This window comes from Pongo abelii, chromosome 7, assembly GCF_028885655.2.
Source record: "Pongo abelii isolate AG06213 chromosome 7, NHGRI_mPonAbe1-v2.0_pri, whole genome shotgun sequence".
NCBI classification, from domain to species: domain Eukaryota; kingdom Metazoa; phylum Chordata; class Mammalia; order Primates; family Hominidae; genus Pongo; species Pongo abelii.
Window position 1 is genome coordinate 81854159 of NC_071992.2, and position 124962 is coordinate 81979120.

The 124962-nt window shown below is 39.9% G+C and overlaps 1 protein-coding gene and 1 pseudogene across 1 annotated transcript; one reads left to right on the forward strand and one right to left on the reverse strand.

The window, feature by feature from the left end:
- Nucleotides 1-25627: 25627 nt before the first annotated feature.
- On the reverse strand, nucleotides 25628-26231 carry LOC100446105 (putative pituitary tumor-transforming gene 3 protein; annotated as a pseudogene).
- Nucleotides 26232-34216: 7985 nt separating this feature from the next.
- Nucleotides 34217-121119, forward strand: SGK3 (serum/glucocorticoid regulated kinase family member 3; the record flags this gene model as incomplete). Its single annotated transcript, NM_001134072.1, is given in 18 exon segments — nucleotides 34217-34318; nucleotides 36957-37089; nucleotides 54113-54324; nucleotides 59019-59102; nucleotides 64922-64994; nucleotides 74413-74488; nucleotides 82738-82825; nucleotides 89053-89102; nucleotides 91659-91716; nucleotides 96151-96234; nucleotides 96334-96465; nucleotides 100360-100472; nucleotides 100568-100604; nucleotides 101370-101456; nucleotides 103786-103881; nucleotides 107511-107666; nucleotides 111130-111219; nucleotides 119705-121119. Coding segments are annotated over 16 exon segments (1491 nt in total). The 3' UTR covers nucleotides 119876-121119.
- Nucleotides 121120-124962: the final 3843 nt, after the last annotated feature.

Here is a 124962-nt window from a genome sequence, read left to right on the forward strand (position 1 = left end):
GGGCAGTGCCCCAGGGCCCCTTAGCAAGGGCATCTGATCTAGCTTTGGGATCAGGTTTCTCAAACACAGTGACGTCTAGTTTGATGTCAGTCCTTGGGAAGTACATTACAAGTCAAAGGAACATCAAGTACAAAAGCCTAGTGGGAAAAGCGCCCCAGATGCTTAAAAAAGTGGGCAAAGTTTCTTAAGGCTGAATCTTAGGTACAAAGAGCTATCTGTATTACTGTAATAGATCATGAAATGAAAGAAAGGATATCTCTTTTTCTTATCAGAGACTTGCTTGCTCTTTTCCTCAGGGCCTAAACTGTTCAAATCATTTTTTTTTATGAAGGTTTAGAAGAAAAAAAATCAAAATGAATAAAATGAACTTCATTTGGTTCACTGAACAACTATCTTAATTTCTAGTCACATGTTATATATTTCTCCATTAATTTTTTGTCTGTTTTTTAGAGACAGGGTCTCACTCTGTTGCACAGGCTGGAGTGCAGTGGCATGATCATGGCTCACTGTGCCCCAAACTCTTGGCCCCAAGGGATCCTCCCACCTCAGCCTCCTGAATAGCTGGGACTACAGATGTATGCCACAATGTCTGGCTGATTTTGATATTTTTTGTAAAGATGAGGTCTCACTATGTTGCCCAGGCTGATCTTGAATTCTTGGCTGTAAGTGATCCTCCCACCTCGGCCTTCCAAAGCACTGGAATTATGGGCATGAGCCACCATGCCTGGCTCTATATTTTTAATTTATGTAATTTTTATGCATATAAAATTAATAAGTCAGTCTTTATGAGATGATATAGACATCACTGCAGTTTGCTGGCGTACCACTGCCCCACATTTTTTGTATCTCCATTGCTGTTGGAGTAAGATCAGACTCAGCATATTGGTCAAGTCTATGACCTTTCATGGTTAGTCTCCAATCATGCCTTTCTGTCTCCATTTTCCACTCCTCTCCTTCATTCAGACTTACCATTTTCTCTGCTATGCCTTTAGCACACACTTTGTTTTCCTGCTTTTGAGGCTTTACTTACCTTCCCTTCACCTGTAACAGCCTTTTTCCCATTCACTGCCTGTCAGTCTGTAATTCTATCAGGTCTGTAATTTTCTTGCCATCCTCCCTGCCTCCACCAATTCTCTACTCCAGAAGTGTTTTATTTTTTCTTTTTAATAGAAGAGACCATAGTTTTTTGCAGTGTTTTTAAAACTGTGGGTTGCAACCCATTAGTGACTCATGAAGTCAATTTAGTGGGTTGTTAGCAGCATTTAAAAGCCTGGAATAAAAGAAACTTGAAAATATCAACATGTGTATAAAAAAGAGGTAATATTGTTTCATGGCACTTTTGTTGCACTTCTGGCTCACCATGTAAAATGCTTCTGGCTTAGAATGTAAAATGTATTTCATACTGTGGGTCTTGGTCAAATAATTTGAAAAGTACCAGTCCATATCATATCTATGGATTAGCTCTGCAATTACGTTATATATTACTTAAGGACAGGGACTTCTCACTCAGGCTGTAAATATTCCACCCTCCCCACTTCATATAGTAACTAGGGTGCTCCTTTGTCCACTGTGTTCATTGTTAAGTGCTAATGTTATTTTTGTTTTTGTTTTCGTTTGAGACGGAGTTTCGCTCTTTTTGCCTAGGCAATGGCGTGATCTCAGCTCACTGCAACTTCTGCCTCCCAGGTTCAAATGATTCTCCTGCCTCAGCCTCCTGAGTAGCTGGGATTACAGGCATGTGCCACCATGCCCAGCTAATTTTTGTATTTTTAGTAGATACAGGTTTTCACCAGATTGGCCAGGCTGGTCTCGAACTCCAGATCTCACCCACCTCGGCCTCCCAAAGTGTTGAGATTACAGGCGTAAGCTGCCGCTCCGAGAGCTAATTTTTTTTGTACTTGTCTCTAATTCTTCCTAAGCCCTGTAGCGGCCTTGCCATACAATTTTCCACAGTCAAATCTAGCAGACTGGAATCTTTCAGCTCCATTTCCCTGCTGGAACCTTCCTCCAGGAGTCCTCTGTCCTTTTGTTCCAATCTGGGATGCTGCTCCACAGTTGTCATCCTGGAAATGCTCTTTGCCTCTTACCTGGGCTGGATCCTTTGCTGCTTCTTTTTTTGGCTTATTCTGTAATTTTGGTAGATCACATAGTCTAATAGCTTACTGAGACAGCGTGCATGGGAGGTAATTTTTTTAACCTTATAGTATTTGAAAGTGTCTGTAGTCTCCCTTCACAATTGAGCGATAGTTTGGCTGGTTATAGAACTCTGGCTGAAAATTGTTTTCTTTTAGACTTTTAGAGGCATTGCTCCCTTGTCTTCTAGTTTCCACTGTTGCTGTTAAAAGGCCATGCCATTCTTATTCCTGAACTTTTGTATGTGACCTATTGCTGCCTCTCTGGAAGCTTTTAATATCTTCTTTTTTATCTATTTTATTTTTCTATTGTGCTGTGTACTCAATGGACCTTTTAAATCTGGAATTTCTTGGGAAATTTCTTATTATTTCTTTTATTTGGTGAAATTATCAAATATATATGCATATATATGTGTGTGTGTATATATATGTATATATATATATTTTTTTTAGATGGAGTCTCACTCTGTTGCACAGGCTGGAGCTCACTGCAACCTCTGCCTCCCGGGTTCAAGCAATTCTTCTGCCTTAGCCTCCCGAGCAGCTGAGATTATAGGCATGCCACTATGCCTGGCTAATTTTTGTTATTTTAGTGGAGATGGGGTTTCACCATGTTGGCCAGGCTGGTCTTGTACCCCTGACCTTAAATGATCCACCGGCCTTGGCCTTGCAATGTGCTGGGATTACAGGCATGAGCCACCATGCCCAGCCTTTTTTCTTTCTAGATTTTTGATTAGTTGTGTGTGGGACCTTTTGGATTGGTCCTTCAATTTTCTTAGTTTTTTTCCTCTTGCCAACCTTGGCATTTTTTGTCTGTTTTCTGTAAGACTTTGTCAACTTTACTTGCCAACATTACTATTGAAGTTTTTGTTCTAACTGTAATTTTTAGTTTCTAAGAGGTCTTTCTTGTTCTCTGTGCTTTTTTAGTCTTTTATTTTTTTAAAGTTTCTTGTTCGTGTTTCATACATATACCTTCTATCTCTATGAAAATTGGTTTTTCTTTTAATAGACAAAACCCATTTGTCTATTCCTAGCATTCTATTTCCTGATTTTATTTGTTCTAGTTTTTTTGTTTCATTGTTTTGTTTGTTTTCACTTTGGTCCTTTATGTTAGAGGTTTTCCTCAAGTGCCTGATGATTATTTAGGAATGAGACATTAAAAGAATATGTTAAAAACTGAGTAAAAGTTGGCTGGGTATAGTGGCTCACACCTGTAATCCCAGCACTTTGGGAGGCTGAGGCGGGTGGATCACGAGATCAGGAGATCAAGACCGTCTTGGCTAACTTGGTGAAACCCCATCTCTACTAAAAAATACAACAAAAATTAGCCAGGTGTGGTGGCGGGCGCCTGTAGTCCCAGCTACTCGGGAGGCTGAGGCAGGAGAATGGCATGAACCCAGGAGGAGGATCCTGTAGTGAGCCGAGACCACGCCACTGCACTCCAGCCTGGGCGACAGAGAGAGACTCTGTCTCCAAAACAACAACAACAACAACAACAACAACAACTGAGTAAAAGTTTTGTGTATCTGGGTGAGACTTTGTCTTAGTCCATTTGTGCTGCTGCTATAGCAGAATGCCTGAGACTGGGTCATTTATAAGGAACAGAAATTTATTACTCACAGTTCTGGAGGCTGGGAAGTCCAAGAACAATGTGCTAGCAGGTTTGGTGTCTGGTCTCTGCTTCCAGGATGCTGCTCTGAATGCTGCATTCTCCCGCAGGGAGGAATACTGTGTCCTCATATGGCAAAAGAGTGAGTGGAAGACATTAAACCCTCTCCTACAAGCCCTTTTTTTAGTGGCATTAGTCCTAAACACCTCCCAAAAGAGCCCACCTCCCAAAACCTTTGCTTAGGGGATTAAGTTTCAACTTGAGTGTGGAGGGGACAAAACGTTCAAGCCATAGCAGACTTATTAAAGCTGAGCCAGCTTTTTTGATAGGGACCGCCATAGATGATAGCAGCAGCAGCTATTTTCTCCAGGACTATTCAAGTTTTCTACAAAAGCAGCCTCTTATCTCTTGCCCATTGCATCAAATTCTGGGCCTTTTCTCTGACTCTGCAGATTAGGTTAGCTCATTCCTGTCTGGTGTTCTCTGCAGGCTCTTAGGTTTTGCCCTCTACCCTCTGCCTGTTCTCCACTTTTCCATTGGCTTTCTGTCTTCAGATAGCGTGGGCTTTCTCTTTTCTTTTGCATTTTCCCTCTTGTTTTGAGGGGAATTCTGAGAGAAAAGATGAAACATCTTTTTGCCAACATTTCAAAACAAGTCATTTCCTGAGCCTTTCAACTGACCAGTTTCTCTGTCTACATCATTTAAAATGGAGAGAGCTGGGCATGGTAGCTCACGCCTGTAGTCCCAGTTACTCGGGGAGGGGAGGTGGGTGGTAAAATGAGAGAATTGCTTGAGGCCAGGAGTTTTGAGAACAGCCTGGCAACAGAGCAAGATCCTGTCTCTACATTTTTTTTTTTTAACGGCAAAATCTCATTCTGTCACCCAGACTGGAGTGCAGTAGCATAATCATAGTTCACTGCAACTCTGAACTCTTGAGCTCAAGAGATCCTCCCACCTCAGCTTCCTGAGTGACTGGGACTATAGGCACGCACCATACTACACCTGGCTAATTTTTCTTAATTTTTTTTTTTAGAGACCAGGTCTCGCTATGTTGCCCAGGCTGGTTTTGAGCTCCTGGCCTTAAGTGATCCTCCCACCTTTGTCTCAAAAGGTACTGGGATTACAGGTGTAAGCCATCATGTGGGCCTAAAAATATGTATTTTTTAAATGGAGAGACTATGCTAATGTTTCTTCTACTCAGGGCTGTTGACACCTACTTAGTCAATGTTGATGTATTTACAAAGATGAAATCCTGATGGAAGTATTCACTGGCATACTGTTTTCCAGAGGGTATAGAAAGCGTATTATATAGATTTTAAATTGCCTTTTAGAATTTCACATTTCAAAAAAAAAAAGGTTTTTTTCCCCATGGTAATTTTAGATTTTGACAGGCTAGTGTTTGTTGATCTTTCATGGCCAATTCAAATATCCAGAGTATGACATCAGGAGAAGATTCATAATTCAAAGCATGCTGAATGTAGCTTTCCGAAAGTTATACTCATGGTATTAAGGTATGAGGTTTATTTTAAAAATAGACTTTTATTCCCTAACCTCATTTTAATGTTTTTGTTGTTGTTGTTGTTGTTGTTGTTGAGCATAAAACCATGGTTTTTCCATCTCAGCAACTTCTGTCAAATTTCTTACCAAGTAATTACTTAGAATAAAAGACTATCTTCAAGTAGTTTAAACAGCCACGCAGTTTTCTGAATATATGGTACAGAATGCCTGTTTTAGAAAGTCCAGGGCTAGACTTGCAGGAGAACTAAAGGAGACCAAGATCTGGTATAGTGCCATATTATGAAAGAATGGTTCTATGTGTGATCATTTAGACTTCTTTGACTTTTCTTTTGCCATTTTTTTTTGAGACAGGTTCTCACTTTGTCACTCAGGCCAGAGTGCAGTGATGTGATCTCAGCTCACTGCAGCCTTGACCTCCTGGGCTCAAGTGATCCTCCCATCCCAGCCTCCTGAGTAGCTGGGACTATACGGGTGTGCACCAGCACGCCTGGCTAATTTTTAATTTTTTTGTAGAGACAAGGTCCCATTATGCTGCCGTTTTGTACCACTTTAATATAAAGCTAAAAATCTTCCTTATCTTTTAAACTTTTAGCCACTTAGTAATTTCATTTTTTAAAAGTCTATTTGATTTGTTAAGTCTCTATTAAAAATTATGCAATGTGCTTTGCTGTGTAGTACAGCAGACAGAACACAAGCGTTAGTGTTAGACAGGACTGGTCTTGGATTCTCGCACTGTGGATCACTAACTGTGAATCTCAGTGAGTTACTTAATGTTTCGCTTTCCACATCTGTCCAATGGAGAGTTCATAAGGTTTTCCTTATTGGGATTACTTGAGGTAATGCCTGTAAAGGCCTCAGCACCAGGCTCAGCTCTTGTTATTGAGGTATGTGAAGCATCTAACACACTGCCTTTTCCTCCTACTCTGCCTCCTACTTACTCAGGATGTTCTGCTGAGTCAAAGCTAGCAGTAGAAAATTATATAATATAAATCCTTTGTTTTCATTCTTAGAAGATTTAATTTGAAGATCGTTTGGTAAATTTAAAAAATACTGCCACTAAAGTAGTATTTATTTATGCTCGAAGGTTTCTAAAGAATTGATCCCTGACTGTGCTGAACTGGCAACCTATAAAAACAACAGTGAGTTGCTGGAGGGAACTCCACATTTTTGAAATAATTTGTTTGCTAAGCTACTCGAGTTTTGGGTATTACCTAGGGGAATTTATAAAATATGTCAAGCTTGATAGATTTTTCCTTCTTATGTTAATGCACTATTAATATGCTGGGCTCATCCTGCCTGTGGGCCATGTGTCATCCCTGCTGTTACCGACATCACCAGCATCTCGATCCTCCTGGACCTGACCTCGTGCTCATTTGCTGGCAAGGAACCCACAGGACCAGGCCAGCAGTGCCTTGGATTCACATTTCCTTCTAACACCACTGATTTAGAGATCAATAAACTCTCTACCCTGACAAGTAGAAGGAGTAGGTTCATCAATTTTAATTTTGAAAATTGCCTACATACTGTTGTCATCACTTTGAGTTACTTTTAAAAAGATGGTGGACTCATCAATTTGAAACTTGTCATGTCAGAGTTGGCCATTAGGGACTTCTGATTTTGATATTAAATTATTTCCTGTGAAATTCTCACTAGATTTTATTTATTTATTTATTTATTTATTTATTTATTTATTTATTTTAGACAAGGTCTCTCTCTGTTGCCCAGGCTGGAGTGCAGTGACACTATCTTGACCCACTGCAACCTCTGCCTCCCAGGCTCAAGCGATCCTCCCATCTCAGCCGCTTGAGTAGCTCTGGGGCTACAGGCGTGCATCACCACGCCTGGCTACATCTCTAGATATTCTAAATGAATGAATGCTTATGAGAGAATGGTTAAGAAAATATGAGAGTGGAAGGGATGGATCCTATTGTATTATTCAGAAAATTATTCGGTCAATATACATCAAAATGGGAAAAATTGGACTTGTTTCATCTTATAGAAAAGTTATTTTTGGCCGGGTGCGGTGGCTCACACCTGTAATCCCAGCACTTTGAGAGGCCGAGGCGGGCGGATCATGAGGCCTGGAGTTCGAGACCAGCCTGGCCAACATGGTGAAACTCCATCTCTATCCACTACACTCCAGTCTGAGCTACAGAGTACGAGGAGACCCTGTCTCAAAAAACAAAACCAAAACAAAAACAGAACAAAAACAAAGAATAACAGTAAAAACCCAGCTATTCAGTTTCCTGTTCTCTTGATAGACGCTTGGGTTGTTGCTAGTTTTTCGCTAGTACGAACATTGACTTCTGGCACACATCTATTGGTGAATGTGAGCAAGAATGGAATTGCTAGGCCAGTTGCTTAATTTCTGAATTTCATATGAAACGTGATTTGCTTTTCTTTGAATTTAAGGAGGATTTGAGATTGAGATAATTTGGTTCAAATCAGTGGTTTGATAATATTATATCAATTTTAGCAATTTTTCTAGGAAGAATAGTTTGCTTTTGAAATTAGAGATGATTGATTTATTCAGAAAGGCCAGCAAGTGAGGAATTTGAGATAATTTAGATATGTTTATATATAGATGCAGAAATATAAAGATATGAGACATGGTTTCAAGAGTTGGAATATAATAATAATAATGGCCAAATTATATTAAGTATGTACAAAATAGAATGACTGTCTTGGTACATGGCAACTGAGTATCAGCCTCTGCCTGGAAATAGTTTTTGGTGTGTGTGTGTGTGTGTGTGTAAATCTCTAAATATGGGAGGTGAAAAAATTACCTTCAGATTTCTTGGGTTTGGGATAAAAAAGGAATTCTTTTCTATACATTCAGCCTACCTTGATTCACAGGGCATCTTCTACTATATGGATGTAACATGCTGAATCAGTTTTTACTGTGACATTTGAAATTCTGCAAATTCAAGGAGAGATGAGTCAATAATGGCTATCATGATAGTCAACTTTGCGATTAGTGTTTATTGCCAATGCTGTCTTTGTACATATCTGGAAATGTTTTACAAATAAAATGTATGTATATTTCTGATATAATGCCTTCCTTTCTGGAAAATTCTTATAACAATCTAACATCGCTCACTTTAAAAATGTCCTCCCTTCCTTCCGAGTTCTCTGCTTAAGACATTTATTTTGCCCCAGGCTGAGCCAGGCACCTATTTATCTAGGTGCTAGAGATACTATCCAATCCTGCCCTCAAAGAATGTAGAGTTTAGTGGGATAGAAGAACATGTAAACAGGCAATTGCTAGGCATTATTCTTTGATGAGGATTGGTTCATATTTAGTCTTAAGAAATGTGATAGCCAGGCGTGGTGGCACATGCCTGTAGTCCCAGCTACTCAGGAAGCTAAGGCAATGAGAATCACTTGAATCTGGGAGGCGGAGGTTGCAGTGAGTTGAGATCACACCACTGCACTCCAGCCTGGGCAACAGAGTGAGATTCCATCTCAAAAAAAAAAAAGAAAAAGAAAAAGAAATGTGAGGGGCTGGGTGTGGTAGCTCACACCTGTAATCCCAGCACTTTGGGAGGCCGAGGCAGGTGGATTTCTTGAGCCCAGGAGTTTGAGACCAACCTGGACAACATGGCGAAACCCCATCTCTACCAAAAAATATAAAAATTAGCTAGGCATGGTGATGGTGCACCTATAGTCTCAACTGCTTGGGAGGCTGAGGTGGGAGGATTGCTTCAGCCCAGGAGGCAGAGGTTTCAGTGAGCCAAGATCGCGCCACTGCACTCCAGCCTGGGTGACAGAGTGAGATCCTGTCTCAAAAAAAAAAAAAAAAAAAAGACCAGGCGCGGTGGCTTATACCTGTAATCCCAGCACTTTGGGAGGCTGAGGTGGGCAGATCACGAGGTCAGGAGATCGAGACCATCCTAGCTAACACATGGTGAAACCCTGTCTCTACTAAAAATACAAAAAAATTAGCTGGGCGTGGTGGCGGGTGCCTGTAGTCCCAGCTACTCAGGAGGCTGAGGCAGGAGAATGGCATGAAAAAAAGAAATGAGGGGAGTTGTGGGAAAGCCTCTGCTTTTAGGGTATTAAGAAAATCTGTTCTTTGGCTTAAAAATACTCATTAAATTTAAGTACTGGTTTACATATTCATTTTTATAGGTCATTTCTGTACATATATTTTCAGAGCTTAAATGAAAAAGAAAACTCATTTGTTATGAGCTTCTTAAAATACCATTCTATTTTCTTATTTGTACTTCATGAAAAAGGAAAACTCTTTTCTCATTGCCTTAAGTACTTTTTTAATATCATGAGTCATCACTTCTGGAAAATTCTTATTCAGAAAATACTTAGCTGTCATTGATCACATCTTATAATTATTTTAATGAATCATAAATATGGCATGACATTTTGAATTATTTTGAATTATTTAAAACAATACATGGATTCCTTGAATCAATCTACACTTAATAAATGTGGATATTTTAATACTATCTTGCTTCACTATAAGAAAAAATAGGTACACAATAGGAATAATCTCTGATTATTAAAAATCATTTATTTTATTTATTTATTTATTTATTTTGAGACAGAGGTTCACTCTTGTTGCCCAGGCTGGAGTGCAGTGGCGCGATCTCGGCTCACTGCAACCTCCGACTCCTGGGTTCAAGCAGTTCTCCTGCCTCAGCCTCACGAGTAACTGGGATTAGAGGCATGAGCCACCACACCCGGCTAATTTTGTATTTTTAGTAGCGATGGGGTTTCTCCATGTTGGTCAGCTGGTCTCGAACTCTCGATCTCAGGTGATTTGCCCACCTTGGCCTCCCAAAGTGCTGGGATTACAGGCATGAGCCCCCAAGCCCGGCCTAAAAATCACTTATTGAAAGGTCAATCTGTCTATGGCCATACCACCCTGAACGCGCCCGATCTCGTCTGATCTCGGAAGCTAAGCAGGGTCGGGCCTGGTTAGTACTTGGATGGGAAAGGTCAATCTTTGAAGGACTATAATGTGTCCAATAGATTTTGGCCACAAGGAGAGCATTGTGCCATGTGCCAACAAAATGGGATGTCAGGGTGGAAGCTGATGACGTTTGGTTGAAGAGTGTGTAGTAGAGGGGGAAGACAAGACAGCAGGTGCAGACTGTTCATTCAGTAAAACTTACTGCATGTGTAATATGGTGACCAACCACCCTTGACTGCGGTAGTTTCCTGGAATGCATGACTTGGCAATGTTAAAACCAAGAGTCTGGGGCAATCTGGGGCAATTGGTCACCTACAGGGCAGATATTGTGCTAGGTTCTAAGGATGTAAGGGAAATAAACGTGCAAAAAGAGAATTATTATGTAGGATGATAATTTAAGATAGCATTAAATTTAGGGGGCCATGGGAATACCCCCTGTGTCGCAGAAGATGGTCAGAGAAGGCTTCAGGGAGAAGGTGATATAGTTGAAATGAATCCAGAGAAAGGAGTAGGAGTTACCCTGTGAAAAACTGCGGGGGGGGGGGGGGGGGGAGACAGAGCATTTCAGGCAGAAAAGTGTGCTACATGTGGTTTTTAGAGAAATGCAAGCTGTTTTTTTCCAGAAAGAGAAGAGAAGTAGCTAAAGGGGGCCAGGTGCTTATCCACAGTGGTTTGAGGATGTAGGGGATGCTGAGGGAGATTAAGCCTGATGTTTTCGGCAAGACAAGGACATTGCTTGGGGAGAGGAGAGAGTAAAGGGAAGTGGGGAGTTTGAAGGGAGTGGGAAGTCACAGTTTTCTTTATTTTTTTAGAGACAGGGTCTCACTCTATCATCCAGACTGGAGTACAGTGGCGTGATCATGGCTCACTATAACCTCAAACTCCTGGGCTCAAGCCTCAGCCTCCCACCTCAGCTTCTCAGAGTGTTGGGATTATAGGTGTGAGCCACCACGCCTGGCCAGAAGTTACAGGTTTCTGAGGTAATCAAATGAGAGCATATTAGGTGAAAAAGCTCTGAATATTACAAACATTAAAAGAAATAGCTAACACTTATTGGATGCTTGTTTCATGTATAACAACATTATTATATTTAATTATCACAACAATCAAAAGAGATAGGTACCATTATTATTTCCATTTTGCAGATGAGAAAAACTAGGCAAAAAAAGTTAAAACATGCCCAAGGTTACACGGTTCCTAAGAAGTGGTAGCCAGAATTCTGTAGCTTCCATGAAGCTCCCAACCTCTGCATTTAATGCACTTCCATATGTGACCTTATGTGATACTCACAACCACCTCTTGTGCTAGTATTATTCCTAGATGAACCAAGGTAGAAGCTTGTCCCAAATCACATGGGTAGATGAACCAAGGTAGAAGCTTGTCCCAAATCACATGGGTAGTCAAGATATACAGTTAGGCAAATGCATAGGAGAGGACTAGAGGTAGATACTCGTAAATTGCTGAGACTTTGCTTTTCTCCATATTATATACTTTCCCAGCTTGCAAAAACTATTTTAAAAAAGAATATGGGCCGGGCACGGTGGCTCACACCTGTAATCCCAGCACTTTGGGAGGCCCAGGAGGGTTGATCACCTGAGGTCAGGAGTTCAAGACCAGCTTGACCAACATGGAGAAACCCCGTCTCTACTAAAAATACAAAATTAGCTGGATGTGGTGGTGCCTGTAATCCCAGCTACTCAGGAGGCTGAGGCAGGAGAGTCACTCGAACCCGGGAGGCGGAGGTTGCAGTGAGCCGAGATCGTGCCATTGCACTCCAGCTTGGGCAACAAGAGCGAAACTCCATTAAAAAAAAAAAAAGAAAAAAAGAAAAGAAAAGAATATGATCTCCCCCTCTCCATACCTCCTAGGCACTCATTTGAATTCAAATCCACGTTCTCCTGGAAGTCATGGATATCACTTCTTAACTCCTAACCAAATCACAAGATTGTTAATAGACTTTAAATGCCCTTATGACCTCTGAACTCCAATTGCCCTCTAGGCCCCTGAGTCTTTTGGCAGTGCTGGAGGCTCTTCAGAGCTTTGTTTGATTTGTAACCCCCTTTTGCAGCATGGGAGAAAACTTTAGAGGCCTGGAGGTGGGAGTCACATAAGCTTCAGCAGAATTGGTTGTTAAAGGAAAGGTTGGGATTAACACTCCCATCAAAGGCACACAAGGGTCTCGGCAGCATGGGGTAGAGTTGGTTTGGGATATTCACAGATCAGGGCTTTTCTGTTTAAATTGTGACCAATGTTGGCTTTAGATAATTTCCTGCATTTGCAAATGAGGAATGAGAGATAATGCAAAAACTAAGGAACATTGCCCCATTTTTACATTGCTAATTAATGATTGAGACAGGACTGGACTTAAGACTCTACCCGCTTAATTCACTACTCCAGTGGGATTAAAAGTCAGTGAGGCTTGACCACCAAGATTACTGATTTGCTGGGACAGGTTGAGTATCTTTTATCCAAAATGCTTGGAACGGGAAGTGTTTTGGATTTCGGATATTTACAGATTTTGGAATATCTGCATATACATGATGAGATCTCTTGGGGATACGAATCAAGTCTAAAGATGAAATTCCCATTTATGTTCATATACACCTTATGCACACAGTCTGAAGGTCATTTTAGACAATATTTTAAGTAATTCTGTACATGGAACAAAATTTGTATACATTGAGCCATCAGAAAGCAAAGGTGTCACTATCTCATCGCCCATGTGGATGATCTCATCACCTATGTGGTCGATCTGTACTTGTTTGGCATTACCATCATTTCTGACTCTGAATTTATATGCTAGTGATAAGCAATCATTTTCTCCCACTTATTCACACATTAACACTTAACAGTAACCAATATGACACACCATTAATACAGTGAGAAAATAATGTGTTTAGGGTAACTAGGCAGCACAGTAGCATCCCCAGAATAACTGCATCAGCTGTTTAACAACAGCAACAAGGCCAGGCGTGGTGGCTCATGCCTGTAATCCCAGCACTTTGGAAGGCGGAAGCGGGTGGATCACCTGAGGTCAGGAGTTCAAGACCAGCCTGACCAACATGGTGAAACCTCGTCTCTACTAAAAATACAAAAATTAGCCGGGCGTGGTGGAGCACTCCTATAATCCCAGCTGCTCGGCAGGCTGAGGCAGGAGAATCACCTGAACCCAGGAGGTGGAGGTTGCAGTGAGCCGAGATCACACCACTGCACTCCAGTCTGGGAGACAGAGTGAGACTCCATCTCAAAAAAAAAAAAAACGAAAAACAGCAACAACAAATAACAACAGGCTCTCAGTCTCTGCCTGTGATGCTGTGTTTTGATTAAAAGATTGTTGTACAATAACTCCCTTGGGGATGTTAAGTAAAACTGATAAAACTGTGTTGTGCACCTGAGTTTTAACTGCAACCTGTCGCATGATGTCAGGTGTGGAATATTCCACTTATGGCATCATGTAGACACTCAGAAAGTTTTGGATTTTGAAATATTTTAGATTTTTTGAGTTAGGGATGCTTAGCTTGTACACCTCTTCCAGATGGTTGCTGCTGGTCTCAGAATCCTTCCTGGTGGGCTTGCAGATCTTGTTTTCATCTCTGAAACTCCCCCATTTTGTAACACCATACAGCACTCCCGTACTCACCGAGTGACCCCAGTATGTCAGGCACTATTCTAAACCCTGTAGGCCCAGTGGTGAACATGACAGACACAGTCCCTGCCCTCATGGCTCTTAGGGTTTGGTAGATGAAACAGTTATAAAACAGTTAAATGACTATTTAATTTCATTTGTATGCTAAATGATATGTATTAACAGGGTAAGTGTAGGCTCCTATGTGAGTATAACAGGGACCTTCACTTAAGTCAGGGGTCAAGGAAAGCTTCCCTGAGAAAGTCCAATTTAGGCTGATTCACAGAGAGCGAGAAGGAGTTAGCCAAAGTGTGATAGCCTGAATTGTGTCCTCTCAAATTCATATGTTGACGTTCTAGCTCCCAGTATCTCAGACTGTGACTGTATTTGGAGACAGGGTCTTTAAAGAGGTAATAAAGTTAACATGAGGTCCTATGGGTGGGCCCTAATTCAGTATGACCATTGTTCTTGGAAGAAGAGGAAATTTGGACTTAGCTACGTACACAAGGAAGATGCTGTGAGGACACAGGGAGAAGGCAGCCGTATACAAGCCAAGGAGAGGAGGCTCAGGAGAGACCAGCTCTGGTGGCACATTGATCTCAGACTTGTGCCTCCAGAATTGTGAGACAATACATTTCTGTTGTTTAAACCACCCAGTCTGAGGTACTTATTTATGACAGTCCAAGCAAACTATATACCAAACAAAAAATAGAGATGTGTGTTCCAGATGGAGTGAAAAAAATGTATGAAGACTCAGAGGAGGGTTATGTGGGCTGGTTTAGTACTTACAAGGACTCACTCCATCTATGCGGAGCACAGGAATAAGGGGAGGAAAAGCATGGTATCCACATTTACAAAACCCCAAATCCTTTTAAGTTATGGGCTTACAAAAGACAAACCAAGAATCTTGAAATTGAGGTGTGCGTCTACTTTTTTTTTGTTTTGTTTTTTGAGACAGGGTCTCACATTGTCACTCAGGCTGGAGTGCAGTGGTGCGAATACAGCTCACTGCAGCCTCAATTTCCTGGGCTCAAGTGATTCTCCTGTCTCAGCCCCCCAAGTAGCTGGGACTATAGATACATGCCACCATACCCAGCCAATTTTTGTATGTTTTAGTAGAGACGGGGTTTGGCAGGGTCTCCCTGTTGCCTAGGCTGATCTCGAACTCCTAAGCTCAAACAATCTGCCTGCCTTGGCCTCCCAAAGTGCTGGGATTACAGGCGTGAGCCACTGTGCCAGGCCAGCATCAACTATTTTTAGAAAGATAATAATCTGGACATGTAAGATTACATATTTATGTATTTATTGATGACCCAGTCTCCCTTAACCTTATCATGTATAGATCTGCTTCTAAGTTTATTATATACTTCTGAGGTTCTTTACCTAGAAGGATGTTTTTCTACCTTTCTGTCCCTGAAGATCCAATGCGTAGTGCAAAAGGGCAGGAATCCTACCTACGTGATCCCTTTCCTATCTACTCAGGCCCAATTTTTTTTTTTTTTTTTTTTTTTTTTGAGACAGGGTGCCGCTCTGTTGCCCAGGTTGGAATGCAGTGGCATGATCATGGCTCACTGCAGCTTCAACCTCCTTGGCTCAAGTGATCCTCCTCCCTTAGCCTCCTGAGTAGCTGGGACTACAGGCATGTACCACCACACCCAGCTAATTTTTGTATTTTTTTGTAGAGACTCAAAAAGGTCTCACCATGTTACCCACGCTGGTCTCGAACTCCTGGGGTCAAGTGATCCTCCTACCTAGGCTTCTCAAAGGGCTGGGATTACAGGCGTGAGCCACTGTGCCTGGCCCTCAGTCCCCATTTGTCTTTCTTCTTTCAATGGTTGTATGGACCAGTGTTTCTCAAACATTTTGGTCTCACAGAACTCCTTACACTCTCAAAAATTATTGAGTACCCCGAGGAGTTTGTATTTATATGGGCTATCTATTTATATTAGAAGTTAAAACTGATAAATTTTTTAAAAAAAGTAAATTAAAAAATATGGCCAGGTGCGGTGGCTCACACCTGTAATCCCAGCACTTTGGGGGGCTGAGGTGGAGAGATCACTTAAGGTCAGGAGTTTGAGACCAGCCTGGCCAACATGGTGAAACCTCGTCTCTACTAAAACTACAAAAATTAGCTGGGCGTGGTGGCAGGCACCTGTAATCCCAGTTATTTGGGAGGTTGAGGCAGGAGAATCACTTGAGCCCAGAAGGCGGAGGTTGTAGTGAGCTGAGATCACGCCACTTCACTCCAGCCTGGGAAACAGGGTAAGACTCCATCTTAAAAAAAAAAAAAGTGTGTATATATATATATATATATATATATACACACACACACACACACACACAATATATATATACACACACACACTATATGTATATACACACACACACACACACACACACACACCCTTTACATGTTAACATTAAAAACATATTTTTAAGGCCAGGCAAGGTGGCTCACGCCTGTAATCCCAGCACTTTGGGAGGCCAAGGCAGGTGGATCACCTGAGGTCAGGAGTTTGAGACCAACCTGACCAACATGGCGAAACCCTGTCTCTACTAAAAATACAAAAATTAGCTGGGTGTGATGGTGGGTGCCTGTGATCCCAGCTACTTGGGAGGCTGAGACATGAGAATAGCTTGAACCCAGGAGGCGGAGGTTGCAGTGAGCTGAGATCGCACCATTGCACTCTAGCCTGGGTAACAGAGCAAGACTCCATCTCAAAAACAACCAAAAAAGTATTTTTATAAAAAATAACCTTTTCCAAAGCTGAAAAAATTAATAATTAGCATTATATTCTTTGTTTGCAAATCTCTTTAATATCTGGCTTAGTAGGTGACAACTGAATCTTTAAACCTGTTTCCGCATTCAAACTGTTACAATATGTTGTTTTGAGTGAAATATCTCTATATCTATCTATATCTATAGATAGATATATAAATCAGGTCTTACAGAGATATGTAGTTGGAAAAAACAGGGTATTTTTAAAGCCTTTTCAAAAATCTTGGCTAAGTAGTAGCTTCTTAGATATTAGATACAATGTGGATCCTGAATCCATATTAATGCACTTTTTTTTAAGATAGAGTCTTGCTATATTGCCCAGACTGGTCTCAAACTCCTGGGCTCAAGGGCTTCTCCTGCCTCAGCCTCCCAAGTAGCTGGAACTACAAGCATGCACCACCTCTCAGGGCTCCATATCAACACATTTTTATGCTCAATTACATTAACATGCATTTGTCATTGTATTAGTTTCCTAGGACTGCTGTAACAGATGTAACAGATTTACACCAGCTTAAAGCAACAAAAATTTATTCTGTTACGGTTCTGGAGGCTGGAAATCAAAGGCTGCACTCCCTCCAAAGACTCTAGGAAACGATGGGTTCCTTACCTTTTCCTGGCATCAGGTGGCCCTCTGCCTCTGTCTTAATAAGGCCTTCTTTTTTCTTTTTTCTTTTTTTTTTTTTTTTTTTTTGAGACAGAGTCTTACTCTGTCTCCCTGTCTCCCAGGCTGGAGTGCAGTAGCACGATCTTGGCTCACTGCAACCTCTGCCTCCTGAGTTAAACTGATTCTCCTGCCTCAGCCTCCCAAGTAGCTGGGACTACAGGCGTGTGCCACCACACCCAGCTAATTTTTTATTTTTAGTAGAGATGCGGTTTCACTATGTTGGCCAGGCTGGTCTCAAACTCCTGACCTCACGTGATCCGCCCACCTCGGCCTCCCAAAGTGCTGGGATTACAGGTCAGGCATGAGCCACTGTGCTGGGCCAATAAGGCATTCTCTTCCACGTGTCTCTGTGTCTTCTCCTCTTCTGTCTCTTTTTTTTTTTTTTTTTTTTTGAGACAGAGTCTGGCTGTGTCACCCAGCCTGGAGTGCACTGGCATGATCTCGGCTCACTGCAACCTCCACCTCCCGGGTTCAAGCAATTCTCCTGCCTCAGCCTCCCAAGTAGTTGGGACTACAGGCGTGTGCCACCACACCCAGCTAATTTTCGTATTTTTGATAGAGACGTTGTTTCACCATTTTGGCCAGGATGGTTTTTTTGTTTTGTTGTGTTTTGTTTTGTTTTTGAGATGGAGTCTCGCTCTGTTGCCCAGGCTGGAGTGCAGTGGTGCAATCTCAGCTCACTGCAAGCTCCGCCTCCCAGGTTCACGCCATTCTCCTGCCTCAGCCTCCCCAGTAGCCAGGATGGTTTTAATCTCTTGACCTCGTGATCCACCCGCCTCGGCCTCCCAAATTGCTGAGATTACAGGCATGAGCCACCACGCCCAGCCCCTCTTCTGTCTCTTAAAAGGACCCTTGCCATTGGGTTTAGGGTTTACCTGGATAATCTGGGATGATCTCCTCTCAAGATCGTTTTTGGTGGCCACCCTTCAATCTACTACAGCCACTTACATTTTGAGTGGATTTTTGATGCATGCAAGGCTTTGTAATTTCTTTAGTCATTTGGAAAATATTGGTTCACTGATTTATGCAGACCTTCCAAATATTGACACATTTCATGTAACAATATTATAAAAATCACATTTGTTAGTATCACTAAGTGAGTGCCTCAGAAAAATTTCTCAGTGGAGGAGAGCAGACGAGGTCATGGTGGCAGAAATTTTCCAAAGCTCTACATTTGGCTTGAAAGCTTGAATTTTATCACTGCCAACAAATACATTGAGTTGTTTTCCTTGATGTGACAGGCTTACTTTGTTCTTTTTTTTTTTTTTTTTTGAGACGGAGTCTTGCTCTGTCACCCAGGCTGGAGTACAGTGGCGCGATCTCGGCTCACTGCAAGCCTCGCCTCATGGGTTCACGCCATTCTCCTGCCTCAGCCTCCCGAGTAGCTGAGACTACAGGCACCCGCCACCACGCGCGGCTAACTTTTTGTATTTTTAGTAGAGACAGGGTTTCACCATGTTAGCCAGGATGGTCTTGATCTTCTGACCTCATGATCCGCCCGTCTCGGCCTCCCAAAGTGCTGGGATTACAGGCATGAGTCACCATGCCCGGCCACTTTGTTCATTTTCAAGAAAATGTCTGCCAAATACTTAAGTTTGGCAAATACCATCATTTGTCAGTCATCATTTCAAGTAAAAATGAGATTCTATGAAAAAGCAGCTAGTTTAGATTGCATCTGAAACAATCACACAAGGGCTTTTGTTCTAATCATAGGATTTTGATATATAGCAGAAGTGCTTTATGTATACTTTCTATTTTGTCACACAGGACATTAAAAAGAAATGTACTCAGCCAGGCATGGTGGTGCATGCCTGTAATCCCAGCTACTTGGGAAGCTGAGGCAGGAGAATCGCTTGAACCAGGGAGGCAGAGGTTGCTGTGAGCTGAGATCTCACCATTGCACTCCATCCTGGGCAACAACAGTGAAACTCTGTCTCAAAAATTAAAAAAAAAAAAGTAAATGTACTCAAAGGTCAAGATTCAGTAAAAGATTTACTGCTTTATCAAGGACATTCCTTTTAAATTTTTATTTAATTTTTAGAGACAGGGTCTTACTCTGTTGCCCAGGCTGGAGTATAGTAGTACCATCATAGCTCACTATAACTTCAAACTCCTGGCCTCAAGCAATCCTCCTGCTTCAGGTTTCAGCCTCCTGAACAGCTGGGACTACAGATGCATGCCACCATGCCCAGCTAGACATTCTTAAGTGAACCTGATTTTTGGGTGTTTTGTTTTTTAACTACAAGTGATGGTGAAGAATACAATGACTACAAGAAATGTGGTTTCACTGCCTGGATTTCTGCCAAGTCACCAGTAGTTCTAGTCACTATTGTTTTTGTACCATCAGTGCAAATGTCAACACAGAGAAAAAGGCAAATAACATCTTTGTGTTATTATAAAAATAGTTTGGGCTGGGCATGGTGGCTCACGCCCCAGCACTTTGAGAGGCTGAGGCGGATGGATCACAAGAGGCTAGGTGTTTGAGCCACCCTAGCCAAAATGGCAAAATCCCGTCTCTACTAAAAATACACAAGTTAGCTGAGTGTGGTGGTGCATACTTGTAATCCCAGCTATTTGGGAGGCTGAGGCAGGAGAATCACTTGAACCCAGTTGGCGGAGGTAACAGTGAGCTGAGATTGCATCTCTGCACTTCAGCCTGGGTAACAGAGTGAGACTGTCTTAAAAAAAAATAAATAAATAATAAATGTTTTAAAAGAAAAAAACCCACCTTTTTATTATATAAAATTTCAAACATAAAAAAGTCATCCTAATAGTATAATTAGCCTTCATAAGCCTACCGCTCCATTTCAACAGTTAGCTAATTATGGCTAAATCTTGTTGCACTCCCCTGCCCCTATGCACACATAATTTTGAATCAAATCCCAAACATCAGATTGTTTCATCTGTAAATATTTAAGTATTAGCTCTATAACATAGACTTTTTAGACTTTTATTTTTTTGAGATGAAGTCTCGTTCTTGTCCCCCAGTGCAGTGGCGCAATCTCAGCTCACTGCAACCTCCGCCACAGGCGCCTGCTACCATGCCCGGCTAACTTTTGTATTTTTAGTAGAGACAGGGTTTCACCATGTTGGCCAAGCTGGTTGTGAACTCCTGACCTCACGTGATCCACCCACCTCGGCCTCCCCAAGTGTTGAGATTACAGACGTGAGCCACGGCGCCTGGCCTATAACATAGACTTTTAAAAAACAAAACATCGGCTGGACATCAGGAGATCGAGACCATACAGACCAACATGGTGAAATCCCATCTCTACTAAAAATACGAATTAGCTGGGCGTGGTGGCATGTGCCTTTAATCCCAGGTACTCGGGAGGCTGAGGCAGGAGAATTGCTTGAACCAGGGAGTTGGAGGTTACAGTGAGCCAAGATCGCACCACTGCACTCCAGCCTGGCGACGGAGTGAGACCCCGTCTCAAAAAACAAAAGCAAAAACAAAAATATAACATCATCACACTTAAAAAAAAACCCACTGATTTTTTTATTTTTATTTTTATGATTTCTTATTACTGGATATCTAGTCATGTTTGAATTCTCAAATTGCCTCCTAATTTTTTTAGTTGTTTAGTCTAATCAAGATCTAAATAAGATCCATACAATTGGTAATTGATATCTCATTTTAAGTCTTTTATTCTGTATATCTGCTGCCTTTCTTTTTTCCCTTATAATTTATGTAATAAAGAAACCAGGTCATTTAGCCTGTAGGATCTCCCACTAAAGTTTACTGATTGCATCCCTATGATGTCATTTGACATGTACTTCTGACCCCTGCAGGCCCTATAAATTGGAAGTTAGAGTTAGAAACTTAATGAGATTTCGATTCAAGTATTTTGGCAAGAATACTGCATAGTGATGTGTTTTTCCATCAGGAGGCATAAAATGTTTGGTTAGCGCTCTTTTTATGAGATAAACAGCCATTGATCATCATTGCCTACATGCATTAATTCATTAATTAATTCATTGCAAAATGGTAGTATTCTGCCTTTATGCATTACCTGGAATTCTTCTGTAACAAGAAACTTCTCCTCATTGACTATTTGGTTACCTGGAGTGCAGTTTATATTGGAAGGCAGGATATAGGCTTGATTCTTATCTTTTATTTACCAGTTTTTGAAATAATGAGTTAGTTCCTTAGGTTATCGAAAGGTAACCCATGAGGTTTGTTTTCTATTTTTTAGTATCTGTAAATTCCTGGATTTACATGTTCAATATATTTCAATTCATAATGGTGATTCTTTTTTATGATTGATTTTGCCATCTTTGAATTAGTTTCTGAGGTTTTTCACATGACTCTGGTAGTCATTGATATCATACTGGAAAGTAAGGAAGTTAGGACATTCCAGGCTCATCTTGTACATTTTCTGCTGCAGGTCTGCAATCAGCCAATTCTCCAAGGAGCCCTAGTTCATATTAGTGGGAAATATTTAGGGACCATAATCTTGGTACTAGGGGTGTTCGTTTCCCTAGATTGGTCACTGATTTTAGCCTTTTCCATGCTAGAGCTAGGAAATACATACATATAAATATATATGTGTATTTATATGTATATACATATATTTATATACACATAAAATATACATATGTATATTTTAAAGATAAAATACAACATATATTCATACTGATACTTCCAACTGAAATTCAGTACTACAGGTTTTTTTGGTTTTTTTAAACCTAACCTCCATCTGTATCTTCTTTCTCCTACATCAGAATTCCTGGTTCTTAAGGATATGAAGATAATTACTAATTTTCTTCCTTTTTAAAAAGTTATTATTACTATTATTATTATTTGAGGCAGGGTCTTGCTCTGTTGCCCAGACTGGAGTGCAGTGGCATGATCTCAACTCACTGCGGCCTCAACCATCAGGGCTCAAGTGATCCTGCTATCTCTCAGCCTCCCGAGTAGCTGGAACTACAGGCATGTGCCACCACACCCGGCTAATTTTTATAGAGACAGGGTTTTACTGTGTTGCCTAGGCTGGTCTGGAACTCCTGGGCTCAAGCGATCTGCCCGCCTTGGCCCCCCAGAGTGCTGGGATTACAGGCATGCACCACCACACCTGACCCATTTTCTTTATTCTACAACACGAACATGATCTCATATAATGATTACTTGAATAAAGTTTAAGATTTTTTTATAATTTTTTTTTTACAGTTCTTTTGTCCTTTGAGTTTATTCCACTAGGGAAAGATATCCTTTATTTTGAAGTCATTTGAAAGAATTCCTCTTATCAGTTAGGTCAATTTATTTAATTTTGGGAAGGAACCATGTTAAATGTTTTTAAATGTTTCTGCTTTTAGTCCTTATTATATTTCCCTCCACATCTCTAAATAATAAAATTATATTGTACCTTTTCTGAATTTAATTTGTACATTATCTTTTGTTTTTGTTTTGTTTTTTGAGAAAGGGTCTCACTCCAGTTGCCCAGGCTGGAGTGCATTGGTCTGCTCTTGACTCACTGCAGCCTCAACCTCCTGGGCTCAGGTGATCCTCCCACCTCAGCCTCCCATAGCTGGGACTACAGGCATGCTCCACCACGCCTGGCTAATTTTTTTTTTTTTTTCATTTTGTCAGTAGAGATGGGGTTTCACCATGTTGTCCAGGCTGGTCTCAGGCAATCCACAGCCCTTGGCAACTACCAATCTGTTTTCCGTTTCTATGGAGCTAAGTGTCTGTAACATTATGCTAAATGAAATAAACCAGACATCAGAGGTAAGAACTGTATGATTCCATTTATATGGAATATAAATATAAATATAGCATAATGTTTTAAAGGTTCATTCATTTTGTAGCATGTATCAGTACTTCATTCCTTTTTATGGCTGGGTAATATTCCATTGAATGTATATACCACAGTTGATCCATTCATTAGCTGATGGACACATGGGTTATTTTCACCTCTTGAGTGTTGTGAACAGTGCTGCTGTGAACAAACATGTACAAGTATTTGTTTGAATACCTATTTTCGGTTTTTTGGGGGTATATATCTAGAAGTAGAATTGCTGGGTCATACAGAAATACTGCGTTAAACTTTTTGAGAAACCTGAAAATTGTTTTCCACAGCAGCCACACCATTTTACATTTTCACTACCAATGTACAAGGCTTCAACTTCTCCACATCCTCACCAACACTTAGTTTTCACTTTTTTGATTATTGCCATCCTAGTGAGTGTGAATTGGTATCCCATTATGATTTTGATTTGCGTTTCCCTAATGACTAATGTCGTTGAGCAACTCTTCATGTGCCTGTGGCCATTTGTATATCTTCTTTGGAGAAACGTCTATTTAAGTCTTTTGACTACTTTAAATTGGATTCTTTGTCTTTGCTGTTGAGTTAAACAATTTTTTTATGTATTCTGGATGCTAGACTCTTATGAGATAATGTGATTTGCAAATATTTTCTCTCACTATGGTTCAGTTTGCTCTTATTTTTATTGTTGGTGAGTTGAAAGTTGAGGTCATTGATTTGAGATTTTTTTTCTTTTCCAATATGGGCAATACCTTCTAAGTACTAGTTTAGTGCACCACAACGTTCGATATGTTATGGTTTCATTTTCATTCAGTGCAAAATATGTTCTAATTTCCCTTTCAATTTCTTCTTTGACCCATGGGTTATTAGGGTTGTATATTTGGATTCAAAATATTTGGATTTTGGCCAGGCATGGTGGCTCACGCCTGTAATCCCAGCACTTTGGGAGGCTGAGGTGGGTGGATCACCTGAGGTCAGGAGTTCGAGACCAGCCTGACTAACATGGTGAAACTCCGTCTCTACTAAAAATACAAAAAATTAGCCGGGTGCCGTGGTGGGCACCTGTAGTCCCAGCTACTCAGGAGGCTGAGGCAGGAGAATGGCATGAACCTGGGAGGCGGAGCTTGCAGTGAGCCGAGATGGTGCCACTGCCCTCCATCCTGGGCGACAAAGCAAGACTCCGTCAAAAAAAAAAAAAAAAAAAAAAAATGGGGTTTTCCAAATGTGTTGCTGTTATTGATTTCTAAATTAATTTTATTATAGTTAGAGAACATACTTTGTGTGATTTGAATTGTTTTAAGTTTATTGATTTTATGGCTGAGAATATGGTCTGCCTTGGTGACTATCTTGTGCACACATGAAAAGTATATATATTCTACTTTGGGATGTTCTACAAATATCAATTAAGTTGGCCGGGTGTGGTGGCTCACACCTGTAATCCCAGCACTTTGGAAGGCTGATGTGGGTGGATCAGTTGAGGCCAGGAGTTTGAGACCAACCTGGCTAACATGGAAAAACCCTGTCTCTACTAAAGATACAAAAATTAGCTGGGTCTGGTGGCGTGTGCCTGTAGTCTCAGCTACTCGAGAGGCTGAGGCAGGAGAATTGCTTGAACCTAGGAGGCAGAGAGGTTGCAGTGAGCCGAGATTGCAACTGCATTTCAGCCTGGGCGACAGAGCAAGACTGTCTCAAAATATAAATAAATAAATAAATAAATAAATAAATAAATAAATCAAATCTCAAGATGGTTAATAGTGTTGTTTAGGTCTTCTATATACTTGCTGATTTTCTCTCTACTTGGGTTATTATGAAAGGGATTTTGAAACTTCTAATTATAATTGTGGGTGTGTCTATTTCTTCTTGAAATATTTTCAGTTTTTGTTCACATATTTTGAAGCTCTGTTATTAGGTACGTAAACATTTAGAATTGTTATGTCCTCTTGAAAAATTGGCCCCTTTACCATTATGAAATGACCTTCTCTTTCCATGGTAATATTATTTGCTTTGAAATATTCTTGATATATTCATATAGCTGCTCTAGCTTTCTTTTTTTTGAGATGGAGTTTTGCTCTTGTTGCCCAGGCTGGAGTGCAGTGGCGCGATCTCCACTCACCACAGTCTCTGCCTCCCAGGTTCAAGTGATTCTCCTGCCTCACCCTCCTGAGCTGCTGGGATTACAAGCATGCACCACCACACCTGGCTATTTTTGTATTTTTAGTAGAGACGGGATTTCTCCATGTTGGTCAGGCTGGTCTCGAACTCCCAACCTCAGGTGATCCGCCTGCCTCAGCCTCCCACAGTGCTGGGATTACAGGCATGAGCCACCGTGCCCGGTCAAGTTTGTCTTTCATATTGCTATTTGTTTTCTATTTATCTGTTCTTCATTTCGTTTTTCTTCATTTTCTGCCTTATTTTGGATTAAGCATTGTTATCCCATTTTATGTCCTTTGTTCCCTTATTATAACTCCTGTTTTTCCTTTTAATGGTTATTTTATTTTAGGATTTAAGTATATATCTTTTTTTTTCTGTTAAACAAATAATGCTTTATTAATAGAAATATACACAAACTCTAAAGCACTAAGAAATTTAAATATCTATGTCAGAGCAAACAGGTGGCAATTCAACATCCAGGGTCAACAGAATGCTTGAAGGAGACTGCAACAGATTGGATTCCCATGGTGGAGAGGGCATTTTCAAAGGTAAAGGGGGGGCCTAGCTGAAACAGCTTTTCAAGCTCTCTCTCCTCGTCAAGGATCATCAGAGGCACTCCACTCAAGGGAAGATGTGCAATCTGGTGCTCCTCAGGCAGGTTAAAACTCTCAAAGCCTAGAGGATTGAAGGGAAATAATTTTTCTATTTCTGGATAGGCATCGTCTGAGGCAGGAACAGAGCTTTTTGCTTTAACAGTCTTCTCAGTCATCTTTTTGGCAGAAAAGCTTGGCTGTTTTTGTTTGAGGGGTCCATTGGTCTTTACTGACTTTTCTGTAGCTCTGTTGACAGTTCCCAAAGCCTTTCTGGTAGCTTTAGGTAAGGCTGTTGCAGCATCGAATGTTTTGCCAAAACGTGATGTTGAAACTTGAGATCTCCCATCTAAGGCTTTGATTGAAGGTCCAGACCCCAGCTTCAGCCCATCCTTTGTAGCCACAAGGGTGCCTGGTTCTTCATTTTCCTTATCAACATAGATCAGAGTAGCCATTCTGGATTATTGTCGCTCTCAACCAGATTTAAGTATATATCTTTAATTTATTACAGTCTATCTTCATTTGAATTATACCACATCACTTATAGAATACTTACACGTATAGGATGTATCTTACAATAGTATACTTCCATGTCTCTAATGCTAGCTTTTATAATACTGTTGTCATATATTTTACTGATACATTAGATATAAACCCACAATAAGTTATTACTATTCTTGTTTAAATTTGTTAACTTTTAGAGATTTAAATTATTAAAAAATCAAAATATGTTTACTTCTGTTGTTACTATTTCAAGTGCTCTTCATTTCTTAGTAGATCTTTATTTCCAGAAATCTGGAATAACTTTTCTTTGTCTGAAGGGCTTCCTTGAATGTTTCTTGTTGTATGAGTCTACTGGTTATGAATTTTTCAACTTTTTTTTTCTGTCTGAAAAAATCTTTATATAGCTTTATATATCTTTGATTTTGAAGGATATTTTTGGTAGGTAAATAATTTTAGGTTGACAGATTTTTTTATTCAGTACGTTGTAGATGTTGCTCTACTTCTTGTACTATTTTTTTTTTTTTTTTGAAATGGAATCTTGCTCTGTCACCCAGGCTAGAGTGCCGTGGTACCACCTCAGCTCACTGCAACCTCTGCCCCCCAGGTACAAGTGATTCTCCTGCCTCAGCCTCCTGAGTAACTGGAATTACTGGCGTGCACCACCACACCCGGCTAATTTTTATACTTTTAGTAGAGTCAGGGTTTCACCATATTTGCCAGGCTCATCTTGAACTCCTGACCCCAAGTGATCTGCCCGTTGCCCCCCTCAGCCTCCTACAAGTGTTGGGATTACAGACATGAGCCACTGTGCCCAGCTACTTGTACTATTTCTGATGAGAAATATGCTGACATTTTTACCTTTGTTCCTCCATATATAACATGTCTTTTCTTCTGGCTGCTGTTAAGACTTTATCACTGGTTTTTAGTACTTTTATTATGATGTGCCTTGGTGTAGTTTTCTTCATGTTTCTAGTGTTTCAATTCATTGCACTTGTCAGATCTGTGAGTTTATAGTTTTCATCTAATTTGGGAATATGTCAGCCATGATTTCTACAAATGTGTTTTCCTATCCCATCCTCCAACACCATCTTTATCTTCTCCTTGAGGAAATCTAATTGCAAGTATATTAGGCTGCTTAAAGTTGTCCACAGCTCATCGATTCTCTTTACCTTTCTTTTTTTTTTTTTTTTTTTTTTTGAAACAGAGTCTCACTCTGTTGCCCAGGGTAGAGTGCAGTGGCACAATCTCAGCTCACTGAAACCTCTACCTCCTGGGTTCAAGTGATTCTCATGCCTCAGACTCCCAAGTAGCTGGGACTACAGGTGTGCGCCACCATGCCCAGCTAATTTTTGTATTTTTAGTAGAGACGGGATTTTGCCATGTTGGCCAGGCTGGTCTTGAACTCTGGACCTCAAGTGATCCACCCACCTCAGCCTCTCAAAATGCTGGGATTATAGGTGTGGGTCACCGCATCCGGCCTTAATTCTTTTTTCTATCTACATTTTAGAAAGTTTCTACTGCAGTCTTCAAGTTTACTAATCTTTTCTTCTGTAATGTCTAATCTTCTGTTAATCCTATCCAGTGTATTTTCCACCTTAGAGATTATTGTTTTCATATCTAAAAGTTGGATTTAGAAATTTTATGCTTTCTTTGTCTCTACTTAACTTTTTGAGTATATTACTATTGTTATTATTATTATTATTATTATTATTTTGTAGAGATGGGATCTCCCTATGTTGCCCAAGCTGGTCTTGAACTCCTGAAATGAAGGGATCCTTTTACCTTGGCCTCTCAAAGTGGGATTACAGGCTTGAGCCACCAAGACCTGCCTACATTACCATTATAATAACTGTTTTAATGTCCTAGTCAGCTAATTCTAACATCTATGTCAGTTGCAGGTCAGTTTTAGTGATTACTTTGTTTGTTTTTGAGACAGAGCCTCGCTCTGTTGCCCAGGCTGGAGTGCAGTGGTGCGATCTCCGCTCACTGCAAGCCCCACCTTCCAGGTTCACGCTCTTCTCCTGCCTCAGCCTCCTGAGGAGCTGGGACTACAGGCATGCGCCACCACACCCGGCTAATTTTTTTGTATTTTTAGTAGAGACGGAGTTTTCCCGTGTTTGCAAGGATGGTCTTGATCTTGTGACCTCGTGATCCGCCCGCCTCGGCCTCCCAAAGTGCTGGGATTATAGGCGTGAGCCACTGTGCCCGGCCCCTAGTGATTACTTTTTAATCTCATTATTGGTCATATTTTTCTGTTTCTTTGCATGCCTTGTAATACTGAATGCCACATATTCAATATTGAATGTCAGACATTGTGATTTTTTTCCTTGCTGGATGCTGGATATTTTTCTATTCTTACAAATATGCCTGGATTTTGATTTGAGATAGAGTTAAATTACTTGGAAATAGTTCAATCCTTTCAGATCTTACTTCCATGTGTTTTTTTCTGTTTTTTGTTGTTGTTGTTGTTGTTGTTTTGTTTTTTTTTTTTGGCAGGACCCAAGCAGTATTTATTCTAGGGCTAATTCCTCCCCAGTTTAAGTAAGGTAAGACTCTTCTTAGTATTCTACCTCCATTAAGTTGGGAACGTTTGTAGTCTACCTGATGGGAACAGCCACTATTCCTGGCCCTCTGTGAGTTTCCACTGCTATTCTGTCTAATGCTTTCATATGTTTTCTTTCTTTGCTGTACTTTTTATTGTTTCTTCACATGCATGCACTGATCTGCATTGTCAAATTCTCAGGGAGAACCTTCTGCAGGTCTCTAGGGTTCTCTGTGCACTTAACTTCTTGTATACTGTCTTGTGAACTCTAACCATCTTGTTCTCCCTGGATTCATAGCCCCATCCTCTCAACTCAGGGAGTCTGCTGGGCTCTCCTTCATTCCTCCCTGTGTCATGGTGTGTAAGGTATCTGAAAGTAGTAAGCTGGGGGTAAATTTTGTTTGCTTAGGAATCATTTTCTTTCACAGCTGATACCCAGTATCTTGAAAACAGATGTTTTATATATTTTGTCTGTCTCTTTTTCCTTTTTCCTTTTGGTTGGTTCAGGTGGGAGGGTCAATTTGGTCCTTGTTACTCCATGTTGGCTGGATTCAGAAGTCCCCTAAGGCTCTACTCTTAATAGTCACTTCACATTTTGAGGAGAGGTACAGAAAAGTTCCAAGAGTCTATTACCAATAGCCTCTGATACAACCCACTCTATAAATGAAGTATGATTGTTATTTAGTCTATTTAATGCTTCTTAAATCTCTAGAACATTATAAAGGTTTGCCGTGACTAGTGATTTATAGATTGTTTGGGAAAGACTTCAGAACTCTGGGGCCTCCCTGAAATGTACCATTGACATTTTCAAAACAGAAGGGGCCATTGATAGATTGCAAATCAGTTTTCACTCTTACTTGGTAGTCATTCTGCAAACTTGGTTCTGTTTCTATTGTGCCATCTGGGTAAGGTTGCAGTTCAGGAAAATTTACTCTCTAAAGACCTTAATAGTACATAGAGCTTGCTAACATAGGCAATTTACTGTCATTCAAGGGTTTATTTCTAGAACACTGAAAACCTTTCCAGTCCTACTCCAAGAAATGCTGTGTGATTCTTTTTCACTTATTCTTGAGGATTTCTTTGAAATTAAAAGAGGAAGCTTTCACTATCTTATTTCCATGAAAAAGAAAAGACCAGTATTTTAGTATTTAGCGAAGGAGAGAGAGGGCTTAAGGAAAGTTGAAAATAATCATGGACTGACTAATATATTTTTAAGCATTTACTGTGGGTATACCACTTGTATGGGCAATGAGGTGAAGAAGAATGGGTAGGTTACTTTTTATTTACCTCCATGAATCTCAAAGACTTAGTCTTCCAAGAAAGTGTTACTTAATAATAATTTACTTCTCCATTTTTATGAATCAGTCACATGTAACTGCCAATCAAAGCATTTGGTTATCATGAAGTAACTGGTGTTACTTCAGTATCATAATATTTCAGATAAAAATAGAATCTTGCTGTTATAGGTAATCTGAACAGCCTAATTATGGATGAATCTATAATTTCTTTTAGCTTTATTAAGATACTGAATTTTTTTCTTTTTTTTTTTGAGACTGGAGTCTTGCTCTGTTGCCCAGGCTGGAGTGCAGTGGCACGCTCTCTGCTCACTGCAAGCTCCGCCTGCCAGGTTCACATCATTCTCCTGCCTCAGCCTCCTGAGTAGCTGGGATTACAGGCACCCGCCACCACGTCCGGCTAATTTTTTGTATTTTTAGTAGAGACAGGGTTTCACAGTGTTAGCCAGAATGGTCTCGATCTCCTGACCTCGTGATCCGCCTGCCTCAGCCTCCCAAAGTGCTGGGATTACAGGCGTGAGCTACTGCTCCCAGCCTCAAGATATTGAAAATTTTTATTCCTGGTTGGTTGGGACCTGGGAACATCTAGTAAATAGTTTTAAGTTGCCTGGGTGTGGTGGCTCATGCCTGTAATCCCAGCACTTTCGGAGGCTGAGGCCAGCAAATCACTTGAGGTCAGGAGTTTGAGATCAGCCTGGCCAACATGGTGAAACCTCACCTCTACTAAAAATACAAAAATTAGCCAGGCGTGGTAGTGCACTCCTGTAATCCCAGCTACTCGGGAGGCTGAGGCAGGAGAATCTGTTGAGCCTGGGAGGTGGAGGTTGCAGTGAGCGAAGATTGCACCACTGTACTCCAGTCTGAGTGACAGAGCGAGACTCTGTCTCAAAAAACAAAAACAAAAACAAAACAAAACAAAAGTTTAAAGTTTAGTTTTAGAGATAAATATTCTTTTTTGTTTGTTTTGAGACAGGCTTTCCCTCTGTCACCCACGCTGGAGTGTAGTGGTGCAATCATGACTCACTGTAGCCTTGACCACCTGGGTTCAAGTGATCCTCTCACTTAAGCCTCCTAAGTAGCTGGGACTAATTAGCCAGGGACCATGTCTGGTTAATTTTTTTATAGAGACGGGGTCTCTCTGTATTGCTGCAGCTGCTCTCGAACACCAAGGCTCAAGAAATCCTCCTGCCTTGGCCTCCCAAAGTGCTGGGATTACAGGCATGAGCCACTGTGCCCAGCAAGATAAATATTCTTTTTTTTTTTTTTTTGAGGCAGGGTCTCACTCTGTCACCCAGGCTGGAGTGCAGTGGCGTAATCTCGGCTTATTGCAGCCTGTATCTTCCAGGCTCAAGTGATCCTCCTACCTCAGCCTCCCAAGTAGCTGGGACTATAGGCACGCACCACTACACCTGGCTATTTTTTTTTTTTTTTTTTTTTTGAGACAGAGTCTCGCTCTCTTGCCCAGGCTGGGGTGCAGTGGCGCAATCTTGGCTCACTGCAAGCTCTGCCTCCGGGGTTCACGCCATTCTCCTGCCTCAGCCTCCTGAGTAGCTGGGACTACAGGTGCCTGCCACCACACTCGGCTAATTCTTTTGTATTTTTAGTAGAGACAGGGTTTCACCATGTTCACCTGGCTAATTTTTTAATTTTTTTGTAGAGATGGGGTTTGACCATATTGCCCAGGCTGGTCTCAAACTCCACTCTTGAGCTCAAGTGATCTGCCTGCCTTGGCCTCCCAAAGTGCTGGGATTACAGGTGTGAGCCACCATAACTGGCCTGAGATAAAGATTCTAAATAGCAGAAAACAAAACAAAGTAGCCCTGCTACATGCTAACGTGAGTGGTGCAGATCCTAAGTATTATAGCATTTTATTGCATACAGACATCCCTGAGCTGGACTACTGTAGTCAAGACAGGTAGCTAGGACTGAGAAGAGGGTATTTCAGCTAGGAGGCAGTGGGTTTGCATGTACAGTGGCAGGGATGTTAGCTGTAAGTTGTGGATTCTGTACATTGAGGAGACAGTCTGTCCAACAGATGAGTACACAAGAGAGTGAGTTGGAGATTAGGTGGGAAATGTAGGTTAGGATCAGATCAAATGCCCTGAGTTCTTTGAATCTGTTCTTTATACAGAGATGGCAGTGAAAATGGAAGAGTCATTGAAGAGACTCTAAAGGAGAAAGCCAAGGACCTGGTGACCAAACGTGAGGACTGAGAGGGAAGAGTCAAAGGTTTTGAGTTAGGGCAAGAATGATACAGTATTACCCCCTTATCCAAGTGGATACCTTCTAAAATTCCCAGTGGTTCCCTGAAACTGCAGATAGTACTGAACCCCATCTAAACTATGTTTTTTCCTATATATACATGCCTACAATAACATTTACTCTCTAAATTAGGCACAGTAAGAGATTAACTACCATAACTAATAATAAAATACAGCAATTATAACAATATGTCAGCATCACGACTCTTGTACTTTGGGGCTATCATGAAGTAAAATAAGGGTTCCTTGAACACAAGCACTGTGACACCTCTACAGCCGACTTGATGATGGAGATGCCTACTAAGAGACTAGCGGGTGGGTAGCATCTGCAGCATGGACAAACTGGACAGAGGGAGGCTTCACATTGAGGGTAGATGGAGTGGGATAGCGTGAGATTTTACACACTGCTCAGAACAGCACACCATTTAAAACTTATTGTTTATTTCTAGAATTTTCCATTTAATTTTTTCAGACTGTTGGTCAAAAAAAGAAAAGGGAAACTGTTGATAAGGGTATGTGTCGGGGACTGGTGTACTATTATTATTACAAACAGGAAAGTTGGAAGGGAGAGGTTGAATGAAGTGATGCCAGAGATCCCTGAAGCTTTTTCTAAAAATTCCCAATTTCTCTGAGTGGCTCCTGACTAGACAATACTTCCCTGCATCCTTTCCCCTCTCCTATGAGTTGAGCCTGGCAGGACAAACTTTAGAGTATGAGAGGGCATTTAGAGCCCATGAGGTCACCAGGCTAAATCCCCTCATTTTACTGATAAGCAAATTGAGGACTTCAGATATTGTGACTTCCCTTAAGGCTAGAGAGCTAGGCTGGCCTCTTGGCATTATTTTCTGAAATTTTTGTAATAAAGGTTACTGTATGTCAATCCTGCTTGCTGGCAAAGTGAGCCCTTTGTTTCCCTGCCATATTCATTAGTTATATTATTTTTATTTTAGAAACAGGGTCTTGCTATGAGGTCCAGGCTGGCCTAGAACTCCTGGGCTCAAGTGATCTTCCTGCCTCAGCCCCTGGAGTAGCTGGGACTGTAAGAACTGCGCCCTACTCGGTTATTGGCTTGATGCCTCAAGCCGTTTTTCACTGTCCAGACTCAGATGCATTAATAGTTAAAAAAAGTCGTTTCGAGGATTCCGGTTTTCCTTTATCTGTACACCCAGACGCAAACCTTAGAGTAGCACACTACGGACATTCATGCCAAACCCGGCCGCGTCTGCTCTCTCGTGATGCGCCTGAGCTGTTTGAAGGGAACGGGATTAACAATTTATGAAGGGAACGGGATTGATAACAATTTAAGCTCGGGGTGAGGATTCTTACTGGGAGCCGACTCCCCAATTTTTGAAGTAAAGGATGTGTGGTGGAGACTAGCTTCCTTTACTAGCTCCTCTGAATCCTTTCTTTGCTCCTCTGAATCCCATTCCCAATGACGTCTCATGCCTGGAGCCCTGAATTCGTGTGTGACTCCTACCCCGCCCGAGGAAAATGAGATTATGCCAGTGTCTTGAATGAGCGCGGTTGTTTTGAGATCTACACTTTAGCGGGAACCTGGGGAGAGTGCCTTCTCATTCCTTGCCCCCGCCCAAGGCTCTCTTCATCTTCCCCGTGGGGGTCCTCTCGTTTTCTGTCTCCCAAATGCTGGCTTCCCGTCTTTCCTCCCCCGCTTATTTACTTAAGGCCCTGGGGCTGCACCCCGCCGGCAGCTCCTTCGGGGGCGTGGCCGAAGAGCTCCGAGGGCGGGGCTGACCGAGCCCATATTCGGGCGTGGCCGGCGGTGATTGGTGAGGGCGGGGCCTGCCGCAGGGGGCGGGGCCTGCAGGTTTGGCCCCCGCAGGGAGCGCAGCTGGCGCCGCTGGGAGCTGGTGGCGCGGCGCAGGTCCCGGCCGAGTGTGGCGCAGCAGTGGCGACGCTTTCCGTTCGCCATGCGCCGGGGATGGGTCCCCGAAGGTAAGCGTGTGGCTCATCGAGCTTGCGCGAGGAACCCTTGGCGGAGAACAGCCCCGGCACTGCGCGGGCCAGGTGGCGGGACCCCGGGGGCGAGGGAGGCAGGTGTGGTGTGACGGGCCCCGGTGCCATTTCCGCGCCCATCAGGAGCGCGGGGGCGGGGCGCGCGGGCGGCCCCTCTTGTGAACCCCTGAGGAGACGCGGGCTCCACACTCGGGCGTGCTGCGACTTCGCAGCACTCATTCACTGCACTTGGTCCGAGACAGAAAACGTTTGAGTTGTTCCACACACACCCCCTCTAAATGTCGAGAAGCCCCAGGTACTGTCAAGTTTGTATATCCTTTAAAATATATTTATAGTTTGTGGTTCAGGACAGGAGGAGAAACCCGATAGTGAGCTTGCGGTGGGGCTTTACTTTTACTTTATGTTATTCAGTTTGTAAGGAAGGTGTAGTAGAAACGGGACTGTTACTTAAACATGGACAGCAGGGGTTACGGAGGGAGTGTATCTTGGAGATGAAGCACGCAGACTTTGGAGCTAAAATCATGGTTTTGAATCTACTTATTAACTGCGAAAACTTGGGCAATTTGCCTAACTTTTCTATGCCTTAGTATTAGCGTATGTAAAATGGGGATAATGATAGTTCCAACCATACAGCAGTTTTTGAAGATTAAATGAGTTAATACTTGGCTCATAGTCCACAATAAACTTTGGCTGTTTTCTTTATTATGCATTCAGTTGGGCATTAATCTCAAGAATTGTCATCACCGGAAAACCTACGTGTTTTCTTTCCTCAGAGCTGTTGCTGGAAATGCTTGGGGATTCCTTTGGAACAGTTTTCTTAGACCGAGTTCCACAAGAAAAGGTCTCTTACTTTTCTTTCGCTAGGGTTGTTACCTGATGTGATCATCCACCTTGTTCCAAATCACATCCACAGAAACCTCAAGTCTTGAAGCCTGTTCCAAAACAGGGATCAAAAAAGAGGCAGCGCCTTTAAGGTGAATGTAGCCTCATTTTAAGCACCAAGTTCAGGTGGGTTTGTTTAAGAGCAGTTCATATCGCTTTATACAGAACTTTTAAGTTGTGCTATTTTGGGTGGATGCTTATTTGTACTATTATTGCAAAACTAAGTAAACCAGAGCACCCCCAATACATAAATAAACATCATAGGAACCATAGCTTGCTGCAGGGAATCTCAGAATTGAAAGGAATCTGAAAAATCAGACCAGCTGGTCTTTACAGATGAGGATGAGGCCAAAGACTCAGAATCAATAAATGGCGGAGCTTAGGCTAGAATTCAGCTCTGCTGATCAACAAAGTATAAAATCAAATGATGATGTTATTTCTAGTTTTGATGATAGTTACTATCTTTATTTTTGACAGTTTTATGGTTCTGTGAATGGCTTTCCTCTCCACCAGTATCCTGCTTGGTAGCTTAATTGCATGATTCATAATCATTCTTCAGTACCTTTGATTTAAATCACAAGTCTCAAAGTTACTACATTAATTATTGCTTTGAGAACAAGATGATTGTCTTCTTAAGCTTTGTACAAACATGTTCTAATGTGCTTTGATTTTGTCCTTTTAAAATGCAGTCCTCTTCTCCCATGTAGGGAATGTAAACAGCCAGTATAAACAAATTGACCCACTAGGAAGTTTTTTATCGCTGTTTTATTGGTGAAGTTTTCTTGATTGGGTAGGATAGAGTCAGGAAGTGGAACCCTGAATGCTCACGGAAATAGGACTGGGTCCCAAAGAGATATGTCACAATGTGGCTGCTAACTTCAAAACCATTGTGGAGTGAAATTATTTTGAGCTACTGTTTTGTTAGTTGCTGACTCTTCCCCAACTTTTTGTATAGCTCACTCCTTCACCTCTGGGTGTTTGTTTAGATGTTCCCTTCCTATTTAAAATTGCATACAACACCACACTTACATATTGACCTATTGATTTACTTATTCATTATCTGTTGTCTGACACCAGAGCGTAAGTTCCATGTGGGTAAAGTTGTTTGCCAGTTGTGTTGACTGTTGTATCCTAAGTGCTTGGAAATAGTGCCTGGCACACAGAAGGTACCGAATTCATGGATCTGATGCAGACATTTCCAACAAGACTAGTAATTATTTACACCAATTCACTGTCATTTTGCCCTATTTTCCCCTCCCTCCATTTTATTTATTCCTAGTTACCCAGGAGTGAAATCTTGAGGCAATGTTAATTCTTTCTTTTACCTTTGTACCCCACATGCAAATAGCTACCACGTTATTTCATCTGTCGTTTTTTTTTGCAAACCTGCCTCTCCTGTTGTTGCCAAGCCCATTTCTTCATTCTCTTCCATCTAATTTGACACCTACAGCCCTGCAGTTCCCTTTTCAAGTGCCTTCACATCCTTACCTGCAGAATGAAATCCAGAGTGAAAAGCCTGACATTCAGAATTCCTACAATATGATTTCAAGCCCACTTTTACAGTCTGTATCTCCTATAGATGAAGAGAGTGAGTTCCAGTTTAGGTTTGTAAATATGACAGTAGAATAAGGCTTTAATGATGATGTCCTGTAAAATCCCAAAATGAGTGTTGCTTCATGACAGTTTCTCTTTCTGTTTTTATTGATGAGTTAATCTTTTTCTCCGATGTGGGCAGGGATTTCGACATAGTGGACTAGTGGCTGTTCCCTGTTTCTAGTGAGGACTTCTGCTGCCCTTTCTGTTTTGAATTCCTGTTCTTCAAAACCCCCCTCACATGCGGCCCCTGCCATCCCCTACCAAATATCTAGGTAAGTTCAGTTGGAAGTGGTTTTTTCTTCCTCTGAATGCTGGTGACTATCATAGAGAATTTAGCACAGTCTACTTTGAATTCGAAAGCTTCGGGCATTGGTCTTTTCTTTATTGCTTCATGTCCTGGAGGACAAGAAGCATGCACACACACATTTCAGTTTCTTTTAAAGGAAAAATAAGACCCACATCTGCTTATCTGCTTATCTGCTTCTTTTTTTTTCTTTTGTTACGGAGTCTCGCTTTGTTGCCCGGGCTGGAGGGCTGGAGTGCAGTGGTGGCGTGATCTCGGCACTCTGCAAGCTCCGCCTCCCGGGTTCACGCCATTCTCCTGCCTCAGCCTCCAGGGTACCTGGGACTACAGGCACCTGCCACCACGCCCGGCTAATTTTTTGTATTTTTAGTAGAGACGGGGTTTCACCGTGTTAGCCAGGATGGTCTCGATCTCCTGACCTCATGATCGCCCGCCTCAGCCTCCCAAAGTGTCGGGATTACAGGCGTGAGCCACCGCACCCAGCCACTTAACTGTTTTTTAAATAAACATGAACTTAAAATTATATCAAACAGACCTTTAAATCGTTAAATATTGAGCTTCAACAATTATTTCTACAGTATAGACAAATGAAGAAGATGACAAGGAAAAAGTCCGTACTAAGTAAAAAGATAGAAATGAAGACACTGAGGTCTGGATTTATAGAGGGGAGTGGGTGTAGGGAGAGCAGCATGTCCAATACGCATGTAGATGGACAGGCAGATGTTTTTAAAAGTACACAGTAAATTCAGGAAATCATCAGGAGAAGACAACTTTATTGAGCAATATCTGCAGCTTAGGATTTTGTGGAGTATTATTCCTAAAATATATTTTGTTTTTGTATTTCTAGACACATGTAATACTGTTTCTTTGCTTTGTTTCTATACTGGATAGGACTGAAGATTCTCTTTCTCTCTGGTCTGCAGAAAGTAATTTACTTTCTTTCCTTTCATTGTTTAATCTTAAAAAAAACTTCATACCTTTTTCCTGATAGTCTTGGATGTGTGGAGAAAGGTATATATGCCAGAAGTTTTTAGTCCTTCAGAAAAAGGTGGTAGATATGAGACACTTGAGTTTACTATTGTTGAAGTTTATAATTTTACTAAGTTTGATATCAGCATTTAACACATTTTGCTGAATTTTATATTACAAGCATATCCTTGCACATATTCCAGTTGAGTCAATGATTTTATTTTACTTGTGACTCAGATTAAAACTTGACTCGAGCTTGTGTAAATGTTTCTGTCACTTAATTTTATCTTTTCTCCTGTGGCCTTCCAAACCTCAACTGAAGTTTTTCCATTCTAGGGCATACATTAACTTATTTTCGTTGTTTTTGATTTCAGGTGCTTATAGATATAGGTCTAAATTTATTTTACCGTTCCTAGGATGAAGCAGCAGTTTCTATTGTTAGGTAGGGGGGAAATATATATATGTGTGTGTGTGTATATATATATATATATACACACACACACACTTTATACATTTTATACATGTATACATATATACATTTTATACATATATATGTATAAAATTAGGGCATATATATATATGCCCTGATTTTTGAAATGTTAAAATATTAAGGTAAAATTCTGCATGTTATCTTTATTAATAACATAGCCACTGTAAGGTCAGGATTTGAAATTAAGTAGTATAATTTAAATAAGTAATTGGGTGTAATTTTTGTGCTTTGGGAAATTTTTACTAATGTGATAATAGTTTTAGTGTCAGGAGAATTTTGAAAGCAAATATTTACTTGAGAGTAAAGTTTGCTTTATCACACTGCATAAGCATCTGTGTTTACCCTGAGTTCTCCTTGATTTTATAAAGCCTTAGTTAAGTGTGTTATCAGATAGAATCATTCATAAAAATAATAAAAAATGAGGGTACAGATGCTGATATACTCCCAGCACATGGTAAACACTACATAAATATCATTAAATAAGTAAATCTATATTTTTAGGGAGGATTTTATTAAGATATCATAGCATATTAGTACATGTAGTACTTGGAGTGATCCAGTGAAGAGGCAGAAATTGATAATTCAGGAGACTGATGAAGGAATAATGAGGCATTGGTCACTGAAGATCTCACTAGCACACTTTGGCAAGTTGGAATTTCTAAATGTCTCTCTCCACCTGTTGAATAAATCAATGAAAAGTTTTATTAGGGCCTTCTAAGTGCATGGCAGTCAATAAGTCACAGTTCCTACACCCTAGTCAGGGAGGCTGTCAATAAGCAACTGCAATCCTAGTTGCAATCCATAAATGCTGAAATGGAAATAAACAACATGATGAGGGAGGATTAACTTGGGGAGGGAGCACATTAAGGTGGCCATGAAATTTGTTGGAAGAAGTGACTTTTGAACAAGGCCTTGGTGTGAAGAGCTGATGAGAGTGTCCCAGACAGAGGGGCCACTGGTACAAGAGACGAGATGGGAGAGGGCTTGGAAGGTGTGCGAAATAGGAAAGAGGTTGTTCTGGTGTGAGTCTAGTGAACACAGAGGCGAGAGGCCCTGGTGGGTGCAGCTGGAGAGTTATGCAGAATAACATTAGGCCCTGTGGTGGATTGTAGACTGTCAGCAATAATCCACAGTTTGGATTTTATTCTAAGAGTGATGGGAAGCCGTGGAAAGGGGTTAAGCAAGGAGTGAAATTATCAGATTTACAGTGATAAAAATAAATTGGTCTGGCTACTGGGGAAAAAATGGATTGGAGGGAGTTTAGAATGGAAGCAGAGAGCAGGTTGGAGGTTCTCCCAAGAGACTCTGTGAGACATGATGGTGATTTTTGTGTTTGTGGGTTTTGTTTTGTTTTGTTGGGCCTGGACAATCTGAATTCTGCCAACCTCTTCAATTCAGAACCAGCTTGACCGCAGGCCCCATTACTCTGCCAGTCACCACAGCTCTCTAGGAATTGGCCTTGGGAGTGTTGTATGTTCACATCTGCCTGTAAGATATGCTTGGAGTGTGCCTACAAATGGAAAAGCTTGGGAGTTTTGGAATACAGCAGGCATTCTGGTGGTTGGGAACCCAAGATAGTGACCTTGGGAGGCTGAGAAGGATAAGACAGCCTTGCTGCCACTGCTACCATCTCTACCAGTCAGTTCTGGACCAAGTGGAGGGACATGGCATGGTTGGAGTAAATTTAGGGGCTTCCTCCTTATCCTAGTAGTATTTTGTTTTTTGTTTTTTAAAGAGACGGGGTCTAGCTCTGTCACTCGGGATGGGAGTACATTGGTGCAATCATAGCTCACTGCAGCCTCAAACTCCTGGCCTCAAGCTATCCTCCGGCCTCAGCCTCCCGAGTAGTTGAGATTAGAAGCATGAGCCACCATGCCTGGTTTATTTTAGCAGTTTTATCCTAGTGTGGAGAAAACAAAGGGCTGTCAGTGGTTACTTCCACTTCCTCACCGAGGCCCTTCTCTAAATGTCTGTAATAAAATGGAGCTGGCTCATGTGACTTTAGTTGAGGTTCTTGGACACGCTTCTCAAGTTGTTGGTGCACAACACTCTTCTTCAATATTATTTTAGTGCCAACATTGGCTATTTTGCATGTACTTTATTTTTAGTTCATATATCACTTTTATCAAGAATCGGATAAATAAAAGGTGCTTAAATAGAGATGTAGTAAACCTAGGAAAAACTGGGACAGCTTTGTGATTACAGAATGATGGAAAAATCAAAGATGGGGGTGGAGTGGGAATTAGAGGAAGGATGTATCAGTAAGGAAGGAAAACAGGAAAAGTTGTAACTGATTCATCATGTGATGTGTGAGGGGAGGGGAGAAGGCTACTATGTATCTTTCATTGGCAGAGCCTGTTGATTTTTTTTTTAAATCTGTTCTGCAGTGAATTTAATTTACAGATGTGACAAAGATGTCTTTTGTTTCTGTTGAAACATTTGGGATGTGTTTGGAGCCAGTATCCTGAGAGGCAGAAATAAACAGGTACAGATTATATATACTCTTACAGTACACTTTCAGTAAAGTAACCAGTTAGTTTGGGGTTAGAATTTGCTGGGAAGGTGCTTTTAATGTAATTTAAAATGAAACCTATTTATAGGGTCTATTCTCTTCTCAGAAATAGTCCGCATCCCAATTCCTTTTCTTATTTACTAGGTCATTTCCCCTTGCCACACCCAGGGTATGTGTATGGCTTTTTTTTTTTTTTTTAGACTTTTTTTTCATAGCTAAATTAGGAAAGTACAGAGTTCCCCATATATCTGTGCCGCCACACATGTACAGCACTCCCCATTGTCAATATCCCCCACCAGAGTGGTACATATGTTACAATCGGTGAACCTACGTTAACACATTGTAGTAACCCAAAAGCCATAGATTCCATTAGGGTTCACTCTTGGTGTTGTACATTCTGTGGGTTTGGACAAATGTATAATGACATGTGTCCATCATTATAGTGTCACAGAGTATTTTCACTGCCTTAAAAATCCTCTGCCTATTCATCGTTTCACCCTGTGCCCCAGCCCCTGGGAGCTGCTGATCTTTTTACTGTTTTCATAGTTTTGCCTTTTCTAGAATGTCATATAATTGGATTCTTGCAGTATGTAGCCTTTTCAGATTGGCTTCTTTCACATAGTGATACGCGTTTAAGGTTTCTCTACGTCTTGTTATGGCTGGATAGCTTATTTCTTTTTAGCACTGAAAAATATTTCATTGTCTGGATATACTATAGTGCATTAATCTATTCACCTATAGTAGGGTATCTTGGTTGCTTCCAAGTTTTGGCAATTATGAATAAAGTTGCTAGAGATATCCATTTACAGGTTTTTGTGTGCACGTAGTTTTTAGCTTCTTTGGGTAAATACCAAGGAGTGGAACTTCTGGATTGTATAGTAAGAATATGTTTAGTTTTGTAAGAAACTGCCAAACTGCCAGAGTGGCTGTACCATTTTGCATTCCTACCATCAATGAATGAGAGTTCCTGCTGTTCCCTATCCTCACCAACATTTGGTGTTGTCAGTGTTCTGGATTCTGACCATTTCTGAAAAGTATATAATGGTATCTCATTTTAATTTGCATTTCCTGGTGACATGATGTGGAATATACTTATTTGCATTTGCCATCTGTATATCTTCTTTGGTGAGGTGTCTGTTAAAGTATTGGGTCCATGTTTTAATCAGATTGTTTTCTTGTTGTTTAAAGAGTTTCTTGTGTATTTTAGATAACAGTCCTTTATTGGCTATATCTTCTGCAAATGTTTTCTTCCAGTCTGTGGTTTGTCTTCTCATTCTCTTCATGTTCTTTCATGGATTGTGCCTTTGGTGTAGTATTTGCAAAATCATTGCCATGCTCGTGGCCATCTAGTTTTTGTGTGTGTATGTGGTTTATTTTTATTTTTATTTTTGTTTTTTAAGATAGGGTCTTGCTCTGGCACCCGGCCTGGAGTGCAGTGATGCAATCTTGTCTCACTGCAACCTTCGCCTCCTGGGCTCAAGCGATTCTCCCACCTCAGCCTCCCGAGTAGCTGAGATTACAAGTGCATACCATCATGCTAGGCTAATTTTTTATTTTTTTATTTTTTTGGTAGAGATGAGGTCTTGCATATTGCCCAGGCTGGTCTTGAACTCTTGGACTCAAGCAGTCCTCCCATCTCAGACACCCCAAGTGATGGGATTAAAGGCCGAAGCATCGTGCCTTGCCATTTTCTAGATTTTCTGGTACATTATATTCTAGGAATTTTATAGTTTTGTTTTTTGTTGTCGTTGTTGGTTTGTTTGTTTGCTTTTTGAGACACAGTCTTGCTCTGTTGCCCAGGCTGGAGTGCAGTGGTGCAATCTCGAGGCTAACTGCAATCTCCACCTCTGCCTCTTGGGCTCAAGTGATCCTCTGGTCTCAGCCTCTCAAGTAGCCAGGACTACAGGTATGTGCCACCATGCCCGGCTAATTTTTAAATTTTTTTTGTGGGAGACAGGCTCTCACTATATTTCCCAGGCTGATATCGAACTCCTGGGCCCAAGGGATCCTGCCGCCTTAGCCTCCCAAAGTGCTGGGATTACAGGCGTCAGCCATCTCCCGGCCTACTTTTGCAATTTATGTGCATGGATTTTCTTTTGTAGCTTCCTTGATCAGCCCTGTTAGTGCCCTCCTTTAGGTGCCATTGTTTCTAAACACCCAGTACCCTGTTCCCCTGCTGAGGAAAACTTGTAGCTCTTCACAAGCCAAATTCCTTCCTTTTGGGACATGTTTGTTCTTATTTCCCTTTATGCCTTGGTGTGAATCACCAACTCACCCTCCTTGCTGTATTGGGTAAGAATGGGAAATGATACTTATGAGTGTATCTACCTTCTAATCTGAGTAGGGTCCTCTAGTCAATATCAAACAATCTTTATGATGGGTTAAGGAAATAGGGTTCAGAAATTTTATTTTTTAGAGGTAAAAGCAGAAGAATCTTTTGACTTTTTTTATAAAAAAAAATTTTTTTTTGGCTGTCCTGAAACAAAGATAGGCAAGACCCAAGGACAGTAAGTAGCATATAATAGACAAAAAAGATGGATACAATGATGAAGGAAAAAATCCTTTTTAGGAAAAGCTTTAATGTTCATCTATTTTAAGCAATATTTGGATCAGTAACATTTTAACATAACAAGAATTTGGGCAAGTTTTTATCATAGAGTTTCACCCATATTGCTATTTTTTTACAGACCCCAAACAAAAAAATTTTAAGTCTATGGATGCTTTTTTAAAAAAGATGAACTTTCCCCCTCCTTTTTTAAAAAAACTGTATCCTTGATAGTGTCTTTTCTTGTGTCCTCCTTATTTCATAATTAGTCCTTGGTTGTCATTGTGATGGGGCCAACACTCAGAGCCTGCTGTGTACCAAGCTCTCAGTTAGATGTTTACATGTGATGTTTTTCAAGAAAGGGAAGCCAGGCTCCTGACCAAGTGCTGTCCAGACTTTGACCCCTCCTGGTGGCAGAATCAGAAATCTGCTTTTCCTGTGCATGACTTTCTTTCTGTAACGCAGTTGCCTGGTGGATCCCTGGTGCTCTCTTCTCTGCAACTCTGTATCTCCAAAGATGATATAGAAAAGGATGCATGTGACAGCATAAGAAGTTGAGGGCTACGGTATGTGAGCTGGGCTCACATGAGAGTGCTTTTGTGTCCGGAATTGGTGGGTTCTTGGTCTCACTGACTTCAAGAATGAAGCCGCGGACCCTCGCGGTGAGTGTTACAGTTCTTAAGGTGGTGCGTCTGGAGTTCGTTCCTTCTGATGTTTGGATGTGTTCAGAGATTCTTCCTTCTGGTGGGTTCGTGGTCTCGCTGGCTCAGGAGTGAAGCTGCAGACCTTTGCAGTGAGTGTTACAGCTCTTAAGGCGGCGCGTCTGGAGTTGTTCGTTCCTCCCGGGGGGCTCGTGGTCTCGCTGGTTTCAGGAGTGAAGCTGCAGACTTTCGCGGTGAGTGTTATCGCTCATAAAAGCAGTGTGGACCCAAAGAGTGAGCAGTAGCAAGATTCATTGCAAAGAGCGAAAGAACAAAGCTTCCACAGTGTGGAAGGGGACCCTAGCGGGTTGCCACTGCTGGCTCAGGCAGCCTGCTTTTATTCTCTTATCTGGCCCCACCCACATCCTGCTGATTGGTAGAGCCGAGTAGTCTGTTTTGACGGCGCTGATTGGTGCCTTTACAATCCCTGAGCTAGACACAAAGGTTCTCCACGTCCACATCAGATTAGTTAGATACAGAGTATGGACACAAAGGTCCTCCAAGGCCCCACCAGAGGAGCTAGATACAGAGTGTTGATTGGTGCATTCACAAACCCTGAGCTAGACACAGGGTGCTGATTGGTGTGTTTACAAACCTTGAGCTAAACATAAAGGTTCTCCAAGGCCCCACCAGAGTAGCTAGATACAGAGTGTCCATTGGTGCACTCACAAACCCTGAGCTAGACACAGGGTGCTGATTGGTGTGTTTACAAACCTTGAGCTAGATACAGAGTGCCGATTGGTGTATTTACAATCCCTGAGCTAAACATAAAGGTTCTCCAAGGCCCCACCAGAGTCAGGAGCCCAGCTGGCTTCACCCAGTGGATCCCGCACCGGGGCTGCAGGTGGAGCTGCCTGCCAGTCCCAGTGCCGTGCACCCGCACTCCTCAGCCCTTGGGCGGTCGATGGGACTGGGCGCCGTGGAGCAGGGGGCAGCGCTCGTCGGGGAGGCTGGGGCTGCACAGGAACCCACGGAGGCGGGGGAAGGCTCAGGCATGGCAGGCTGCAGTCCCGAGGCCTGCGCTGCGGGAAGGCAGCTAAGGCCCGGCGAGAAATCGAGCGCAGCGCCGGTGGGCTGGCACTGCTGGGGGACCCAGTACACCCTCTGCAGCCGCTGGCCCAGGTGCTAAGTCCCTCATTGCCCGGGGCCAGCAGGGCCGGCTGGCTGCTCCGAGTGCAGGGCCCGCCAAGCCCACGCCCACCGGGAACTCCAGCTGGCCCGCAAGCGCCGCACGCAGCCCTGGTTCCCGCTCGCGCCTCTCCCTCCACATCTCCCTGCAAGCTGAGGGAGTGGGCTCCGGCCTTGGCCAGCCCAGAAAGGGGCTCCCACAGTGCAGCGGTGGGTTGAAGGGCTCCTCAAGTGCCACCAAAGTGGTAGCCCAGGCAGAGGAGGCGCCGAGAGCGAACGAGGGCTGTGAGGACTGCCAGCAGGCTGTCACCTCTCACTTTCACCCATGGCCACGTGACCATGTGGAACTGCTCTTCGTAGCTGAGGTTTCTTCTTCATCTGTAAAATGAGGATAATGATATTTACCTCGGAGGTTGCTATGAGGACTCATTGATGTGTTAGATGTGAGCGCTTAAAACAGACCTGGCATTAGTGCTCAGTAAATATTTATTTCTCAACCTTCAGCCCTGTTGACGTTTTGGGTCAAATCATTTTTTGTTGTAGGGCAGTCCTGTGCATAATGTAGATGCTTAACATCTTCCCTGACGACCACTGCCCGCCACCCCCCCACCCCACAAGTTGTGACAACCAAAAATGTCTCCCGACATTGCCAAATAGTCTCTAGGCAAAATTGGCCCCAGATGAGAACCATTGTATAATCTTTACTAGCTGTTCTAGTACCCTTGCAGATTCACCATCCCTCCTAAGATTTGGCTGGCCTTGAAAAGTTTTGCTGTCATCTGACCCATTTCTTTCTGTCTTGTTGGACTTGTCTGAGTTGATTCATGAGTTGAAGAGTAAGTCTAGTTCTTTCATTCTAACGAACTTAAGCCTCTTTGGAAGAGCTGTCACCTACCCCTGGCAAGCCAGCTGCCCCTGAGCACCAGACTACAAAATTATCTTCTGACTGTGTAGCAGAGTGAAGGCAGATCCTTTTCCTGTTCCTCTTTTGAAAAGCCCAATGTGTATATGAATCTCCCAGGAAGTCCCAGTTTTAATCCCACATGAATGACATAGCTTTTTGTTCTTTCTTAGTTGTGGGTTTTTATGTCAATCCCCTTCTTACTCTGTGTTATTTAGCTGCCTGGCCAGAAGATGATTTTGCAGAATTTTAATTGCTTCAGTTTTATAGAATAAATATGTACTACATGTATAGTAATAGCAGGGTTGCTTTTTCATTTTACTTTTAATCACTTGAAAAAATTTATGAACTTTCTTCCCAAATTGGTCGCCAGAGGACTCTGTAAAGCATGTACGTGTGGTGGAGGCAGGGTAGTGTAATGGGTAGAATCCCTGAAGTCAGACCACCTGGGTTCAAATCCTGCTTCTGCCATCTGGGGCAGGGTCGTTCATCCTTTCATGCTTCAGTTTCTCCTCAATTTCTTCTAGTTAGGGATGTTGTGAGGAGCAACCAGATTGGCACATGTAAAGCACAGTCTGGCTTGTAATAAGCTTAGCCATTAAGTATTATTAGGTTGCCAGTTCAATTTAGCTTGAAGGAAAGGAAAATCTTACTTAAGAAGAGTTGATGTGGTACAGCAAACACGCACATAAGAGATTTTGGAGTTGGACAAATTTGCGTTTGAATTCTAGCTCTATTGCCTGTTAGTTGCGTATTAACTTGGGCAAGTGATTTAACCGCTTTATGTTTTTCTTCAGAGCAACATCTTTATTCCCAATATATAATTTTGACTTCTCTTTCCAGATACAATTGAGGCAAATGGGTGGAATCTCTTTCAAACGTCTGCTTCCATACCTGCCTGGCTTTATTTTTAGCTAAGCTGGACAGTCTGTGGCTGTGTCCCTTCTCTGTACCCTCTCAGTATACCATGCATACACATAACATCATACTTAACAAATTTTTATGTTGCTTGTCAGTCTTCCCTGTTAGGTAAGTTCTGTGAGGGTAGGATTTTCTCTGTCTTTTTTTTTTTTTGAGATGGAGTTTCACTCTGTAACCCAGGCTGGAGTGCAGTAGCACCATCTTGGCTCACTGCAACCTCCGCCTCTTGTGTCCCAGTTCAAGCACTTCTCCTCCTTCAGCCTCCCAAGTAGCTGGGATTACAGGCACGTGTCACCATGCCCAGCTAATTTTTGTATTTTTAGTAGAGATGGGGTTTCACCGTGTTGGCCAGTCTGGTCTTGAACTCCTGACCTCATGATCTGCCCTTCTCAGCCTCCCAAAGTGCTGGGATTACAGGCGTGAGCCACCATGTCCCGCCTTCACTTTGTCTTTTTATTGCCTAGTGCATGATGAGCACTCAATAAGTGTTCATTGAATTAAGGAATAAAAATAAATTCAAAACAAATTGTTATACTTTAGATCTGATTTATTGGTTACTTTTACAGTGCTAGGTCTTTTACGCTATCTCAAATCCTTAAAGCAACCATATGAAGTCAGTCTTGCTTCTGTGAAGACAGATCCTTCCCTAAGGGCTGTCTAATCCCCGCTGTGGGATGGTGGGATAGTGGGCCTTGGTGTTGGTCTTTTCTGTTGGGGTTGGGCTCTCAGCACTGGCAGCACTAAATCAGTCTTGGTGAGGGGAAGGCCATATTGTTGAGTCCCTATATAGCCTCCACACCTACTGCTTTGGCCACTTTGTCATCGGTCCATTGAGCAAGCAATGGGACGATTGGGAAAGAGGCTGACTGACATCCGTAAGACAAGTCATCTTGACCACATGATTATTGAAAGCCTGTCTGTAGTGGGCATTTATGTGAGACACAAATATGTTCACATTCTGTGCTGTAGTGAAAGGTTCATATACATACTTCTGCACACCTCCCTTTAAAAAATATATAATTTTCCAACCTTGTTCTTTCCAAGTCGCTGACCAGCAGGCCATCCGTTAGCCACTGCCCAAGGATCATCATAGATATGTCCCTTTGGCACTCCTCCTTACAGGTAAACTACCACGTATACTGCTCAGGGTTCTGCCCACTGGGAAGATTTCCCTTCACCCCTCTCTTTCAGGCCATCCCTGAATGGGGCTGCCTTTTCTCACTTCTGGCCGGTGCCAGCACACTGTGCATGTCCATCCATCAACAAGCATGCCTTTTTCCTGCCCTGCTAACTGGCCTTAGGATCCTCCCCATGAGGCCTTAAATGTGGGTCTAGAAAACTTACAAGAAGGAGGAACAAGCAGTAGGGGAGTCTGGGCTGTCGATCCCTGCAATTTACTTATGCCATCCTGACCTGCTTAAGCCCAGTCTTGCTTTTACTGTACCAAGTGGATTACTGCTGTACATGTCCAGTTTTATGATTCAGTGAACCAGACAATACTCTGTTCACGATGGGCTGTTCTTTTTACATAGTCTCTTGGTTTTCCATAGGTGGTCATCGCATCTCTTCCTGGGCCTAGTAACAAGCTAGGAACCACAGACAGTGGTTGCTGGCAAACCCTAAGGGGTCTGAAACTCTTACCCTTTTCTTGGTGCTTGTCAGAGAGAGGGGTCCTTAATTCATTCCTGTTTGCCATGTCATTTCCAGTACTACTGGGTGTGCTGAGGCATAGGCTCAAGGGTTAGGGCAGCTTTCATTGCTCTAGAACCTTCTCTTGGAATGGGCTTCAGTAAAAACTGGCAGGCTCATAGGTTACCCAGTAAATGGGTCAGAACAGCATATCCAAGTATTGAAACTCACTATTTGTTTTACCTCTTTCTCAGTGGAAGCGGTGCAAGGTGTAGTAGTTTCTCTCACTTGAGGTGGGATATCCTGGGTCAGACCAGGGAAATCCTAGAAGCCATCAGTGTGGTGAATCCATGAACTTTCATGAGTTTTTTTTCCATCCTCTGGCTTGTGTAAGTGTCTTACACAGGTGTCCAAGGTGCTTGCTAGTTTTTGTTCACCAGGTCCAGTTAAGATAATGGTATCCATGTGATGGACCAGTGTGGTGATCTGTGGGCTGTCAAGATGATCAAGGACTCTCCAGACTATATTATGGCAATTCAGACATAGCCCTCAGGTGAGACAATGAAGGTATACTGCCTTTCTGCCACTTCATGCAATTTGCATCTCATTGTCCTTACTGATGGTGATAGAAAAGAAAGCATTTGCCAGGTCAGTAGTCATACCAGATGTCCGGAATTATGCTAATTTTATTCAGAGAAAAAGAAAAAACACTACATTTAGAATCTCAGAATCTCATTTGTAATTGGTATCACCATCTGATTAAATTTATGGTAATCCATTGTCATGTTCCAAGTTCTTTCCAGCTTTGATCTAGGTAAATGGCCAAGTTAAATGGGGATATAAAAAGTTTTAACAACCCTGCATCGTTTTCATCTTTGATAGTGGTACTGATTTCTGAGCTTCTCCCATGGATATGGTATAGTTTTTGGTTACTTTCTTAGTAGGAAAAGGGGAGACAGTTCCAGAGGCTTCTTCATGGCCTTTTCTCCCATTATAGCTTTTATGACATGGGACAGGGAACCAATATGGGAATTTGACCAGTTACTAAGTATATCTGTTTCCACTATAATTCTATTACTAGGGAAATAAGCACAGGATGGGCCTATGGTCCTATTGGACCCACTGTGAGACAGACTTATTCTCTTACATTACCTCTGGAAGTCCCACTCTGACTTGTAGACCATGTTTTGGGTCTCTAGGAGATTAGTGGTATTTCAGAGCTAGTATCCAGTAACGCTTGGGAGGATTATATATTCCTATTTCTGTAGTGGACAATCATCCTGGAGAATTGCTGCAGGTCCTTCTCAGGAAAGGCCTGGAGAAAGATCAACAGTATATGCCTGTGGCCATTTAAAGGGTCACAATACGCGGGGTGTGGTGGCTCATGCCTACAATCCCAGCACTTTGGGAGGCTGACATGGACAGTTTGCTTGAGCTCAGGAGTTCGAGACCAGCCTGGTCATCATGACGAAACCCCATCTCTACCAAAAATACAAAAATTAGCCAGGCATGGTAGCACATGCCTGTGGTCCCAGCTACTTGGGAGGCTGAGGTGAGAGGATTGCTTGAACCCTGGAGGTGGAGGTTACAGTGAGCCAAGATTGCGCCACCGCACTGCAGCCTAGGCGACAGAGTGAGACCCCATCTCAAAAAAAGGAAAAAAAAAAATAGGTCACAATAATCTTATTAGCCCTCCTTGATCTAAGATCCTTTGAATATATTCCTATATGTGCTCTCCACACTCCCACTGGTAAATAAATTGTTGAGATCCTAAAATATTTTGTCATAAAGGCAGTTTTCTCCCAGAGTAGACTTGGAACTTCTTTCTGGGGTCTTTTGGGTTATGAGACAATGAAAGATGGTGGGAGTAGATAGTGAAGAGAATTAGTATCCCTTGTGAAACAACTTGAAAAGAGTTTTATTGAGGAGGAGGCGTTGGGATGTAGGGTCTTCTCTGAGAGATACAAGCAGCTGCTTTCAGCAAGGAAGTTCAGCTGAATTTGGGGTTCAGCATTCTTAGCCTCATCTATGCCTACCCAAATACCTGCGTCTAGGATTCAAGTCATTGTCCTTTCCAGCCAGCGCCATATGTTAACACATGAGACTTTGCAGGATTATATATTGAATTGGCTCTGCAACCCTAGCCATCAAACCCTGGGCTTGATCTTTAGTCTTCTCAGCTTGGCAACTGTAAGAGATGAAGGACTCGAATAAAACAGCCATGGATTTTCTACCCATCTCTTTGGGAATTCACTGCTTTAACTTTGTCATTTGCTTTATGCACATTCTCAAGAACAGCCAGAAGCAGCCCCAGCCCACATTGTAGTCTCTGAAGTCAGTGTTTTTATCAGCTGCTTAGACCTTGAGCACTCTCCACCTGTACTCCATCCGACACCATGCATAGGTAGTAGTTTGAGCAATCATGATGTCACTGTGTGCCATCCCCACCCTCCACAGGAAGGTTTTCAGGACACTTGTCAAATACATATTACATTTTTGAGGCTGTGTTTCCTGGGGTCATTCTTGGTACCAGTTAACTGCATCAGTCACATGACACACTCAAAAGTAGTTGAAGGGAGTTTAACAAAGGGACTGTTAATTAAGATGTTGTGGGCAGGATTAGAGGAACCAGCATGGCATGTTGAAGCACCTCTTTACTAGCAAAGTCAGGAAGCTGTTATTATTCCCAGGCCCTTCAACTGTAGCTGTGGAAGAGGGGCTGCCTGCTAGGAACTGTGGGCTTAGGTAGATAAACCACTGATGTCAGAAAGGGACCAGGGGAGCAAATACCTTAGCGCCTTGCTCCTCTTACCCTCTAATTTGTTAGTGACTCCCATGGCTGAACCCAGCCAGAAGGCAAAGGCAAAGTGTGCTGCTTTAGTGTGCAGTCCATAGAGCTCAGACTTCTGGATATGTGGCTGGGTGGAGAAAGAGTGGCATTTGGGTCTGGAAGGGCAGATGGAGACTGTCAAGTGCAATTGCCAAACTGGAACTTTTGGCTCAGGTTTGAGTGTGCTTCTTGAGTGTAGACTTATACACGTAACTGCAGCTGTACCTGTTCTCTTAGATGTCCCCTGGGTACCTTACAGGAAACAAGTTGTTCTGCCTACCATCTCTTTGCTTCTCCTTTATTCCTGATGCCACTTAATGTGATATCTTACTGTCCCTTCCAAAAGGAGGACCTGAGGAATTCTGCTTCTGTGGGTTATAGCACAGCAAGGCACAAACAGATAAAGTACCAGCCGGACCTGCCACCCTGAGCCCCACATTCTCAAGGGAGAGGTGTGGAAAGTGTAGCTCATAACCTTCACCTTCTCAATGTCTCTGCTGCAGGAGAAGAAGCATGGGTTAATGTGGCTTCTGAGGTTCCAGGACAGGGCCAGTCTGCCTTAGAAGTACAATAGGTTCCACCTGCTCTCATGCTTAGGCAGTAGTCGCTGTGACAGGTGGGCCAGGCTCTGGTCAGGTGCTTCCCTGGTCTTACTGGGGTAAAGCAGCTAGTATTATGGGGCTTTAGAATACTGTAATTTACAGACAGATGCAGTACTCTTTGTTGAGGAGGGACCAATTACGTGTCTGTATATTCTAACAACTAATTCAGCTACATAGAAATCTTTCTGACTGCTGGGCACAGTGGTTCACACCTGTAATCCCAGCACTTTGGGAGGCCGAGGCAGGCGGATCACCTGAGGTCAGGAGTTTCAGACCAGCCTGACCAACATGGAGAAACCTCATCTCTACTAAAAATACAAAATTAGTTGGGCGTGGTAGCACGTGCCCGTAATCCCAGCTACTTGGGAGGCTGAGGCAGGAGAATCGCTTGAACCTGGGAGGCGGAGGTTGTGGTGAGCTGAGATTGTGCCATTGCACTCCAGCCTGGGTGACAAGAACAAAACTCCGTCTCAAAAAAAAAAAAAAAGAAATCTTTCTTGATTGCATTTCCAGCAGCAAATCCAACAAGGGAAGCTTTGAATCATCTCAAAGGAAGCATTCTTATAATCAGTTAAAACTCATTATACCTGAATATTCAATGCCTGCTGATATATATTTTAAATCATTACCTGAATATAATTTATCGTGATCAGATCTGTTACAGTGACTTCCTGAAACTAAACATCCAGGGAAATTATCCAAGCAAACTGACACTTTAAAAAATATTATTTAGTCTGGGTGCGTTGGCTCATGCCTGTAATCCTAGCACTTTGGGAGATCAAGTTAGGAGGAATGCTTGAGCCCAGGAGTTCAAGACCAGCCTGGGCAACATAATGAGACCCTGTCTCTTAAGAAAAAAACAAAAAAAAAGTATCATTTGAGCCAGGTGTGATGGTCTGTGCCTATAGTCGCAGCTACTTGGGAGGCTCAAGCAGGAACATTTTTTGGTGTGCTCTTGAGCCTAGGAGTTTGAGGCTGCAGTGCAGCATGGTTGCACCTGTGAATAGCCACTGCATTCTAGCCTGGGCAACATAGCAACACCCTGTCTCTAAAAGAAAGGTATTATTTGGTGTCATGTGGTGTCGAGTATGGGCTGCTGTGTGTAGCAAAGGTGACATCAGTGTGACATCTTTAGCCCTTTGTTCATGGGGTGGTTTGATATTAACATACTGCATTTATTTTGTAGGAAGATCTACTGTGGTGTCTCTGACCAGAGGTTCAGTACAAAAGAATCATCCACAGTTATAATGCAGCATAGTACAGTGGTTAAGAGTTGGAACTCTGGAGTCAGATGGCCTGGGTTCAAATCCGGGATGTACGAATTATTTCACCTCTCTGTGTTTCAGTTGCCTCATTTGTAAAATGAGTAAATAGTTATGTAGTATACAGGATTGTAATCTGAATTGTTCAGCACACTTGACCAGTTCATCCTGATACAAGAAGTCTGAAAACCACACTTTGGTTACCTCCAACTAGATCTTTTCTAGGTGAGAGTTAGTCCCTAGTCTACATGAACTGAGGTGTATAAGTTCCTGGAATTTCCTAATAGTAAGGAAGGTAGATGGGCTGCAGATATTTGTGGCTTGTAGTAGGAACATAACAGAAACTAAATCTCTAACCTGGGCTGATACTGATGAGCAAAAGTAGATTCCTGTCAGAATAAACAAAATTAGTCCCATGATTAAGGAATGACAGTCATAGTATTTTAAAGTTGTTTTGCTAATCACTTCTTTTTTTTTTTTTTTTTTTTTCTGTTGGTTAAGGTTGCATGATGGAATTTGAACATTACTTCAAGAGGTTTTGTGTTTTGGATTAGTTAATTGGGTTTGTCCTCTGCTGACCTTCGGATGCATTTTTTGGTGTGCTCTTGAGGGATTAAATGCAAAGAGATCATACCATGGACTACAAGGAAAGCTGCCCAAGTGTAAGCATTCCCAGCTCTGATGAACACAGAGAGAAAAAGAAGAGGTTTACTGTAAGTATTTAACATAAAGCATGTGGGAAAAAATTGAATATAGAGAATATTTTCATTTCTGCTTTTCTTCTCCAACCTAGAACACCCCCTTCCCCATCTCCACATACCTAGATTTTACTTCTTTTACATAATCTGTTCTCCACAAAGTCTTCTGTGGCTACCGTAATGGAATAAATTTTCCTTTTTTAGCGTCTCTTTACTTATCCTCTTGGAGAATTGTATGAAACTATCTAATTAATCTTCTTAACAGAAAATGTGCATGTGCATACACATGGATCTACGCACACACTTATAATTTTGTGTGCACTGTCAGGAATTAATGGACTCCTGAAGTCATCGATTCCATATTAAGAACTACTGTCCTGAAATGTTTATAGTATCTCTCAGTTTTAAAATATTTAATTCAGTATTTTATTTTTTTCACCTTAAAGGCTAAGCCATTTCTAATTTTATCATTTATCGCTATAGTATCTACTATAGGGCTTTATAAAGAGTAAGCACAATGAATATTTGCTCAATCTGTGTATCAGTTTTTATTATTGGAGAATAGTCACTTTTCTAATTAGTGTGCTGAAACATACAATATTGTATTTAGTTTCAGTAGTCCTATCAGTATATACAGAGGTGTCGTGCCCTCCTCCCCCTGAAAAAAAAAAAAGCCACTTATCGTGTCTATTACTGATCTGCTCTTCCTCATAACTCCCCACTCCCCTCACCTACTGAGTAATATGAAGAAATTCATTTAGCCCAATTCTGTTTAATACTTAGTCTATCTAATAATTTAACCAGGTCTCAGGATAAAATGCTTAGCCTCTCTTACTTCTACTTTCTTTCTCTTAACTTGAACACACATCCTCCTCAGGTTGGCATCATGGTTTATGGGAGGAGAGGTGTCCCCTTTCACAGTATTGTTGAGTTGGTGAATGACCTCATGATAGCCTGGTGAAGCCTCTTGAGTTCTTGTCGTCCCTCTAGATCTTTGCCATTTGAGCTGTAAAGTGGCTTGTCTGGCAAATAGCCTGTTATGACTGACCTGGTAACCTGGGCATTTTGCTGGCATCCATTGCTGGCACCTGCAGTTCATGAACTAACCTGTGATCTCTTTGTTGGCTTGACCAGGGTCTTGCGGCAACTCACCACTCACTCAGTACCTTGGCCCTTGATAGCTGTAGAGCCCCCTGAGGGTCTGACATGTCCTTCACCTGCTCCGGGCTCAGTGATCCACCCCAGCCTCTAAAAAGGGGGTTACCTGGTCACTGCCAGTTGAGTCCCATGACAGGTGACTTTCAACTCAGAGTCCCTGTCACAGGGCAGTTGAGGAAATCTCTCTGCCTTCTTAACTAGGTGGGGCTGGGTGCCGGAAATGATGGTTTTCTCTCAAGGTCCCAGACAAGGAGCAGGGAAAGCAGTCCCTCTGTCCTTTCTTCCTTAACAGACACACCTGCCACACTTGGTACCACATCCCAGAGCAGAGAAATTGCAATGTGCGTCTGACCATTTACCCCTTCTCAGCCTCTATATTGCAGGAATATCTTAAACAGTAGGCATTTGTTGCACATTTGTATAAGCAAATTTTTAGCAGTATCACATTGAAGGTAAACAAAGGTTGATATACCTTGAATAAAATAGTAGAGTGTGTGAAAGTTTTTCTTCCTTCCTTCCCTCTCCTTATTTTTGCCTTTGGGCCATTCTTTTCTCGAGGGGATACCTCCTGCTAAGTTTGATGGAAGTTCACACATAGCAAATGTCAGCAGCAGATTATCTCGTGTCCTTTGATTTTCCAGGCTGGAGGTATTTCCATGTCTTCTGTGGGATGGTTGAGGAGACCTGTAGCGTTTCTCTTACCCAGCTGTTCTTACGCTGTGCACTGAGTTCTCAAAGGCCCTATCTAAATCACCTTATTCACTTACTTCCTTCAGATTCTCAAATATTGTCTTATTAGAGAGGCATATTCTGACCACCCTATAAAAAACAGCACCTTCACACCCCACCCTACCCCTCTCACTCTCTGTCCTGCTTTCCCACCTGCCACATTTTGTGTTTGTTTATATGTGTCTTCTTTGAGTAGAATGCAAGGTTCTTTGAAGCAAGAACTTCTTCACTGTTGTTTCACCAGCCCCTAGAACAAAGATAGTAGGAATTCAAATAAGTATTTGTTGAATTGTTCATCTGTTATTTGGTGGTCACTACAGTGCAGTCCTCAATCCTCAAGAAACTTGGTTCTGTCAGTGCAGATAGACCCCATCCCACCCAACACAGACGCTGTGTTCAGCCTAGGTACCCATGTTATCGATAATATTTTTGTTTATTTTTTTTATTTTTTTTTTGAGACAGAATCTCGCTCTGTCGCCAGGCGGGAGTGCAGTGGTGCAATCTTGGCTCACTGCAACCTCCACCTCCTGGGTTCAGGCAATTCTCCTGCCTCAGCCTCCCAAGTAGCTGGGACTACAGGTGCATGCCACCACGCCCAGCTAATTTTTTGTATTTTTTTGTATTTTTTTTTTTTTTAGAAGGGACTGGGTTTCACCGTGTTAGCAAAGTCTCTATCTCTTGACCTTGTGATCCGCCCACCTCGGCCTCCCAAAGTGCTGGGATTATAGGCGTGAGCCACCGCACCCAGCCTGAATTTAAGTTTAATAGAGACAGGGTCTTGCTATGTTGAGTAGGTTGGTCTCGAACTCCTGGGCTCAAGTGATTCTCCTGCCTCAGCCTCCCGAAGTGCTGGGATTACAGGAATGAGCCACCATGCCCAGCCTTGATAATATTTTTATACTCTAGTTTTCATAGGTAGTTTATGTAGTTCTATACCATGAAGCTTCTAACAGGGAAATGTGTTGCATTCTAGGTATCTTGACTTAAACCAAGTCTAAATTATATTTTTATTTATCCACTTGACAAATTGTGAGTTTCTATGTCATGTTCTAAGCACTGCAGATACAGTGGAACAAGAGTGACGTTAGCCCTAGCTCTCAAGGAACTTTCATTATACAGGGGCAAGACAGACAATAAGGAAATATGCAAATAAGATAATTTCATAATGTATTAAGTATTGTACTGTTTCCTGTGAAATCCTTAGATTTCACAGGAAATCTAATCTTGTTTTTTTTTTTTACCAATGGAAGTATTTTTAAGGATTTGAATAGTTTTTTGTTTTTGTCTACTGTTTCATTAGTACGTACTTAATAAGCACTTGTTTATAAATCATACTGTTAATTCATAATTTCACAAGGCTTTATCTTGTCTTCTGTAAATATATTTGCTGCAGAGCTTCTCCAGCTTGGAACCTAGACTTGCTCCTGGTCTTGGCTGTATTTGGGTAGCCAGGGGAGGCCACCTGAACTTTCTAAGATCCATTCTTCTCACTGAGTCAGCACAAATAATTCAAGAAACTCACAGTCATATAAACCTAAGTGTTTTATTCTCTTACAGCAGTTCTGCTTCTAGGCTTGTCTGATCCCAGTGCCGTGTGAGATAAATCTCTTGTCTAGTCTTATTCAGCGTCACTGGCACCTTGGCTAGGTTTTTTGCCCTCTACTTCTGCATGCTGTCCATGTGGGGGATATCAAATTAATTCTAACATCTTACACGTAATAGCTTCCTCTAAGACAACCAGATTCCTTCTCGGTTAAGACCAAAAGGGCCAGATTACCATCCTGCAGCTCATGTAGGGTGTCTCATGTTAGTAGGGCGTTGTAATATTTGTTCTGCTTACTTCATAGGGTTGTTGATTATGATTATATGAGGTTATATATATTTGAAAATATTGAACATGGAAGATAATACTAGGAAATCTGAGGATAAATTCTTATTAATACTTTGAAAACTACTATGTGAAAGATGACCTAGAAGGAAGAGAACTAACAATTGAAGGTTTTTTATGTAGCAAGTATCACTTTTGAAAATACTTTGTAAGTTCAAGGTAGTAATTACTGCTAGGGAAGAAGAGAGGAAAGTGGCAACAGTTGAATCTATAGTATTTTATTCTTTGGCAAAAAAAAATCTGAAGCAAGAATGGCGACATGTTAGAATTCAGTAGATCCAAATAATGAGCACATGGGTGTTGACTATGTTATTCCCTGAAAATTACAGAAATATTTTGTAACATTTGAAAAATAAAATAGCACCTGTTTTTTTTCTGACCTCATATTCTTCCCATCACAAGAAACCACTTTTTTTTTTTTTTTCCAAGTCATGATCTCGCTTTGACACTCTGGCTGGAGTGTAGTGGTGTGATCTCAGCTCACTACAGCCTTGACTTACCTGGGCTCAAGCAATCCTCTTACCTCAGCCTCCTGAGTAGCTGGGACTACAGGCGTGTACACCATGCCCGGCTAATTTTTAAATTTTTTGTAGAGACGGGGTCTCCCTATGTTGCCCAGGCTGGCCTCCAGCTTCTACGCTCAAGTAATCCTCCCACCTCAGCCTCACAAAGTGCTTGAGATTACAGGCATGACCCACTGAACCCAGCCAAGAATACCATTTGACAAGATTCAAAGTGCTTTAATTGGTATGTTTATGTATCTTAGAGAATCACATAAAAATGTTAATATCAGTTTCAGAATATGAAAACATCAGCCTTGGTGAAAGAGCCAGACTGTCTCAAAAAAAAAAAAATGAAAACAGGTTTCATGTATTTAAGTAGCTAATGGTTTTTTTGCAATTAAATTGTGTTATGTAATTTTTTATTTCCACAGGTTTATAAAGTTCTGGTTTCAGTGGGAAGGAGTGAATGGTTTGTCTTCAGGAGATATGCAGAGTTTGATAAACTTTACAACACTGTAAGTAATCGTCTACAAGATTTCTAATTAAAAGAAAGCACCTGAGAAAACCCAAAATAAGAGAAATGTATTTGAATGATTAAATTGATACTCATATATTAATATGTCAGACAAGCAGACAAAGGTAAGAGATTCTTCAAAAACATCCTAACTTTGGAATGCTTACAAAGAAAGGGTAGAGAGAGGACTGCTGAACAATTCCAAATAAACCATTAAAAATATGAGAACTAGATAAAATACCTTTTAATGTCATAGAAAATTATAAGTCAGTTCTTTCTACCTACCTCTCTGATAATTGTTAATCATCATGGTATTTCTGGTTAAATTGCCTACTGTAAGCTTTATGTTTGAAAGTCTGTCATGAACCTATCTCCCTTCCATACTTTGTTTCCATTCTTAGAGATATGTCTTAGGTTCCAGATTTTAAGTAGCTAACACAATCAAAATGAGTGTTGACTTTTAGAGTTCTGACAGCTACCTAGGTGGTGAGATCTAAGAGACCATTAGCTATTTAAATTACTAAAACCTGTTTTTATATTTTCATAACTCAGATATTAAATAGAATTCATAATCTAGTGTTGGCAGTACATACAGTACATACTTGAAAAAGTAGGCAGCAAAGAGCCAGGCATGATGGTTCACATCTGTAATTCCAGCACTTTGAGAGGCTGAGGCAGAAGGAACATTTGAGCCTAGGAGTTCAGAGGGTACAATGAGGCATGATTGCCCCACTGCACTGCTATCTGGGCAATATAGCAAGACACCATCTAAAAAAATAAAGGCAGCAAGACCACCACAGTCACTATCATACCATACCTTCCACAGGTAGCAGTGTTTGTGGATAGTGTTGCCTTGAAGATCATACATAGAAGCTAAAGCATGTCTCTTGAGTTACTAATAGCTAATACATAGTTCCATAATAGCTATTATGGAACTCCAGGTCATTAAGACAGTCCTGGATTTAAAGCTTTGCTTCGGTTAAGAACAAAAGCAATTGTGCCTCAAATCCCCAATTTATTTATTTATTTATTTTTTGAGAGAGGGTCTTGCTCTGTCACCCAGGCTGGAGTGCAGTGGCACGATCTTGGCTCACTACAACCTCTGCCTCCCATGTTCAAGTGATTCTCATGCCTCAGTCTCCCAAGTAGCTGGGATTACAGGCATGAGCTACATGCCTGGCTAGTGTTTTTGTAGTTTTAGTAGAGACGGGGTTTTGCCATGTTGGCGAGGCTAGTCTCAAACTCCTGGCCTCACGTGATCCGCCCACCTCGGCCTCCTAATGTGCTGAGATTACAGGCATGAGCCACTGCCCTTGGCCTCAAATCCCAAATTGAAATTCCTCTGCTCTCATGTAATAATAAATAGGGATCTCCCAGTGTCATTGTTTAATGAATGGTAGATTACTAGGCATCCTCTGGAAAAACTCTTGTTATATATTTAAGAAGGGAATTTTGGGCCGGGCATGGTGGAGATCAAGACCATCCTGGCTAACATGGTGAAACCCCGTCTGTACTAAAAATACAAAAAATTAGCCAGGCGTGGTGGCGGGCGCCTGTAGTCCCAGCTACTTGGGAGGCTGAGGCAGGAGAATGGTGTGAACCCAGGAGGCAGAGGTTGCAGTGAGCCGAGATTGCGCCACTGCACTCCAGCCTGGCTGACGGAGCGAGACTCCATCTCAAAAAAAAAAGTGGGGGGGGAATTTTTTCATTTCTTTTTTTTTTTTTTATTATACTTTAAGTTTTAGGGTACATGTGCACAACGTGCAGGTTTGTTACATATGTATACATGTGCCATGTTTGTCTCTTGATTTTAAACATAGGAATAAATATATGCCTGTGGGTTATTATTTGTAAGATATTTTTGAATATGAGGAAAGTTACACATTTATATCAATTAAGAGACAAATTCCTAAATGGGTCAGAATGAATCAAACAATGTCTAGCTGTACCACTTCCTGTGTTTTGTTAAGTCATGAAAATTAGACTTCTGATTCATCTTTATTTAGCATTTCACTATGTATGTATTTGTTCCTAATATTCAAATCACTTGCTACTTGAAATTCAATTTCTGAAGATAATACTGCAATTTAAAAATATTTATTTTTTCCTATGTAAAATTAATAGGGAGACTCCATCTCTACAAAAAAAATAAAAATAAAAAGTTAGCTGGGTGTAGTGGCACATACCTTATAGTTCTGGCTACTTCGGACGCTGTGATAGGAGGATCACTTGAGCCTGGGCGGTTGAGGCTGCAGTGAGCCATGACCATGCCACTACACTCTTGAGACCCTGTCGCAAAACAAAAACAAGAACAAAACACCTATAATGTTGCTACTCAGAAATAACTGTTAAAATTTTACTGTTTTCTTCTGTTCTTTAGCTTTTCTTTAATGCATATGCAACTGCACTTACTAAATACAGGTTGAGTATCCCTTATCTGAAATACTTGGAACCAGAAGTGATTTGGATTTCAAATTTTTTCAAATTTTGGAATATTTGAGTTACACTTACCAGTTAACCATCCCAAATCTGAAAATCTGAAATCTGAAACGCCCCAGTGAGCATTTCCTTTGAGCACTCAAAAAGTTATTGGTTCTGGAGCATTTCAAATTTTCAGATTTGTGATATTCAACCTGTATAGTTTTAGATATTTGCTTCATCAAAGGATATTGAGATAGGTTTTTTTTTCTGTAATTAAGGTTACACTGTTGAAACAACAGCCAATAGGGTTTGTACATGGAAATATCTTTGATAAGTTTTTTGTGATTTTTTAAAAAATGGCTTATTTTGGAGGCTGAGTGAGGGTTGCAATGTTAGCTCATTTTGAAACTCTTGAATACCCATTATTTGCATGTTCAGCGTGTCTTTGAGGAGTGTGTAAATCCAACTGTACCCACCAGGATGCCTGGGTTATGCTCGGGTAAAAATAACATGACCGTAGTGTCTGTCTGTCTGTCTCTCTCTCTCTCTTTCTTTCCCTCTCTCTTTCTCTCTCTCTCTCTCTCACACACACACACCCCACATACACCACATACATTTGAGACTTCTTTCTGTCTTTTGCTTAAAATATTTCGTAGGCTAGATTTACCTTCTAAAGACGTCTTTTGTGAAACTCTTCGTAAGAGGAAGGGTTGTAGGGAATGTCATCTAAAAACTCAGCACTGTGGAGATCCACACCAGTAGTGTGTGTTCATGATGTTTTCATGATTTTAATAGCTGGTGATTAATTAAATTGTTAATATTTGAGTATCTGTAAGCATAAAAATAAAATAGGAAAACTTGTTTGGGGTACCTCCATCCATGATCACTTTCATTCTCTCTTCTGTGAAACATCCCATCTTTGGACTTTTTGCAGAAGAGTTTCCTTAACTTGTAGTTCAGTTTTTATCATTCATCTCCCTAATTTCTTTTGTATTTCTTTTCACTCTTTTTTCGTTGTTCTTATTTCATCACTTTCTGTGTCTCTCTCTTTTTATGTAGCTCCTTCTAATTCTGCCTCCTGTGGTGAGGGGCAAAGAAAAAAATAGGAAAATAGTTATTGGTTGAATTCTTTGAAACTACAGAAATCAGGTTGAACCTGGTCTGGATTTCCCTAAGTTCAAAAACACAATTATTTTTCTGTCCTTTTAGAATAAAATAAAAGAAAAAAATCTCTAGGCATTTTAATTGTCAACTTCAATGTGTCCTTTATGACTAGTTTGTATTTTAAACTTTTTATTATAGAAATTGTCAAACACAGGCCAGGAACAGTGGCTCACAACTAGTATCCCAGCACTTTGCAAGACTGAGGCAGGAGGATTGCTTGAGCTCAGGAGTTCAAGACCAGCCTGGGCAATGACATAATGAGACTGTCTCTACAAAAAATAAAAAAACTTGCTAGGTGTGGTGTGTGCCTGTGGTCCCAGCTACTCAGGAGGCTGAGGGGAGGATCACTTGAGCCCAGGAGGTCAGCACTGCATTCCAGCCTGGGTGATAGAGCAAGACACTATCTTAAGGGAAAAAAGAAAGAAAGAGAGAGGGAGAGGGGGATGGGGAGGGAAGGGAAGGGGAGGGGGCGAAGGAAGGAAGGTAGGAAGGAGGAAGGAAGGAAGGAAGGTTAATTATCAAACACATACAGAAGTAGACATACTAGTACCAATTCAGAAAATAACATACGTTACCATCCAGCTTCAATAATTACTGATACGTGGCCATTCCTGGTTCATCTCTATCCCTAGCCAGCCCACCATGATTTTGACACAAATTTCAGACATCATATCTTTTCATCTGTAAATATTTTAGTATACATCTCTAAAAGATAAAGATTCTTAAAAACAAAACATATACACAATATCATTACCACATCTAAAAATAAATGAACAGCAGTGCCTTAATATTAGATATCCAGTTAAGGTTTATGTGACTGGTTGATAAGTCTGTTAAGTGTAATTTAATCACTAGGTTCTCCCTCTGCCTTTCTTTTCTTTCCTTTACACATTTTTTTTGTGTGTATGAAAAACAAGGTCATTTGTTTACATATTTTTCAGTCTGCATTTTACTGACAGCATGCCTCATGCTGTAAAGTGATTAGTACATTCCTCTGTTCTTTGTATTTCCTATCAGTTGGTAGTTAGAGGTATCGTTTTTGGGTGTTTTTGTTTGTTTGTTTGTTTGTTTTTGGTGAGACAGGTTGTTGCTCTGTCACCCAGGCTGGAGTGCAGTGGCGTAATCACGGCTCACTGCAACCTTGACCTCCCTGGCTCAAGTGATCCTCCCACCTCAGCCTCCTACATACTGTATAGCTGGACTACACCCAGCTGATTTTTTTTTTTTTTTTTTTTGGTAGAGACAAGGCCTCGCTATGTTGCCCAGGCTGGTCTCAAACTCCTGAGCTCAAGCAATCCTCCCACCTCAGCCTCCCAAAGTGCTGGGATTACAGGCCTCAGTGAGCCACTATGCCCAGCTAAGCTACAGTTTTTACTTGTGTGTGTATTTTTGACATTAAACTTATAATGAAGATATAACTCATTTTTATGACTTCACTGCCCCAAATTTAATTTCTTCAGGGCCAAGTTTTCCTTCTCTGAAGACAAGCATATCTGATAAACAAATGTAATAGAATATATATATAATTATTTTTTTTGAGACACGGTCTCTGTTGCCCAGGCTGGAGTGCAGTGGCATAATCATGGCTCCCTACAGGCCCAACCTTCCAGGCTCAAGCAATCCTCCCAACTCAGCCTTAGGAGTAGCTGGGACCACAGGCATATGCCACCATGCCTGGCTATTTTTTTTTTAATTTTATTTTTGTAGAGACAAGGTCTCACTTACTAGAATATTAATAAGGGGAAGGTTAGAGCAGATAGGGTATTCAAAGCAAAATTCATCTGCTTTTTTAGAAATTTATTGTCAATCTATTCATGTAGAGAAAACACCAAGATCGTATCTTCTAAGATAATAAATGAGTAATATGTATTTGGAACTGTAACAGCAGATTCTAACCTTAGCACTTGCCATACATGATCTCCTTTAAAACTCACAGCAAATCTGTAAGGTCATTGTTAAAATTATCCTCATTTTATAGGCAGGAAAATGAGACGCAGATGTTGAGTATTTTATCTTAGGTCACACAGATACTAGGTATTTTATTGGGACAAAAAAAGACGATTAGTTTGTGACATTTCATTGGTCTAATTTATATTGTACTTTGGATGATCATAAATTCAAAAGTATGTCTTCTGATGGATTTTCTTTAAAATAAGATTGTATTTGGCTTTGATGTATGCATAACTAGAAGACTTATAAAATTAGTTCATATAATGTTATTTTTAAAAATTTTAGTTAAAAAAACAGTTTCCTGCTATGGCCCTGAAGATTCCTGCCAAGAGAATATTTGGTGATAATTTTGATCCAGGTAAGAAACAACTTCATAGGCCAGCCATGAAGTGATCGTTGAAGTTTGAAGAAGTAAATTAATGTATTCATTGCACTGTATAGCAGTGCAGGACTTTAAAAGATCTTATGCTCTATGAAAATAATGCCTCAGGAAGGTGCTTACTGTCTACTAGGCATTGTTTTAAGTACTTCATGTGTTTTAATTCATTTGATCCTCACAACTTTGTGAGGTGGGTATTATTGTTGTTATCACTATTTTTATAGATAAGGAAACTAAGACACAGGTTCATTAATTTGCCCAGGACCACATACAGATAGTAAAGGGCAGATTTGGAAGTTAAATTCAAGCAGTCTGACTTCAGATAAATTTATCTGTCAGTGGGCTGGGCACAGTGGCTCACACCTGTAATCGAAACACTTTGGGAGGCCAAGGCAGGAGGATCACTTCAGGCCAGGAATTTTGAGACCAGCCTGGGCAACCTCATCTCTACAAAAATTTAAAGATTAACTGGGCATGGTGGTGTGCACCTGTAGTCCCAGCTACTCAGGAGGCTGAGGTGAGAGGATTGCTTGAGGTCAGTAGTTCAAGGCTGCAGTGAGCTGCCATCATGCCATTGCACTCCAGGCTGGGTGACAAAGCGAGACCCTGTTAAAATTTTTTTAAATTGATCCTTCAGGTTAATTTGGGAAACTTTATGGACTTTAAATCAGTATCATGAAGAATATTCCCTTTTATATTCAGAAACATTAAATATATACTGTGTTCATAGTAACTTGTAGGCCTCTGAATGGGATACCAAAAAGATATCCTAAGCCGGGCATGGTGGCTCACGCCTGTAATCCCAGCACTTTGGGAGGCCGAGGCGGGTGGATCACAAGGTCAGGAGATTGAGACCATCCTGGCTAAAACAGCGAAACCCCGTCTCTACTAAAACTACAAAAAATTAGCCGGGCATGACGGTGGGCGCGTGTAGTCCCAGCTACTCAGGAGGCTGAGGCAGGAGAATTGCTTGAACCCAGGAGGCAGAGGTTGCAGTGAGCTGAGATCAGTGACACCGCACTGCAGCCTGGGCAACAGAGTGAGACTTCATCTCAAAAAAAAAAGAGAGAGAGACATCGTATTGCTCACCCTTGGGGAACCCATGGACACAGAGGGTCTCAGCATCTAGCACCTATATGACTAAAGCTGCAGGCATGGAATTTTCCCCTAGAACCCAAGAGATTAATCCAGGTCACAGATGGCTACTTATAGGGAAACAAAAGTCTTCTTATCCACCAGAAATTCTATCAGAAGAGTCATCTGTCTCTGCCACAGATGAATCCTGAATGGATTGCCCTCCTTCCCCAACTAATTTGCTTGTAACCTTGTAACTGGTTAAATTGATAACACCTCACATGTCTGTGTAAGAAAAGAAAGAGAGAGATCTTGGTCACTACTCAGGATAAAAGCTCTTAAGGTCCCTTATATTGACTGTGCTTTCTCTCTCCATCCTAACTTTCCTCCCAGACCATATCACTGTGTCCTATTGAATTCTGCCCACCATTAATGGACTGCTCTTTATCCTGCACCTTTTTCATATTTCTTCTATATTCTTCCTTTAATTAAAACATTTTTCCCCAGAGGCTGCTTTGCCTATAGCCCTCTCAACTGGAGGCTTATTATTCTTTACACTTTATGAACCTCAGGTTTGGAGAATGTTCTTACTTCCCTGGTTACATACAGAGTTTTTGTTTGTTTGTTTGTTTTCTTTTTTTCCCCCTTGGGAGTATATAGCACATTTCATTGTAATTGCTAATCTGTCTTACAGTAGGCTGTAGATTTTCTGAAGGTGCGGACTTACGTCTTTTTTTATTGGCTGACAGTGGCAATATACTGGTTTTAAGGTATTACTTTATTACTTTAAAACTGGCAAAATACTAGGTTTTAAAGTATTACTAAATGTATGAACCCATTAATAAAGAGAAGCAAGAGAAAATTGAGTTGGCACAACAAAGCCAGATTATATTCTGTAGACCTGTGGCTTTTGTACTCCTGCTTTGTTTTTGCAGCAGAACACTTTTTTCCCAATTGAAATCTTACAGAGAGCAGATATGGTAGCTACGCCTGTAATCCCAGCACTTTGGGAGGCTGAGGTGGGCAGATCACTTGAGGCCAGGAGTTCAAGACCAGCCTGGCCAAAATGGTGAAACCCCGTCTTTACTAAAAATAGAAAAATTAGCCAGGCATAATGGTGCGTGCCTGTAGTCCCAGCTACTCGGGAGGCTGGGGCAAGAGAATCACTTGAATCCAGGAGTCGGAGGTTGCAAGTGAGCCGAGATCGCACCATTGCACTCCAGCCTGGGCAACAGAGCAAGACTCTGTCTCAAAAAAAAAGAAAAGAAAAGAAAACGCAAAAGAAATCTTATGGAAATGTAATATGTGAAAAAAATTTAAATGGAGCTGCTTTGTTGGTATAACAGTGATCTCCTTGGAGCACAGGTTGAAAAGCATCTTCATAGGTAGCATGTGGGCCTTAGTGGCATTTGAGCAAGATGTGAAACTGACAGTGTGTAATTTATGGTGGGCACAGCAGAGGAGAGACTGGGAGACTTGTTAAGGGAATAGTCCAATAGCCCTGGCATTAGATAATGAGTATGGGGACTAGGGTAGAAATAGGGTTTAAAAATGAGCAATATACAAGAACTCCTTTAATGAAAAATCTGGAATACATCTTGATGATTGCTTAGGTAACAGAACATATAGAGAAGAGAAGGAGAGATAATTGGAAGGTCTGGCCTGGGTGACTGACAGAATTAACTAATTAGAAGTGGCAGAAAAATATTAAGAAATCAAACTACTAGTGATAATGTGAGACTTGAACTTGGGTTGGAGTTCTGTAGAGCCCTTAACTGAATCCTTAAGACAATCATTTCATCAAGGAAAGAATGCAAAGAAGTAAAAGACTGGCAACATTGCTGCTTCATTGTTAAAGGCAAGATACCAGGCTGAATGCTCTTTGGTACTTTGTCTTGATGAATTAATTGACACTAAAAGCTGATTTTTTTGAAGAGCTGTTTGTCTATCCTGCGTATATTTAATGATCACTAATCATTAAATCACTAATTAAGTCACTAATGCCAATGACTTGGCAATAGTGAAAAGGATCATATGTCACAGAGATATTAGAAAGTCCTGCATTGGGGAAATCAGATCTAAGTCAAATTCAGAAAAACAGAGATGGATAAGATGCTCATTTGGTTATACTTTGGGGATACAGGCATTCCCATATTTTTCTGGTGGAATAAAAAGTGGTACAATCCATGTTGAGGGGAATTTGGTAATGTTTAGAAAAACTGTGAATGCATTTTCCACTTTGGCCAAGAAATCACATTTCTAGGAATCTGTCCCTAAAATAAACTGCATATGATATAATGTACACACAAGACTGTGTATTGTGACACAATTTTTAACAGAAAAACTGGAAACAATGGAAATATTTTTCCAATGGAGCTGGATATAACATACTTGTAAAAAGGAACAAAAAAGCTCTTTATGTATTTTGCTATGGCGTGATCTCCAGAATATACCATTAAATGGAAAAAAAATCACAGTGCAGCAAATGAGATTGTATGGTGTGTATTTTTTGTGAAGGAAAAGGCATGGGGATTCAAAAGGAAATAATGGAAGAATGAATAAAAAACTAATAAAACTAGTGACTTTAAGGATGAGGGAGAGATCAGGAAAGGCAAAAGGGGTGGAAGTTAGATGCCCTTGAATGAATTTTGTTCATACCTTTGACTTTGGAACCATGTACACATTTTAAACAGTTTAAAAACAAAAATAAAAATGCAATAACAAAGCAGCCTCTAACAACTGAAAATAAACCGAAGGAAAAAACCTCACTTAAGTAACTTTAAAACGTGGGATTTTGACTGTATATTCTTCATGGGATATATTGCTAAGGATAAAAACAAAAACCCATGGACAAATTTTACACTGCATTCAGTAGTGTTAGTTATATGGTGTTGTTATTCTGTGATTAATGTTACTATCATGGGAACCAAGATTTTAAGCAGAAGAGGAAAGTGATACAAACAAAATCAAAGATTTTAAGTAAAAATCCTGTAATTTTTTTTTTTTTTTGAGATGGAGTTTCACTCTCGTTGCCCAGGCTGGAGTGCAGTGGCGTGATCTTGGCTCACCGCAGCCTCCACCTCCTGAGTTCAGGCGATTCTTCTGCCTCAACCTCCTGAGTAGCTGGGATTATAGGATGCACCACCACACCTGGTTAATTTTGTATTTTTAGTAGAGATGAGGTTTCTCCATGTTGGTCAGGCTGGTCTCGAACTCCTGACCTCAGGTGATCTGCCCATCTTAGCCTCCCAAAGTGCTACGATTACAGGCGTGAGCCACCGCACTCAGCAAAATCCTGTAATTTGTAACTTAATTTGGAAATATAGTTTGAAATAATTATTTATTTATTTATTTATTTATTTTTGAGAGAGAGTTTCTCCCTTGTTGCCCAGGCTGGAGTGCAGTGGCGTGATCTCGGCCCACCACAACCTTCGCCTCCCGGGTTCAAGCGATTCTCCTGTCTCAGCCTCCCAAGTAGCTGGGATTACAGGCATGTGCCACCATGCCCGGCTAATTTTGTATTTTTAGTAGAGACAGGGTTTCTCCATGTTGGCCAGGCTGATTTTGAACTCCAGCCTCAGGTGATCCACTGGCCTCAGCCTCCCAAAGTGCTAGGATTACAGCACCACCATGGCTGGCCCATAATTTATTTTTTTACCTTAGTAAAAATATTTTCTAGCACTCTCTCCTGGAAATGCCTAAAAGCAATAACAAGTAGTAACCAACACCCCTAGCATTCAGATTGTGATCTCTAAATACCATTTCCCTCTCAAAGGAACCAGCGTTCGCTGAAGAAATGGTGATCCCAGATCTGGGGCAGGAAATGTACAAGATGATCTCAGGACAGCTTGCCTGAAAGCAAGGAAGCTATTTAGGATGACTGAAGTTTGATCAAAAGAACACAGGAGCCCAGTTGTTGGGGCTTTCACTGAGCAAAGATTAGACAGAATGGTGAAGTAATTATCGTAGCAGGTTAGAGCACATCAGTATAAAGACTTTCCAATTTACTTTGCTTGTTTGGGGAAAATAAAAACCTCATGAAATGCTGTAGAGGTTACGAGAGTAAATTTATTTGCCAAATCAATAAATTAAAAAATCAAGGATTTATCTTGCCTTTGTTGTATGAAATGTAATTTATTTGTACCAAAGAGATAATGTTGGAAAATACTTCATAGCAGAATCACAGTTCATAAATAGAAGAATCACAGAATGATAGAACTGGAAAATCCTTATACAACTTCTGGTGAATTAATAGTTCTAGGCAAAGATTATCAGTGATTTCAAGACTTCACTGGGGCAGAAGGATCTGCTTCTAAGATGGCTCACTCATATAGTTTTTGGTAGAAAGCCTCAGCTCCTTGTGAGTGGGCCTCTTCTTAAGGGGCCTTGCGTGTCCTTACAACATGGCAGCTGGCTTCCCCAGAGTGAGGGATCCAAGAGAGCTAGCAAGGAGGAAGCCTCGGTGCCTTCTATGACTTAGTCTTGGAAGCCACATGCCATTACATCCACCATATTCCGCTCATTAGAAGGTAGTCATTAAGTCCAACCCCCATTCAAGAGAGAAGAAGAATTAAGTTCTACCTGTAGATTGGAGGGAAATAAAAGAATGTATAGACATTATGAGATAGTGATTTCATGGCTTTACTATTTTTTTAAAGATACTGCCATTTAGAAATACACACTGATTTATTCCCTCCACACCAAAAAAAAAAAAAAATCTGCCTGAGAATTGCTTTAAAATACTCCAGAAAAAAAATAAATAAATAAAAGGTGAGGAATGAGGATAAATGAAATTGGAATAGCAGAATGTTGATAAATTTTAAAGTAGGCGAATAAGGTTCTCACCTTTTGTGTACTTGTGAAGTTTTTCATAATAAAAAGTTAAAAATAAAGTCAGCTGGGCGCGGTGGCTCACGCCTGTAATCCCAGCACTTTGGGAGGCTGAGGTGGGTGGATCACCTGAGGTCAGGAGTTCTAGACCAGCCTGGCCAACATGGTGAAACCTCGTCTCTACTAAAAATACAAAAATTAGCCAGGCATGGTGGCACACACCTGTAATCCCAGCTACTCTGGAGGCTGAGTCAGGAGAATCACTTGAACCTGGGAGGCGGAGGTTGCAGTGAGCTGGAATCGCACCATTGCACTCCAGCCTAGGCAACAAGAGTGAAACTCTGTCTCAACAAAAATAAATAAATAAAATCATACCTGAGAAAAACATTCTGAAATTCCCTTTTTAACTTATCTCATAGTTGGTAGCCGGTCTATGGGGTTTTTGCTTATCTTTTTGAGTTCTTATGCTGCAGCTTAAGCCTATGTCTTCTTTTTCTTTTGTCTACCTCTTTATTCTAGTGTTTGCCAACCTCTATAAGATCCATCTTACATACTTGAAGGCTGATTTTAAGAATGATCTCTGCCTGTACTTCTTGTTAACATTTTATTATGAATTTAACGACTTTTTAATAGGATGCACCCAGAGGAAACCATACTTTTAACTTTATTTATATATATGTTTTTGAGTCAGTGTCTCTGTTGCCCAGGCTGGAGTACAATGGTGCGATCTCAGCTCACTGCAACCTCTGCCTCCCAACTCAGGTGATCCTCCCACCTCAGCCTGCTGAGTAGCTAGGACTACAGGTGTATGTCGCCACAGCTAGCTAATATTTTAAAATTTTTTTGTAGAGACATGCTCTCACTATGTTGTCCAGGCTAGTCTCAAACTCCTGGCCTCAAGTGATTCTTTCACCTAGGCCTCCCAAAACTGTGGGATTACAGACATGAACCACTGCGCCCAGCCTTTTTAAAATTTCTATTTGAAATTTCTTTTGAATTCCAACAGATACATTCATGTAACTTCTTCATTGGAGAGATTTTTAAAAATACATATTTCTAACTATAGTTCTTAATATATAGGCCTTATATAAATTCTTGGCACTTATCCTATACATTATAGTCTTACCTGGAATTTTTTCAGATATTTGCAAGTTTAGTGTTGATCTAAAAAAGTAAGTTTGGAATTGCCCCTGAATTCTGACTGCTACTGGACTTCTTCTTATATAGGGCTTTACATAGCAATTTTGAAACTGTTTAGTCAGTAATGAAATGGCAAGCCTAGAAACACTTAGAGCAGCATGGGCTGTAGCTCACTGAAGAAAGGAAATTCCTCTCTTCACACTGGCCTTCAAAAGTAAAATATATCTTCAGTAAGCATCCACAGAACAATTTAAAGCTGTTTCCATATAGTTATTAGGTTTTCTTTGAATATCCTAAATGTAGTTATTCATTTTAGTTCTTCATATGTTACTAAGTTCAGTTCTTGAGAAATAACTGTGTTTCAATTATAGTTTTTAATGTAAACCTCACATATGCTTTGCTACCTAGTGACATTATAAATGTCCTTGGAAGAGTTTAATAAGATACCTACCTGAAATTCTTTAAGGAATTCTTAGACGAACAAGAAAAAAGTACCAAGTACATGCATCTGGCTCCAAAAGACCAGACCTGATTTTAGATTTGTTTATATTTGTATGAAGCCATACCTTACATTTAAGAAATGGAAATAAACCTGGAAATAACCCATAATTTTGGTGACACACACTGTACATTATACCTTTATTCAGTAGAAATCAGTTTACTAAACCAAAACTCATTGTCAAGTGGAATATTTTTTATGGGTTTTTATCCAGACATTCGCCGTTAGGAGACAGTTTCTCAAATCACATGTGTTCAGTTTTTAGAGTATATTTCTTAAGAATTGGCTGGGTGCGGTGGCTCACGCCTGTAATCCCAGCACTTTGGGAGGCCGAGGCGGGCAGATCACAAGGTCAGGAGTTCGAGACCAGCCTGGTTTAACATGACGAAACCCCGTCTCTACTAAAAATACAAAAATTAGCCAGGTGTGGTGGTGCGCGCCGGTAATCCCAGCTACTCAGGAGGCTGAGGCAGGAGAATCGCTTGAACCCAGGACATGAAGGTTGCAGTGAGCCGAGATCGCGCCACTGCACTCCAGCCTGGGTGACAGAGCAAGACTTTGTCTCAAAGAAAAAAAAAAAAGAGAGTTTAGGATAATGGCTTTTAGACCCCCCAACCACTAATAATAACAACAACAACAAAAGTAATAGTATCTAATGATTATTAGCTATAAATAATACTCTTAACATCTGCCAAACATCCTACTATAAACTTAGATGCATTATCTCACTTAATCCTATAACAGCATTATGAGGTATAAATATTGTTACTATCCACATTTTACAAGTAAAAATTTAAGTCTTGGAAAAGTTCAAGGTTAGGAAGTAGGAAAGACAAAGATATTTGAATAAAGCTTTCTAATTCCAAGAAAAGTGTGTATTTCAAGAAAAGAAAGGTTTGTGCTTAATATTTATTCCTAAATTGCTATTGCATTAGCTTCAATTATCAACAAACAAAACACTTCAAAAATACTGGACAGGCTGGGCACAATGGCTCATGCCTGTAATCCCAGCACTTTGGGAGGCCGAGGAGGGTGGATTGCTTGAGCCCAGGAGTTCAAGATGAGCCTGGGCAACATAGTGAGACCCTGTCTCTACAAAAAATACAAAAATTAGCTAGGTATGGTGGTGTATGCTTATAGTCCCGGCTACTTGGCAGGCTGAGGCGGGAGGGTTGCTTGAGCCCAGGATGCAGCGGTTGCAGTGAGCCTACATCACACCACTGCACTCCAGCCTGGGCAACAGAACAAGACTGTCTCAGACGAAAAAAGAAAAATTTAAAAAAAGAAAATACTGGACAATTACTTGTTAGGAAAGTATGCCTGTGCATTTTTTTAAGGTTTTTTGTTTGTTTGTTTTTCACAGTGGAAGTTAAACTAGAGTTTTGGCGATATTCAGTTAACCAGTTAATCATTATTGCCCAGTTGCAAAGGATTTCCAGAAATCCTTATTTTTTTAAATTAGTGTGATTTTCAGTCATCAGTGTCATAATTTTTATTCATTGTCTGGTAGTACATGAGGAGTTGGACAAAGCAATGTGCTTCTCCAATTTTTGTAATTAGTCTATTTAGAGTCCATAATAGGCAGTTTTTGAGAACTTTCTTTTTGGAGATAAATTGTCTGCTTAATTTTAATATATAATTACATATATGTAATATATAATTATATATTATATAAATACAATGATTCATATAATGTATATAATTTCTAAGTATGCCTTGTGTGACAAGTAGCATGAATTTAAAAATAACTTCTTAATCAAAATTCACTATCTTGTGCTTGTCTATTATATAACTGTTGATGATAATTGCATAGTCTGACATAAATAATCCTAATAGTTTATATCTCTCTTCCAGATTTTATTAAACAAAGACGAGCAGGACTAAATGAATTCATTCAGAACCTAGTTAGGTATCCAGAACTTTATAACCAGTAAGTAATTTTTGTTGTGTTCTAAAGGGACATTAAAACCAAACCTAAGAATACTGAATAATCCTTATATAAATTTTCTTTGTTCTATGAAATGTTACTGTGCTATATATGTTTGTAAAATCTTCCTTGAGCATTTTCTCCCTGATACTCTTTCTCCCCTTTTCTCTTCATCTTAGTTATTTTCTTTTTTCCTTTTGTACTTGCATTAGTTTTATAGATTAAACTTGAAATGAATTTGCATAATAAATTAAAGCATCTTGCTAATTATTTGATATTATATTTTATCTATACCTTCAAAAAGCATTTAAGTACCTGCTACTTGCATTGGGAATATAAAGCTAAGTGTCGTCCCTACCTTCCAGAGGCACAGGCTCCCAGTGTAGTAGGAAAAACAGGCATATATTAATAAACAAGTATTTGAAGCTGGATAATTTTTATGATAGAGGTGCTAGAAGATAGCAGAGAAAGGTGTAAGCATCTCTTCTTGAGGAGGTCAAGGAAGGCTTCCTGCAACTTAAAGGATGTGCAATCATTCGAGAAGAAAAGAAGGCTTTCCAGGCGTAACAGGATACAGAAAGCCTGAACCATCAGGACACTTTAACATTTCGTGGTGACTGGAGCTGAGTAGATTTTTGGAAAGAAGACGAGGTTGAAGGAGTTGTCTGGGGTTGGGCACACATGCCACCATTTCTGCTTCACTTGGGGCAGTGTTCTGTTGACCCACAGGAGGCCTCCAGTCTTTCACAACACAGTATTCCAGCAGCCATTAAGATAAAGGCGCTTTCCCAGCCCTGTGGGTGTCTCATGCTGACAGGTTTAAACTTCTTTCTGTAGGCCAGTAGCTCCCAGCTAGGAAGATGGAGGGTTATTTCAGAAATACCTACAAAAACATTGGTAGATCTGTGGTTTGGCTTGTGTTTTCATTTTTGAGTCTGGTAGTTGGTTTATGAGTATTCATTACATTTATTGTGGTTTGTAATTTATATTATAGTACTTGTATGTATAAAGTATTCTAAGAGGAAATGAAGAGGATAGAATATTTGGAGAGCTTTTCCGCAGCTCACCTATCTGTGTAAACTAAAGGTTGCCTATGGGCAATGGTGTAAATATGACACACTTTAACAGTCTTTTCAGAACCACAACATTGAAGAACTGTATTTTTGAGTAATTGTTGTAAAAATGATGATTACCCTAATTTCCCCTGATGCTCCCAGGTAAGGCAAGAGTCAGGCAGGTCTCACAGCTGTGGTCACACCAGCATTAGACATTGCAGTAAGAACAGGTATCCTCTGCCACCTCTGGCAGGTGGCAGAAGGGCATGAAATTTGGTAGGATACCTGAACTCACAGTTCCCTTGTCTAGTCTGTTCCTCAGTAAAAAGTCTTGTTATTTGGCTCTTTGTTTAACTATTTTCTTAAACATTATGCCTTTTCCTGGGGATATGCACTATGCTATCTTCACCTTAGACCCACCCTTCTAATCTCTAATTATTGCTATATACATTGGAGATTACTTTGAATTGGCATATTACTGGCTTGTGTGAAATGTAATTCATGCATTCAAAGCTTGAATTTGTCTCTTCCTTTGACGAGCTGGCATGGAATAAGTATGCAATAAATGGTAGTGGTTATTACTTCTCCTAGTATTTTAAGTTACTCAGAACCCCTAACACTATATAATATATAAAGTATTCATTCTGGATCTTGACGTGCAGTATTATAAAGATGTTATATTTGGCATTAAAATTCAACTAAAAGCAATTGGATTATTTTAAATTGCCAGTTTCCAAAACTTTATACTGTGAAATACACAGTTCTTGAGTGTACAATTCAATGGATTTTTAAATATATATACACCCTGTAACCATCACCATTCCATTCATGATAGAAGATATTTCCAGCACCCCAAAAATAGTCAAGAGTTTTTTAAACTTAATTTTTTTTTTGAGACGGAGTCTTGCTGTGTCACCCAGGCTGGAATGCAGTGGCGTGATCTCAGCTCACTGCAAGCTCCGCCTCCTGGGTTCACGCCATTCTCCTGCCTCAGCCTCCCCAGTAGCTGGGACTACAGGGGCGCACCACCACACCCACCTAATTTTTTTTTGTATTTTTAGTAGAGACGGGGTTTCACCGTGTTAGCCAGGATGGTCTTCATCTACTGACCTCATGATCTGCCTGCCTTGGCCTCCCAAAGTGCTGAGATTACAGGCGTGATAAACTTAATTTTTTAACTGACATTTTCTTTTTAGCAACATGTGACATTTCCTTTTTTTTTTTTTTTTTTTTTTTGAGATGGAGTCTTGCTCTGTAGCCCAGGCTGGAGTGCAGTGGCGCAATCTCAGCTCACTGCAACCTCTGCCTCCTGGGTTCAAGTGATTCTTCTGCCTCAGCCTCCCAAGTCGATGGGATTACAGGTGCGCACCACCACGCCTGGCTAATTTTTGTATTTTTAGTAGAGACAGGATTTCACCATGTTGGTCAGGTTGGTCTCAATCTCCTGACTTCGTAATCTGCCTGCCTCGGCCTCCCAAAGTGCTGGGATTACAGGCGTAAGCCATCGCACCCGGCCAACATTTCCTATTTTCTAGATCTTTTCTGTTGTTGACAGAATTTTAATTTTCACACTCTTCATTTGAACGTCAAGCTGTTCTTAAGACAGTAGAAATTTAAGAGAGCAAGAAGAGAAGCCAGTCAGCAAGTGTATCTTGAGCACCTCCTATGTACCTGTTATTACTGTTAAGGAAACATACTTTATTTTTATTTTTTATGTTTTTGAGACAGACTCTCGCCCGTTCGCTCAGACTGGAGTGCAGTGGTGCAATCTCGGCTCACTGCAACCTCCACTCCCTGGGCTCAAGCAGTTATCTCACTTCAGCTTCCTGAGTAGCTGGGATTACAGGTGTGAACCACCACACCCAGCTAATTTTTGCATTTTTAGTAGAGACAGGGTTTCATCAATGGGCCAGGCTGGGTTGGAACTCCTGACCTCAGATCATCTGCCTCCCAAAGTGCTGGGATTACAGGCACGAGCTACCGTGCCCAGCAGGAAATGTACTTTTAAAATAGCTTTTCTTCTGCCCAGGCGCAGTGGCTCACGCCTGTAATCTCAACACTTTGGGAGGCCAAGGCAAGCGGATCATGAGGTCAAGAGATTGAGACCATCCTGGCCAATATGGTGAAACTCCATCTCTACTAAAAGTACAAAAATTAGCCGGGCATGGTGGCCTGCGCCTGTGGTCCCAGCTACTTGGGAGGCTGAGGTAGGAGAATCGCCTGAACCTGGGAGGCAGAGGTTGCAGTGAGCCGAGATCGTGCCACTACACTCCAGCTTGGCGACAGAGTGAGACTCCATCTCAAAAAAAGCAAAAAAACAAACGGAATTTCACCTGCCTCAGCCTCCCGGGTAGCTGGGACCACAGGTGTGTGCCACCACACCCAGCTAATTTTTGTATTTTTAATGAAGATGGGGTCTCCCCATGTCAGCCAGGCTGGTTTCAAACTCCTGACCTCAAATTATCTCCCCCGTCGGCCTCCTGAAGTGCTGGGATTGTAGGTGTGAGCCACCACGCCCAGCCAAACAAGCTAATTTTTAAGATGACTTTATTAAAAACAAATTTTAAAATCATTTTCAAACTAGAATAAAATGTTAGTATTTCTCTCATCTCTGGATGAAAAAGGGTTTTCTGAGCATATTGTCAGTGAATGACTATCACAAAGTAAAACAATGAAAAATTTGACTAACAAAAACTTTGTGCACAGTGGCTCATGCCTTTACTCCCAGCACTTTGGGAGGCCAAGGCAGGCAGATCACTTGAGCCCAGGAGTTCAAGACCAGCCTGTGCAGCATGGCAAAACCCCCTCTCCAGAAAAAAAATGCAAAAAATCAGCCTGTCATGGTGGCATGTGCCGGTAGTCCCAACTGCTCAGGAGGCTGAGGTAGTGAGGTAGGAGAATCACCCGAGCCCAGGAGATCCAGGCTGCAGTGAGCCGTGATTATCTCACTGCAGTCCAACCTGGGTGGCAGAGTGAGACCCACCTCTAAAACAGCAAAAGCAAAAAAACAAAGCAAAACTTTTGAACCCCCAAATCATAAGTAAGTAAAATTGAAAACCAAAAATATAGAAAAAGCTTTCCATGATAAAGGACGATAGATAAATACATTTAACATAGAAGGAACCGATGCAAACACTTAACACAACAAAACAAAACAGGACAAAACACATTGAATGGTTCACAAAGAAGGACACAGAAATGGCTTACTGTCAGAGAAACTAAACATTTCCTTATGTGTTTAAGAAATGAAATGGAAGCAGAAATACCTTATTTTAATTTATTGCATTATAACAGAGAAAAGTGCCCAGATCAGGACTGTACAGCTCAATAAATTATGAGAAATAAACGTAACTGAATTATATCATCCCCTTAGGCCAAAAAAGAAAATATTATAAACACCCCTGAGATCTCTTACACATCCTCTTTCAATCTCTGTTTCTTTCTTCCTTCCCAAAGGTAACTACCAGCCTGACTTTTAACAAAATAGATTAGTGTGTGCCCTGTTTTTGAACTTTATGTAAATGGAATCATACAATATGTGTTATCTGTCTGGCTTATTTCTCAGCAATATGAGAGTCATCCATGTTGTCTCATATAACTACAGTTTGTTCATTTCCATTGCTGTATAATGTTCCATTGTATGAGTATACCACAGTTGATTCATTCTACTGTTGATGGGCATTTCAGATACTAATATTTCTATTTTCTGACTATTATAAATAATACTGCCATTAGCATACCTTTTGGTGCACAAGTGCCAACATTTCTGATATATCTTGGAGTAGAACTTGTGGGTTGTAGGGTATATGTATGTGTTTAACTTTAGTGGATAATGCAAAATAGTTTTGCAAAGTGATTTACCAGTTGTACACTTTCCATCAGCATGTGAAATCATGTTGCTTACCTCATTAACACTTGGTATTGTTAGTCTTCCATTTTAGCCATTCTGGTGAGTGGGTAATGGTATCTTACTGTTGCTTTAATTTTGCATTTCACTTATTACTGTAAGCGATACTGAGTACTTCCTCTTTAAAATACAGTTTTTCACATCAAATTATCCAAGATGTTAATATAAAATGTAACATTTAACACTAACCAAGCCTGAGAGTCTTCAGGATGTTCATATACTGCTAGAGGAGTATAAATTGGTACAGCTGCTCTGGAAATCAGTCTTACAAACTGTATTTGTTTAATACTGTAAAATGGTTTATAATTCAGACGAGTAATTTTATTTTTAAAAATCTGTTCTGAAAGTCATAGAGTTCTAATACTATGCACAAAGATTGTCAACTACAGCATTGTTTATGGTAATGAAAAGTTGGAAGTCATACCCTCAAGTGGAAGAATCATTGAGTAATTTTTAGTACATTCATGTTATGTATTATGTATCTATCAAAAGTGATTGTTTACAAAGTTTTTGACAAGATGGGGAAATGTTTATTATGTAATTTTAAAGTGAAAATTTAAATATATTGTGATCTTAAATGTGCAGAGAAAAAGACTGAAATAAAATATGCCAAAATGTTAACAGTGGTTGCTTCTATGTGGTAAGATTGAAAATCCCCACCCCTACTTTTTATAAACCTTTTTTATTAAGTTAAAAATTCACCATTTAAATTATTCTAAAGTGTACAATTCAGTAGTTTTTTTTTTGTTTGTTTGTTTGTTTTTTTTGAGACAGAGTTTTGCTCTGTCATCTGTCACCCAGGCTGGAGTGCAATGGCACCATCTTGGCTCACTGCAGCCTCCGCCTCCTGGGTTCAAGAGATTCTTCTGCCTCAGCCTCCTGAGTAGCTGGGACTACAGGTGCGTGCCACCACATCCAGCTAATTTTTGTATTTTTAGTAGAGACAGGATTTCACTATGTTGGCCAGGCTGGTCTTGAGCTCCTTACCTCGTGATCTGCCCGCCTCAGCCTCCCAAAGTGCTGGCATTACAGGTGTGAGCCACTGCATCCAGCCCAGTAGTTTTTAGTGTATTCACGATGCTTTACAACCATCATCACTAATTCTATCACCCCAAAGCTAATCTAACATTTTCATCCCCTTAAAAAGAAACTTTACCTCCAAATTATCTCCTCCCCCAACCCTTGGCAACCACTATTCTACTTTCTGTCTGTACAGATTTGCCTATTAAAATGAAATTATATAGTAGGTGACTTTTTTTTGCCTTCGTTCATTTAGCATAATATTTATGAGCTTCATTCACGTTATAGCATGTGTTAGTGCTCTTCGTTCCTTTTTTTGGCTAATATCCCATTGTATGGATAACACCACATTTTGTTTATCCATTCATCTATTGGTGGACATTTGGGATATTTCCACTTTTTGGCTATTATGAATAATGCTGCTATGAGAAATTATGTATGAGTTTTTATGTGAACATACGTTTTTATTTCTCTTGTTGCAAGGTCATAAGGTAACTCTGTGTTTAACTTTTCAAGGAACTGCCAAACTGTTTTCCACAGTGGCTGTACCATTTTACATTTACACCTGCCCAACTCTTTTTATTTTTATTTTTTTCCTATTTAGTTTATTTATTTTTAGAGACAAGTTCTTGCTTTGTCACCCATGCTAGAATGCAGGGGTGCAATCTTGGTTCACTGCAGCCTCAGCCTCCTGGGCTCGAGTGATTCCCCTGCCTCAGCCTTCTGAGTAGCTAGGATGACAGGTGCACACCATCATGCCTGGGTTTTTTTATTTTTGTTTTTTGTGGAGACAGAGTCTTGCTATGTTGCCCAGGCTGGTATCTAACTCCTGGCCTCAAATTATCCTTCCGCTTCAGCCTTACAGAACATTGGGATTACAGGCATGAGCCACCACTCCTGGCTAAGGCCCCCTCTTTTTAAAAATAATTTTTCATCTTTTGAGTTTCCTGGAAATAATGTATATTATTTGATTAAATAATTAAGGACAGACTGGGGAGAGGGTGCCAGGTATGGAGATTTAATTATTCCCCACAGTCATCATGAGTCCATCTGTGGGCCATCTCTAGTTTTAGTCCATTTTTTTCTCTTCATCCTTCATCTTCATAGCCATTTCCTCATCCCCCTTGATGATACCCACTTTAATGTGTTTGATATATGTCCTTATATATCTGTGTATCTTTGGTAAACAGACTGATGCTTTGTGTCTATGAGTATTTAACATATATATAAATGATACTGTGCTATAGTTTCTTGCTTCTGGCTGTTGACTGGTATTCCCTGTAGGTAGTTACCATAGTTGACTTACTCATTTCCCTGGTGGTAAATGCCTATTTTGCTTCTACCTTACAGTTACAGAAAATGCTGCAATGAACATTATAGTTACGTGCCTTTCACTGGACCTGCACATAATTTTTTTTTTTTTTGAGACGGAGTCTCGCTCTGTCACCCAGGCTGGAGTGCAGTGGTGCAATCTCGGCTCACTGCAAGCTCCGCCTCCCAGCTTCACGCCATTCTCCTGCCTCAGCCTCCCCAGTAGCTGGGACTACAGGCGCCCGCCACCACACCTGGCTATTTTTTTTTTTTTTTTTTTTTTTTTTTTGTATTTTTAGAGGAGACAGGGTTTCACCATGTTAGCCAGGATGGTCTCCATCTCCTGACCTCGTGATCCGCCCGCCTCTGCCTCCCAAAGTGCTGGGATTACAGGCATGAGCCACCGCGCCCGGCCAGCTGCGCATAATTTTTTCTATGGTTTACCCCAAAAATTAGAATTTCTGGGCCCAGGGAAAATGCATATACAGTTTTACCAAGTATTGCCAGATTGCTTTTCAGAAAAGTTGCTTCATTCTGAATTGTCACCAACAATATTTGAACATTTCTCTTCCCCTATTTTTTTTTTTTTACCAACTTTTAGTATTATCTTTCTAACTTTTGCCAGATAATGGACATAATGTGATATCTCATTATCATTTTAACTTGTATTTCTCTGATTATTAGTGAAGTTAGCCATCTTCACAAATTTGCTTGCCATTTGGGTTTTCTTTTCCATGAACTGCCTGTTTATATGTTTGCCCATTTGTCTATTGGTTTCTCTATTTAAAAAAAAAATTAATTTGCGTATTACATTTATAATAATGAATATTAATGGATTCTGTTTTACTTTCTTACTGTAAATGCTAATATAGTTATTTCTATTTTGATTTTCATTTTAAAAGGGAGAAAGGCTGTAGAAATGCTTTTGAAGTTATAATAAAGTTAATTTTTGTTTTTAGTCCAGATGTCAGAGCATTCCTTCAAATGGACAGTCCAAAACACCAGTCAGATCCATCTGAAGATGAGGATGAAAGAAGTTCTCAGAAGGTAGTAAGAGGAATTGCCTTTCTTAATAGAAAAAATACTATTCCCCAAAGGTGAAATTAGTGGCTTTAGAACACTTACTTCAAATGAAGTAATTTCATCCAGAGTTTCTACTATGTAGAACACATAAAAACAAATGCATATATCTCTTACAGATCACTATTTCTTTTTTCTTTTGAGATGGAGTCTCACTCTGTCACCCAGGCTGGAGTGCAGTGGCACGATCTCAGCTTACTGCAACCTCTACCTCCCAGGTTCAAGCGATTCTCCTGCCTCAGCCTCCCCAGTAGCTGGGATTACAGGCACCTGCCACCATGCCCAGCTAATTTTTGCATTTTTTAGTAGAGATTGGGATTTCACCATGTTGGTCAGGCTGGTTTCGAACTCCTGACCTCAAATGATTCACCTGCCTCGGCCTCTCAGAATGCTGGGATTACAGGCATGAGCCACTGTGCCGAGGCCACAGATCACTATTTCTTATAAAACCTATAGAATGAGTACTTTTTATACTAAAAAGTAATATAGGTTAATCAGACAAATTTGAAAATAGTAGGTAAAAAGAAAAGTATTATCCATATTATTGCACCCACACCTAAAAATTTTTAACATCCTGGTGATTTTCTTTCCAATCTTCTCTAATGTATAGGGTTTTAAAATTACTTAATTTTAATTATGCAGTGTATACAGTTTTATATTCTGCTTTCTTCACTTCATATCTTATTTTATCATTATTGCCACCCTTGAAACTATTTTGAATTTTGGCCAACAGGAGAGGCCTTCTCGACCACATTACATCCCACTTTACTCTGTGTTGTCAGGATTTTATATACAGAACAGTCAATACATACATGCCAGTTGGCATCAACTAACTTTTATTTCTGTGATATATGTACATAATTAATATGTGTTCCTAACAGAGAATAGGGTAGCCTTGTTTTTTTTGTTTGTTTATTTTTTTGAGATGGAGTCTCGTACTGTTGCCTAGGCCAGAGTCAGTGGCGTGATCTCGGCTCACTGCAACCCGTGCCTCCCGGGTTCAAGTGATTCTCCTGCCTCAGCCTCCCTAGTAGCTGGGACTATAGGCACCTGCCACCACGCCCGGCTAATTTTTGTATTTTTACTAGAGATGGAGTTTCACCATATTTGCCAGGCTGGTCTCGAACTCCTGACCTTGTGATCCTCCTGCCTCGGCCTCCCAAAGTGCTGGGATTACAAGCATGAGCCGCTGCGCCTGACCAGTGTTGTTGTTTAAACTAGATTGTGATAGCAATAAGTAAAATAAGCTTGTGCCTTATTATGAAGATGTTTTCAACATTTACCTTAGAAGGTTATGTGGGAGAAGTAAATTGTAATAATTTAACTGTAAGTATTATTATGTAGCAATTAAATTATAAATGTTATATAAATATATCTACATAATTCAAACTTTTAAACAACTATTATTAAATATATACATGAAAATCAGAGATGATGGGTTGAAATACAGTTTTTCTTTATAATGCCTTTTAATTTTGTTATGGTTCTGTTTTTGTGATTTAAAAGATAATATGGTGCATCGGAATATTACTGTCCTAGAGCTAAAACCTTCATTTTGAAAAAAGACATATTCCTTTTTTGTGACTACTGGAAAGTAGTAATTTTCCTTCTCCGATACCCCAAGAAGATTCTCAGTTAAGAGAACAAATGTAACTTTTACATCTGTGACATGGTTGCTCCTAGGACATTGTAAAAAGCTTTAAAAAAAAAAGTCTCTGTAGCTGGTCAAAAGAGAAACAACAAACTGGGAAAACATTTGTAACAAATAAGGCATAAAAAGAAATAACGTCTGTGTGAAAAGCCCATACAAATGGGTTTTTGAAAAGAATGATACTTAACACCATAGTAGATAAAAGGAAATGGGGCATGAAGGAATACTCTTAGTAAAAAACATAGAGGAAAATGTTCAATGTTGATGCTATTAGCAAATGAAAATCTTAGAGAGATTTTTATTGCTCTACCAAATTAACAAAAATGTACAGTAAATAAAATATTGCAGAACTGATAACAGTAAGATAAAACGAGCACCCTTGGTCATCATTGGTGTCATAATTTTATGCAACTCTTTTGGAAAGCAATTCAGCAGTACATATCATATATAAAAATATTCACATCAGGAATTGATGCAAATGGAATAATCCACACAGAAAAAAGCAAAAGATGTTCATTTCAGTATGATCTGTTAAAAACAATATTAGACTCAACCTAAATATTGACCAATCACTTAAGTGTTTGTCCATATGTTATACATTTTAAATTATTTTTCAAGATCAGATGTTAAGCTTTGACATATGAAGTGAAATCAGTATTTAAAACTTATATGCATATTCACACAGTATGATTTACAGTCAGTTTTTTAAAAAGATATGCAAATACTATATGAAAATAGTGTAAATATTTGCAAAATTATATATTGGTAAGGTTATGGATTTTAAAAAACCTTTTTCCTAATACTTTTGACATTTTCCAACTGTTAGTATTTTTAATTGAAAAATGAATGATTTCAAGTAATGTTTTTAAAATCTGTGTAACCATGATTTTCCATGTTTTGCTTGCTACTCATGTGAGACTAGGTAGGTTTAGGTTATTTGAAGACTATCTTGCCTTGCAGTGGAAGACAGCTGCAGACAACTCGAAGACAGAAGCAAGCTGAGAGATTTCTGGGTTCTGCTGCTGTTGGCTTTAAATCTGAGTTTTGTTCCTTTTTTTCTTTTTTCATCCATAGCGTCTGAAACTTCCACTAGAATCCCTTGAGGTTTTAAAATACAGATAAAGAGAATCTCTTTTAAAAAAGGAAAAAGCCATACTTTGTTGTATAATTGTAACTACTTATTAAGGACTTTTTTTTTTTTGGAAGCAGAGTCTCGCTCTGTCGCCCAGGCTGGAGTGCAGTGGCGTGATCTTGGCTCACTGCAAGCTCCGCCTCCCGGGTTCATGCCATTCTCCTGCCTCAGCCTCCCCAGGAGCTGGGACTACAGGCGCCCACTACCACGCCCGGCTAATTTTTTGTATTTTTTAGTAGAGACAGGGTTTCACTGTGTTAGCCAGGATGGTCTCCATCTCCTGACCTCGTGATCCACCCGCCTCGGCCTCCCAAAGTGCTGGGATTACAGGCATGAGCCACCGCGCCTGGCCTATTAAGGACTTTTAAGTGGTTAACTAAGTGAAGTTCCTAGCTGGAATATTTTAGAGGGCATCTGGACCTACTCCCTTATTTACACAGAGAAAAATAGAGGCCAAGGGAAGTCAAGAAACGTAAATGATCTCAATTAGTATTCATTCTGTTAATAAATTATACCTCACCCTCAATTTAGTGACTAGATATTGTCTTCAAAAATAGTAAGTACAATTGTCTAATTATATATCCTAATACTTTTCATCATTTCAGAAATGTGCTCCATTAGGGAAATCCTTGCCTAAATAATAAAATCTAATTACATATTAACATAATAACATACTTCAGGGGACAAGTTGTTCATGTTGTTTAATCTGCACTATATTCAATCCTCTTCCTTCATCTTTTTTTTTTTTTTTTTTGAGATGGAATCTCTCTGTTGCCCATGCTAGAGTGCAATGGCTCAATCTCGGCTAATTGCAACCTCCTCCTCCTGGTTTCAAGCGATTCTCCTGCCTCAGCCTCCCAAGTAGCTGGGACTACAGGTGCACGCCACCACGCCAAGCTAATTTTTGTATTTTTAGTAGAGACGGGATTTCACCATATTGTCCAGGCTGGTCTCGAACTCCTGACCTCATGATCCACCCGCCTTGGCCTCCCAAATTGCTGGGATTACAGGTGTGAGCCACCACGCCTGGCCTTCCTTCATCTTTATAAGAAAAATTTATTGAATGGAAAATTAAACCAGTTATCTGCACATTCATTAAAAGAAGAAGTGTATTGAAATTACAACTCAGTTTGAATTACATTGTAAGAGTCTAAGGAGCACTGAAATATTTTATTTTTTCTTCCGTTTTTATTATTGATTTGTTTTGATTATTTTGTAGCAGTTACTTAGTAGAAAGGAACACTGTAATATTTAAACATTAAAGGCAACTCTTACATTAAAACTGTGCTGCAACAGGACTAATCTCATTTAATGAATTTTTTATGTATAGGTATAACAACAGGAAATAAATTTGAATTGTAACTACAACACTGGTGCCAATTGTTGTTTTTTCATGAGAAACTTCTTTATTTTTTATTTTTTATTTTTGAGACAGTCTCATTCTGTCACCCATGGTGGAGTGCAGCTCACTGCAGCTCTCAGCTCACTGCAACCTCTACCTCGTGGGTTCAAGGGATTATCCTGCCTCAGCCTTTCGAGTAGCTGGGATTACAGTTGCCCATCACCACGCCAAGCTAATTTTTGTATTTTTGGTAGAAATGGGGTTTCACCATGTTGGCCAGGCTGATCTCGAACTCCTGACCTCAGATGATCCGCTCGCCTCAGCCTCCCAAAGTGCTGGGATTACAGCCATGAGCCACCACTCCCGTTCAGAAACTTCTTAAGAACTTTGGAAGGATGAGATGATTTGTCCTTTATTTTAAAAAATAGTTTATATTCTAGATATTATAAATTTGAAATAAATTTGAGTAAAAATAAATACTACATATGTCTATAAGAAGAAGTTTGATAAGATAAAATTTTCTTGGCCGGGCACAGTGGCTCACGCCTGTAATCCCACCACTTTGGTAGGCTAAGGTTGGTGGATCACCTGAAGTCAGGAGTTCAAGACCAGCCTGGTCAACATGGCGAAACCCTATATCTACTAAAAATACAAAAATTAACCGAGCATGGTGGCGCATGCCTGTAATCCCAGCTACTCGGGAGGCTGAGGCAGGAGAATCGTTTGAACCGAGGAGGTGGAGGTTGCAGTGAGCCAAGATCATGCCACTGCACTCCATCCAGCCTGGGCAACAAGAGTGAAACTCTATCTCAAAAAAAAAAAAAAAAAAAGTATTGGTTCTGATTAGAGAAGTTTTTAAAAGCTTTTTTATATTTATAGCTTATATGAAGTATAATTATATAGAACACTAGTAAAAGTATACATATTTGAAACATTTATAACTGATTTAATTATCTGAATGTATAAAGAGGTTTAAAGTTCATTTATGTGAAGCAGAATTTACTTACACTTGGCTTTTATTAAAAATGATCACTGATAGGATTACTAGATTAATCTGGGATTTTTGAGTTAAAATTATAGCTAATTATTAATCAACTAGAATCTTTTATTACTTAAATTTCTTCATAGCATACTAGGTAAATAAAGATTTGCTTCTAAATTAATACCGGGGCTTAAGCTTACTGTGTTAACTGTTGCAAAGAGAAAAGCCTATATAAAATGTTGGCGCTACCACAGTGCTAGAATTAGAAAGAAAAGGCCGAGTGCTGTGGCTCACGCCTGTAATCCCAGCACTTTGGGAGGCTAAGGCAGGCAGATCACGAAGTCAGGAGATCGAGACCATCCTGGCTAACACGGTGAAACCCCGTCTCTACTAAAAATACAAAAAAATTAGCCGGGTGTGGTGGTGGGCACCTGTAGTCCCAGCTATTCGGGAGGCTGAGACAGGAGAATGACGTGAACCCGGGAGGCGGAGCTTGCAGTGAGCTGAGATCACGCCACAGCAGTCCAGCCTGGGCGACAGAGCGAGACTCTGTCTCAAAACAAAGAAAAAAGAAAGAAAGAAAAGAAAAACACTGTTGTCTATGTTTGCTTTGTCTGTATTTACCTACCATCAAATTAAAACTGAAAACCCAGCATTTGCGATCATCATTGTCATCATCCTATCATTTCTGTCTTTGATAAACTGTTTGAAAACTTGAAAAACAAAAAGCCATTTTTAACCAGTTTTTTAAAAAGTGATTCCTCTTAAATTGCAGTTTCAATACCCACCTCCTCCAAGGAGCTTTCCTCAGTTTATTTCATTTATTTGCCAACTCAGAGCTTGATTTCTGGCTTACCTTTTTTCTTACAACAGTTCTTGAAAATTACCATGAGAAAAATGATTATGTTTTTGTCTATGTGTATTTCCAAGTAAGTCTATACCCTTACTGAGAATCAGGACTTTGGGTTTCTTTAACATGGCAACAAACCAAATATTTGTGGTACAGTTATAAATATTTTATTTCAAAACATTAATTAATTTTTGAAGTTCCAATAAGAATGTTGTTTTTCTTTTCCCACCTTCACAGCTACACTCTACCTCACAGAACATCAACCTGGGACCATCTGGAAATCCTCAGTATGTTTAATGTGCTTCAAACAATTTTTTAACTGAATTTTAGGAAGATCTTTTTTGAGCATATGCAGATATGTATAATTACACTAATTTAACTGTAGGCCTTTGAAATATAACCATAGTTACAGTGAATACAGTGCTGTCATATGCTTGACTAATTTACTGCTCCAGCTTTTCACTGCTTTAGGAGAGCCCTGAGGAATTTTTAATCCACAAATTGTTAATTGGGTTCTGCTATTTTGTCATTGTCACTTTTCTGGGTGGGTGGGGGGGGGGTGTGTGTGTGTCTAAAATCAGTAGACCATATTTCCCAGGGGACCATAAGTCCTATGAAGTCCTCTGAAAAAAAGCACCCTTGCAGGCCTAATTGACATTCTGCTGGTGTTTGGTGTGATTGGTGCACTCCTGTTGTTAGCCAACTTGTTCCAGAGGAGTCATAATGGACATTAGCATATTAAAGGCTATTAAACTTTGTTTACTGAGTTTCTCCCCATATTCCCAGACTAATTGATAGGTAATGTCTGCCATGGGTTGGAGGAGGAATGTGGTCTTGCTGCCCTTACTTGTAATTATCCTTACAGGCATATTACATTTACTCTGAAGTGTTTTTTTATTCTAGGCTTTCCCTACCCTTTCCCTACCCTTTTGCTCTACTTGGAGAATGATTATAGGCAGATGGGAGAAGTGGTCCAAGGACTGTGTCCTGGTACACTTCAACATTATGAGATCAGGAAAGAACTGCTAACAGAGACTGAGAAAGAGACAGTAAGATAAGAGAAAAACCAGGAATATGGTTTCCTGAAGTCAGGGGAAGAGTGCCTGAAAGAGGAGGGAGTAATTAACTCTGTTAATGTTGCTGATAGGGCAAGTAAGATGAAGATTGAAAATTGACCACTGGATTTCATAAAGTCATTGGTGACTTTTAATGAGCAGTTTCAGTGGTGTGGTGGTTGGTATAAGACCCTGATCAGAAAGGGTTCACAGGAGAACTAGAGGAGAGGACAGCAGGTAGAGACAACGAGTTTACAAAACTTACTTGAAGAGTTTTTGCTTCAAAGGAAAGCAAATAAATACGATGTGAACTGGAAGTTTGGTTTTAAGCATTCTTTTCTGTTGTGTATAGCATTGAACAAAAACGGCAGCACAAAAAATGGATTTTTTTTTTTTTTTTTTTTTTTTTTTGAGACAGTCTCGCTCTGTCGCCTAGGCTGGAGTCCAGTGGTGTGATCTCCACTCACCACAGCCTCTGCCTCCCAGGTTCTCCCTCCTCAGCCTTCTGAGTATCTGGGATTACAGACAGCCACCATCATGCCTGGCTAATTTTTGTGGAGACAGGGTTTCACCATGTTGGGCAGGCTGGTCTTGAACTCCTGATCTCAGGTGATCTGCTTGCCTCAGTCTCCCAAAGTGCTGGGATTACAGGCATGAGCCACTGTGCCTGGCCAAAAATGGAAATTTGCTTTAAGTTAAGGTTCATCCCCAGCAGTTAACAGTGAGGCTTGGAGTATGGCCTCAGCTCACCTATTTACTGTGTTTGAGGGACCTGCATGCTTTTCACTGTTAGATTGTTTACAAAGTTATTTCAGTACTTCTGCATATCTTTAAAGAAGAAAATAGTCCAAAGAGCAGGTTTTTGAAGAAAAACATCTAAACATAGTTAAGTGTTTATCTCACTAATCTTTACCTGTCATTATTTAACCTAGTTCTGGTTTTACTTTCATGTTTGAATTAACTATTTTTTTGATAGTTAAGCAAATTTCAAATCTAAATGGATTTATTCCCCTCTACCCATACAACTTATGAATTCAGACCATGTTGGAGGAAATGGCTCTTTTGGCTGCTTAAGCTCCCCTTTCTGCTGCTGTGTGTTTTTGTCTACATAACAGCCAATGCTGTTTTTACCTGATAGGTTAAGTTAACATAAATAAAAGGGCAATCTTAGTATTCCCTCTTGCTTTTCTCTTCCTGGCTTTCCTATATTACCATTCATGAGAATAAGCTGAGAAGTATTTTATCTTTAATGTACAATAAGTGGTTTATATGAAACACTGTAATGACCTTTTTCTCCATCAGAAATTATTCTTAGTGTCTTTACTAGGTGATGCAACTAGCAGCTTCATTTTCAGAAGAATTACCACATGCTATATAGTCCTTAGAATGTATCACTTATTTATATAGTTATTTAATTTCCTCAACAACATTGGACCATGATTAATAAAATTGGTTTAGATAGAAGCTATTTCAAGTTCAAAACTCTACATATAGGATATGCATATATCCTTTTCTCCCAAAGACAGTATTATTGAAGTTCCTCTTAAGCAGAACTTAATGAGGCTTAAAGTTATGAAATGTTTTATCTGATCAGAAAGTAGATATTATTACTATTCATATCACCTACTGTGCATGAAAGATGAAATACTCAGCAGGAAAGCTAGAGTTAATAGGCTGAAGTGTTTTGTGCCTAACATTTATTTTTTAAAGAGGGAAGTGCTAAGAAATGTTTAAAAGTTAATCTTTCCAATTTCTAGGAGGCTAATTCTTATTGTTAATTTATTTCAGTGCCAAACCAACTGACTTTGATTTCTTAAAAGTTATTGGAAAAGGCAGCTTTGGCAAGGTAAGAGTGTTTTGTGAGGTTTTTATTTGGTTTTGGTTTTTTTTTTAGAGACAGGGTCTCACTCTTTTGTCCAGGCTGGAGTGTAGTGGTGCAGTCATAGCACACTTGAACTCCTGGGCTCAAGCCATCCTCCCACCTCAGCCTTCCGAGTAGCTGGGACTATAGGCACACACCAGCACGCCCGGCTAATTTTTTCACTCTTTTGTAGACAGGGCCTTGCTCTGTTGCCCAGGCTGGTTTCAAATTTCTTTCCTCAAGTGATCCTCCCACCTTGGCCTCCCAAAGTGCTGGGATTACAGATGTGAGCCACCATCCCCAGCCTAAAGTGTTTTTATTTTCTCATTCAGTAAATAAGTACTTAAGGAGTTTATGCTTTATGTGTGTGAGCCACAGGACTTTTTGGTTTGCAGGATATGGAATTAAGATAACTTTCCCCACCCTCAAACTACTAACAATAATTAGGGAGAAAAGGCATCTACTCAAATTCTATAAAAGTTCACTTATTCAGAAAGTATTTGTTGAACACCTACTATGTGCCAGATACCCTTCTGGGCCCTGGTTAGAAAATTATGGAAATTGACATGTTTACTACCTTTGTGGTGCTTACAATCTAGGGTGGGGGGAATAGTCAATTTAAAATATTCAGTCAAGTAAATAAGTACAAATAATAATAGCAGTGCAGGAAATGAAGAATAGGGTGAAATGACAAAGGACAATAGCCGCTGAGGGAAGATTCCCACTTACATAGCTTCTCAGAAGACATGCTATTTAAGCCAAAGCTGGAAAGACAAAAATGAGCAGCTGTGTAAATAACAGTTTGAGAAGGAGACGAATGTGTAAAGACCCTGCTTATTTTCTTATGGTGTCAGATGAATCATGTAACTTGACAGTATAGCCATACCAAGGAAGGAGAATCACTTAAGGCCAGGATTAACAGGAAAGCATCATAGATGAAGTTATCAGAATCATCGAATATATTTAAGTGCTTTTTTTACAGTGTACTTCAGTCTTTAGTGAAAATGGAATATGTATGTGTTTAATCATATTTTGCTATATTTGTAGCTTTTGGTAACTCTAGTTTGTTTTCTGGGTTTCCTTGAGACTAGAAACTGTGGCTATGCAATTAAACCCATGTACGTTTGTTCACTCAGCAAATATATATTATCCACCTGCTACATGCTGAATATTGTGCTAGTATAAGCAATAGAAAGTTAGAAATGAATCCTGCTCTCAAAATCCCCAAAATTCTATTGGAATGCTTGAGATAGTTGTCATTAAGAACAAAAGCATTATCTGCCATTAAAAACAAAAGCATTGTGGCACATAACCTGTAATCCCAGCTACTTGGGAGCCTGAGGCAGGAAGATCACTTGAGTTCAGGAGTCCAAGACCAGCCTGGGCAACATAGCAAGACCTCATCTCAAAAAAAAAAAAGTCATTATCTTTTGGAAACTTCATGTTTAGATCTAGAGTCTTATCAGGATTTGGTTCTTGCATATAATGTGAGGCATAGCGTCACAGTTCATTTTTTTCCATGTGGATAACCAGTGATCTTATACAGTTTATTAAAACTGTTTTTTTTTTGTTTTTTTTTTTGTTTTTTTTGCCATCTGATGGGCCGCCTGATCTCCAGGGCCACCTTTATCATGTATTCACTATTTATACCTTCACAGATCTGTTTTTAGAATTTTTTTTTTTTTTTTTTTTTTGGAGACAGAGCCTCACTCTGTTGCCCAGCCTGGAGTGCAGAGTGCATTGGCGCGATCTCCGCTCACTGCAACCTCTGCATCCCAGCTTCAAGCAATTCTCCTGCCTCAGCCTTCCGAGTAGCTGGGATTTCAGGCATACGCCACCATGTCTGGCTAATTTTTGTATTTTTAGTGGGGACGGGGTTTTACCATGTTGGCCAGGCTGGTCTTGAACTCCTGACCTCAAGTGATCTGCCTGCCTCGGCCTCCCAAAGTGCTGGGATTACAGGCATGAGCCACTGCGCCCACCCTCTTTTTAGATTTTAAGTTTTGTGTTTCTGTTTCTAGATTGCATTTCTGTTCATTTTCTGTTCATTGGCCTATCTGTTTATCCTGACACCAGTACCACATTGTCGTGACACCTGTAGCTTGATATCTAACAGAATTAAGTCCTCCCTTCTTCTTCTTCTTCAAGAGACTATTGTTAGCCCTTTGCATATCAATATAAATAAATTTCAGAATCAGCATATCAATTTCTGCAAAAATTCTGTTCGAATTTGATTGGGATGGCATTGACTCTGTAGATCAATTTGGGAACAATTATCATCTTTACAATATTGTGTTGTCAAATCCGTGACCATGGTATATTACTTTGTTAATGTAGCTCATCTTTAATTTTTCCCAATAATATTTTGTGGTATTCTGTTTAGAATTTTTTTTGAGACGGAGTTTTGCTCTTGTTGCCCAGGCTGGAGTGCGGTGGCGCAGTCTCGGCTCACTGCTGCCTCTGCCTCCTGGGTTCAAGAAATTCTACTGCCTCAGCCTCCCCAGTAGTTGGGATTACAGGCGCATGCCACCATGCCCTGCTAATTTTGTATTTTTAGTAGAGACAGGGTGTTTCCATGTTGGTCAGGCTGGTCTCGAACTCTGACCTCAGATGATCCGCCCACCTCAGCCTCCCAAAGTGCTGAGATTACAGGCGTGAGCCACCATGCCCAGCCTGGTGTTTTGGTTTTTTATGCTGTTGAAAATTGGTGTTAATTCTTGCAGCTGAATATATGCGTTACCTATGACACATTGGTTCTACTCCCTAGTTTACATATCCAACAGAAATGAATATCCACTAAGAAAGGTATATATAGGAATGTTTATAGTATCATTATTCATAAATAATCTAATCTATCAGCAAGAGAGTAGATACATTGTAGCGTGTCATATAATGGAATATTCTGCATAACAAAATATGAGAACTATGCTATATGCCACAATGTTAATGAATATTTCATATAATTTAGAATTGAGACAGACAGCTTTATCCATGTGATTCTAATTACATGAAATTCAAAATAGGGCAAAAGTTATCTGTTATTTCAAGTTGACATGGTGGTAGTTAATTACCATTGAGAAGGAGAAGGGTGAGTCGTGACTGGGATTTAGCAAAAGAGAGGCTTTAGGCTACTAGCAGGGTTTTTTTTTTTTTTTTGAACTGCATACTGGTTACATAGGTGTATTCACTTTGTAACAATTTATTGAGCTGTAGTGATGAGTTTTTCTATATGTATGCTATGTTTAATAAAAAAATTAAAATCTCGCAAAATGATTAGAAACCAACAAAGTGCACGCCTGTAATCTTAGAAACCAACAAAGTGCACGCCTGTAATCTCAGCACTTTGGGAGGCCCAGATGGGCGGATCACAAGGTCAGGAAATCCAGACTATCCTGGCTAACACGGTGAAACCCCGTCTCTACTAAAAATACAAAAAAATAAATAAATTAGCCCCGTGTGGTGGGCGCCTGTAGTCCCAGCTACTCAGGAGGCTGAGGCAGGAGAATGGTGTGAACCTGGGAGGCGGAGCTTGCAGTGAGCCGAGATCGCGCCACTGCACTCCAGCCTGGGCGACAGAGCGAGACTCCGTGTCAAAAAAAAAAAAAAAAGAAACCAACAAAGTGCAATAAAACAAAAGAAGGCCGGGTGCGGTGGCTTACACCTGTTATCCCAGCTTGGTGAGGTCGAGGCAGGTGGATCGCTTGAGCCCGGGAATTTGAGACCAGCCTGGATAACATGACGAAACCCCATCTCTACAAAAGATTCAAAAATTAGCCAGGTATGGTGGCACATGTCTGTAGTCCCAGCTATTTGGAAGACTGAGACAGGATGATCACCTGAGCCTTGGAGAGGTCGAGGCTGCAAGTGAGTGAAAATTGCACCACTGCAAGATACTCTAGATTTCTTCAGATTCTTTAAAGCCTCTGCATGCGACCCAGCCCACTATAGAAATCCATGGCACTTTTTCTTCTGAACTCTTCTGAATTTAAAACCTGTTAAGAAAAATCTCAGTATGAAACAGTACATTTTGATTACCTAAAAAACATTTCCTTATCCTTGTTAAAAGCCATGTTCATAGCCATGAAGTTTATAACAATATTTTCTACAGGCAGTATTTTCTTCTGGAAGTACAGGAGACTTCCAGGATTCAGGGCTGGAGCACATGCGTGCATACGCACACAAAGTTCTCAAGCAGTGTAGATTTGGGCACTTAAATTTAGTTTAAAAAATCTCAAATAACACATTAAGTGACAAAGAAATGGTGCTTGACTACTTGATTTTTAAAACAAAAACATGATCTAGGTCCCTTATGGACTTTCTTTTTACAAAATTTAAGAAGTATTGATGTATTGACAAGTGAATTATTTCTATCAAAATTTGAAATTTCTAATAGTATACACTAATGTTTAACTATAACAGGTTCTTCTTGCAAAACGGAAACTGGATGGAAAATTTTATGCTGTCAAAGTGTTACAGAAAAAAATAGTTCTCAACAGAAAAGAGGTAAAATAAAATAGCTGTTGTTTCTCTCAAGCCCATTTTCTCAATTAAGAGAGTTGTTTTCTAGTGTATAATACAATTGATCTTTTGCCTTTTTTCCAGCAAAAACATATTATGGCTGAACGTAATGTGCTCTTGAAAAATGTGAAACATCCATTTTTGGTTGGATTGCATTATTCCTTCCAAACAACTGAAAAGCTTTATTTTGTTCTGGATTTTGTTAATGGAGGGGAGGTGAGTTTTATAATGAGTTTTCTAATATTAATAGTTTAGAAAAGTAGCATAAAGTCAAAGTTTTTCTTGTAAGTTTTAGAAGGACAGTATAAAATCAGTAGCTTTTTATAGCAATAATTCAAGGTACTGGCTGAGTACAGGATGTGGAGAATTGTAACACAGAGCTTTTAAGCATATGGTATAGTTGAAAAGGTTCATAGAAGAACCTTGATATGAAGCTGATGGCTTCATGGACAGGTTTGTCACTAAACTATATAGCAAGAATAACATATTGAAATATTAGAATAAAATGTGATTTGTAATTTAGGCAGTTATCTCAACAGTTGCATACAAATATTACTCCAGCTTCTCATTTTCCAAGATGTGCAAATTATTAATCAGATGAGATAATCCTCTAATAAGGGGCTCTGTGGTGGTAGCTTGGCTCAGTGGCTCGCACCTTTAGTCTCAGCTACTCAGGAGGCTGAGGCAGGAGGATCACTTGAGCCCAGGAGTTTGAGGCTACAGTAAGCTATGATTGCACTGCAGCCTGGGTAACAGAACGAGACCCCATCTCTTTAAAAAAAAAAAAAAAAGGCTTTATGATAAAGTCTGTTTTGGAAATGTTTCATGTTATATCTGTTTCTTGGTGATTCACAGTATGCCTCAGCATGTTAAAGACTTTGAGAAATTCTGCCTTAAACAAAGTCAGGATATCTTTTTTTTTTGGAGACAGCATCTCACTCTGTCACCCAGGCTGGAGTGCAGTGGTCACAGCTCACTACAGCCTCAACCTCCTCAAATCGGATATCTTAAGAGAATTTTTTAAAACCATGCAGTCCCCTTTTTTGTTTTAACCAGTCTCTTAAGTATTATGCAAAACTCTGATTCAGATGGGTATTGAAATACACTTTGGGAAATGCTGCTATTATAATAATTACAATAATAACTAACTTCCATTGAGTGTTACTTAGTATCCATCACTCTGGCTCTTTGTACATATAATTTTACCTTCACAACAATCTATAATAAGACTGACTGAGGCACAGAGAAGCTAGGTAGCTTGTAGAAGTAATGTGGTTAGTATCAGAGGCAGGGATTGAACTGAGGCAGCCTGATTCCAGGATCTAGGCAGCTGACCTCTCAACCCTCACTCCTTACTAATTTGTTTGGTCTTTGACCTGTGAATGTCTAAAAATTTTTTTTAACTAATAGATATTGTCATATCTTTACAAAGGGATCTTTCATTCCCCAATCTCAGAGCAGAAAATGACTATTTCAGCATTTAACTGTAGAATAAAGGAACTGTAAGGAAAACTAGATAATATTCTGCAAAACCAAAAGATGGTCAGACACACCTAGATCATTTTGGGGGAAGATTGTAACAAGAATGATTATTCACCTTTCTGCATCTGTCACAAAAGTCCCTTAAGGCCAGGTGTGGTGGCTCAACACCTATGATCCCAGCAATTTGGGAGGCCGATGTGGCTGGATCACTTGAGCCCAGGAGTTCAAGACCAGCCTGGGCAACATGGCGAAACCCCATCTCTACAAAAAAAATAACAAAAATTAGCTGGGCATGGTGACATGCCTCCGTAGTCCCAGCTACTCAGGAGGCTGAGGTGGGAGGATTGTTTGAGCCCAGGAGGTCGCGGCTGCAATGAGCCATGATCACACAACTGTACTCCAGCCTGGGTGACAGAACAAGACCCTGTGTCCAAAAAAAAAAAAAAAAAAAAATCCCTTAAGACTCTTCAGTGTAGAGGCAAGATTATCCATCTTTCAGGCATCCTGATTCATTGATACAGGTGACCCCACATTGTTTTCACCTTGAAGGTTGTCGTTTAATTTTGTGTGTGCCTGAGTGCTGACAGATAAAGAGAATTTATTGAGGCTTGGCACTTTGCAATTATTTTACATGCATTATGTCAGTAAATCACAACTCTTTCAGAAAACACTATTATGCCCATTTAATTTGCCATGGCATTAATATTAAATGCCATGAAATTTTCTTTCTTTCTTATTTATTTATTTATTTATTTATTTATTGACACGGAGTCTCTCTCTGTCACCAGGCTGGAGTGCAGTGGTTCAATCTCAGCTCACTGCAACCTCCAACTCCCTGGTTCAAGCGATTCTCCTGCCTCAGCCTCTCGAGTAGCTGGGATTACAGGCACGTGCCATGACGCCCAGCTAATTTTTGTATTTTTGGTAGAGACGGGGTTTTGCCATGTTGGCCAGGATGGTCTCAAACTCCTGACCTCATGATCCACCCGCCTCAGCCTCCCAAAGTGCTGGGATTACAGGCGTGAGCGACCGTACCTGGCTGAAATTTTCTTATTTATAAATAAGAAAATTGAGTTTCAGAGAGGTTAAATAACTGTCTCAGTGTTACAGTGTTCTAGTAAGTGTCAGACCCTGGATTTAACCTAGATATCTTGACTGCAGAGCCCATTCTTAAGTGCCACCTTGTGTCTTTGAAATGTTCATGTCAAGCATCTAAGTGCAGGTGAGATCCCACTGCGAGCTCCCTGCTTTATGTGTGGTTTCTTCGTGCTGTTTTAGGGCTTTGCTTCTGAGACCTTTTTGTACAGTGACTGCTCACTGACAAAGATTGAAAGAGGTAGGCTTGTCACCTGAAAGATGCAAGATAATGAAAAAAGGAGAATAAAATACAATAGAATGCCAGGGTGGGTGGAGGAGAAGTTGAGTGGGTAATAGGTAGACAAGGGTTAAAGATGAGGAGAAAGGATAGGAGTGTGGTTTCCATACATTATTACTCTTATTTTCCCCTAGTGTTCATACTTAGAAATTTTAACTTTGACATATGAATACTTAGCTTTGTATACTACTTCATATCTTTTTTAGAGCAAAGTAGAATAAAAACAAATAAGTTTTATGACACTTGGCAGATGAGCAAGCCTCTCTGAGCCTCAGCTTCCGATTTCCTGAGTCAAAATCGTTGGCTAATGTCCACATAAGAGACATCAACATTGAGGTGGTGGTTAAAACCAACAGAATGGATAAAGTTACCTGGGAAGGGTATTTGGAGAAAAAATAACACGTGGACCAAGGACAGAAACCCTGTCATCCCTGCATTTTCTGAGGCCAGAAAGGAGCAGAGATGGAATTCACCAAGACTCAAGGAGAGATTTTTGTCTTAGAAGCCAAGGGACCCAGTGGAAACTTCCCCCAGGCAGTAACCTTAGTTAAAGGCCAGGTTATAAGAAATAAACTAAAAATTAGGAAGTATAAGAAATGAACTAGAAAGTTCAACTGCTGTTTAGCTGCAGCCGGTTACTGCTGCTGTGAAGTGTAGGCCTAATGGTCCAGAGCTTACCTTTTTTTAAAAAAGAAACTAAAACCGTGAATTTTTACCCCCAAATTCCCAGTTTTTAATGTTATCAACTAATTCAGATTTTTTGAAAAACAGTATTTGGCTCAAGTGAATTATATGTATGGATGTATATATATATTCATATGGGTTATATTTGCTCTGCTGGGCTCTAGTTTTTAATCTCTGAATAGTGTTTGTTTTTTTCAAATGGAAAACATAGTCCAGAAAGGCCCTGTAAGATAATTACATGGCCATATCAAGATCATTGATCTTCATCGATAATCTTTTCCAGAAGTTGCCTGGAAGGGTGAGGACATTTTTGCATTGAGTAGTAAATGGGAGATGAGTGACATTAGCAAGTGTAAACAAAGACATGTGGTTGAAGAGAGAGAATGATTGTTAGGTGGGGACATGGATGAAGGGGAGTCACAGTTCTGTGCCTTGTTACATTTTTAGCTCACATTCAAAGTAACAAAGAACAATTCCTACCTTTGTATTTACCGAATATATTTGTTTAATGCTATGTGTGAATGATCCTAACATTCTCTCTCCCCCCACCCCCACAACCAATTTGACAGCTTTTTTTCCACTTACAAAGAGAACGGTCCTTTCCTGAGCACAGAGCTAGGTTTTACGCTGCTGAAATTGCTAGTGCATTGGGTTACTTACACTCCATCAAAATAGTATACAGGTACAATTTTAAAATATACTTGTAAAAATTGTGTATAACAATATTTTATTTCGGTTTGTATTCAGTTTTGCTTTTCTTTCCTTTTAATTTGATAGAGACTTGAAACCAGAAAATATTCTTTTGGATTCAGTAGTAAGTATTCTCTTTTAAAAATCTACTAGTTCTCAATTTTTGTTGTTGCTTTTATGCTTAGTGCAAAAAAAGTCTCAGAGATTCTGTACTGCGTTATTTTATTTATATAACATTCTCAAAATGACAAAACTGTAGGGATGGAGAATAGTGGTTGACAGGGTCCAAGAGGATAGAGAGTGCAAAGATAAAGGGGTAGCATTAGGGAAGTTCCTTTGGTGGTTGTTACACGAATCTATACATCTGTATTGCGTAGAGCTACAACACACACAAAGCATGCATGTAAAAAGTGAAAACTGAATAAGGTTGACAGTCTGGTTAATAGTATTGTACCAATGACAATTTCGTCTGTATACTATTTTGCAATTTCATGTGGATCTATAATTATGTCAAAATAAAAGGAGTTTAAAAATTGTTAATTTATTGGCCGGGTGTGGTGACTCACGCCTGTAATCCCAGCACTTTGGGAGGCCAAGGTGGGTGGATCACTTGAGGTGGCACGCCTGGGCAACATGGCGCAACACCATCTCTACTAAAAATGCAAAAATTAGCCAGGTGGCACGCGCCTGTGGTCCCAGCTACTCAGGAGACTGAGGCATGAGAATCGCTTGAACCCAGGAGGCAGAGGTTGCAGTGAGCCGAGATCACACCACTGCACTCCAGCCTGGGCGACAGAGTAAGACTCTGTTTCAAAAAAAAAAAACTTACTGAAAAATTGTCAATTCATATTTATGCATTGTTTTATCTCACTGCCCCTGTATTTGTCAGGGACATGTTGTCTTAACAGATTTTGGGCTTTGTAAAGAAGGAATTGCTATTTCTGACACCACTACCACATTTTGTGGGACGCCAGAGGTAAGAAATATATCTCATTGTCATTTATATAATCATGTATAAAATGCAAATATGAATTACAGATTGCATATATAAATTTAAAATAAGAAAAGTAGAATAAAAACTCATTTCAGCTTCCAGCAAGCTGGAAATATCTGATAATCATGCCTTGATAGTTGGGTATTTTTAATTGTGATTGTTAGATACTGCAAGACCCTTTTGAATAATCCAACAAATATAAATTATGTTTATTTGTTTTCAATGTTAGAAGTTTACCTTAGACTTCTTTATGCATTTAATTATATATTTTTTTGTTTTTGTTTTCTTCTAAGGTAAATATTGTAGAAAATTATATTTCTAATCCTTTAAAAATCACAAATCAGTGATGAAAGTGTTATTTCTGTGACTGTGTTAACAACATTGAATCACACACTTTAAATGGGTGAATTGTGTGATATGTGACTATTTTAATAAAGCTGTTTTTCTTTTAAAAAATGAGCTATAGCAAATATGGCAAAATATTAACACTTGACTATATCTCAGTTGCAGTTTATTGGTTTCTCTTGTTTTTTTACATGCTTGAAATATTTTGTAACAAAATTAAGTGTTTACTTACTAGAAGAAAATAAAGCAGTGGATATGGAAAAACAAATCACAAATCAGAATTTATTTACCAGAACATCCCATTTTCTAATCATGTTAGCTAGCAAAAAAAGTATCTATTTGTGACAATAGTAATGATCCTTACAAATCATGTAAAAGCTTTATTATTCATACTTCACACACATAGACAAGTTTAGTTTATTTTAAACTGTCCAAATTTCAAGGTATTTATAATGATTTTAGGTACCATGTAATATTTCATCTTTATCGTGGAGTACTTGCAAATACAATGTTGAAAATGTGTGAGAAAATGGCTTCTAATTGAGTTCAGAAACTTAACTAAAAGTATCTCTAAGTAATAAATACTTACCTTGAAATGGGTTTTTCCTTCTTTTTTCTGTCTAACCCTAGTGCTTGTATATATTTATAACCATTGTGTTTTGGTTTATGTATGAAGAAACATTCTTTGTTATTGTATATTAATTTCACAGTTAAAATATTTTGCCTTTTTTTTTTTTCTTTTTTTTTTTGAGATGGAGTCTTGCTTTGTCATCCAGGCTGGAGTGCAGTGGCGCGATCTCGGCTCACTGCAAGCCCTGCCTCCCAGGTTCATGCCATTCTCCTGCCTCAGCCTCCCAAGTAGCTGGGACTACAGGCGCCCGCCACCACGCCCAGCTAATTTTTTGTATTTTTGGTAGAGACGGGGTTTCACCATGTTAGCCAGGATGGTCTTGATCTCCTGACCTTGTGATCTGCCTGCCTTGGCCTCCCAATATTTTGCCATTTCTTTAGCTCACATAAAAAAGCTTAAGAGGAAATTATTTTCTTACATGTATTTCATATGGGAAGAGGTAATATATTTTGGAATGTAAAATTCAAGTTCACTGTCTTAGATGTTTTAAGTTGTGATGAGTCTAAATTTCCTACAAATTAAAATGTAAATAGACATCTACAACTTATATAAGTTTTCTAAATAATATATTAGAGAATTGCTGTTATAATTCTCAAATGAGAATGCAATTCTTTCTTTTTTACTGAAAAGAAAAAAAAAAGGATTATAATTGCTACATTAAGTATTCTTGCCGGGTGCCGTGGCTCATGCCAGTAATCCCAGCACTTTGGGAGACCAAAGTGGGCAGATTGCTTGAGCCCAGAAGTTCCAGACCAGCCTGGGCAACATGGCTAAACCCCCGTCTCTATGAAAAGTACGAAAAACTAGCCAGGTGTGGTGGCACATGCCTGTAGTCCCAGCTCCTCAGGAGGCTGAAGTAGGAATATCACCTGAGCCCAGGAAGTCGAGGCTGCAGTGAGCTGTGATTGTGCCACTGCATTCCAGCTTGGGCGACAGAGAAAGATCCTGTCTCAAAATAACAAAAAAATTATTTAAGGGGAAAACATGAATAATGACCAAATGAACTTCTAAAATAATCTTTGAAAGACCTTCCCCACAAATACCTACGTCACCTATTGGGAATTATAGATTCTACCTTTCCAATACTCTTTTATTTATTTTGACTGTATCACAGTTTCCAAGGAGAAATGCAGAATACATGTATTTTGAAGTGTTCTAGTTGACATTACCTAAGAACCACTGGTGTAGAATGAGAATATCCAGCCCACTGGAAATCTAGATAATTTGGTTTCAGTATGATAGCAACAACTAAAATTTGTTAAATTTCTCAATTATTTATAAATTTTGTCTTGATTTGTTTACTGACTTGCTCTAATATTTTATTGTTTTCTATAGTATCTTGCACCTGAAGTAATTAGAAAACAGCCCTATGACAATACTGTAGATTGGTGGTGCCTTGGGGCTGTTCTGTATGAAATGCTGTATGGATTGGTATGTATTTCTATACCTCATTATTCCAATGTATTATCATTGATTTGATTGTCTGTCTGTCTCTCCCACCTTAAGAATCTCCTGGACACTTAGATAACACTAACAGAGCAGTAATAGCCTGGTTAAATAAACCCAAAACCATATTAGGAATAAGGACAAAAAGAGGCTGGGGCATGGTGGCTCACGCCTGCAATCCCAGCACTTTGGGAGGCCGAGGCAGGCGGATCACTTGAGGCCAGGAGTTCGAGACCAGCCTACACAACATGGTGAAATCCCATCTCTACTAAAAATACAAAAAATTATCTGGGTGTGGTGGTGCATACTGTAGTCCCAGCTGCTTGGGAGGTGGAGGCCCAAGAATCGCTTGAACCCAGGAGGCAGAGTTTGCAGTGAGCCAAGATTGCACCACTGTACTCCAGCCTGGGTGACAGAGGGAGACTCTGTCTCAGAAAAAAAAAAAAAAAAAACCCTTTTAATTTTGTTACTAGTTTTTTTAAATTAATATAATTGTTTCTCTGTTATTCTAATAACTACTTCAGATGTTCTTACCCCCCTGGCATTTGTAGAAATAGACACCTGGTTGTAATATTAAAATTATCTGCTTCCATTCAGTTTACTCAAATATCACTCTAATTTTAAGATAATGGACAAAAAAAGATTTTGCATTTATCAATAAATTACTGTATTTCAGAAGATCTTTTGGTTTTTGCCTTTTATTTTGTTTAATAGATTTAATTAATACATAGGTGCTCAGCTTTTCCCATCATTGGAGATCACTCTGTTCCCATCCCTGAAAACACCATGTCTTAAAAATTTTCTTGAAAAAAGTGATGTTTTTGCAGTCAGTTTGCCCAGTTCTTATTTAGTGAAAGACACGTAGGCTGGCCAGAGTTTCTGATTAACGAGAATAAAGTTTTTTCACTACATTGAGTTAATATTATTCCAACCCAAAGCAAACAGCGTAGGCATTTTAGTTAGCTCAAGTAGCTTTATAAGAGTACATGTATGTTTTTCTGTAGGCTTTTAGACATGTTTAGAATAGTTTCTAGACTCTCTTTGTGGTCCCTTAAGTGTCCAGCAGCTTCATGCTGGGAACCATGTGCAAATCCCTGAGGCTGCTGCTACTGTTGATGTTAAATGCCACTGTCAGCCAAGACCTGAGCTGGGTGTCTATTTGCTTTTTATTGAAAACTGTGGCGCTTACAGTGAAATTCAGCACATGAAGTACATTTTGGAGCGTTTGTTTTATCTTGCTAGTTTCGAATGATAGATTCCTGTGAAAGCCAACACCATCTCTTCTTTGCCCTTGACTGTGACCTACATGTTAAAAGATCTAGTTTTCTGGTTATGCTGCTGACTTAGAACATTGGAAAACCACTTTATACCTGATTTCCCTTTAAGCACTATTTATTTGCCATCTTGATATTTCAGAATCCTTCAAATTTATTTAGAGGACTTTGAAAATATATCATTGCACATAAAATGCAGTTGATTCAAAAGAGAATATTTGAAACATACATTTTATTAATCAAACTTTTATTGATTGTTTTAAAATGAAGTTTTATTTTGGCCAGCCACAGTGGCTCACGCCTGTAATCCCAGCACTTTGGGAGGCCAAGGCAGGCAGATCACCTTAGGTCAGGAGTTCAAGACCAGCCTGTCCAACGTGGCAAAACCTCGTCTCTACTAAAAATACAAAAATTAGCCTGGCACAGTGGCGTGCCCCTGTAATCCCAGATACTTGGGAGGCTGAGTCAGGAGAATCACTTGAACCCGGGAGGCGGAGGTTGCAGTGAGTGGAGATCATGCCACTGTGCTCCACCATGGGCAACAAAGCGAGACTCTGTCTCAAAAAAAAAACAAAAAACAAAAGTTATATTTTAAAAGATAAGCTTTTTCTTTCCTACACAAAGGAAAGGAAAAGTAGCAAGCTTATAAAACTCCCTTAACTTTAAAAATTATGTATACTTTAATTTTTATTTTTACTTTTTTTGAGACAGAGTCTCACTGTGCTGCTCAGGCTGGAGTGTAGTAGAATGATCACGACTCACTGCAACCTTGACTTCCCAGGCTCTGATGCTTCTCCCACCTCAGCCTGCTGAGTAGCTTGGACTACAGGCATGCACCACCCCACCTATCTTGCTTGCTTGCTTATTTATTTATTTATTTATTTATTTATATTTTTAGTAGAGACAGGGTGTTGCCATGTTGCCCAGGCTGGTCTCAAACTCCTGAGCTCTAGTGATCTGCCCACCTCAGCCTCCCAAAGTGCTGCGATTTCCAGTGTGAGCCACTGTGCCTGGCCTCACTTTTTATTTTGTAAACTTCTGTATTGTTTAGATTTGTTACAACAAGCATATATTACTTTTCTAATTTTCACAAAGAGACTGAAAAGAAAAAAATGTCATTTTAATGTTTTAAGTCAGATTCATCTTATTTTATAAAAATACTAGTGACTAATATTTAAAAGGCAAAAACAAACCCACAAGGGTAAAATATTAGGGACCAGTCCTCTGGTGAATAAATTGGGTGTTTTTTTTTTTTTTTTTTTTTAAAAGAACGGTAACATTTTACATGGTAATTCCCTCTTTGGAAAAATGTTTCTGGTGCTCTGAATACATTAATTCAAAAGGAAGTAGTTTTGTAGGTTACATATTACAACCTTGCAGATAGAACCTGAGTAGCATGATAATCTTCTTTCCTCTTATTCCCAGAGTACAGAAACCTGTACAGCTCATTTTTTTTCTCAAAAGTTGTTACTTTATTTATTTGAGATGGGATCTCGTTCTGTTGCCCAGGCTGGAATGCAGTGGCGCAATCTCAGCTCACTGCATCCTCCGCCTCCTGGGTTTAACCAATTCTCATGCCTCAGTCTCCTGAGTAGATGGGACTACTGGCGTACACCACCATGCCCAGCTGGTTTTTTATATTTTCAGTAGAGACGGTTTCACCATGTTGCCCAGGCTGGTCTTGAACTCCTGGCCTCAAGCGATCTGCCCACCTCAGCCCCCCAAAGTGCTGGGATTACAGGCGTGAGCCAGCATGCCTGGCCTTTATTTTTACTTTTAACCTTTATAATTAGATGATTAACTAGCTAATGCTTGTGTTGAAGCTATACCCCAAGTCTTTTGGCTGTTGCAGTGGCATTTTTAATTCTGCAAAGTACAGTCATAATATTATCTCTGTCATAAGTACCTAAGAAACATTATCTTCAGGCCTCCATCTCTACTAGAAATCCCTTTGTTTTAGTGAGTTTATTCCCAAGTCTGAAATTAATGTTTGATCTGTCTTGAACTTCTATTTCCAATGATTCTGTCATTATGCCTATGATAAGGTTGGTGGTTTTCTCTAAAACAGGTGCTACTACAAGTTGTATATAATTTAACAGCTGTCTACAAGGTGCTATTGAACAAACTGGCCCTAATTCATTCAGTGAACACTTATTAAGCTCTGTGATGTGTTTGGTTTTAGAATCTCTTTGCCTCAGGAAGCCACACTGCAGGTGTCTGCATGTCCCAAGAGGTCCATACATTTTTTCAACTGACTGCTCCCTCAAGATTAAAGCCATTTTAACCCCATTTTCGCATAATTTGTTTACCACTAAGTTTATTTTGCTCTTTTTTTTCCAGCCTCCTTTTTATTGCCGAGATGTTGCTGAAATGTATGACAATATCCTTCACAAACCCCTAAGTTTGAGGCCAGGAGTGAGTCTTACAGCCTGGTCCATTCTGGAAGAACTCCTAGAAAAAGACAGGCAAAATCGACTTGGTGCCAAGGAAGACTTTGTATGTAACAGCTTTCCTAGCTCCAGCTTTATTTAAGCTTATTTAAAATTTGGAAATAAAGCTTTATTTTATATGGTATTTAATGGAATGAATACAACATGTGGAGAATAGCAACATGGAAAAAAAGCATACTTGTCTCCACAGTTTTCGCCTGTATTTATATAAAACTATGTAGTATTTAAAGCACTTTCTCTTGCATACACTTTCGCCCTGTCCACCACATACACTTTCACACCCTATTATTTACTTGATTTTCATTTATTACAAATTCCCCTCCCCTTCTTTTTAAAAAGTGTTGTGTGGCATATTTTCACTACCTAAACTTTGTTTTGCTGTTTTTATTGCTAAATAATACTAACATTTTCATGAACTAATAACACAGAGACTAACCAACTAGTAAGCTTTTTGTTGAGGGTTTGGGACTATCTAAAGTCTAAATAATTTCCTTTAGCAGGAATTTGTTAAGTACCTCCTGTCTGCATGAGGTAATGTCTTTTGCCTTGAACACTAAGTCACTTTTTTTTTTTTTTTTTTTAATTTGGTGAGACCTCCTTGAGATAATTAGGGAATCTGCATGTTTGTTTCAAATAAGGGTAATTAAATTTGTAGTGTAGTTACTGGCATTATATTAGTGTGTCAGTAAAAGCACAAAATATTGAGGAATGTGAACTTTTAAATTGCTTTCTCAGATATTCTTGGAGGCTGCTTATCAATTTTGAACTTAAGCTGTGAATAAAAGACTTTGCTGCTACTGCTCTACCCTCGCTCCCCAGTTCAGCTGGTAGCTCTGCCAACAACTTCCTTTCCGTTGTTCCAGACAGTCTTGCTAATATTTCACACCTCCTTTTCCCTTGGTCCATTTATTGAATTCATTGACAAGAGAGTACAGCTCTAGATGAATCCAACTATCATCTCATGGGCTGCTGAACAGTGCTAAAGAAGGTAACAAACTGGGCATATTGGAAGCACTGTGAACCTCGTCTGTGCTTCCCCACTGTCCGGTAATACTCTTTGTTTCTCTGTGTAGCTTACTCTCCTCCTCTCTGTATTAACTATTTCACACCTTCTCTCCAGACTTCCCAGATTCCTTTTCTTCTTCTTCACTTTTAACAGATGATCTTGCTTTCTATTTTGTAAGGAAAATAGAACCATCAGAGTGGAGCTAACTTAGCTTCCTGCTATCAAATCTACAGACCTATATACACCTGCAGGATCCTGTCATTTTCTTCTTCCTATTGTAGTGGAAAAGATCTGTTTCCACCTGTGCACTGGATCCTGTCCATTTGTAAGGAACCCTGTCCATGTTTGTTTGTTTTGCAGAAATAACTGCTCCCTTTTTTTTCTGGTTCCTTCCAGTCAGTAATTAAATGTTATCAAATCTGTTGCTTCTTAAGCCCAAAAAAACCCTCAGTCTTACTCTCCTGAGAGGTACTACCCTATCTTCTTCCCTTCTTAGCCAAACTTGTTGAAAGTTTTCTTTGTTCAGTCTCCCTTTCCCAAGCTCTTTCATTTCTCAGTCTACCACAAAATAGCCAATAGAATTGCTGGATACTACTTTTCCTCAACTTATGCCACCCTCAGCAGCATTTAAACTTGCAACACTCTCCTGTTCCCTAGGCTTCTGCAAGAGCAGACATGCGTCTCATCTCAGGTTTTTCTTTCTGTATTTCTGGACCGTTCTCCATTATCTCCTGTGTAAGCTCCTTTTCAAACTTCAAGTGTTGCAGTGCCCTGTCGTCCTAAACCCTCTTTTCTTATGTGCTATCTTCCTGGGCAATCTCAATTGGTCCCATGGCTTTAGTTATCTATATGTTTTCATCTCACACATTTATATGTTCTGTACTCTTCAGCCCTCTCTTCTAAACTCTAGACTTACATAGTATCTGCCTGCTCAACATCACCACTTGGAGTTCCTGAGAGTACCTCAGAGGCTGCTATTGTCCCCCTGTGCTCCCTTTCGTTTTAAAGCACATCACTGTCCATGTGGCTATTCAGGCCAGAAATCTGAGAGGTATTCTTGATTCTTCTCTCTTCCTTACTTCCATATTCAACAAACAGCCAGGTCTTGTTCCTTTTGCTGCCTGAATCTTTCCCATATCCAGACATTTCTAGCCCCACTGCTACTACTCTTTTCCTACTCTTTGTCATCTTTAGTCTGGTTACAGTGGTAGCTATTTTTCCCTTATCTGGTCTTGACTCTTCAATCTAATTCTCCCTGTAGCCAGGGTGATGTTTTGGGGGAATTTTTTTTTTTTTTTTCAAGACAGGGTTTTGCTGTGTCACCGACGCTGGAGTGCAGTGGTGTGATCACGGCTCACTGCAGCCTCAACTTCCCAGGTTCAAGTGATCCTCCCACCTCAGCCCCCAAATAGCTGGATTACAGGTGCGTGCCACCACACTGTTTTGTAGAGATGGGAGTCTCATTGTATTGCCCAGGTTGGGTTTGAACTCCTGGGTTCAAGTGATCCTCCCACTTCGGCCTCCCAAAGTGCTGGGATTATAGGTGTGAGCCACTGCGCCTGGCCCAGGGTGGTGGTTTAAAAAACATTTCTCACCAACCTGATGCTTTAAAAAACAAACAAATAGAAAAACCAGTTGTGACATTCTCATAACTAAATCCCCTTGATGGCTTCTTATGACCCTAGAGCAAAATCCAAAATGTTTCATGTAGACCTGATACAGCCAGTTTAGCTCTTGAGCTTCACCTTATGTGACAGTCCCATCCCTCCCTACACTGCAGCCATATTAGACTCTCATTTTCTTGACCATACTAACCTCTTTGCTACCTCAGAGCCTTTCTGGAACATGCTCTCCCCATTCTTTTGTCTGGCTTAATTCTTACTCATTTTTTAGACCTCTGGTGAGATACCACTTTCTCTAAGAAGTCTTTTTTAACCCACCAAATTAGGTTGGATCCTACTTTATACACTCCTGTGGCACCTTGAAGGAAAAAAAGCTAGAGTCAATACTGTGCCATTGTTTGGTAATACCAACCCTGAGTGGGATATTTTTTTATTAGTAGAACTCATGACTGATTTTATTTATACTCCACTGTATAAAGCTCTCTGTCCAACTTCTTTACCCACCTACTCCAGTAAAAACACTAATTCTTTGTACCTCTGTAGTGCTTTATTCTTTTCATAGCACTTTACATCCATACTTCACACTGATCCTTAAAACATACTTCCCCTGAAGTATTAAGGGCAGAAGGGTTATCCCCATTTTACCACTGAGGAAACTGACTGTGAAGAGAATACAACTTAAGTAGGTCATTCTAAGTAACTTTCTTTCAGTCTTTCTGTTGCTTAGATGAATAACATCATTTTGCCACACAAATAACATACACATGTTCCTAAAAAGAGTTATTGAGGGGCAAAATAGTAATAATTTGGCTTCATAAAATTATGCAGTTAATACTTAATATATTCAGCATTAGTAAAACAAATTTTTTTTAATATTGCAGCTTGAAATTCAGAATCATCCTTTTTTTGAATCACTCAGCTGGGCTGACCTTGTACAAAAGAAGATTCCACCACCATTTAATCCTAATGTGGTAAGTATATATCCAAATCTTTCTTTCTAAAATCATGAAACATAATAGCAGTTCATTGTAAGTTTGAAACTAGATCTCAGAATCACCTGAATTAAATGGAGTCATTACCTAAATATTTGTGAAATATGTCACTCAGGGTTGTCTAGTATAACTAATAACTTCAGGGAGACCAGTAAGATTATATAGTTAGATTAGGTTGATAAAAATATCTTCCAGCACAGTAATTGTAAAGTGTTTCTTTGGAGCATGTATAAGAAAAGAATGAACTCAACAAGTCAGCCAGGCATGGTGGCTCACACCTGTAATCCCAGCACTTTGGGAGGCTGAGGCGGGCAGATCATTCCCAGCACTTTGGGAGGCCGAGGTGGGTGGATCACTTGAGGCCAGGAGTTCAAGACCAGCCTGGCCAACGTGGCGAAGCCCTGTCTCTACTAAAAATACAAAAAAAATTATCCGGGTGTGGTGATGCATGCCTTTACACTCCCAAACTACTAGGGAGGCTGAAGCATGAGAATCACTTGAACTCAGGAGGTGGAGATTGCAGTGAGTTGAAATTGCAACACTGCACTCCAGCCTGGGTGATAGAGCGAGACCCTGTCTCAAAATAAAATTTAAAAAAAAAAAAAAACAGGTATAGACAAACATTATTAATAAAATCATATTAATGTAAATTGTTACTTTTTTGGGAAAACAATAGGATAGTATTATAAAAATGTTCATGTTAGCTAGACTTGTTAAATCTACTTGATGGAAACATTTCACCTAAAGATAATTTGTTTAAAGCAAAAAGCCATATTAAAGATGAGCTTTATACTATTAACAGTGTTGGAAAATTTTGGAAAATACAGTAAATATATAACAACAGGGAAATTGTTAATAATCATCAGTAGGCCAGTAATGATGTTAGTAACTAATGATAGTTTCCTTTGTATAGGGATATACACTTTGTATGTGTTATAATACATAATTTACTCTTTAAGCTACCAGCTTACTACTATTACTGTTTTTCTTATTACACATTTTATAAATGAGGAAATAGAAGCTCAGAGATGTCTCATAGCTGGATGAAAAGTAGTAGAGCCAGGATTCCAATATATGCATGATTCCAGCATTATTCTGTTTCCTTATGCTCTGTTGTCTTTTCTTGTTAAATTATATAAAAATGAGCAAGCACTTAGAAAATCCTTATAAAATTACATGAAAACATGGTAATTACAATTTTTGTGACTTATAATTATAGCAGTAAAAATAAGGATAAGGACTAGAATAGAATATAAACCAAGACTGATTTGGAGTTTTAAGATCATAGGTGAATTTTTGTTTTTTTAACTTTTTTGATGTTGCTGTAAAACTTAAGGAATCCTTTTTTTTTTTTTTTTTTTTTGAGACGGAGTCTTGCTCTGTCACCAGGCTGGAGTGCAGTGGCGCGATCTTGGCTCACTACAACCTCCGCCTCCCTGGTTCAGGAGATTATCCTGCCTCAGCCTCCCGAGTAGCTGGGACTACAGGCATGCACCACCATGCCCAGCTAATTTTTGTATTTTTAGTAGAGATGGGGTTTCACCATGTTGGCCAGGTGATGTCGATCTCTTGACCTCACGATCCACCCGCCTCAGCCTCCCAGAGTGCTGGGATTACACGCGTGAGCCACTGTGCCTGGCCAGGAATACTTTTTTAATAAATTAGAGCAGATAAGGAGATCAGGAAAGTATTATTTAATAGTCTGTCAGGCTTTGTTCAAGGTTAATTTCTATACATAGCTCATAGCTGGTATTAATTAGTAGGTGTAATATTTTACACCTACATACATAATATTTGTAGACTGACTTATTTCATGTAGTGCTTCCAGGAATGACTCCATTAGGAATAATTTCCGTCCCAAATTTCTAGAGTTTGTGGTAGGAAACTAAGACTCTTAAGAATTATTTTATTTTTCTCATTAGACTAAGTATCTTAGCAGAATTTAATTACATACAAATAAATATATCATCAAGCATGTTGAAGAATTAGGGACTCCTAAGCAACATTGGAAATGGAAACAGTATTGACTTCAGACTCAGATAGCTCCAGCATTGGATCCCTGCTCTTCTATGATTAACTAGAAGTTAAGCTTCTCTATACTTTTTTTTTCTTTCACAACATGAGCTGTGAGGTTTAATTTAGGTAACATTTGTAAAGCACCTCAGTGCATTGCACACACTAGATATTTAATTAATAATACCTTTTTTTAATTCTTTTCCCTCTGGGAATTTTTCCATTCAATATTTGTTGGTAACTTAGTTAGAAAACACAAATAAGTAGAACATGGGCTCTGTCTTCAAGAAAATTACAGTTAAGGGGATAAAATATATAAAGAGAAGAGTTAAATAATTCTATGTTTAGTGCATATTAGGCATTCAGTGTTGTGGAATTAAAATATGTAATGTGAGGCAAAAAAACAGATGCCTCATAATAACTTATGATTGCATCTGTGGGGGAAAAACAGTTGACAGAAATAGTCTTTGATGCTTACTCTTTCAGTGAATAAAATGAATTAGTTGATTTTCCAATCGGTTAGTGTTTTATATTTTAATAGGGTAGTTACTAGGGAAAGGGAGAGTGGGATTATTGACCATGCTAAGCTTCAGTATTTCTATGATGAATGTTTCCAGCAGTTAGTGAGAGTTATTTCAAAATCTAACAGGTTGCATATTTACTTCAATTATATGTGTCCAACTAGTCTACATTAAAAAAGGACTGGAAGCAGTTTATTTCTCTGTTTACAGTGGGTAAAATGCATTCTGGATTCACTTTTTTTAGCCCACAAAATTGAGGTTATACTGCTAAATATTTAATTTATCCTAATAAGAATTAGTTGCTTAATTTTATTCTCTCAGCAGCTGATAGAGAAAGGATAATAGCAGTGACCTAAAATGCGCTAATACAATGAATGGGTACATTATTATATTTTCATCTTTTTTTGCCATAAAACTTATCAACAAGTAGTTTTTGATACTTTGAAAGATTTCTCATTATACCATTTTAGAACAACCAACACAAAACAAGTGCCTCCAAAATAAGCCGTATTTAGGTAGGATTTCATTGAAGCTCCATCTGAAATCCTCTAAGTTACTATGAAGCATATCCTAACATTCCATTCTATGTTAGGTGCACCCAGGTTTTGATCCTTGCTTCCACTTTAATCCTCAGAAAAACTTACTTTGTTGCTGCTTTCATTTTGGCATCTCTTGGAATACAACTTGCTAAGGTTTTTGACTCCCTTTTTGAAATATTGACTATTCTGCATAGCTAATAGTTTACAGTTCTGTGGCCTCAGTCCCTACTTTAGGAATTTCTGTTTATTACATATAAAATTTTGGAAAAGTGTGAAAACAAAAATTGACTGCTTGGTAGGAGAGGGCTCACCAACATTTCAAATTAGAGGTTCCCCCCCAAATAATCCTTAAAGTAAAAGTCTAGCATAGAAAATAATCCCTAAATTAAAAGTATGGCATAGTCCTGCCCTGAAGGGGGTAGATGTGGTATTGAGCTGTGATAGGAGTGGCTTGGCCATGCTCCAAGTGGGTCATTCAGAAGCCACATCTGAGAGGTGGGTCTGGACCTGGGGAGAGGCTGGCATCATTCTAACAATTCTGTAAGCTGAAAGAAAATATTCATTTCTGGATCAATGAATTGCTCTTATTAATGGTTGTTAAAACTAGTTAAGTGTTAAGGGATTGGATGTGGTAGGAAGGGATTACTATGAAAATACAGGGGTCCGGAAAGGACAGATTGGAGTGAGGGTGCATATTAGTACCAGGACATATTTATGTTATACATTTCCAAGTGGAGGGGAGAAAAAAGGAATTAACTTCTAGTGCGTGCCCACTGTGTACCCAGCATTGTGTTAGGTCCTTGATATGCATTGCCTTGGTTCCCAAACCCTCTGAAGAATTAAAACCTAGGTATGGGCTGAACACAGTGGCTCATACCTGTAATCCCAGTACTTTGGGAGGCTGAGGCGGGTGGATTTTTTGAGCCCAGGAGTTCAAGACCAGCCTGGGCAACATGGCAAGACCCTGTCTCTAACAACAACAACAACAACAAAAAGTGAAAATTAGCTGGGTGTGGTGGCGCGCACCTGTAGTCACACCTATTCCGGGAACCTAAAAGTAACCCTTGCAAGACCTAAGATAATATTTTTGTGTATAATCTTTAAGTGAAGAATGCTTTTTAAAGCACGACCCAGAAGCCATAAGAGAAAAAAGTTGGTAGATTTGACTACATAAAATTTCATTTCATTTATTGATTGATTGATTGAGACAGTCTTGTTCTGTCGCCCAGGCTGGAGTGTAGTGGTGCTATCTCGGCTCACTGAAACCTCCGCCTCCTGGGTTCAAGCTGTTCTCCTGCCTCAGCCTCCCAAGTAGCCGGGACTACAGGTGTGCACCACCACGCCCGGCTAATTTTTGTATTTTTAGTAGAGATGGGGTTTCACCATGTTGGCCAGGCTGGTCTTGAACTCCTGACCTTAGGCAGTCTGCCTATCTGGGCCTCCCAAAGTGCTGGGATTATAGGCATGAGCCACCACGCCCGACCGACTACATAAGATTTTAGTATATGTGCTGCCGAAATGAGCACTGACCACATAAAATTTAGAAATATCTGCATAAAAATTACTATAAGCAAATAACAAACTGGTAAAATTTTCCTTAACACGTAAAGTATTCTTACTAGTCAATGGGAAGAAACACCAACAACCAATAGAAACATAGACAAAAGAGAAAACATGCAGTTACAGAAAAAGAAATACAAATAGCTTTCAATTATATGAAAAGAAGTTCATACTGACGGTTGAAGAAGTGCAATATTAAACCATAACTGCTTACCATTTTTCACCTGACGGATTAACAAAGATCAAAAAGTTAGCTATTCTAGGGTTTGATGAAGTAGGTGTTCTCATACAGTGTTCTCAATACTTTACATGTATCCTTTTACTAAATCCTGACAACAATCCTATGAGATAGTACTGTTATTTTCCATATATACGGATGAGTTAACTGAGGCACAAAAAAAGTTAAATAACTTTTCGCAAAATTAAAGTTCCAGAACTAGAATTTGAACTCTAACTCTCAGATACTCTGAAGGCAGAACCCTCAACTGTTTTTTGTTTTTTTTGAGATGGAATCTTGCTCTGTCACCCAGGCTGGAGTGCAGTGGCGCGATCTTGGCTCACTGCAACCTCCGCCTACCGGGTTCAAGTGATTCTCCTGCCTTAGCCTCCCAAGTAGCTAGGACTACAATAGCTGGCCACCATGCCGGGCTAATTTTTTGTATTTTTAGTAGAGATGGGGTTTCATCATGTTAACCAGGATGGTCTTGACCTCCTGACTTTGTGATCCACCTGCCTCATCCTCCCAAAGTGCTGGGATTACAGGCATGAGCCACCGTGCCTGGCCCGCCCTCACTCTTAATAAACCACATAGTACAGGTTGAATATCCTTTATCTGAAATGTTTGGGACCAGAAGTGTTTTGGATTTGGGATTGTTTTTTGGATTTTGGGATTTACTTACTGATTGAGCATCCCACATCTGAAAATCTGAAATCAAAATGCTCCAGTGACTGTCATGTAGATGCTCAAAATTTTTGGCTTTTGGAGCATTTTGGATTTTGGATTTTCAGATTTGGGATGCTCAGCCTGTATTATTCCTGTCAGTACCAGCCATGAGCCAAGAGGGCATTATAAAGGCAAGTCAGAGAACATTGCCATCATTTGAGTGCCTTCTACATGTTAGATTCTGGAAATTTTATTTATTAATGCATCAGATCCTTGCAACAACCTCAGGAGGTAGGTGATAGTATTCTTACTTTATGGAAGAAGAAACAAGCTCATAGAGATAGAGTAATTCATATAACGAATTACACAACTGTAATCCCAGCACTGTGAGAGGCCGAGACGGGCATATCACTTGAGGTCAGAAGTTCGAGACCAGCCTGGCCAACATGGTGAAACCCTGTCTCTACTAGAAATACAAAAATTAGCTGGGCATGGTGGCACATACCTGTAGTCCAGCTACTCAGAAGTCTGAGGCACAAGAATTGCTTGAACCCAGGAAGTGGAGGTTTGAGTAAGCCAAGATCACACCACTGCACTCCAGCCTGGGCAACAGAATGAGATTCTGTCTCAAAAAAAAAGGACAGCTAGCAAATTTTGTAGCCAGAATCCAAGAGCCCATGCTTCAAGGATTGTATATAAGAATTTGATGAGGAAAAAAGCATACATATGTACGTACATACATACATACATACATACATACATACATACATACATATAAAACTTCTAGCATTCTTTGTCTCTATGGGGGATTTTCTCATATGGGAGGATCTAGCATTCTGGGTTTTTGTGGTCTCTGCTCAGTTTGTAGATGTACCAGGCTGTTATCCTTTGCTTATAATATCCACTCTGAATTTCTATCAGCATACCCTCAGTTAGACTTAATGACTTGAACATTTTAAGGGTTCCCTTCCCTGTAGAGCAGAAATAATCTAGAAATTCAGGGATGGACTTTAAGAATGAATCACCTGAATTTGTATCCCAGTTTTTATCTATAAATATATTGGGGCTGGGCATGGCGGCTCATGGCTGTAATCTCAACACTTTGGGAGGCTGAGGTGGGAGGATTGCTTGAGCCTAGGAGTTCAAGACCAGCCTGGACAACATGGTGAGACCTCGACTCTACTAAAAATAAAAAATAAGCCAGGTATAATGACGCATGCCTGTGGTCCCAGCTACTTGGAGAAGGCTTAGGCAGGATGATCCCTTGAGCCCAGGAGGTTGAAGCTGCAGTGAGCTGTGATTGTGCCACTGTATTCCAGCCTGGACTACAGGATGAGACCCTGTCTCAAAAAAGTGTGTGTGTGTGTGTGTGTGTGTGTGTTTGTGTGTAGGAAAGGTAGAGTCTATTAGCTTGTATTAGATTTGTAAAGGAAAGTTAACCACTGCATTTGAGCCTAAGCAGCCATCATGCTTAATTTTCATATCAGGACTTGGAAGCCCTCCAGAGCTAAGGGTGCCCTAGTCAAATGCTTCATGACATTCTCTGTAGCACAGTAAGAGTCATCTTTCACAATTTTACTTATAACCAAGAACCTAATTAAATAACTGATAACAAAAAAATTATTATTTTACTTATAACCGCTTCATTTATTCATCAGAAGGCTTTACCCACCCATAATTGAGAAACCAGATGGACAGGCATTTTATGGAAGCTCAAATACAAAATGCTAGGACGGGTGCGGTGGCTCACGCCTGTAATTCCAGCACTTTGGGAGGCCCAAGGCAGGTGGATCACGAGGTCAGGAGATCAAGACCAAGACTGGCTAACTCGGTGAAACCCCATCTCTACTAAAAATAGAAAAAATTAGCCGGGCATGGTGGTGGGCGCCTGTAGTCCTAGCTACTCGGGAGGCTGAGGCAGGAGAATGGCGTGAACCCGCGGAGCTTGCAGTGAGCCGAGATAGCGCCACTGCACTCCAGCCTGGGTGACAGAGCGAGACTCCGTCTGAAAAAAAAAATACAAAATGCTATCCTGAAAACCTCCCTGAGACCTTTTTCTAAACTTGGGTGTAGTGTGAGGCAGTGATGGGTAGAGAGAAAGGGGATCAGTGACAAGCCTTGAGATTTAAATTAACAATGAATCTCTGTTTGTGAGCCTTCCTTACCTTTCTCTCTCCTCCCCCAACTCAAAAAGAACCTTAACTGTTAGAATAAGCTTGTTCAATGCACGGTCTGTGGGCTGCATGAGGCACAGGATGGTTTTGAATGCGGCCCAACACAAATTCTTAAACTTTCTATAAAACATTATGAGACCTTTTTTGCATTTGTTTGTTTGTTTTTTAGCTCATCAGCTATTGTTAATGTTAGTGAGTGTGGTCCAAGACCATTCTTCTTCCAATGTGGCCCAGGGAACCCAAAAAATTGGACACCCCTGTTTTAGGAGGACAGATATATAAATAATAAAGACAAATAATAAAGGTCAGGAAAGGAAAAGCAGAAAAGCGTTTCAAGGGAATGAATTAGGAAGACATCTAACCTTGCCAGGAATAAACACACAAATTCATAAAGGAGTTGTAATAAAGGACTAAATTGGGCCAGGCGTGGTGGCTCACGCCTGTAATCCCAGCACTTTGGGAGGCTGAGGCAGGTGAATCACAAGGTCAGGAGTTCGAGACCAGCCTGGCCAACATGGTGAAACCCTGTCTGTACTAAAAATACAAAAAGTTAGCTGGGCGTGGTAGGTGGGCGCCTGTAATCCCAGCTACTCGGGAGGATGAGGCAGGAGAATTGCTTGAACCCCGGAGGCAGAGGTTGCAGTGAGCCAAGATCGCACCACTGGCACGCCAGCCCAGGTGGCAGTGCGAGACTCTGTCTCAAATAAATAAATAAAGGATTAAATTAATGAAAGAAAAGCTAAGGTGAATAATACTGTGCTTTTGATGTTTTAGGCTGGACCAGATGATATCAGAAACTTTGACACAGCATTTACAGAAGAAACAGTTCCATATTCTGTGTGTGTATCTTCTGACTATTCTATAGTGAATGCCAGTGTATTGGAGGCAGATGATGCATTCGTTGGTTTCTCTTATGCACCTCCTTCAGAAGACTTATTTTTGTGAGCAGTTTGCCATTCAGAAATCATTGAGCAAAATAAGTCTATAGATGGGACTGAAACTTCTATTTGTGTGAATATATTCAAATATGTATAACTAGTGCCTCATTTTTACATGTAATGATGAAAACTATGAAAAAATGTATTTTCTTCTATGTGCAAGAAAAATAGGGCATTTCAAAGAGCTGTTTTGATTAAAATTTATATTGTTTAATAAGCTTATTTTTAAACAAAATTTAAAAGCTATTATTCTTAGCATTAACCTATTTTTAAAGAAACCTTTTTTGCTATTGACTGTTTTTTCCCTCTAAGTTTACACTAACATCTACCCAAGATAGACTATTTTTTAACAGTCAATTTCAGTTCAGCTGACATATATTAATACCTTTGTAACTCTTTACTATGCCTTTTGTTATCACACCAAAACTATGCAATTGGTACATGGTTGTTTAAGAAGAAACCGTATTTTTCCATGATAAATCACTGTTTGAAATATTTGGTTCATGGTATGATCAAAATGTAAAAGCATAATTAACACATTGGCTGCCAGTTAACAATTGGAATAACTTTATTCTGCAGATCATTTAAGAAGTAACAGGCCGGGCGCGTTGGCTCACGCCTGTAATCCCAGCACTTTGGGAGGCTGAGGCGGGCGGATCACCTGAGGTCAGGAGTTGGAGACCAGCCTGACCAACATGGACAAACCCCGTCTCTACTAAAAATACAAAATTGGCGGGGCGTGGTGGCACATGCCTATAATCCCAGCTACTCAGGAGGCTAAGGCAGGAGAATTGCTTGAAACCGGGAGGTGGAGGTTGCAGTGAGCCGAGATCGCACCATTGCACTCCTGCCTGGGCAACAAGAGTGAAACTCCATCTCCAAAAAAAGAAAAAGTAACAGAAGGAAATTATTTGTTTTTGAAATACCAATTCAACTTTGTGGATTATTTTTCCTCTGAAGGAAAAGAAAAGGCTTAATGGTTAGGATTTTTAAGTATTCCCAAAGATCTGAAGGGTAATAAAATGTACTGCTGGATTTTTTAAGGTGGTACCAAAAATGAATGTCTGTCATATATTTACATTAAAAATACATTCTATTTATGTTCTATTCATCTTTTGAATGTTTAGTATGCTATTAAGTCATTCTGAATCTTTGTATTTGCTTTTGCAAATAGGTATTTCAAAGCTCTTTTCCTAATTGGTTAAGTAAAATAAAAAATTGAGCTTTCTAGAGTATTTGCCTAATTGGGAATTTAAAAATAAAATAAAAGGCCAGGCACGGTGGCTCATGTCTATAATCCCAGCACCCTGGGAGGCCGAGGCAGGCAGATTGTTTGAGCTTAGGAGTTTGAGACCATCCTGGGCAACATGGCGAAACCCTATCTCTACAAAAAATACAAAAATTAGCCAGACATGGTGGCACATACCTTTAGTCCCAGCTACTCTGGAGGCTGAAGTTGGAGGATGGCTTGAGTCCAGGAGATGGAAGTTGCAGTGAACTGAAATTGTGCCACTGCACTTTTCAGCCTGGGTGCCACAGTGAGACCCTAGTTAAGAGAAAAAAAAAAAAAAAACTAAAAACAAATTGTGGGTCAACATAAGTGTATACAATGTAACAAAAGTTGAAAATCAGGCAGATGTGTAATCAGTATCCAATTCAGTATATCTTAGAAACAGCACAGGAAACAGACCTTAAAATCGTAACCTACCAACTAACTTACATGCTTATAAAAGTAAAGGAGAATAACTGGCTGGGCATGGTGGCTCATGCCTATGAAATCCCAGCACTTTGGGAGGCTAAGGCAGGAGGATCACTTGAGCCGAGTTCAAGACCAGCCTGGGCAATGTAGTGACACCTCATTTCTATTTATTTTAAAAAAAAAGAGAGAGTAACTACAGAAGAACTTTTAAAAATAAAATATAAGCTTACCTTGGATTCTTGGCTTAGAGTAGAGGTTTTTTTTTAAGTTATGGAGGAAACATTTTTGTAAAAGTTTAATGACCCACTTTAGATGCTCCAGGAACAAGCATCCCTTCCATGTATGTCTTGAGAAAGAAATCATGAAAGCATTTCTCACCAATACTCTTTGGCTTAAAATGTTCAGCAGAATTGGGCAGTGGGGGTGACTTTTCTTATATTAATAATATTTACATCCAATACACTGAATCTTCTTTAGAGGTAAGACTTTAATATCTATACTGTAAATATTTGGTTTATTTGGCACTACTGTAAGTTTTGTTTTTCACAAAGCTCTTTACTTATTATGAAGCAAAATAAAAATTGTAGTTTCTTTTATGATTTTTTGTACTCATTCATTCCTGTTAAGCTGCCAAAAATTAAAGTGCAATATTGTATATTTTTAAGAACAAATTTAAAATGGAATTTTGATGTTTCTCAGATCACAAGAAATACAAATCTATATAGTATAATAAAATCAGCAAAAAGATCAACTAATGTCTGTCATTATTTGAAACTGAAATTGGTAATGGTTGCAATGGTCATTATAAAATGAATTATTTATATGTGTGAGGGGGAAAAATAAAAGTTGAACAGAAATTATTTGGACACATGAATTACTAGATTATCATAGGCTTATGTGTATAATATTCAGAGAACAAAATGTTTTCCAAGTTTCAAGTTTATCTTTTCTCTCATAGCATAACGCTTTTAGGAAAATGTATGCCCTTCGAATAACCATTTCATGGTTATTATCAAAATATACCAAAAGGTCTAAATGAAGACTCTATAACATTTTTCATGTTACCCATACCTCCCATTTTATTGCATATGGTACAAAATAGGGCTTCCCAACCATTGTCACATCGTAATACACATGTCACACTTGGGGAATAGGTGCCCAATGATGCAGACAGTGGTAGCAGATCCTCTGTATGAAGTTTTCATATGCAATTTACAAAGAAAGCCAGCAAACACTGTTCAGATATCATTTCAGCAGGAGTAAACATTTGAATGAAAGTTTAAATATTCTGAATTTTTATCACTGAAAAATTTATCATTACCAATATCTTTACCATGTTTGTAACAAATATAGTGAATTTCCACAGTCAAATGATATTACAGAACTGTACGCAAACATTTTGTAAGTCATTCTTTTGTGTATAATGTACTCTATGAAAAGTAGGGATAGGCATGAGCATCTTTGGCAATGCTGTAATGACCTTTTCAATACAGTGTTAAAATTGATAACTTCATCCCTCATACAAGCAGTGTGGAAATTAGGTCTGTTTTTAAAGTGGGATTTCCCATTCATTCATTCATTCATTTATTGAGACTTGAGTCTCACCCTGTTGCCCAGGCTGGAGTGCAGTGGTGTAATCTCGGCTCACTGCAACCACCACCTCCCAGGTTCAAGCGATTCTCGTTCTTCAGCCTCCTGAGTAGCTGGGGTTACAGGCATGAACCACCACACCCAACTAATTTTTGTATTTTTTAGTAAGAGACAGGGTTTCACCATGTTGGCCAGGCTGGTTTGGAACTCCTGGCCTCAAGTGATCTGCCTGCCTCGGCCTCCCAGAGTGCTGAGATTACAGGCATGAGCCACCATGCTAGGCCTAGAGGAGGATATAACAATTCTAAATATATGTGCACCCAACACTGGAGCACCCAGATTAAAAACAAAGCAAATATTACTAGGTCTAAAGAGATAATAGCAATACAATAATGGGGAATTTCAATATCCCCCTCTCAGTATTAGATCACCTAGACAGAAAATCAAGAAACACTGAATTTAAACTGGACTTAGACAAATAGACCTATCAGATATTTACACAACGTTGTATCTAACAACTGCAGAATATACGTTCATCAGCACATAGGACATTCTCCAGAATAGACCATATGTTAAGCTACAAAAGAAGCCTCAACAAATTTTTAAAAATCAATGTATCAAGTATCTTCTCAGATCACAATGGAATAAAACCAGGAATCCATACCAAGAGTAACTTTGGAGACTGTAAATATGTGGAAATTAAACAACATGCTCCTGGATGACTGACCAACCATTGGGTCAACAAAGAAATTAGGATGGAAGTGGAAAAAAAATTTTTGAAACAGATGAAAATGGAAACATGACATACCAAAACCTGTGGGATGTAGCAAAAGCAGCACTAAGAGAAGCTTATGGTAATAAATGCCTACATCCAAAAAGTAGCAAGGTTACAAATTAATCTAACAATGTACTTCAAGGAACTAGAAAAAGCAAGAACAAACAAAACCCAAGATAAGTGAAGAAATAATAAAGATCAGGGCAGAACTAAACGAAATAGACTAACCAATATAAAGGATCAATGAAGTAAGTTGGTTCTTGGAAAATATAAAATTGATAAACTGCTAGCGAGACTAGCCAAGAAAATAAGACCACCCAAATAATCAGAAATGAAAAAGGAAACATTACAATTGATACCACACAAGTAGAAAAGATTATCAGAAATTATTATGAACAACTATACATAGGAAAACCTAGAAGTGGATAAATTCCTGGAAACATAAAACCTACCAAGATTGAATCAGGAAGAAATAGAATACCTGAGCAGACCAGTAATGAGTAGCAAGATTGAATCAGTAACAAAAAGTCTCCGAACAAAAAAAGCCTATGACTGAATGGAATCACAGCCAAATCAAAATGATAATACACCACAATCAACTGGGATTTATACTTGATCCTATGTCAAGTATATATAACAGATGCAAGGATGGTTCAACATATGCAGATTAATACACATGATACATCACATCAACAGAATGAAGGAGAAAACACATAATCATCTCAATAGATGGAGAAAAAGCATTTCATAAAGTTCAACATCCCTTTATTATAAAAACCCTCAACAAAACAAGGCATAGAAGGAATATACCTAAAAATAATAATGGCCATATATGATAAACCCAGAGGTAATATAATGAATGGAAAAAGTTGAAAGCCTTCCCTCTAAGAACTGGAACAATACAAGGATGCCCATTTTCACTACTTCTATTTGACATAGTTCTGGAAGTCATAGCCAGAGCCATCAGGCAAGAGAAAGAGAAAGCATCCAGGTTGGAAAAGTGGAAGTTAGGCCAGGAGCAGTGGCTCAC